The sequence below is a fragment of the Spea bombifrons genome, chromosome 6, assembly GCF_027358695.1.
Source record: "Spea bombifrons isolate aSpeBom1 chromosome 6, aSpeBom1.2.pri, whole genome shotgun sequence".
Classification (NCBI taxonomy): Eukaryota; Metazoa; Chordata; class Amphibia; order Anura; family Pelobatidae; genus Spea; species Spea bombifrons.
The window spans coordinates 28,765,278-28,909,456 of NC_071092.1; the positions used below are offsets into that span (position 1 = coordinate 28,765,278).

General features: G+C 38.6%; 2 protein-coding genes across 4 annotated transcripts; both read right to left on the reverse strand.

Annotated features, from left to right (window-relative positions):
• Window positions 1-2,314: 2,314 nt before the first annotated feature.
• On the reverse strand, window positions 2,315-91,493 carry NTNG1 (netrin G1). 3 transcript variants are annotated; one of them, XM_053468932.1, is made up of 8 exons: window positions 91,087-91,493; window positions 55,930-56,570; window positions 39,048-39,220; window positions 36,845-36,865; window positions 34,816-34,854; window positions 25,326-25,385; window positions 19,145-19,312; window positions 2,315-3,747 (listed from the first exon to the last, which is right to left on the reverse strand). In XM_053468932.1, exons 1-8 carry the CDS (start codon window positions 91,318-91,320, stop codon window positions 3,524-3,526), a joined length of 1,560 nt encoding a protein of 519 aa, XP_053324907.1. In that variant the 5' UTR covers window positions 91,321-91,493; the 3' UTR covers window positions 2,315-3,523. The 3 variants fall into 3 exon arrangements, with proteins under 3 accessions (XP_053324907.1, XP_053324908.1, XP_053324909.1); XM_053468933.1 differs by lacking the exon at window positions 19,145-19,312; XM_053468934.1 differs by lacking the exons at window positions 19,145-19,312; window positions 25,326-25,385.
• A 26,768-nt stretch (window positions 91,494-118,261) lies between these two features.
• On the reverse strand, window positions 118,262-119,417 carry PRMT6 (protein arginine methyltransferase 6). Its single transcript, XM_053469132.1, has one exon. It carries the CDS (start codon window positions 119,346-119,348, stop codon window positions 118,326-118,328), a length of 1,023 nt encoding a protein of 340 aa, XP_053325107.1. The 5' UTR covers window positions 119,349-119,417; the 3' UTR covers window positions 118,262-118,325.
• Window positions 119,418-144,179: the final 24,762 nt, after the last annotated feature.

The window sequence follows — 144,179 nt, forward strand, 5'->3', positions numbered from 1 at the left end:
AACGCCCCCGACGTCAGCCGGAACTCCCATTAATGTCAGTGGGACCGCCCACTGACATCAGCGGGACCCCCCACCGACGTCATGGGACGGCCCGCTGATGTCAGTAGGCAGTCCTGGCTGCGTCCCTCAAGGGAAGGCTCCGGGTAGCCTGGTACTGCATTAGACCAGTGCAAAAATATGCTTGTCCATCATCTTTGCAATGAGTCAAGATACAGCAGCTCAGAACTAATACAAAGTTACATATAAACAAAGCATCAGGGAACTCTCAACCGGCAACTGCCTGCACTTTATAATGTAAAGTGCATTAAAAAAAACCATAATATTTGAGATTTGAGTATGTGGATTAAATTATTTTCACACAGGCAATGATTTTCTCTCCATCCCTATTACTTTCAATTTAGTATTTATCCCCACTGCAATGCGATTTTCTCTTTGAAGGCTAACATATACAGTATGGCATATGTTATGGTATATTTCATAGCTGGTCAAGCTGGAGTGGACTTGAGCTGGACTTCACCATAACACCAAACTCCGCTGGATTGTCAGGAACGGATTTCACTTGTTCTCAACAACTTCTTTTTGTTGTGCATTGAAAGAGAAGCATTTAGCCTTTAAATATTTGTTTGGTAATAGAGGGGCTCCACTGGATCTTGTGACAAAAGTGTACAATACACTGTTATCAGTGTGATATTATTTTCTTTTCAATTTTGGAATCACACATCATAAATGATTTTGCATACATAACTTAAAATAATAAGAAACGTCTAAAGAACGGTTGGTGAATATTAACTCCTTTGCATTTGGGCTATCATGTATGGGACCAACATTACAATACTATTTTTTTCGTTTTGAACTGTTTACAAATTGCACGTTAAACAAAAGGTATGGTATTTTTGTGTTAGCGTGTACATGTGTATGTATTAAATGTATGTTTCATATGGGACCACAGAATTGGGGATTTTTAGACTTGCTTGGTTAAAGAACCAATGAAAATGCAGTACTTGTTCATTAACACATGTAAAGTTTTTGATGATGGATCTGCTTAAACTAGTTGGTTTTACAAATACAGCACATGGAGCTTAATATTTTGTCCTTTATATCAACTCCAGTTAAAGATCTGTTTTAAAAGAGGGGCAATGAGATCTGCTTCAGAAAAAAGATTTACAAAGGAACTACAAATACCCCATAAAATAGTGCTCAACATTCTTGGCTTTAGAAATGCTCTTCATGAACCTTCTTAAATCTTTTCAGTCGGGAGTTTTTTGTTATTAACTTGTGTTTGAAAATAATAGACATTTCCAATGAAAAAAGTTGTAGCATATATACATCCCAAAAGGAACAGTGAAAACATGTTAAAATCACTGTGGAACACCAGATGATAACTTGTGATTGATGTGACATTTACGCTCCTAGCACATACATTGTACCCTGTTGCTTTAAAAACACACATGGCTCCATTCAATATTCACTTATTGCATAACTTTTACAGAATTACAAAACCAATAAAATTTAAAGCAAATCTAATTCGCATTTTAATAAAAACAATCACATTTAATTATAAATAATCCCTTACTCTGCATTTGAATTTCTCATCTCTTTGCGATGGATAAATTCATTTGCATTTCATTATCAGAACACTTCTACCTAAACATAGAAGTTTGATAAAGAAATCATTTCTGGCTGAATTAATAAAAAACATTATGCTTACCTTGTCCTGGAACACTTATTCTGGTAAAATACTGTGCGGTGACTTGTTAAACTCTGGATATCTGCAACCCTGTTCAGATTAGACACAATTGCACTTTTTGACCTATCTCATGTCTACCTCATTATTTAGACAGTGTTATCATTGTTTTCTTCTCTGTAATAGCTTTTAGCTACAGATGATTTCCTTTTTTCAGGTCTTTTACCAAAGGGGGGTTCTACAAAGTATTAGATCTGTGTTGGTATAGCTAAATAACCTAACTCTCCCCCTAAAGCTAAAGCTGCAGGGGTCAGAGTAGTCTTACGCCAATGTCGAGGAGGACGTTTTCATTTTGGAGACAGTTTCCACGCTGTCACTTCAATCATTTGAGGACCTCTGTTGTCTATCGAGGACTTGGTTCAGCTTCTGTGCCATCTCAAAACGGTATAATAGGTCTGGCTCAGGTCATCATACTTTCTCTGGGTCACCTACTTCTATCCACTGTTCGTCTGCCGCCCCAACATGCGTCTGTTTTACTAAATAATGACCAATACTTTTTTGTTTCATTACACATTCCCTTCACCAATATATGTATACATTTATATATATAAAAAACAACATTTGGGAGTGTTTTTGATAAATAGTTTCCAGGTATGTTTTATTCCTTTGAGATCTTCCAGCGGTTTAAAACAAGAAAACATTTAGTATTTCCTTTGGTGGAATATTATTACATGTCTTATATATGTAAACTTGTCTCTCTCCATGATACCAGTATGCGCTCCCTACGGAAGATATTCTGAGCAGTTTACCCGTTTACGGCCAAAGGGGACCCAGGGAACAGCAGGCCCCTCAAGTCGTAAATGGGTTTAGAATGAATAACATAACCAAAGTAAATAAAAATAAAATAAGAACCATAAATTTAGATATTTAAAAAAAAAAGGTTATATAGTTATTTTGAATGAAATTCACTTAATAGATTGTCTGTTAAACACGGATCTGCAATAATACAAAAAATCTACATTGTACATTTCAAGAAAAATAACTTCATTTGAATACAAAAGGATAAATACATTTTATTTTTGCTTAATCTCTAGCCTTTTCTTATATTCGATACGCCTTATTGTATCAACATGGCATATCTTTCATATACAAGCCTTGACGTACTCTTTTAGGGCGCGACGGGCCAAGGAAGGGAGTTATGTGCGTCACTAACATCGGACAAATAAAATCTTTCGACCAACAAGGGTATACGGAGTGACTTTCACAAAAGCACAGGTGTAAGGGTTTCAGGGGGCCAATATGGCCGCTTTCCTTAGCCCACGATGCACTGGCAGCAAAGAATGATGCTATTTGGTTGGTCCACACACTGGGCAGAGAGGTACAATAACTGCGTGGAAGTGACAAACAAGCACTTAGTGTCCTTATTTCAACTGGGGCATTTTAAGGACAGACAACTGATTAACTAAAACTGATCCTGTCATGGTAGCAGTCTTGTTGGAGTTGGTCATCCTGCTTAGGCCTTCCACTTGCATTCAAATATCCTATGCTTTCTGTCACCCTGGTAGTAGTTGTGATAGAGGTGACCATTTTCAAGACCTACTCCTTTCACTATAGGTCCTTAGAGCTGGTTTTGGTACCATGGCAGCAGTCCTTCTTGGGGCAGCCATCTTGTTTTCAGCCAGAAACATAACAGTCATGGATTTCTCATTCGCATTGATACATATGGCTTAGTACAGTCAGGCCTTCTCATTTAAATTGACTTAAATAATTTGTTGATTTTTCCATTTCTCTCAGAGTCACTTCATCCTTTGCAAGTTGTAGGTCCATAATGCACATTCTTTACAAAGTGCAGAGCCAGACCGCAAATACCATGATGGTCAGAGAAAAATATGGGTTAATGGACATAGGCTCTTGTCCGGATTTGGAAGCGCAACCTCCAGTGTCCTCACACTTCTGTTTTTCACACAGTATACCAGTGTAGCCAGGAGGACAATGACACCGCACATTGTTGTAGCAAACCCCGCCATTTTGGCAACGAAGCAACTCATTGTCACAAACATTTGCTGTTAAGACAAAAACAAAAACATTATGGAACATTATTTCCGCTACTGCAGCTGCAACCACAAATATAACCGATTCACTGTCAATGAACAGAAATACAATTATAATTTTTTTTCAGCTCTCAAAATTTTACTTATTTGCAATAGGGATGAGGATTATGAAGTATACACAAAAAATTTCAAACATTAACAGTTTGTTCACAATTACACAGTTAAAACATATGCACGGTACAGGTCTTCTGGCCATTTAGGTAGAAATACTGAGTCTTGTGCAGAAAAAAGGTTAATATATCGCCTCCTTACTATGCGGTGGGCACATCTACGTACAATGCTCTGCAGGTGTGACACAAAAGGCAGCGCTCTGCCTTTACAGCCAGTGGTGTGTATTAAATTATAACTGACCATCAGGGAGATATTTAATTAAGAAAATCTATAAATATACAGGCAGACTAATATCCCGCTGGCCACAGCTCTGTAGGTCACAATGGCATGATGAAATCTGCTGAATCTGGAAACTGCAGGAGATGTGTGTGATTGGATATTTATATACTAAGTGCGGTATTTATGGGGGCTGTTGCTCAGGGCCTCACATAGGGGGCGGTTCCCCTAGGCACCCCTGAGACCTACAAGGCTGCGGAGGACCTCTTTCTCTCCTGGGTCTTCTTCCCATGGAAGCAGCATTTTAAAAGTGGTCTTATACTGTAGCAACCAATGGAATGGTCCAATCAGACAGACAACCCAATTAACATACCGTACTACAACATGGAGCACAGAGTAGCCCACATTTAAAATACTGTACTTGTAATAGTTAGGTTAGAGAAGCCATGAAAAAGGCAAGCCAGAAAGTCACAAATGGTTAATGTATAAATGTAATTTGTGGTGGCTATAGGCTTTTTTGAGACCCTTAGTAAAAAATTAAGGGGCTCTCTCTAGCACAAACAAATAGCTATACACAGCTGAACAATATTTGTATTTTTTTAAATGCTTTTCATTTGATATTGTTGGTCTCCCCACTGCTTTCATGGGGGCCCTAAGCATCTGTTTCCTATACAGTAGCACCACCTATACGCAGCTGCCTGCAAGAGGGCGGGAACAGGAGCGCAGAAGTACACATTCTCCATGAAGGGTTTTATGTACCGTAAATCTATTTAGTTATGCATTTTCCAGAAACATCATCATTAAATAATGTCAATAAAATGTAAACTGTCATGTGATCATTTTCAAGTACCTTTTTTAATGTTTACAACCCATGCTATACTAAACACTTAATGTAGAAATGCACTGTATGGACAAGAGTATTGGGATGCACCTCTTAATTATTGAAATCTGGTGTTTCAATCAGACTCATTGCCACAGGTGTCTTAAATCAAGCACCTAGCCATGCAGTCTGCATTTACAAACATTTGTGGAAAAAATGGGTCATTCTGAAGAGCTCAGTGAATTAAAGCGTGGTACTGTAATAGCATGCCGCCTTTGCAATAAGTCAGTTTGTGAATTCTCATCCCTGCTGGATATTCCACGGTCAACCGTAAGTGGTATTATTGGAAAGTGGAAGCGTTTAGGAACTGCAGTGACTCAGCCACGAAGCAGAAGACCATGTAAAGTCACAGAGCAGGGTCACTGAGTACTGAGGCGCATGGTGCAAAAAAGTTGCCAACTCTCTGCTGATTCCATAGCTGAAGAGTTCCAAACTTCCACTGGCATTACTATCAGCACAAAAACTGTGCGGTGGGAGCTTTGTGGAATGGGTTTCCATAGCCGAGCAGCTGCATGCAAACTTCACATCACCAAGTACAATGCAATGCCTCGGATTGAGTGATGTAAAGCACGCCGCCACTGGTCTCTGGAGCAAAGGAAACATGTTCTGTGGAGTGACAAATCAGGCGTCTTTGTTTGGCAGTCTGATGGACGAGTCTGGGTTTGGCGGATGCCTGGAGAAAGTTACCTGCCTGACTGCATTGTGCCAACTGTAAAGTTTGGTGGAGGAGGAATAATGGTATGGGGTTGGCCGCTTACCTCCAGTGAAGTGAAATCTCAATGCTTCAGCATATCAAAACATTATGGACAATGCTATGCTTCCAACTTTGTGGGAACAGTCTGAGGGAGACATTTTTCTATTCCAGCATGACTGTGCCCCAGTGCATAAAGGCATGGTTGAATGAGTTTGGTGTGGAAGAACTTGACTAGCTCCGACCTCAACCCCATTGTAGACCTTTGGGCTGAACTGAAAAGTAGATTGTGAGCCAGACCGTTTCATCCAACATCAGTGCCTGACCTTACACATGTTCTACTGGATGAATGGGCAAACATTCTCTGAGAAACACTCCAAAATCTTGTGGAAAGTCTTCCTAGAACAGCTGTTATAGCTGCAAAGGGTGGGGGCCAACAACAAATGAATGTCTATGTATTTGGAATGCAAGTACCTGTTGGTGTAATTGCCTGGTGTCCCTATAGTGTATAATAATATGCAAATTACAATCTTAGATTGTGTATCTAATGGATGAAGTTTTACCTGTTGTAGATTGATGCAGAATATGATATCGCTAAGCAAATACAGAATAAACAATAACAATATAAAATGCATGATTTGGAGTAAAAATGACTAACGCAGCCGTCCAGTACACATTTTTCATAAATTCCTGTTTAAAGGGGTAATCTATCCCCGCTAATGTTAGGGTAACTCACATTTGCTAACAGGGATCTTACAAAACAGTTAACATTGTGGCAGAAACCTATATGATGAATGTTTTCTAATGTGGCACTCTCCCAGAGGTTTAGACCTTTCCCTGACAAGCGATTTGTCAAATCTACGCCAGTGGGAGAAATGGCAGTGACAGCAGAACGGCAGAGCCACACAACCCCCATATTGCACAAGAGTATGAGTGTTTAAAACTGTGTGCTAGAAATCCATTTGACCTTTACTTGTATCTGATTTCTTGCAAAGGAGAAATAATTTATTTGACATTTTTATTAAAAATCAGTAAAAAAACATGAGTTTTCCCCCTGTATCTTGAAAAAATATGAAATTAATATAAAAAGTTGCTCAGGTCTACCCTCAAATAGCAATAGTGCTCTGTTTTGCCCATGGCAGGCTCTTTGATTAAGGGCAACAGCTCAGCCACATCATTTGGACACCAATGGATTCCATAAGCAGCCACACTGTATGTCATGGTGTGAGAACGGCAACTTAATCAGGCAACCTACATTGGCACTGTGTTCATAATGGCTCTTTTAACCGTAGATGCCTCTAAAATATGTACCATGCAGGCCTGCAACATACATTTTCTATAAGCTTCCTCAGACCTCACCCTAGTTTTCAATCATGCTGATCTTGTAATAACTTCCCCATTCCATACATCTAACAACCGGAGCAATTTGATATTTTTTTAGTATAACAAAAAAGAAAATGTGTACCAAGACATATGAGACTAATAGTCTTATATAGTGTTCCCACTCGGGAGATTCTAACATTTTTCACTTTTACTTGTGCCATTACAGAAAAACCATCCATCATCATATGAGCCTAATCCCATAAGGGCAGTGCAGATTGCAGAACCAGAATGCGAGGCAGATTTTCTCTCCACTAGGGGACCAGCCACCTCAGACCTACAATTCGTCCTTCATGGGCTTCATCAGTAAAGTACAGTTGATATCTCTCTAGGGTGGTCTATGCCTGTACACACCATTACAGCTGGGGAGAACCCCCAAGAGATGCCAAAGGAAGAAAATGCATTGAAATACATATGAGACCAACTCAACTCAGTTGAGCTAGTCTCATACTGCTTTTTGTCAGATGGCCTCATGGTTTCCATTTGAACCAAGCGACAAAACTACCTTGACTGGCTAAAGAACAACCAACAGCCGGCACAGGGACTATTTAGTCTGTGTCTCAGATTGTCAGCCACAGAGACCATTTAAAGTATCAAAGGCTAAAATATTAAAGCATATAGAATGGTTTGTTTAAGTAAGGAAAATATTTCTGTTTTGCTGACAAAGGTATTGCAAAGGAATTTTCATGCCATTCCATTTAGTCATGTGGAGCATGACAATAATCATGTTATTGTATAATCCATGGGGTCACTGCTGGATACAGCCCTTGGCAATTTGCAAACTTGGTAGGTTTTATTATATCATTGCTATGCATTTTAGCTGTTGAAGAGGGGTAATAATTTCTTGCAGTGAAGGGTTAAATTGTCTGGTTATAATAGAAAGTTAAAAATCAAAAAGGAACAGGGATGGCCTTGGGTTTCTAGCATCCTAGACAAAACAATTTGACTCCGACATCCCATCCCACGTGCATCAGCATGCTAATGTAGGAAAGAAGCTCAAGGAGCTAAGCTGACATTTGCCTAGGTTAAATTTATGGTAGGGCTGACCGTGAAAAGGCCTCTTACCGAAGGGTTAACAATGTGGCAAAATACCTTTGAGTTTTAAAGGGTAATGGAAGGTTTAACTTTCTAGTTCTAAAAGTGTTAAATACTTTATTGACAATGAGGCCTGAGATCTTAGGACAACATGAGAGGTTGCTGGGATTTCTCACAGCGAGGGAGGTTGAGGACACATCCTCTCCAGGCATGGTTCAAGAGCAGCATCCCCGTTCAAAACACTCCGTGTCTACTTCACACACGGAAACCCCACAAAGCATTCAATTAAAAATAATTATGCATTTGAATCTGCTTTCTCTGTAACTCCTCATTAGTGCAGCTCCCTGCTGAATATTCTCCCGTGGCATTTGGTGTTATTTATTTATTATTTTCATTTCAGTTTCTCTTTAATGAGGGCGATGCAAACACTGCCGATAGATTTCCAATACAGACTGGAATATCAAACAGCGGCGGCGGTGAGTTGGCGGTGAATTACTAGCGCTTAACACTTGTTTTTCAAGGGCATACCCTCCCAACCTCAGACAAGTACCCACGATACATAAAGCTTCTCTTCTCTTTAACCTTGTAGCTCTTGGTTCCGTAATGGGCTAGTATCAAAAGAGAAAGATGAGAGTATGGTATTTAAATGTTACCTTAATGTTATATTTAGAGATGAAGTCAATTAGATAATACATTTACCAGACTGTCAGCCTGAATCCTGTGCTTATTCTTCTGTCTTAATAAGAAAGCACAGTTCTGCAATGATTTCATTGAACTGTAATAATATAGAAAGTACGGCATGCAGCACGTCATCGCAGGGAACGTACCTCCACCTTTCTACTGCCTGCACAGACCTCTTTTGGTCACCAACACCATTTCCAATTAAAGACGTTTTTTACGCCTCTCCTGCATCCCAATCAGCATCTCTTTTCCAACATCTGCAGCCCAACATTTGGGCAAACCTAACCAAAGACCTCGGTTATATAACTGCCTCATTATTCAATATTATTACATGATGACGTTTTTTAAGAGCTACCATGACAATAACTTTAATAACATATTACCCTATTTCTTTACGTTGATTTCGATTAGGATAAACAGATATACCCCAGTCTCCCCCGGACTCCTGGGGTGCCGGTCCCTCTAGTAGAATAGAGTCTGCTGCTAAGTGGCAATATGCGAACTACCTGTTGAGATGCCTGGTGTACATAATCACAAAATCCATATTTGCAAAAAAAGATTCTTGTAGAGGCCCAAAATTTTTCAATCAGAGGAATCCACAACATCCCTTGCGGTTGCTCCACCTTCATGTGTTATTATTCTAATTCCTTTTATTTTTCGGCAGCTTCCCCACATACTAATTTATCCGTTGCTAACTACTCAGTCAACAAACCATAAAGGTCCCTTCTTGTAATGCTGATGACCAGACCAGTGGGAAGATAAATACCTCCAGCACAATGTACCATTGCCCTTTGTGGCACATGATCAAATTCCCTAAAACAGATGCGGTAGTTGACTTACCTTGAGTGCAGTCAACAAGGGCGTTTACAAGTCCCCTGACACCTCGCTGATGGAAACAAACAAGACTCATCTATACAAAGTAAAGTAAAACCTTTGCTGTGCATTGTTTAGAAACATACCAGGGGCTTTTGATATAAAATAAAATTGGGGTGTTCTAACTGACAATCCAAGACCTGTTTCCTCATACAGAAGAAACAATATCAAGAATAAAATGTGTGTTCTATATAACAATATGACAACAAATTGCTTTATTCTTACTAAATGCAGAGGAGCATTTGGCTAATAGTCAAGCTGTTTAGGTGAGGAGCATTTAGTGGAGAGCAGAAGATCTACCCTCTGGAATAGTTCACCTCCCTTTGTGTCTCTCTGCTGCTCTGTGGAATCAAAACCAGCCCACAGCCAAGATAGACAAACTCTCAAACAAGCCGAGCCCTACTCATGCCAAGTGTGCCGGGGTACAGGTCATCCTATCACACTAAGTATACCAGACGCCAAAAAATGGAACAGACAAGGAAGGTCCGTTCCATGAAGCTGACAACAACTCTTCTACTGCTCAGCTCGGCCAGCTCCAAGACTTAATACTCACCTTTATTTTTAAGAATAAAGTACAATCCTTCTAAATCTAGATTTATTTTGAAAACCACATGTCTGTGCTTGCTTGTGTAGCCAATTCCTTGTTGCTTAACATATACGATCTATGCGCTAGGTTGCACAGAGAAACCGGCAGAAGAAAATCCCATTAGCACTTTGGAAGGGCAGGAAACAAATAGGAATTTTCTGACACTTATAATTGTACAATCTGCGACTCTGCTCTAATTTAATTTTACTCTGGGGGAACTCTGCCATCAATCTGGTGATGCATGATCCGACAGGGCATGCACAGATTAATGGCTGGTTTGCGAGGTTAGCAGACTGTACATGTGTTTTTCGTGAGAAACCATTAATATAGATATATACATTGTTAATTCCTTTTGGTTATACTGGATAAAACCGAAAAACCTACATATTAAACGGAATCACACTCAAAATAGTGATACACTGAGCAAGCAAAAATTAACGTGAGTTATGTATATTAAATAGTCATGATGTCATCATCAATACACGTATACACGTATATATCTGTATAAAATGAGTACATCACGTACTCTAATTGTTTTAAGCATTCACACTGTCCAGTGTAAGGTAACAAATGATTTGCCCTTTAACAAAAGGAACCTTGTAATCTAAAATACATGAGAACAAGTCAGTGACAGATCCCCTCTCGCAATATTCCCTGCAAGCCGTTCTGATTTTTCACCTACAACTAATTACATGGTATTTCTGCAAGCGATGGTCCTAAAAGAGTCTGCCTGAAACCATGCAAGTCATTTTACTACAATATTTAGTTTGGGGACATACATGAGAGCAGTACCTACACATTTCAGTGTTGATCTACCCTAAAGTCAGTAGTGTGATGCTGCGTATTCGATAACTGGCATTTTAAGACAAAATCAAAGGTATATCGTGGTATATATAATCTAAAACCAGTTTATAACATGATTATTCAGAAATTACACTGTCACACTGCTACACAATGCATTGGATATCAATTAAGGCATATCACTTAGGCCGGGCAAACTACCACTGAGCAATGAAATACTTTCAACACGCCACTTTGCCATTCATCAATTAAATGAACAATATAAGCAAATAAGTAATGTAATAGGCTTTGATTCATACAATTTGAAATTACATAAATTTGCCTTTTTTGGACTAATTGTCAAAGGAAGTTTGAAAGCAAAACAAAAATTGGTTTAAGGAATACATCTATGATACCATATCTTTACATTACATTTATATAGTGCCAGCAGATGCCGTAGCGCTGCTACAACAGTCAGTAAAATAAATTAAAATCACAAACAATAGAAAACTGGTATTAAAGGAGAAGAGTGCTCTTGTGAGCTTACAATCTAGTCAGTGGTTGAAGGGAGGTGAAACAATAAGAGAGGATGGCTTGGATGAGGATGAGTTGGTCGAGTCAGGGTGATCTGTAGAGGTTGTTGGTCGTTCAGATGGCTTGATTAGGATGTTGGTTGAGAGTGTTAGGAAGAAAAAGTGGATTTTCAGTGAGCTTCTGAAAGCCGTGCATGAGGGAGAAACTATATTTAATGCGGGAGTGGGAAGAGGTAATGACGGTAGAGGAGAGACGCAGGTCATTAGTGAAACGAAGAGCATGGCTAGGGGTGTATTTGGATAGGAGGGTAGAGATATAAGGGGGTGTTAAGGGCTATGCAGGTCAGGGGTTTGAATTTGATTCTAAAGGGTATGGAGGGCCAAGAGGTGGAAGAGGCTGCTGTGTGAAGGCAATGCTTAGCCCGTATGCTGCATAATTCATTATAGATTTATTATAAACAGCACATAAGTTTTAACATTTCAACATTATACAAGGCCAATCACAGTATGTTTATCCTACCAGAAGGGCTGACTTTGCCCTTCCTGATGCATACATAGGTCAGTGACCCATTTTGCTTGACCAGGTTGGTCCTCATTGAATGAGAGAGAAACTTGCTGGGATTGGATGATGTGAAGAAACACACAACTCTGTCTCGCTAATTGTTGAAACATCGGCATTCAGTTTGGAAGGGTAGGGGCTGCACACAACAAGGAACAGCCCTGTCCAAAATATACCTTTACAATAACAATATTCAACGTCTCGTCGTATCATACACAGTACAGCGATGGCATTCTCACGATGAACACTAGGTGGCAGCATGTATACATCTGTCAACTGAGGTCGACACATTATTCCATTGTTCCATCCCCATTCACAAATGTTGCTTGTATAGTCTGTGTTAACACTGTTGTCTGTAGGTCTTCTGGCAGCAAATTTTAGTTACACAGCTGTTAGCATAATATCAGAGGGTGTTTTTTTCTAGTCAGTTCAAATCATAATTTGTTAACCACAAACCAAAAGTATTGTGAGAAAGCTGCTATTCACAGTTCCGAGGCATGGGTCCCGGTCACAATAACGTTATTCACAGTTTGGAAAAATACTTTAAATATGCCCTGCTGTACATATATATATATTTATGGCTTAGCAGACTACATGTATTCTCATTTCTAAGGAACAGATTATTTTGTACTTTGATTTAACAGACTGAGCTGTCCTGAACTTGTATTAAAGACTTCCAATTCATTACGCTCTCATATCCTTTGATAGTATTTTAGTGTGGTAATAACATGCACAAATAATGTTGGCTTAAATCAACCCAGTACTAGAAACTATCACATAGTTTAAAACCATTTGATGGCATCTTATCCAGTCCTGGGTGTTGACATTTTTTTAACTTCTACCACTTCTGGTAGGCAACTGTTTCACTTATCTACCACTCTCTCAGTAAAGTAAAACATCCTTACATTACGTCTAAGCCTCTGACTCTATAGTCTGACCCTTTAGTGTAATTTATTAATACATTAAGAAAAAGATAATTTATTATGCATTTTGTGCTATAGTGCTGTACATTCTAGGGGGAATTGATATTTTGGTTCCACCGACTTTAACCCCTTCCGTACTAGTGACGTACCTGGTACTTCCTAGTTGGGTGTCACCCACAGGCCGGGATGTACCAGGTACGTCATCGATGATGCGCGATCCAGCGTCGCTATGGACGCTGGGATCGCGAGGGGCGGCTGCTACTGACCGCTGGGTGTCCCCAGCGACTCGTAGCAGCCACTCTCCCTCAATTCCGTGCACGTGATCGCTTTGAAGCGATAAAATATAAAATATTTAAATAAAACTGTGGTCTTCATGGGAAGACGCAGTATGAGAATGCCGGTACGGACGGGGTTACTTTACATAAACAGTGTAACCAAGTAAAGGTTCACTGTGAATAAAGATGGGGCCCAATCTTTAAATATAAGCATAGCGGGTTGCATGGTCTCAGAACCACCAGCCTCTAGCACAGCAACAGTGGCAAACGTCAGACAGATGTTATGTGACTGAGCATTGTTAGAGTTATAGTCCACAAATGCTGGAAGGCGACGCTGGCCTGCACGAACCTCAGTGTCCAGCACTTTAGAAAATATTAGTGCTTTATAAATAAATAATAACTGAAATATTACTGGTAAACATTGCTGAAGAGGCAGCCGCCACTAAAGTGCTTTCTACGTAGTTGGAGATGTTTAAATAAGGCCTGTCAGTTATTTAACATCATCCAAGGAATAATATTGGATGCTTTTTTATTTATAACATCAATGTTTTAAATATTTTATCAGAATGTAGGCTAGAAATTGGTTCCAGAGGATGTTTGTGTTCATACTACTAACTTTGGTAGATGTGATCTGCTTGCGCTGGAAGAAGAGATAGTCCACATCGTTATTATCCGTCAGCAAAATCTATAATTCTGTTTGTAGCACGGTAGCCTAGAATTCCCTATGATGATGATTGTTATACAGTAGAGAATACTCTATAAATAAAATAGTTTTGTGTAATTAAGCAATTTGCCAATATAATCACAAGGTTTAAATAGGATGAAACCTCGAAACGGTATATATCAAAACTTCTAATTTAAAGGTAACACCATGAATGTTTCCCAACACACCAAAGAAGCCCCTTCACTCATTGGCCTCTGGAGGCACTAGATTCTGCTAGAGTAGGAGAAGACCATTATCTCCTCATGTTGAAGGACAGAGCTCATGCTTGTTAAAAAGTGCATCAGCAAGTTATTGTATAGTGTATATCCCATGGACAGAGAAAGAGCTGGCGTGGATGTGTAAGTTAAGAAATATTGGATTGTCTTCGCTGGTGGTGCCCTCTGATCACAGGACAGGAAGGCAAAAAATGTACTTGTCTTATGTTAAAGACGACAGTTTTTGTTTTCTAGCTATCTGCATCTTAGGTTTGCTTTCTCTGCCAATATCACTTGACATCAAGCCCAGATTGGACATCTGGCACACCATCCAAACGCCCAGATGGCCGCTCCATACATGCCCGATATGCCTATTCAGTGCAGATCAGGTGCTGTAGTGTGCAGCCACCGGCTGGGTATGTCTGCTTGCACGCTTCATGAGCATAAGAGTGTAACGTGGCGATTTTGTTGTTAGGTGGCTGCAGGCTTTAAAGTTCCCAGTGTAATCTTTTGGTGGCTGATCAGCCACAAACAAAATTGGTACAAAAGCCATTTGCACAGAAAACAACAATGAAGAGACACACTCACAGTTTTACAGGTATAAAAATGATTGAACTGAATCATTCTAATTGTGAAGGGGAAAAAACTGACCAGAGGAGTCATCCTTAAAGTCTGCAGTCTATATGCAAAGGCAAGAACTGATTGATTGTGGAAAGGTGCAACGAAGACATATAGGAATATTACAAAATTAAGCATCTAAGTACTGGATTTCTGACCGATTAGAAGGAAGGAAGTTCCCCATTTATAGCCAGTAACTATGATATTTCACATTGGGTTACTTGGCTCCAGGCTGTCTGCTTCCATTAATGATAATTGTCTAGTCTTTTTACTTTAAATGTTAATATATGCCATGTTAACATAACAAATGAGGAAAGGATTTGACCCATAACACATATTTCAATTGAACTGAGGTGGTTCCATGTTTGAATAAACTCCATATTCAGTTTCGCTCATAAAAATCCACTGATCTATCTCTTCCAATTCCTGGCCAATGTCAGCTGTATTGCCCTGGGTTTTACACACCTTTGTCAACGCTTGCCTTTTATCAGAAAAAAAAACAAAATGTTAGCGACTCAGGCATATGTGTGCTTATACTTATATTAAAAGCATTGAAAATAAATTATACATATCTTTACCTATATATAAACTAATTTTATGTCTACCCTTTGTACAGTGCTGTAGAATCTGATGGCACTATATAAAATAATAATAATAATAATAAAATATAAAAAAATTATTAAATTATAAGACAAATAATATAAGGTGAAATCTTCCTTTATGAAAATTATGGAAAAACTCCAAATAACAAGGTGTACTATATCAACTGTTCAATACATTTTTGTCATTAAAAGGAAATTGGAATCTGAAGATGAATTACTCTTAATTACCTTTAATTAAAGTGTAATGTTGGCTGTAGTTTGCTTGAAAGTGATTTGTATTAGGGAGGCAGCCAAATATTATTTTGTATTTTATAGTAACGCTCGATAATAAATGGAAATAGGACTGCAGAAAATTTTATAAGGAGCTGTAAAACAATTATATAAAATAACGATATAAAATAATTTATGCATGATCAGACAATATAGCTTCTATATAAACATTACTGTGTCGACCAAGAAACAGAATATCATCTCTCTCTTTCATATGGTGGTTAGATAACAGAAAGGCAAAACATAAAATCCCAAGCACAAAAAAGGCTACATTTTATAAAATACATTATGAGAAAACAGTAATTTATTAGGCTTTGTTTTCTATTTAATTTACATTCATTAAGGGACAACACAAATGGGTTGTGGCGCAATTTACATTAAAAAGGCATCTGATGTATATCCTTTCATAGAAACAAATGCACCTAGATGATGCTTGATTTACAGTACTGAATCCTGATGCGGTACCAAAGCGATTTGCACACTGTGGCCAGACTAAGGATCATGAGGTGGCCCTGGCACTTTAAGGCCACTGGCTGGCTAATGACACAGGCACAGCTGATAGCTGAATTGGAGATGCCACACGTTACGTTTGGATGGTCACAGCTTGTAGTTGGGCATATTTACTGGAGTGGGAAAATGGGTGCATATGGAGTGATGGACCAGTCCGGGCCCGCGAGCACACCTCCTCGTGAAAAGTGGAGATTTAGAGAGTAGAAAAGGTGGTAAGGGAGACCACATGTGAGAAAGGAAGATGGAACAGGGTGGGGAATAAACTGAGGAGATAGAAAGAGAAGGAACAAAGTGCACAAAGGTTGGAGCAAAGGGAGAGAGAAAAGACAAGCACTGTGAGAGAGCTCGGCTGCTAGAGTACAGCACACGCGTTTTAACTAATGACGTCTGCGCACAACAAAAAACTAATTTTGGTACAGGACAGGCCTCTTCTGCTCTTGTTCTTCAGAAGGGGATGAAGACACATGACTGCCCTGCTGCGTGCGTCTATACTAGAGAAATACAGAGTGCTATAGATCCTAACCATATATCAGTCTCATTTTAATTATTGGAGGGTTTGATTGTAGACATAGATTTAATATATTGTTCCATGTATGTTTGGACAATAAAACGTGTCTAAAGACTTTATTTGGACACAATTAATTTTTCTTGCGACTGGTGCATGTAAAGTAGCATCCTACTTATGTAAGATACCACAAAACAAAGGAAGAGCTACATACATATTTAATGAAAGGTTCCCACGAGTCTTGTTATTTGTGAAATTCAATTGCAGTGAAAAAAGGAAGTTTGTTATCACCTACAGCATCACATGTATCTGAAAAACACTCTGATTACACATTAATTTGTATGTATTATATATATATATATATATATATATATATATATATATATTCAAATATATAATATCAATATTATTTTATCGGAATATGATACCGGCATAGAATTCTAAGAGGGCTTATTGGGGAGGGGCAATACCTACCCTATATACCTATATCTTTTTTTAAATCACAATACAATGTATAGTAGGTAACCAGAACATATGTTCCACATTATTGAAGAGCATCAGTATTTCTCATCTAGATACCAGTGAGGAATGAATTTATATCTCATCTTTAAGAACATCTAAATAATATCACCGTATAATTTGTAATTACTTGAAACAATGTGACCCTCATACATGTCCGTTGTAAATGCCAGATGTACAATTTAATTTATACGATGCGGAGCTCTTTTGTAAGTCACAGTTAATTTTGCGTTTCAATCACCTATTTTTCTCATACAGCAAAAAACGTGTCCTAATTAAGATGAAGAGTCTCTCCCAGTTTCCAGCTACCTTGCTTTTCTCTGAGGTGTTATAAAGGTTTGTATTCATCTTCCTCTCGCTCTCTGATCTTATCTGGTTGGACAGATACTCGCGTCTCTGAGTCGTTACAACAGAGGTGGGCAGCCTGGTAATAATCATGAGAAGAAGGCCCATTAATTAAGCCTACAGAGAGCAATTAGTAGCTCTTAAATGTCTGTAATGAGAAGCCCACAAGATTGTATTTTGCGAGGAACAAAACACCTGAAGTAAGAGAACACAGATGACAAATAACTTAAAGTACAGATACTTTAGTGGAATTTTGACGCAGAGATGGTAATATGAATTAGGCAATTAAAAATCAGAGATAACCATACATGAGATCGTTGTGTACCTTTACTACGTGTATAATTCAGTCTGTCGCTAGTATTAGAAAAAGTTCTTCTTAAATCTTTTCAATTATGATCCCTAAAGCGTATCATTCTAGTAAAATCTGTTTAAAATACTGCTGACATGTTATACCATGTAAATAATGTTTTATTAAAGGCATCTATTTGCGCTCTGTTTTCAATTATGCAGAATCCAATTTTTGTTTAACCGCTAACAATTCTTTTTGGTTCCAGTGAAGACTGGTAAATATTCATGTTGAAAAAGGTGGGATTGAACAGAGAATTAGATATAATAACTTAAAGCGAGACACTAAATTATACAGAAAAGTTGAGAGCTATGCAATTTTTTTTTTCACTGAATGCACAGATCATGCAAAAGGTTTACTGGAACTTTCAATACTGGGACTCCATAATGTCTATTTCTACGGTACATTGAAAAGTATGAAAGGACATATTTAATACACGAAAAATACATACTCTACCCCAATGCCTTCACTTGGCAATTGCTCTGTATGTCATACCCATGGCTGGAAACGTGGCTGCAGAGATTAGTCAGGGAATGGGTAAAACCAAACTATGCTATTCTACATGGAGATTGAGCATGGGTACCCGGGACCCCTGGAAAGTAGTGTTTCGCCTGTAGACTCCAGGCTAAACCTGGTACCTGGAGGTGACCTTTCATGGCAGATCCTACACAATACCTCAAACTATTCATTAAATAACACTGATGGGACAGAAGAGGTATTGATCATCAGCATATTTCAAAGGTATCAGGTACACAGGCCTTTAGTTGGATAAGTGTTGACTTTATTTACAGACCTGAAGCAATGTTTCATTTTGGAGATGTTTGCGGTATTGACACAGAGCACTGCAAAAATACCTTGTAAGTAAAGCTACTGTGTCTCTTATTGTATTCTGTTTTTAGTTTCCAACATTTCTGAGATCTTTCTGGGTTAAACTAAGGGCAAGCGAATACAATTCTGGCCCCTCTAACTAGGCCCCACAGTTTAAAAGAAAACAAAACAACCACAACATATATTCTATAAATCCCAAAGAGGGAATACGATGGTACGACTAAATGCTAACATGATTTGTTAAGTCTACAAAACAGAAAAGCATCGAATGAACGTAATCCCCGGGATCAACCCTCCTCTAGTCCACCCAATTTAACCATGCAAAAGAGGACTCTTGGAGGGTGAGGGGGTTTTAGGAAACTAACCTATGCATACATTTGCATCCTCCAGTTTGGCGGACACATTTCTGTGGAAGCCTCTCTTGCACTTCTCACACTGCTGACCACGCGTGTTGTGTCTACAGCTCACGCAGACCGCCGTGTTTACAACCTCGATGTAAGTGCAGCGGCTGGAGTGCCCGTGGCAATAGCAGTCTTGTGACAGAGGAGGTGGAGGGAAAAAGAGAGAAAGAAAGAAGGCATGCTTGGTAAGGACTGTGCAAGGGGGGTAGGGTACTGAAGATGTTAAAATGATGTCTTTTCTTTCAAAACTAAGAGGTTATGAAATAAAATGTGATGCATCATCAAACCATACTTGAGTCAAACAGCTTTTCCTTCAGATTGTGACCAGAATGTACTTTCAGAGTTTAATAAACAATCTCTTCTGTCTACAAAACAGTAATAAAGCTTTGACAGGTATTCAGTCGCCATGATATAATCTAGACCAGAGTCAAGAGCATAAAAGCTTTATTTATTATTGCACAGTGGCAGCACATCTTTTTAATTATAGATTTATGGTTCCTAATTTATGACCCTTTTTTTAACAAAAAAAGCTCCCAAAACTATTCTCATGTCCACAACCAGATTACGATTTCACTGGGCCCTACACAGAGTTAGGAATTAGGAAGATCTTTTGCTGAATTTTGGATTTAAGGAATTTGCTTATGTTGCGCAAGCCTTGAAGGTATCACACACGCCTGCCACCTTTGGACAAATGCTAGAATTAATTATGTATTTTTTTTTAACTTTTTTTGTGAAAATTAATTACTATAGTTTGTGGACACATGATATGGATGAACTATTTAATAATATTGGGACTGGATAATTAGTCATTCCTATTTTTCACGAATCTGGGATATTGTTGGGTTATTTTTTACTTTTTGATTTTTCTGCTACAAATGAATTAAGTACCGTATATTACCGGATGGTCTGAGGACTACCGTGTGTTTGTGTAATCATCATTGAGTTTATCTAGCTAGTTTTTTAATCAGGTGTACAAATTGATCTAATATAATCACCCAATCGGGTATTCAAAAAAAAACATGCACCAGATTTAAGATACTCTAGCCCACTATTTTGTGATTAAATTCAGTAAACATGATTACACCTATTTGCTAATTGAACCTTTTGTATATTCTCTTCTGGTTAGACAATCGCTTGTTTACATTAGAGCATTTCAAGTTTACGTACTTACAGCCTGACCAGTAATTATATGAAGTCTGGCCAGCGAATCATGAAACAATTTTCAAAATATTTTTTTTTATAAGAATCTAATTAAAAACTATTTGTGACTAAATTTGTGTCTCCTGCTTTGGAAGATTTGGAAAGATCTGGTCATCATTTGCTGTTAGACTTCAGAAGGCTAAGATGTTGACAAGAGTACATGATTAACATTCAAATAGATGAGCAAAATGATAGCAAAGTAATAGTGACGGGGCATATCACACAGATGAGGGATTGCAGGGAAAAATCAGGAGGAGTTTCGGAAATTAAAAAAATCCTAATTCTCTCACATTCATATAATGGAAATTTCTTTTGAATAGTATATGTAAATGTCTAGAAATAACATAACACCAACAAAAACATATTCCTGTGAAGGACCTGCACATATTGTTTATCTGTTGTAAGCGGAGGTCTGGCACTTTCTGGCCAGAAAAGCGGCAAAGCCAAGTGGCCCCTTGCCCCCCTCCAATACTAACTAACATACACACTGGCACACATAATTACACTCTCACTCTTAAAGTCCAATAAAGTAAATGAGACAGGCACTTTTTCACTCCTCGTGAAAATTTATTATGATAATTCCGCAGTGAATTTACTCACAAGCTAGCTTATGAGTAAGCGCCAGTTTAATGCGCCAAACGCGTAAAGCCTCTGTTTGTTTTGCCACCCACTGTTCAAATCTTGTATGGGCTTTGAATACGCTGTCAATTCACTGCCGAATTGTCATAATAAATGTTCATGAGGCATGAAAGAGTGCCTGTCTCGTTTACTTTATTGGACTATAATTTAAGTGTTTTCCTGGAGCGCCCTGGATAGAGCACCATCAGCTTAAAGCCCACAGGGTGAACCAAAATACATTTACTTGTCCCTCTTACCTGTAGCATGAGCACAGTATATTTTGTATTATACACCTCACAATTACACAAATTTACAGACTCACGCTAACACATACATATACACATACACATTTACGATAACACACATACTTATACTAACACATACTCGTTCTTACAATTGCAAACAAACTCATAACACCATAACACACAACTCATGTTAAGATACACACACTCACGCTCACACCAACACATACAGACTCATGCTAACACACACATACACACTCACTCTACCATACAACATGCGAGCAGCCTGGCTTTCACTGAGGGGTCATGTAACACTGCATTACTTGACCCCCACCACACTCCTGCCTCCGTGCGTGGGGGTCAAGGGGTCGGACCATTGCCTTAAGCTTATATACATAAGTTCCTATATGTGTGTGTGTGTGTGTGTATATATATATATATATATATATATCCACACTTCCACACATCACTGATTATTCTGGGAAAGAAACCAAACCAAGCTCACTTGAATGCATCATTTAGATGGAGTGCAAAAATAGAGTGCTAATTAATTGCAAAAACAAATTTACGATCCTACCAATCCCTCAGTCATTACCTCTGCCTTGTTATGTCAAGAATTAAGTTTATTGATCTGATTTCTCTCTATACGATACACACAGCTGTCTTAATAGGACATTTCTAAAGCTCTGACTGCCAAAGGGTCTGATGCTCCAAAACAAGAGCTAACCACTTAATTTAAGTTGATTTTTTGTGACATTGTGTAGTCTTCTCAGGGCCTTTTCTCTGGTAGGCGGAAGGAGGTTGTGTGCAAAATAATAATAATAATGAATAATGAATTACCAATGCAGTTATATCTATGTATAGGACACATGTAGCTTTATATGTCATGCAAGCTGTATGATGCAGTTAATAAGCAGTCACATTTACCAGGAGCTCATGGAATTACGTCCATACACTAGAGTCAATGGTGGTAGCCAATACCAGGACGAATGCCCAAGTTGACTGCTTTAGAAACAGACATGGCAAATTGTAGTAGAAAACCCAGTCGTTACGGGGAATAATAAGAGTGGTAGTGGGCAGATTAGACTGGTTTATCATCTGCTGCATCTTTCAAATTAATGTGTCTATACAAACTTTGGTTTCTGCTGCTATGGCAAGAAAGCCTTTTAATCAGTGTCCCCAGTGTGACAAGTGATAACAGCTTCGCATTAAGAATTCCCTGACAAAGTCAGAAAAATATTCCCACAGTCGAATATTTTTTGGAGTTTTAAAAGCAATAGGGATTACTTTTGCAGCACAGAATGTAGTTATAAATGTGTTATATTTAGCAGGGGAGGTGGAACACCACCTTAAACACAAGCTGAAAAGATGCAATAATTTGTTTTCACTCTTGTTTTGTTGTCACACGGCATTACCCTCACAATTAGAAAAAAAGATCACAGACGTGAGTCACTCTTAATAAAACATCTCCGAGAACATTAACCCTTCTACCAGAACCGAGACAGCATCTCAGCATGGAGAGCAGGTCTACGGCAGCTCCTGTCCGGAGGCTGAGGTTGAGCATTTCTTTGGCCACTTCTGAGGGAGAGGACCTGGATATTTACACTGTGCCAGAATGCCTAGAAATTGTAGCTGCTGCTGCTGCAGGCTCCCTAATAGGCCTGTCCTTCCCAATTACCACTTAACAAGATGAGCTTGCCATATTACAAGTGCTGCAACAGTTTAGAGGTTGTGTTAAATCCTCAGAGTAAGATATAGAAAGAGAAATGCTATTTTAAAGACATAGCCTCAAATTGTGTGTTTTCTATTCCATAAGATGTACTAAAGTTGTTATTTGAGCATACATTAAAAATCAAAGATGCTTCATAGCCTCCAATGGAGACACTGGGAATAAAGCATACTTAAGCCCCAGAGACTCCATTCAGAGCTATGGGCCAGTTGGGGACATCGTAGATCTCCTACTAACTGGCCTCAAATAAAGGGAGCGCAATATCTGTTAATACTGACCTCTGTCTCCCTGCTCCCTCTTGAAGCACATCTGATATGACGTCTTATCCCGATGCTTAGCACCAGTGGCGTATGTAAGAGGTGAGAGTGGCAGGTGGTCCCAGGGGTGTGCCACAATTGCTGCCCGGGCAGGTCTAATATTATTCACAATGGGCCAGTCCATCCCAGTGTGTTGGCGTGTGTGTGTGTGGGAGTGGGAGTAAATATGTGTGTTAGTGCATATGTGAGTTACTGGGGGAGAGGCAAGGAAAAAGATGGGGGGTAAACAGCAAAGGAAGAGAGCTGAGATAAGGGGAGGTTCAAAGATAAGGGGTGTGATAAATAGAAAAGGGAATATAAAGGGGGGGCGAGAAAGGGGAGAGATAATGAGAGAGAGGAGAGATCATAAGAAAAGGGAGATAAAGCAAGTGTTTGTGTTCTTGAAAGTGTTTGTATGTTAGAGGATACAAGTGTAAAGCCATGCTATTTATGTGTAAGGGCAACTGTATATGTATGTGTTTATGGGCAGATATTTGTAAGAGAAGAGTACATGTGTGCATTCTGGCAGTCCATACATTACTGTTTTGGGCCTAAAGGGTACAGAATGTATACAGCTATATACCTATATCTTTTTTTAAATCACAATACAATGTATAGTAGGTAACCAGAACATATGTTCCACATTATTGAAGAGCATCAGTATTTCTCATCTAGATACCAGTGAGGAATGAATTTATATCTCATCTTTAAGAACATCTAAATAATATCACCCTATAATTTGTAATTACTTGAAACAATGTGACCCTCATATGTGTCCGTTGTAAATGCCAGATGTACAATTTTTAATTCAGGTGCGCCTGAGCCAGACTGAGAGCAGCCCTCACTGAGAGGAGACCACTGTGGGTTCAATGTGGGTGGGGGTGCAATGTGCGCAGCGACCACTTCCAAAGCAGACTCCACTGCTCTCCGGCCTGCTGTGGGCTCTCGCCCCAGAAATTGTGGAGACCTAGTCTAGGGCATGCTGTGATCTGATGGCTATACGTCTATATCAGAGCTTCATGGGGTAATTTTAAAGTGTGTGTAATGCTACAGAGCGGGTTTATTCACCATCTTTTCAATGTTTATAATTATCCCTCATGTATCTGTGCTTTCTCCCTTCTGAACATCTTCAGAATTTGAGCATTTTAACTCTTTTTAGCAGTCCCCAATATTGTTCTTTTGTTGGATTTGTACTGCCTCTTTTAGGAGTTTTTCCTTGACTGCCACCTGACTTGTCCTTTTCACGATACAGTATATTGTTCTATTTCTCAAATCTTAAAACTCCCTTATTCCCCAGAGCCTCGAAACTGTGTAATAAAAAGCTATAGAATATGTTTGTATAAAACACGGTCAGAAGGAAACTGACCAGAAAGAAAAACATTTCAATATCCCATCAATTTAAAAAGGTTAAAGATACAATATTATCATATTAAGTTTAATCTCTATGTAAACCTATTAGTAGATTACTATTTTAATTTCAAAGATAAAGATAATGTTGTTTGGAATATTAAATGTATGTATCTATTATTAATTACGATCCCTATATTTGTATTTATGCAAGAATAATCCATTTTTGCTAACTTGTTAAGAAAATTTCTTTTTTCCTTCATATGATTTTCTTGGAAAGCCCAGATGAGAGCTTTCTATTTATTTATAAGGCGGTAGATACATATGTGGTAGATTTTGGGTCATCCAGCAATGTAACAGGGGTTGTGCTCTGGGGCTGATGGTGAAATGTGAGATATCAACACATAACAGAATGTGGGTTCATGGAACAGACACTGAGTTGGCTATAGATGATAGTATACATTAGCTAAAGACCTCTGTTAAGGTAATCTTCCCCCTTATATACCCCCGATGTATTGTTCTTACTGTAAAAATCTAGGGGGACCCCTTAACAATGACTTACATGGATGAGCAGAGATCTCTTAGTGCCCAAATAATTTGCAACTCCACTGACAGAGAAAAAGGAAAAACAGCACAATGTATACAATGGATGAAATAAGATCTTTTTGAGCCAGTGTGGTGAGATAGCATTGCATGAGTGGTGGGTCTCCTACCTCTTTTGTGGCTGGAAACTTGAGCAGGTGGCACAGTAGAGTGAGCTAATTTGGGAAAAACTGGACAGACAGGAAGGGAAAAAGTAAATTAGAAAAGAAAAAATAACAGAAATGAACAAGATAGCTTCAAAGTAAGACAAACATAAAAGATGCGGATTTGTAAAAGAAAATTAATATTATTAGCGATGCATGTTAGAAAATGTTGCTGTTTTCGCTTGTACAATACAGAATGACACAGAACAGGCTGACAAGCTGTCATGAGAGGTAATATGGAGGCAAACCAAAGAGAGCAGTGAAATGTAGAAGTAGAGGGTGTTACATGAAGGTTGTATACGTGGTAATAAGGGGATATGGAGAGATGTTATGTAGAGCCATCAATATATGATGTCTAGATGAGTTATAGTGTATAATTACACATAGTACCGGTAATAAAGAGGAATAAAAGAGGGATCATTTATGCAACACTGAGTTAGAAATAGGCTATATATGGTACCACAGTGGACATAGGGGTAGGACTGGCAAAAGTTCATGGTTTTGGGACCTTGCCTCATACGTCCTGTCCAACAATGGCAAGCCAAATATACCTTGGAGAACAACGCTATTGCCTTTTCTTAGGCAGACATATTATGTTGTCTATAGTGGGCATGTGGATTTATGGAGCGGGTGCCTGAAATAATACTATGTATGGAGATGTAAAGAGAGATATGAGGGGCGTCATATGGGATTTCAGGAGATACTTTGGTGGGACGCTTTACATGGACCAAACGTTATATGGTGAGGTTACGAGGAGAAAAAAAGTTTGGGGCCCAAATTTTCATTGGAAATACTGTATCTTAAAAAAACGACAGTTGACGAATGATACTGAGTTTTGACCAAAGGAAAGATTTGTAGGAGACACTGAGGATTAATACTGATTCTGATCTCAGCTTATATTTTGTCCAAGATAAAACCATAGAATCCTGCAAAAAAGGTAACATTTCCCAGCAGAAGCTTCATATCCACATCTGCCTGAGGTGTAGAAAGGGCATTCCAATCCATCCTATCCTATGACTGCTCAGTGAAGACCTCATTGCATGATACCCTCCTGTCCTCCCAAGCAGGACGTTGTTACATACAGTACCTCCCGTGTTCTACTTGCATGTTTTACCAGACGATGCACGAGATTCTAGAGCTAAAGATTGTTACAAACTGTGCCATGATTAGTTAAATCTATAGCTGCGAATAGAGCGTGTGTGTGCCAGGCAGCAAATATAACCATATGAAGCATCAGAGCAATAACTGCTCTCACATACATTGCATTCTGACATCGTTTTTATGTTAAATGATTAAATAAATGTAATTTTTGTATGTAGGTGTAAGCATTAAGGTTAGAGATAATCTTGAACATGCAATGCATAAATCTGCATTCCGTAGACAGGGGTGCTTTGTATCACGTAGTCGAGATTTATAGTTCATATCCACCTTATTGTAATGGGGATTAATTTGATGAATTTGTGGGGCTGTTACTTTTTAACTAACCTGAAGCAGAAAGTGAAATGATGATGTCATAAAACTAACGATCCATGGTACACATAAGTAGCATCATTAACAAGCTGCTAAATAGTGACAGAGCCCTAAGGAGTAATAAACGCAAAAAGTTAGTGTCTCAATGCTGTGCTCCCTACCCTGCGTATGTCTCGCCACCAAGTATCTGGGAAGACTCTGAAGTCCTAGGCTTTCATTCTGAACACAGCCGCTGCTAATCCATGCAATTAAGGCCAGTGATTCAGACGCGTTTTGTTCTGTTACGGTTATAGTGCACAGGCTCAGATACAATAATTTGGAGCAGATGAACGAGATAATTGCATTTATTTGCTGTCCGTGAATCTAGGTCAGGATCTGATTTATCGCAGCTCCCAAGGGCTGGTATTTCTGCTCCCAGGCTATAAATCTTGGTAGGATTTCTAATGTATTTCATGAGATTGGTAATCTGTGCTCTTTTTAGTCGTTATCACAGAATATATTCCTGTCCCACTGAGCAAAGACACCAGGGGGTTCTAAAGCCACTAAGGTTATTCATCGAACCCAGGGCCTTTTTATCAAATAACTCAATACCTGTTTAACCAAATCCCTTGTATTTGGCATGACAGGGTTAAATGTTAGTTGACGCCATAGGCTAGCCATTCCCAATAAAAATAGCAAAATTATCCGCTTCATTAGTAGTGAAATGGACATCATGAGGTTTCTCGGTATGACTATTCTGTTAATTTTAAAGAATAAGATAACGGGATGCAAATAAACACATAGGATTCTTGTACTTCCTTTAACAATTTAACTCCCAAGGTGGGCATAGACGCTATTACAGCAAGAAATTAAGGTCACCATATTAAAAAGTAACCACATATTCTCCCAAACTAGCAGATTTCTGTTGTTTCCAGTCCCACACACCCTAATTTTGTATTTAGGACTATTAATATAAAAAAAACCTCCAGGGCACCTACATCAAAGCAAAAACGTTATCCTATGGCAAATTTATTTGTAATGGCATCAAGGAATATATATATAGGAAATCCTACTAATTCCAGCTGTATTTCATTCTAATTTTTTGACCGTGAAATGCACCAAAACTCTTAACTCACTTAACCAAACAAAGCTGTGGATGACGAGAGGACAGATATTTTATGTAGATAATGGAATCCCTCGCCACTTAGTGGGTTGAAATTCGAAAAAGAGCTGCAGGGTTTTACAATCCTCCGCACCCCTCTTGGGATTTTCCCTATTGCTCACAACTGGCAGCTCTGTTCAGCTATTCCAATTTCTTTATCGGGTAAAACTCGAATTTGTGCCGAAAACGCAAACCCTTTTCATGCTGGAGAGAACACCGACGTGTTTCTGATCTCTCACACTTATGTCAATGTCAGTGCCCTTTTAACTCATTCCATCTTCATTTACAATATTTAGTTGACATAACAAAGCATAATTGAACTGTATAGCCGTAATTGAGTTCACAGAATTGCTACATATGCTAATTATTATAAAAATGGATACAAATGATAATGAAGTTATAAACTGGTTGATCACCTCACTCTGGAATGTGTTTATTACTCACATTGAATGATTAACCATTTATTTTAAGTGACAAATACATTATACTACTTATACTGTGTATTGAACAAACATTAATATTCAAAAATAATATCTAATATGTGAAGGATGCTGTATATATATATATATATATAAAAATATAAATATATATATATATATAGTTAAAGGGGACCAATGTTTTATTACTAGAATCACAAACTAGAACTCGAAAACTATCAATAAATGCCACCGAAGCTTGTAGCAGTTTCATATGCATACAAACTGAGTTGAAGTGTAAGAAAATGACTGATTTAATACAATAGAGGCTAGACACAAGAGACAGAAGCAAGCCTCCGTGGATCCTATCAGCATTGCGTAATATTTCACACACTGGCGTAACTACATGGATGTGTACTTGTGTTTGTGTGAGCATAGATGTGTACTTGTGTGTGTGAGAGCACGGATGTCTAGTTGTGTGTGTGAGCATGGATGTCTAATTGTATGTGTGAGCATAGATGTGTAAGTGGGGTGAGTTGGGGTGTGTGTTAGTGAGTATAGTAAGTGTGTGTAATTTGTGTAAGTGTGTTTACATATGTTGTATGTTGGAAGGGGGGGGAGGCAAGAAAGGCACAGACCAGTTGTGTGGGGGCAATAATGGCACAGACTAGCTGTTGAAGTTGAGGGACCCCGGGGTAGTTTTTGCACCATTTTAAAATAAATGCATTGCTTTGATACTCTATACAGTATTGATTGAGACAAAGAGATGGGAGAATTGTATCTCTTATTATAAGCTCATATTCAATTAATTTATAGGTACATTTGCTTTGTCTTTATCATCCTGTCCCAACTTTTATCATTTAGTACATGCATTGTTACTTATTGCTGTGGAACAACAGTACAACTAAAAAATATTATGTGATACTGTTATCAAAGCACAACACTATTTGGATACCTACTTGCTAGCATGCCATATTGTTAACACCGAGCTCTCATTATTTAAATATTTTCAGAATTAAGGATCTGTTTCATTATATAACCCAAAGTATGACCTTACTCAATTTAAGGGTCCCTTTTTTCAATTTAAGGGTCTTTTTTTAAATAGTGTTCTTACTACATATCTAAAACAAGTTAACTATATTCTAAAGTGGTGTTGCAGTTTTTATTTGTTTGCTCTTCGTAATGCTCAGAAAAACCAAACAATGTTTTGTTTCGCTTTAGACTTATTTGCCTGTTTCTTGCTGACCCCAAAATCCACTTATTACATCATACCAACTGCTATTCAGAAGAAATGCAAATGATTAACACATTTTTCTAAAGTACTCTATAAATACAGACAATATACAATTTATAGTGTTTACTCCCAATCTGAGGAAATTTTTACGCATTAAATATTTAGCAATCTGAGGAAATTATTACACATTAAATATTTAGCAAAGACGCCATAAACCTCAAATATCCAAACATTGGTGCAAAACATTTAATTACATTAAATAAAACACCTAAGAATCATTGGCGTTAAATTTGAAAGGTGGTGATCTATTCTAGCCCCCCTAAGAGGTTTCTTTTCTTATTAAAAAAAGGTTTTATACTGAAATTATTTAAAATTGTATTGACTGAAGGTATGATTTAGCCTATTTAGCTTGTTCCCTAAATGTATGCAAATGAAAATACCACAGGTGTGTGTTTTTTGGTTTATAGATATTTACATAGAAGTCTATATGTATTTATGTGCTATTAAATACACAATCTATATATTTACTGCAAAGCTAACCTACTTTCCATATGATTTCTTTTAATGTTACTAAAATGTTCCATAGCGCCTTTAAGCACTAAGTGAAATGCCCACAGCTTCTATTATAATGTCTATTTCCTGCAGAATGTATATAGAAGCATACAGTGATGATCATTTTACGTAGTCGTTCCACATTCTTGATGCTGATCCATTTCCTCTTTTTTGTAATAGTATGATTCCTAAAGCATAAATGTCCACTTGCCTACTCATATAGTCTTTCTATATTATTTTGTCAACCTATATGAAGAAGATTGTTCCTTCACTTAACAGAAAATACAGTGTGGAAAGGATAGACCCTTCTGACAATTTTCCACACTGTTACTTCCAGGCCCAGACTGCACCGCACACCTCACTCACTACCTAACCAATGAAATGGCATCAGGCGGCCACTGGCCTTAACCCCTCTGTGACCCTTAGGACGTATTATTACGTCCTATTAAACATGGTCTAGATGAACTAACATGTAACATAGTAACATAGTAACATAGTTCATAAGGTTGAAAAAAGACCAAAGTCCATCAAGTTCAACCTATATACATATTGTGTCCCTACCGTGTTGATCCAGAGGAAGGCAAAAAACCCTTATGAAGCAGATGCCAATTGCCCCATACCAGGGGGAAAATTCCTTCCCGACTCCAAATATGGCAATCAGAATAAATCCCTGGATCAACGTTCTGTCCCTATTAATTTACTATCCATAACTTGTGATATTATTGCTTTCAAGAAACACGTCCAGGCTCCTTTTAAACTCTTTTATTGAGTTTACCATTACCACTTCCTCTGGCAGAGAGTTCCATAGTCTCACCGCTCTTACTGTAAAGAACCCCCGTCTGTGCTGGTGTAGAAACCTTCTTTCCTCCAGCCGTAGAGGATGTCCCCTTGTTATAGATACAGTCCTGGGTATAAATAGGTCCTGGGAGTGATCTCTGTACTGCCCCCTTATATATTTATACATAGTTATTAAGTCCCCCCTAAGCCGTCTTTTCTCCAAACTAAATAACCCTAATTCTGATAATCTTTCTGGGTACTGCAGTCCTTCCATTCCCCTTATTACTCTGGTTGCCCGTCTTTGAACCCTCTCCAGCTCCACTATATCTTTCTTGTACACTGGTGCCCAGTACTGTACACAGTATTCCATGTGTGGTCTGACTAGTGACTTGTACAATGGTAGAATTATTTCCTTGTCATGGGCATCCATGCCCCTTTTGATGCACCCCATGATTTTATTTGCCTTAGCAGCAGCTGCCCGACACTGGTCGCTACAGGTAAATTTACTGTTAACCAAGACTCCTAAGTCCTTTTCCATGTCAGTCGTCCCCAGTGTTTTCCCATTTAATACATATTCCCAGCCTGGATTTTTCTTCCCCATGTGCATAACCTTACATTTATCCGTGTTGAACCTCATCTGCCACATCCCAGCCCAAGCCTCCAACCTATGCAGATCCATTTGTAATCGTGCACTGTCCTCTATTGTGTTAACCACGCTACAGAGCTTAGTATCGTCTGCAAAGATTGATACTTTACTATACAATCCCTCTACAAGGTCATTAATAAATATATTAAAAAGAATAGGACCCAAAACTGACCCCTGTGGTACCCCACTAGTAACAGTCACCCACTCAGAGTATGTACCATTAATAACCACCCTCTGTTTCCTATCACTGAGCCAGTTACTTACCCACATACACACATTCTCCCCCAGCCCAAGCATTCTCATTTTATGTACCAGCCTTTTATGTGGCACCGTATCAAATGCTTTGGAAAAATCAAGATATACGACATCCAGCGATTCTCCCCGATCCAGTCTTGAGCTCACCTCCTCATAAAAGCTGATCAGGTTAGTTTGACAGGACCGATCCCTTGTAAACCCATGCTGATATGGAGTCATACATTTATTTTCATTGAGATACTCCAAAATAGCATCTCTTAGGAAACCCTCAAACAGTTTACATACAACAGAAGTTAAACTAACAGGCCTATAATTCCCCGGGTCACTTTTTGTCCCCTTTTTGAATATTGGCACAACATTTGCAATGCGCCAGTCCTGGGGAACAGACCCGGTCACTATAGAGTCCTTGAATATTAGAAATAGGGGTCTGTCTATTACATTACTTAACTCCCTTAGAACGCGGGGGTGAATGCCATCTGGACCTGGTGATTTGTCTATTTTGATTTTTTTTAGGCGGCACTGCACTTCTTCCTGGGTTAGACAGGCGACATGTACTGGGGCATTTATCTCATCCTGCTGTATATTACCTGGCATTTCATTTTCCTCTGTGAATACAGCAGAGAAGAATATATTTAATAGATTCGCTTTTTCCTGATCCCCGTCTATAACGTCTCCCTCATTACTTTTTAAGGGGCCGACGCTTTCATTTTTAACCTTTTTACTATTTATATAGTTAAAGAACATTTTGGGGTTTGTTTTACTCTCTTTGGCAATGAGTCTTTCTGTCGCCACTTTTGCTGCTTTTATCTGATTTTTACATATTTTATTTTTTTCCCGATAGCTTCTTAGTGCTTCCTCACTGCCTTCCTGTTTTAGTAGCTTAAATGCCTTTTTTTGCCATTTATTGCCACCTTTACATTTTTATTTATCCACATTGGTTTTCTCTTGCTCCTGACACTTTTATTCCCATACGGTATGTACTTTTCACAGTGAGAATTTAAGATATTTTGAAAAATCTCCCATTTAGTATCTGTGCTTTTGTTTTTGAGGATATTTTCCCAATTTACAGTGTTAAGGGCTTCTCTTAGTTGATCAAACTTTGCCTTCCTAAAGTTCATAGTTCTTGTGGCTCCTCTAAGAGTTCCCTTATTGAACGACAAGTTATAATGTATTATATTGTGATCACTATTTCCTAGGTGCCCTCTGACCTGCACATTAGTTACTCTGTCAGGTCTGTTGGTTAATATTAAGTCCAGTAGAGCGCCCCCTCTGGTTGGGTCCTGTACCATTTGGGACAGATAATTATCTTTACTTATAGTCAGAAAGACCTCCTGAGACCTCTGACGAGCCCCCTGCTTCCTCATCACAGATACTGGGATAAGGTGTACCATACCTCAAAGTTATCTCTAATCTAAAATTAAAAAAACCTGAAAAAAGTTAAAAATAAGTGACAGAATACCTCTGTCATAATGGGGTGACGGCAGTTTGGTCCTGGTTACTTCTGTGTATTTTAGGGGTGCAAGGTGGTCCCAAGCTTATTGGTGTAGTATGCCCTTTGAAACTAGTTCTCTTGTATTGTTTATGGTCTCTTTAACAGTTTATTGCCAAGCACCCACAAGCTTTTTATTAATATAACATAAATGAGCACTAATTTTACATGATGTATTTTAAGACCCAGCCATTTGGATCTAAACTGGATACGTGTGGGAGGCTGGGCTCAACACACGTTGAATTTTTTTGCCCCTGGTGATTTATATTTTTTTTTAAAAACAAAGCATTTTTGATTAGTTTCCTCTTACATAAATCTATGTTATCTTAACATGCTTTTTTTTCTCAGAGATTAGCTGATTCCTCAGAATTATTCAAGGGGTATATTCTATATTGTATGTACGGTATTATACCTTTGCACAATGAAAAGCGCAGGGTTGCGGGTGTTTTAACTACTTTAAACAAACTTACATTTTAAGACATTATAACAATTTCATATAAATCGGTTATTAAGAGGGATGTATAGGTATGTTTATATCTGTTTGAGAAATTGGGTGTTGGTTGACCCATTTGTACAACTGAGAAAAAAGAATATTATATAGAGCAGAATAGAGCAGAATTGTAGCTCAGGTTGAAGGCCACCAAGGCCATAATGTGAGCTCTCTTAATTTGCCATGGAGTCTACTGGTATAACAGCATGTAGCTACGCTTCAGAGAAGTATTTAATTCTCCAGTCGGGCATTTAGACATGTGCTCTTCATTTCTGGTTCTGCCCAGTACCACTCAACCCAACATCTGGTCATACATCTCCTGACTTTCATGTATATTTAGAGGGAGAGGGGAAGCATGGGAAGTTCCCAACTATGTCCATGAGTAATTCTGGAGGCCCTCTCCGCTTATTATGTATCACCGCTGGTAGAGATCTAGAAGTCAGGGGTAGGTTTTGTATCTAAAAGTGTGCAGAAGATACAGAGTAGCAGGATTCTTAAGGAATAGCCAATTTATCCCCTTTATCCTTATCTTTATACCTGGGAGTTCTCTGGGTCACAGGAGGGCATGACCTACTCCCCACCCATTCCTTCCTAACCCGCCTGCAATGTCATCGGCCCCATCCAGTCCCATCAATGAGCCAGCCCACTGACATCAGAAGACCGCCCATTGATGCCAGTGGACCCGCCCACTGATGTTGACAGACCTGTCCACCCACATACCGAAGACCCAGATATGCCCATCTGTTAGACCACTATCGGAGAGGCTACTCACCTGCCCATAGTATCTACAATAATCTTAAAAATAAGAGGGACAGAAAGCCATAGCAGAAAAACATTTGCATGCCTTATATTTTGTTATTCTTTATTTTAAATAATGGCAAGAAAAGAATCTCTTTAAAGTATAACCACAGCAAAAAAACAAAACACACACAACATATGTACATATATTTTAGACATAGGATATAATGTATTATATAAAAGGTTTACCTGCAGTGATGGTCTGCTTCCTTTTTTTGTCCTGTACAGCTGCCATAAAAAGACAGGTTTGCACATATTTAGAAAATAGTTTAGTATGTGCTGAGAACTACCGTATGGAAAGTTACTTACATAACTAAAATGTTCCATAACATAGTGTAATAATTTAAACAGAATATACACGCTAATACACACTCCCCAAATTACTCCATCTTTAATTAAACTAGTTTACCGGGATGCTTTTGGATAATGCGCTAAGTAAGGTCACAGATAGGATTATGAATTCTCATGATACAATATGGATAAAATCTGCCAAAGTGGGCAGAAAATTATTTATCAACAGTTTCAACGGTGCCATGTCCATGGTTTCATTTTATAACCCAAATAGCTTGGAGCTATGGTCACAAACAATGTAACCAAGCTTGATTTGTTTTAATTCAGTTATATGGTCAGGTCTATTACAGGGTGAGGTTATGTAGAGAAATACAGTGAAGTATAGTGAGCGTTTATAAGGCGCAAAAGAGGAGGAGTATACTGTACATAGAATATATTTGAAAGGGTTTATATGGAGCAGTATAGAAGGGAGTTAGTTGTATACATTTCCCCAAAACTTCCCAAGATAGCCTGACAGAGACATGGATTTATGCATAAATAGTACATAACTGGAAATACAGATTTCATGGACATATCTCCAGCGTTATCAAGCAAAAGAGCCCCTTTGGATGGCCTGTTCTTCTTCACTAAATAATTGACAACCGGCCCCACATGTGAAAGAGCCTAGGAATGTTAGTGATAACTGTAAGCGGGCCAACATGTTTTTAGAGTAAGATGTAGTGTTTCTTCATCAGATTACCTTCAGCTAGTTCATATCTCAAAAGTTAATCTATCTGGCCAAGATGCCCAAATCTCTGGCCAATTTTGCACACATATAACCTACAGTAGTGTATTACCTAGGTCAACTATGCCTAGGATGGCAATAAGGGCCAATAAGAGTGCATGCAATGGTTGTTAACTCTGGAGATACTGTTAATAGAACAAATACATTAATAATTTTAATATATTTTTGACAATGACAGATGGAGTAAGGATTAGTAGATGGTAATAAAAGAAGAGCAAAAAGGAGAACCAGTTATAGTAACCATACAAATAATGGGTTAATAAAATACAACACTGTTTAGAGGTTAATACATAGACCCATTGGTTATCATGCTGGTGTGAGGGCCTAAGTGAAAAGGAATATAGATGCTTTCAACCAAGCAACATGCCCAGTGGTGTCTCTCAGACGGAGAATGGAATATCCAAGAGAGAGTAGACTGGAAATGTGAGGTAGGCAGAAGCAGGATAACAGAGAGGTGGCACATGTCTGGATAAAAAAATAGGTAAATTAAATAATTCAAGAAGTGTTCACAAAATCAGAACTTCTAGGCCATGCATGTTGCTTTTACAATAAATGGAATGGCTGGGATCAAATGATATAACGATGAATGAGTTGCAATCATGCCCAAAACACATATCTTACACCAAACATCCACCAGAACATGTATTATGATACGCTATTTATATCAGATCTAAGACTTCCAAATAACAATAAAATGCCTATTTTTCTCAGTGCACTGTATTCACACTCATGGTTGTCTCATTGTCTTTGCAACACTTCATAATGTATAATAGCTTCCGCTATTCTGCTTATATAAATGTAAATATATATACCGTATATATATATATATATATATAAATACACATATACATACACACATATATAAAAAATTATATTGCAATTCAATGCGTCTGTTTGTGCATCGCAGAATATTTCAGGCGAATGAAACCTGGTACAGACAGGCCAATGCCGGTTGCTGTCAAACCTGTCAAAAGACGTATCCTCTATTCTCTCTGATCCAATTTTACATGTAAATGCGGAAAATACCATCCTGTCTTTTCTGCAAACTGCTTTCTTCATTGACGCACAGTGCGGGTCTGATGGATGTTTGGAGAGGATCAGACATTGCATGTCAAAAACACCAAGATTATACATTGTACTCACTGCTGGGGATGCTGGATACACCTGCGACAGAAAACAAAAAGGCACGTTACTCCGGGCTGCCACCTATAAGACTTCACCTATGAGCTCAGAGACATCGCCCTAATGTAAGCGGTTCTTTAATGCAAAGTGAGAGTTACCTATCTCATCCATGCAACGTCTATCTTATGATCTTAGCCCAGTCTGAGACCTCATTATCCAAGAGACATTTTATCAATTAAATTACAGAATCAGCTATCAATTATTAATAATGGGAAGCTTTTCTATTTACAACAGTTAACATACAAAGGGGGTTTATGAAAGTGTCACAAGCGCATGTGCTGGTGGCAGAAACGTAGAAAAGCCTCCAGCTGAAGTGTTAGAGGCTAATGCAGTGAGGGAATGGGATAGGCATATGGCTGTCTTGAGTTGAAGACAACACCAAGGACTGATTTAGGTTTGAGTTTTTATAGCAGAAAAAAAATGGCAGGCTAGATGGGCTAAATGGTTCTTATCCACCCTCCAATACTATACGTCTATATTATGATGTAATCTTATGCGGCATAATAGTAATAATACTAATAATAATAATAATATAAAAACAGAGCTACCAGACTTTATACATTTGAATGCAGTATCACCGCTAGTAGATGTGATACGGCCACTTATGAATTTTCTCAAGGTCAAATATTTGTGTAGGATGCGCAGCATTTTATGGCATGATTTTGAGTCTTTTCATTTAAAGATCTACACTTTGCTGTAATAGTCGAAAAGTGGAAAATTTAGCTGAATAGCGGTTTATACTGGGCAATCACAATTTTGCTTGTATTTTTCCCCTTGTTGCTGCACCTGAGACAATGAATAGGAGAACAAAGGACCTAAGACAGTGTGACAGAGACAAGAAGATGGAGAAACATTTGAAGTCCTAGTAACCCACACACAGAGTGAGAAAGACAACTCCCATTAGTAAGTCGTACTCCCTAAAATTTGCACGCAAAAATTAATGCTGGACCAAAGACTTCACACAATAGAAATCAACGGAATGGTTCAATCAGCAGAAACTTATGGTGATAAGACCACTTTTTAAACCTTGCACCAGAATCACTTTTTTATACATAAATAACCATTTGTCTTAAAGCAGAAGGCTGGAGATAAGTGAGAGGTTTAGTTTTATGAGTCTTGGCATTACATGAAGACATGTAATGGCAAAATAATAACTTTAGCTATTAGCCTTAATTTTAAGGTGTTACCTTTTAATATAAATCAGAAGATTTAAACCAGTGTATAGATATCTAATGTACCCTGTTCAACAAGGCATCATAAAGTCGATCAAAAATAAAATCGGAGGGTCAGGCTTCACCTAATGAAGATGAGATCAGCATCCGAGTTTAAATACCCAGGTTCTTGCTTTTATAAGTCATTTTGTATCTATTTTCCAAGCAGCTCTTGCTCGCTATAAATCTTTAGGGTAATGGGTTTCTGGCAGCCTGCGCCACACACTCCACTTTTTATTAGGTTAACTTTGGATAACTATCCGTTTTTCTCTCGTTTCTCCTGTCAGCTACCCTCGGATTAAACGCTATATTAACAAAAATTAATTGAGCAGAATGATAGAAGGAGACATTAAACCATTCATGGATCACACACTCCATTGACTTTGCCTATACGACCCCAGGTGCATTAACTGTAGGGATGCTGGAGAGATTTGTGGCCCTGATGGCAAGCTAGTCTTGGTAGTGTTAAATGCCAAAAAGAAAGGGTAGTATCTCAATACTGGAGTCTATGGCTTATTCCATTGGTTAATAATAAGCACAAAAACTGCAGAGCTATATTTAATGTTAGCAAGTCCACTTTAAATATACAGTACCTGATTTCATGGGTTGACAGTCTCTGCCAACTCTTAGCAGTAACTAAATGACAGTAATGAGCCTAGTAATTATTACCTTTTTTATAATTAAAGGTGCTGTTAAACTTAAACACAAATGCTCTAGCATGTTAAGTAAATAAACCTCAGCAGATCTGTCATTTTATAATTTTTTCCCATTATGGTTTAATCACATAAAAAGCAACACAGGAACTTTAAAGATTTTTATGACATCATATTAGCTATTTTTGTGTCACATGATAATTAAGTGTGCCTGGCAGATATTATAGACAAGAAAAATTGTCATCTAGCATTATGTTCTTTGGGGGACTGTTTTACTAATTCACCATGAATAATACTCACAGATATTTGCAGTTCCTTTTGGGATAGTGAGGTAGGAGCCTGGACTCCATGCTTGTCCTTGATAATTCTTCTTACACCTCTCGCAGTCTTGCCCTGTTGTGTTATGTTCACAGTCACAGCTGAGACGGTTGTTGCTGTAAGTACAGGTGTTGGCGTGAAGGTTACACTTACACCTGCAAGAGACAGAGATGGGACATTGTTTGCTAAGTTGTGTTTAGTCTCAGGATGGTAGCATAACCTAGAAACAAAGCTCTATACACTCTGGTGGGATAAATCAACTTTTGTCGGTTCAGTCCATAATACATTGTACTGGAACTCTGCTTGTGTCTACAAGATAACTGTCTGGTGAGTCTGTGGACCAGGAGGCATCGACAATCTCTCCAGAAAATGCCCCCGATTTTTATAAGTCTATCTGGCACCTGACGGGGTGCAACAGAAGCCTCCACAATGGACTGGGGACGTGCACAAGAGATCTATGCCTACATTGACCTTATGAAAGACATAGGTGGTATGGAGGACAACAAGAGTGTTTCTTATCTAGGGCACAATTTGGTTGCAAACTGGCCCTCCAGCCAAACTTTATATATAATGGCAAGAAAAAGTAACTAAACCCTCAAGAATTACCAACATTTATGTATAAATGAGTCTTAAAATACGATATGATGATATGTGTACTACTAGGCTAATCACGTCAACAAAAAATGAAACAGGATTGGAGGTGTCTTTGAGCTACTTTGACATAAAACATTTTGAGTTTGCTATTCTCAAGAAGCATCTGCTGATTTGAACCATTGTTGATTTGCATAAAACTGGTAAGGGTTTTAGACAAATAGTATATAAATGAAAAATGTGGCTACTCTCCCTAGAAATGGGTGCCTAGCCAAGATGATTCCAAAGGTACAACACAGAATGCACAATGAAGGAAAAAAAGAACCCTAGAGTAACAGCTAAAGGCTAGGAGGAATCATTGAAGCTGGTTGACATCTCTGTTCATGAGTTTACTATATGCAAAGCATTGAACTAGCATGGAGTCCATGGCAGGACACCACAGAGAAAGCCGCTGCTTTCCAATGTAACATCGCTCTTTGCCAGAAGTTTGCCAAAGACTACCTTCACACTCCTCATTGCTACTAGGAAAATGTTTCGTGAGCTGATGAAACACGGGTTGAATTGTTCGGGAAAAACACACAGTACTATCTACGGCGTAAAAATGGCACTTTATACTCTGTGAAGTATGATGGCGGGAGCATCATGATTTAGTGCTGCTTCACTGCCTCAGGTCCCGAACAGCTTGCCATCATCGAGGGGAGAAGCTCAGTAGAAGTTGTGTAATGCAGCAGGACAATGTTTTATGGGTGTGTTCAATAAAGTAATGAAAGACCATTTGTGTGTTATTAGCCTAAGCACATTGTGTTTGGTGATACGTGTGACTTACATGTAGATCAGATCACATTTTATGAACTATTAATACTGAAAAATACCAGGCAATTCCAAAGGGTTCACTTACTTTTCTTCCCACTGTATATCAGTACTTGTTTTGTGCATCTCAGCCCACAACTCTATCACTTCAATTATCCTAGCATTTAAACAATACCCACACAGAAATGTGATCAACACCTTTTTATTTAGTACCAAACACTCGCAAAAAATAACTGGCTTCTTTCAGGTTGTTTAAAAAAAAAAAAAATTAACCCCTTTATTGCCAGGATGTTGTGGACAGTCTAAAATTACAAGAATCGGGCAGATCTGTCAACTAAGAAGTTGCAAAGGTTTTAATTATTCTGTGAAGTATATTCAGCACCTTGGAAATGCAGAATGCTAGGTGTGTGGCGGCACAGTCCATAGAGGTCTAAGACTGACCACCCACCAATACATTTAACATACGTTAAAATGCAAAATTCCGGGCAGTTTATTGTTGACTATTACAATACCTAACCTGAGGACCTTAAAATATGTGATTGAAAAAACACTTCCCAGAGGTGCTAACAACAAGTAAAAGCTAGCTAAAATAATAATAATAAAAAAAATCTCATGCACCACATTGCTTGAAATCCACCAGAGACAATGAGGATATGAATTTCTCTTATGGTGCAGGGTTGTCTCTATAGTACCTTGATGGTGTCATCAAGAATTTTTATACAGTGCCCAGCTTGGCAGAATATTCCATGGGTTATGTCTTCACTCATATTTTCTTAGAGACTGCCTACCAGTGCTACTTTATTCTAACTTTCCTTCCAACCATCCTATTTTCACTAGCACAGTCTTTATTTTTTGGTCTGTCCTACCAAACTGTCCCAATGTCCTGCTTTTGCTGGAAACTGTAATTATGGACTGGTTGTGGAGATAACAGCATCACCCCAGATCAGCCCATTGAGCTGTAAAATCTGTTGAGGCCTATACAGTTTATTGGCACAGCCCCCATGTGGCCACCCCATGACTTATTGAAGATGAGAACCACAATGTGATATCCTGTTTTATTGCATTAACATTGAATCTCCATCTAACAAAAAACAATCTGCTTAAGACCACTTCATACACATGTGTAGTGTCCATTCCAGGTCCACAATTTCTGGCGTCTACACAAATGCTTGTCCGTTTGTTGTCTTCATAATAATGCCCTATATGAATTTGGCACAATGCTTCTGACAAAAGACACAATGTAAGAAAATATGTGGTTTAAAAACAATAGAAACTTGATTCAGCATAACCTCCTTCTCCTAACATAGGTAATGCTACAACACAACTTTTAAAACCTGGCAAAAATCTGACCATGGAATCCAGGAAATCAGGAAAGAAAATAGGCGCTACATTAGGACTTTGGCACTCCCATTTTTTGCCTATTGGATTTGGAAAAAAACATTTATGGAAATATTTCATATTGCCTGCAAGAACCTAATACAATTAACAAACAGATTCTGAGAACTACTTCCTGAAGAAGGACAGTGTATTGAACATCAGCCCATATTATTATTATTATGTTTGATTTATATAGCGCCAACAATTTATGCAGCGCTTCTTACAATACATATGTTCAAGGTGTATGATGAGGCAAGAATTGACAGACCAACACATCTGGTGGACAGGGCCCTGCTCGTAAGCTTACAATCTTGAGGGAACAGGGTGAGGACAAACATACGGAACAGAGAGGTAGTGTGGGTTGTCTCAGTGACAGGGAAGTTCTAGCAACTAAGATGGTATGGTTCTCATATAAAAACATTGCTTTGCTTTAAACCTTCAGGATGACAGAAAAGCAAATATAAACTTTATTTCAAAGACTGTCGTAGTTTATGGAGGAGAATTTAGCCATGAAGTTCCATCTGTTCATGCTTGGGGAGGAGAGGAGGCACGATAATACGTAGTGGGGCAGATACTTCACGATTCGATTGTCCATTGAACTCTGCTTCTGAAGTTTAACCTGTGATCCTTTGGATTGATTAAACCTTGATGAAATCTTAAGGCTGTTCCGAGAGCTAATTATCCTACCACCTCTTTTCTGCACTCTACACGTCTCTGCTTTTATCTGCTCAACACTAGCTTTGCTGGGCATTTTGGTAGAGAATTTGTTCTTGTCTACTGTACTTCACCTCACAATTGTGTTCTCTCCCTGTCCTCGTTTGTCTTTTACTTCCCTCGTGCCTTTTGACCTACAAATAAACCCTGGCGAATGTCTTCAAACCATGTCATTTTGTCTCATGCCAAATAATTCCAGTTTAGGAAGCGCTTTTTTCATGAAGGCGCTACATCATGTTGTGCATCCAAAAGAATAACACAGTTTGATTAGATGGTATCTCACGTGAGACAAAATAACACCGTTTGATAAATCTAGGCCACTGACTAACTGTAATGTAAGTGGATTTTGTTTAATCCCCTTTTCTTTCTGTTCTCATTTTTCCTTTCTCTTTATTCTTTGCAATGTAATTCTATTATTTACAATAGAAGAGGAATAATGTGTCATGCAGAGAGGTAGGACATTTATATTAAACAGGGAGGCAAAAGAGAGGTGGAAAAGGGCAAAATAGATTTCAGAGGAATAAAGGAGGAGATATTTTATAGGGAGGAATGAGAGGAATATGTATAAAAGGGTCATGTGCAGAGATAGAAAGGAGAAAAATATTTTTTAGAGGCAGAAGGAGAGGACGGTGAACTAGTTTAAGAAGATTTGTAAAAGGTAGGAAGAAGAGGGGGATGCTTGAGAGGATGAGTAAGGTGGAATATGGAGACAGATTTGCGATTTAGAGGAACAAGAAAAAGAAAAGACAAAGAAATGTGTGGGACAGGGAGGAGGTTTACTAAGGTCTTTGACATGGATGAAATAGATGAAGTTGTCTTAAAGTTAAATGAGAAGAAAAATAATGGGAATATGTTTTACTGGAAAAGGTCATGAAACTTTAACAGCAAAAAGAGAAAGCATGGATGTGGTAAAAGGGCAGATGCAGGGGTATATTCTCAACTACGCAGACTAGCGAAAGTCCAAGTGATGGACAACAGAGTAAGCATCAGTATTGATTTTCAGAAGGGTCACAAGGTTGACAACTTGCTCAGAGATTGCCGTGCTGCTTTCTAACATGTATCTGACTCATTTCATGTGGGGCATCAGCGACAAACCTAGAGCCTAATCTGACGCAACATTAAACATTTTATTTTAGAAACAGCCGCCCTACACAAGTTCCAATACCCGCCAGCAGGATGTTGTTTAGGTTCCTACTGTGTTTGAGATACCCATGGTCACATTGTTCTCTCTATCAATACCAACAATTGCAAAAGAAAGAAAAACAGTTGTGTAGCGTTTCGTGTCACCTTGCTACATTTCTGCTTTGACTTTTTAAAATATTGTTTTCCCCACAGGACACACACTGATAAGTAAGATAAGTAATGCTAACCCACCAGATCTTGTTTATCTACAATAATGATGGTGCTCAGCTAGCCATATCCTAGCCTATATGCCCAGAAAATGCATATTTCATATGGAAACTTATTTTAACTGCTTCCAAGCTTGGCTGCATGCTTTAGTGCGAAGAGGCATGATCACACGCAAGTATACCTACTGACGAGCTGACACCACATCACAGCATGACGGCAATCATTCATGGTTTACCTGCTGATTTATTTGTCACACCAGTGGACATACATCAGGAGGGTACCTTATAATTACATAAACACTCTATAAACATGCTCATGTGGTTAGCTGTCAACACTACATGACAAATCACTGCAAACAGACATATTTAACATAAACATTACAAGAAAATATTTTTTCCTTAATGTTTGCTATATTCCATTAAAAACTATATATATATTGTCACTGATAATTCACTTAGTGTGAGAATCTACTTGTGAAACTACACCGAAACGCTGTCACTTCCTCAACTCAATTAACAAAAATACAGCAACGAGACATCAGACCCTAAAATGGAATCTAGATATTTTTGAATAATACCAAGCAAACAGAAGATTCCAGACTTAACTGACCCCCAACATTTCAGGGGTATGGTTAAAGGCCAGGGGGTGCTGCATCAGAGATGGTAGCAGGCAAGGTCACAGATGTGACCACCTGTCCTCCATACCCAACAGCAAATTCTATGTTGGTCATTTCCTGACATACAATCCCAGCATGTGATCTGGGGACACAGTAACTGAAAGCTTTAAAATACACTTTACAGAATGCAAAACCTTTTCCAAGAAGTGTGCAGGGGTCAATATGTTAATGTAATAAGTAATTGCACACGGAGAACACCTTATACTGTTTTACATGTATGATTGTCATGGTTGGTGGAACAACTCTATGATCCTCTATAGCATTCTGTTGTGTAGTAGTCGTTTTATGCCATTTTTCATATTGTTGTGAATTCTATTTTTTTTTTTAAGAAACGTTTTTGAGTTTTCCACAAAAACTGTAAGGCAGATGCTATATTGACCTTGCACATAGACAGGTTGCTGCGCTGTGAAAAGGACTAAAAAGGCTTAGGTATCAAAGCAATCTAATCTGGATGTTTCAATCACTTATGATGGGCATGTTATTTTACAATTACCGGTATATTGACATGGATTGCAAATGATATTTATATCTGCCATGTTTTAACAGAAAGATTTAGACCTTCCTAACAATACTTCATATCTTTCAAGCTCCTGGTTTTCACAGGACAGTCCTGATTTTCAGTGTAGCTGCCCCACATCTCTGGACAGTGGGTATCATGGACTGGTTGAGGAGATCCTCTAGAACACTGCAGCTGAGATCCGTTAGCTGACTCTTTGGGTGAGATGAGCTGGTGGTCGGGTTAAACAAAGACAACTTCAGTTATATAGGGTTACAAGTGATAAGCCTTTCTACGGGTGAGAATGACTAGTGATTCTACACCAAATCAGCCTCTACTTTGCTAAAAAAAAAAAAAACAACTGAGTTTTTTTAGAATCCAAGGGCTGACCAGGAATCTAATCAACACAGTTAAGTGTCCTTTGCTTAATGTGCACCATTCCCATTGTAATTCGTAAATAGCATTCTGCAAATGATTCCCATTAACCCTATTAAACAAATCAATAGTGTGAAGTTATGTGTGTCACTAATAGAGACCATCACAGGTAATAACATGGCTATATTGCTTGTAAATTCATTTTGAAGGATATATGATTGCTCCTTTAAGTGAAGAGCAAAATGAATCTCTAGATTTGGTGGTTGGGTAATTTAAACCTGCTGAGTTTCCCAAGGTCGTGGGTTCATCTTCTTCCAAGTGATTAGTGGCTGTGAGCCATTGGTTGCAAATGTCAATAAATTATAGTAACGTCTCACAACATTTTATATAATTGGCCCGAGTGATGTTTGGATTCCAGAAAAAATATTAGTCAAACAGCTAGAAGCTGACCAAGAGTTCAATGTCTTTACGACAAGATCTCACCAGTTCCTGAAGCCAAGCTGTCCTGATTACATGTTTAAGGGGTTAGTCTTCCAAAGAACTAGATATCATAATGACAGTAACATTGTGGTGCATTTAAAGAGCTGGCAAAACAGCTCCAAGGAACAGCGAGTGTTACTTGCAGAACAGTTTGCATAAAGATCAAGATGTTCTTATTCCGACAATATATATCACAATGTGCTTTTTGTAGAAGAATTTAATTCGTTTTTTGTAGGATGGTAAAGCCAAAAGTTGTGTCATCATTGACCTTGCAAAGTACTGAATATCATTTTGAACAGAACAGCAAACAGGAGTCTGAATATTAAAATATTACAAATGGCGAAAAGAAGACTGTCTAGGCTAATGGTTAGGTAAAACATGGAGATCTCTAGTTGAGCACATTGACTAGACATAAAAACATAGTTGATAAAACTAGAAGGTTGGTGTCAAGGTAAGCTCATTCATAAAGCTCACAGGTATGTGCATGTACCTATGTTTTTGAGGGTACAAGGGGAAGAAAAAATGCTAAACTCTGCCCACTTTGGTGGTCTGTCTCCTCTCGTTTTAGGCATATAACATCTTACAAAGGTACATCAGTGGTCTATTTGTTATTTTAACTGGGAATCTAAAATAGATTTCCACCACGTGCGATAATCTATAATCAGATGTACTATTTGTGCATTTAACTATATAGCATAATACTTTATTTTCCTATTTGCCCTATCAGACACTGGACGGGAAAAAGTATTTTGGTTAAAAAAAAAAAGTATCATTCATCCCAAATTATTTCTTTAAAACGTTTCAAATATTTTAATTTAATGCATGAGTGAATGCATAGTTCATCTCTTAGCTATTCTAAAGGGAACCTTAAAGAAAAACCTAAGGCCTTTTTTATTTAGCACAATGAAGCTGTGAACAAAGCCATGCCTGAGACTGGAAGGGTTAACAATGTTCGAGAGAAAGCATGTGGTTTTATAACCTTGTCACGTATTTTAGACAAGATTTTCAGAGCTTTTGGCTTTTCTGCTGCAGCCGAATTCCCGGTTCTACTTTATTCAGTTCAAAGCCTCAGATCCTAACTTCACATTGTTCTGTTCTCGTTTGAAGCACAGGATAGCTATTCTAGCAGACCGCTGTTAGATCTATGTGTTACCTTTCCATGGGGATACAAAATCCATAGCTTTTAAAATATTCTTTATTGTTTAAGGATTTTTTCTTTCTCCCACACCACTTGGATACACCCTCCTTTGCCCAAAGCAACATCTTCATTCTCGGAGCAAGATTTTCACCTTGCTCGGGAAAAAAGATTTTAACCGTCTACAATAATTAACTTTACTGGTTAAACTTTCATTACAAAAAAAACCACAACGCAATATGTGGCCGTTAAGAGTGCATAGCATTAGTCTCACCTCCAAGGCTACTCTGACATAAATATGATCTGTGTGTAACATCACTATTGTGTGTTAGAAGACACATATAAATTATCCCCCAGACTTCATTCAGACAGCGGATTGTCCCAGCGTTTAATGAAATTCACTACAGAATGTTTATGAGTAACCTTGCTTTTTGGTACACGGTTAACTCTTTATCACCCTGAAGGGATATGGTGGCTATAGATGGGAGTTATACAATGTTAGAATGAAGTATTAAAACATGAAAGTTGCAGCACTTAAATGGCTTCATTATCTTATTAATAAAAAAAAGTGATCAGATCTTTTCCTGGTAAATTATTGGCAATAGCCCCACGAGCGAGGCGCCTGCCGAACTTCATCCCTAAAATTAAGAACCAACACAATACCCTTTGGAAACAGCTGAAAACTTCCAAAATTATTACAGAGATATTTACAATATACAAAGCACCACTGATCTAGAAAATAAAGAGGCACTAGCCGCAAAAATAGCCCAATACCTCAATGCTAATTTCCACATCAAAATCAGCCTCCCTCAATTTGCCTATAAGTGCGGAGGAATTAGCCTTCACCATCAAAAATTCCCCTATTGAGAAAAGTTAAATTGTATACTATTGTACTTTTCAGGAAAATGCTCTACCCTTTATTTTCTTCAAACATTCAATGGCTTGTTTGAGAAGCGAGACAACCACCACCATCAGACAACAGAGGCTTACATTACCGTCCTACATAAGCCTAGCAAAGATCGTAAGATTTGAGGCAGCTGTCGCCCAATCTCACTATTAAACATGGATTTAAAGTTGTATGCTAAAATACTAGCGAATAGACTTTGGAGAGCTTCTTCCCACCATTAATCTATTAAGACCCAGGGAGGTTTTGTCCCAGACAGGAAGAACACAATAAATCATGGACCGACAACCTCAGCTCCTTTGATGCATCCCCTCTCCTCTCTTAGGTCATATTTAGGAGAGAACTTTTTAAACTGGTATCTTCTATTCTCCTTCATAGAACTTACAGTTTTAATAATAAAAGCCTTTGACTACAGACAACCACTACTAACTAACAGAAGCTCACACTATTTGAGGAGCTGTACACCCTGGAGGGTCCTCAACTCTATTTACTCACAGATCCATGGCATACTTACAGATCCTCTACAACTTAGTCAGAAGTGTTCTATTTCTAGTAGGATCCGCAAGACCTCATCCCATGCCTGGAGAATAAATATTCTAAACTAGGGAACAGGGCCAGTTGGGGAGATCCTCTAACTGACCCTGTTGCAGCACAGACCTCATTGAAGTTCCCACATGGACAACGAAGCTCTGCAACTGAGTGCATGGAGGTGGCTCTTCAGGTATGGTGGGCAGGTGACCCTGTCTCTGGCCCAGCCTTGCCAGCACTAGTCATACCTCTTTGTGATGCCAGCCCCACTCCTTCTTTCTCTTTCTACAACCCCCAAATGCAGGTGCCCCTTGATTGGACTTAAAGAAAATGATAGGTATTTCCTGTCCAAAACCATATTGTTTTTTAGTTTATTAGTAATATTTTTATATAAATAGTCACGTGATCTGAGTGATTGTGTTGCAGACAGGGATTTTCTATTCTCACAGCCTGTTTTCAAGCCTTGCTGCTGTTTTCATGCCTTAGGATCAGTATATAAAAGTCGCCTGGTCAATTTGTCATGAAGAATACATGTTTGCTACATCTGCCCGGCCACAAAACTCTGGTTTACTGTCCACTAGATCACAGACACATTTACAGCAGAGAAAAACAAGCTCTTGGTTATAGTCAATTGCATTTATCTCCTATAGTTACACTTTTCAAGTGGACAAGTCATTCATAAGACAACCTTGCTGATTAAATGTAAAGCTTTAGGTTGACAAAATAAAAATAATCCGGTAAAAAAATAAAACGTTGACTTACGTTCCAGTTTTTCTTTATAAAGAAAGAACATCTCTTAACTCCAAAGATTTGTTTTTTTATTTTGGATCCCAAATACCATGTGTGTTAAATGTAATTGCTTTTACGCTGACTGATGCTTAGTAGAAAATGAACAGTTGTATACCCATGGCTAGACATATATTTTATATTTTAGGAACTCGTGTTGAAAACCCAGAAGCTAGTACTTTTATCATTGATAATCAATGAATTTTGACTATACCATTAGAAGTAATGAGAAACATTAAAGGTTCCCTGCCATCGACAGCATCTACTAAAACATGTACAAAATTAGAGTTTATTTTAATGCAATTAATGCATTTTTTTTTTTTGTAAATGGTTTCCATAAATATATCCCTGTGTTTCGTGGATGTTTCTAGGGGTTTTTCCACTATCACACATTCAATTTGGAATTTAACTGGTCTAAATTGTAGTAACATATCAGGGAGTGATCCAAAATAACCATCATGATTACAAATAACTATATTTAAACATTATCCCAACACAAAAAATATCATGTGAAAACATAAATTGTATGCTAAAACAATGTTTAAATCAGTAAAGAATAAATATCTCAATAAAAATAACACCTATGACATAACAATGTTCGGTAAAAAATGTTATCATAACCAGAGGCTGTAATTAAAAGATGCAAGGTATATTTGATTTAAAAATGTCAAATGAAATAAACACTATGACTAGCTTGAGTATTATAGAAAGCAAGAAAGCCTTTAAAGAATATACTGTATATAGAGCTACTACATATTCCATAAGTGTAATAATGTCTCGCAATGGATCTTTCATGTTTGGGCAAGTGGAGTAACTCTTTTCGCATTAATTATTCTTAACTGGACCACAAATGTGGCCACTTATGTGAACTTAGTCGGTAAAAATATACTATACTTCATTAATTATTCCATAGTAAGATGGATCAGCAAAAGACTTGCAGAAATAAAAGTGATTCTCTTGTCTCTTTGGGACTCTGTTTAATAGGCTTTGGAGATGCACTATGAAGTGCGTATCTCTTAAGAAGATAAGCCCTTTTTTTAATGATCTTGATCATTTTATTGTAGGAATTATCAGGAACAATAGCTACAAATAGTGGCACTCAAATCTCATCAGGGAAAACAAGCTGCTTTTGAAAAGTAATCCGTTCATAATGCCGAAAATCCCTAATGATGTTACAAACGGCATATGGCGTGCCATACAATGGAAGCAGGATCATAAATATTGTGCTACATGGCTTCTGACTCTCATTACGCCATTGGCTTTTAGAGGAGCCCGCATTGTATTTTGCTTCTTCTACGTGCTGGTTCACTTAGACAAAACATTAATTACACTGTTTAGTATGTTTAATAAATAAAACTCATGGATCTGTCATTTTATCATTTCTTCTCAAAGGTCAGCCACATAAAAGGAAAACGGCACACTTTAGAAAGCTTTTTCAGTTTCTATGGGGGGAAAAACTACCGCTGCCGGCTTTTGTGTCGAAGAAGGAATTGGACAACGGTACTAGGAAAAAGGTTTCTAATGCTAAACAACTTTTAAAGTAACCTAAACAGCTTTTAAAGTAATTTATTAAAACCAGCTACTTTCTGTTTTTGTTTTTTTTCTTCAAATAGTTTTTGAGGCATTCGTTTTTTTAATGGATTATTTTACCAAAGCATAGAAAATGCTGCTTAACAATTATCCTACTGTGATTATCTCCTCCCCATCTCCTCTTTGTCATTTTTTATTAGCGTTAACCAAACAGGAGAACTAAAGTGTAACAAAACGGAACATAACTTTATTGGTGCATATATATTTACAATTTTTTTTTAAACAAAACTATTACAAAATATTGTGGTACACAAAAAGACACAAAAAAACCCAAAAACAAAATGCTAAACCAAATAGTAGAAGCGATAGATACAATGTTTTTTTTTTTAAGCTCCCACTCTCTTAGTAAATGTATCCAATAGATGTGGCCAGTAATGTATTTACTTTTGGGGTTACTGTAGGCCCAAAAGTGCCTTTAAGGAACAAAAGGTTGGGATATGATGTCATATCCCTTCTCACCGTGTCCTAAAGGCGTGCACTGCAATATAATGAAGTCGGCACAGTCTTCATACCTTAAATAGGCCGGTTGGTGAAATTAAAGATCTCCCTTGTAACCGGCCCATCATGCAGTGGGAAACTGGGGACTTGATCACCTGAGAGGTCATCTGCCCCCCAGTTTTGCAATTTGACATTGATTTTAGTAGAGGTGATTTGTAGCCCCGATCCAGTGGGCCAGTGAGTGTAGTCTTTGAATATATTGCTCTCTCCGGACAGAAAATCTAATTGATTTGTGGGTCTCATAACTGACTGTGCGTGATGTTACGTATAAGTTTAAAATTGTATGTTTAGTGTAGAAATTAGGCATAGTGAAAAAACACTTCTGGAAAAGTGTAATATGCAGATAATTATCAATGGAGGTAATTTACTTAAACGTTATATATATATTTCCTGTTTTCACACTTTTCCTGTTACACGCACACACACAGATTATTAATTGTGGCTCTCGGAGACAAGACTACAAATAAAGGAAAATAAAACAGGATGATGCAATAATTGCCATAATGGGAATAGCATGCTGATTTCACATACGCATGAGTATTCTCTTCATGGGCCGGATTGTATTACGAGAAATACAATTTACTACAATTTTTATCTCAAATGTTTATTTTGCACACTAAGGCTGAATTGGAATTCAGTTACAAGAGAATAATGTGTGAAGGCTAATATAATATAGGCAATTGAGTAAATTCACTCCATACTACCATAAACTCTCTGGAATAGCAAACTAGGTCAGACTTTACAGGTTATGATAGGAGGGAGTCATAGGACGTCATTCTTTTTATCATTAACATATCTAAGACCCTGAATATTAAGGTTTTTATTTCAGTCTGAGGATCTTGAAGGTAAATTCTCAGGGTCACACAAAAAAATCTCTAATTTAATGATACCTGAGCATCCAACTGGCCCCACTGGGGATTGAGCAAGTAGCTGTGCCTGTGGTATGTATTGCGCCTAACCATTACACCAACGGGTGGCTTTAGGGCAGCCGGTCTCTATCTCCCTATTAACATTGGATGCATGGCTGCCTTGCCTGTGCCTCATTGGAGGCATGTCTGTCACACCTGTGGCTGATTGGCTGCCTCTGCCTCACCTGTGACTTGCTATGTAATCATGGGCCTATATCTAACTGGGCATGCTACAAGCTCCTTGCTAGTGCATTGTGTTTCTGGCTCTACTTGTATCCGGTGGCTTATGACAATTCTGCATAGTTGTATTTGACCCTTTGTTTGTTTTTTATTCTGAACTAGCTTTGCCCCATTTTTACTGAGTTTTGATTTGGATCACCTGGATTTTGATCTATTTGATGCTGATCTTCTGGCTCATTCCCTGGTACTGTGCTACAGACCCTTCTGCAGTCTGCTCGTACCTGCCTGCTCTACAGACCCCTCTGTACCTCAAAGCTAGTGTCTACAGATAATGCCAAAAGCTAAGGGATACGGTTGTCAGCAACTGGACACAGCAACGCCCGTGTATCTTAAGCACAGTTCCAAGACCAATGGACTCCCAACTGATCCGGCAAGCAGGCCCCTGGCAGGTATCACTATTCATGTACACACAACAAAGCAAAAGATCAGTGAAACCCAGCGAAAACTATTTAAAAGCATCTATCTATGGCATAAATATTGGGGATATGGCCATATATTGCTTAGCCCACCACTATATCAAAGCTATATTGCTTACCAAGGAGCTGAATCAGTGCAGCTCCACTGCCTTTTAACCCCAGTGAAACTTTAAATCTAATTTAAAGCCTTCTCTGGATACCATTAATGACACTCCTGTGTGTTAGGTAGGACGCTCAAGCCTAAGGTTTGTTCAGAAACTGTAAATATGCACAAAAAATACATAAAGGAAAGCACACCCTAAAAAAGCATAAACGTTCAGATTCCAGGGTGCTACTGAAATGACCAACATGTAGACACCACAAAGTAAAACATTATAGCAACATATGGGCATATACTGTTTTGGAATCCTCAATACTTATGACTAGTTGCTTCTTAATAGTATTTGCTAGGTGCGTGCTGATCTTTAGCTTTGTTGTGTGTACATGTTGGTTATTTCAGGGTGTGCTTCCCTTTCTGTATTTTTTCGTGCATATCACAGTTCCTGGCCACAGTGCTACAGCATTTACTGCTTAAAGTCATGTTGAAGCTATTACACTTCCAACCTAACTAAAAAACTGCCAGGTTGGGCTACTTGGAGCTCTCCCAGTCCTGAGGGAGTCGGACTAACCAGAAGCGTAGGTAAAAATTGGGAAGGGAGTGGCAATTGCTAAACATCTAGAGAAACAGAAAAATGGCCAGGAGACATGGGAAGCAGGGCTATGACTGGAGACTTCAAGTCAAAACCAGAGGGCTCCAAGGTACGGCTCCCACACTGTCAACATTTCTCTACAGATGTCAGATATTAAGCATCTACTAAAATGAAGGCTAATGTCTACGCAAACATGACAAAGAATAATAATTACACCTTTTCCCCACTCCTCTAAGCCCAAGTGTTATTTCATTCAAAAAATTCCCATGACACAGATCACTAAATGCATTCAATTATCTCATATTTCTTTCTATCTTTGGCTTTTTCTGAGTACTTGTTGACCTTCCTAGCAAATGAGACTTTTGATTCTACAGTTAATTACAGCAAGTACCATAATGTAATACATCTAGTACCACTTAACCTGTTTCCCATTAAGTGGTGTCTCTTAAACAAGACAGAACATCCATGTCTGTTATTCTTGGGGGAAGATGAATTTCAGTGCATTCCATTAAAATTGTAGAAAATAACTGCAGATACTTTTACATATAGTATTATGTGTATTTATGTCCTTATTTATAGTAAAATATTTGATAAGCACCGCTAATGTTTATAAGTCTTTTATATACAGGTAGAGCATTGTGTCCTCCAAATAGTATTTATTGGGAGATTATTCGCTAAACAGAACATTGTTTTGCTATGTAATGTATTGTAGTAACGACAATACCTTGGAACTCTCCGGGTTTGCCCGAAGATGTCCCACACACAATAAGATTATCATTGGAACACCCTCTCTTATCATTGCTCGAAACCAGGCTAGTTTTGGAGCGCAACCTGGACTTGGGTGGACTCATTTCAATTCGGTCATTCTGAGACTCATAAAAGTTAGAACCCTCCTAATTATGGCCTCAGATCTACAAGAAAGCATCTAAAATGATTGCAATAATTTGTGACTTTGACATCACCTCTACAAAAATATTGTTGTCAGCATGCTAACATGCTGCTGCTTAACTGAAAACTGCAGTTTTGTTGAGTATCTTATGGTAGCGTTGGCTCAATAGCTGGTGGAGGGACCCACGTCATCAGCCCCTGCTCTTGGACAATAGGAATAGAAAAGTTAAAATACCAACACTATTGCCCAACAGCATCAAGAAAGCATCCAGTACAGTGCTATGCAAAGACTGCTTAAACAGTTTGGCACTGAAAGAGCTCATTGTGACAGCTCATATATTTTCATGGGACTGTAGCCAACCTGCAGTATCATAGCAGCTAATCCTTGTTATCTGTCCAGTCCCCTGTTGCAAAAAAGACTGTTGCAAAAAAGACTCTCCACAATTTAATCCCACCCTGATGGGAGACAGCATTTTTAGTGTTCAGCATGAAACATTTTGTTCAGGTCCTGAATCCATCCAAAGCCCATACCTTGATAAGCCTTTAATCCTCCTTTGGCAGGAATCAGAACCCAGGAGATGTGAAGATTCTTTGCAAGTTTTTATACGCTTACCTTTTGTAATACCCAAGTAAGCAAAGAATCTCAGTCTTAAAAAGTAAATAACTGTGTATACATAAAAGCCTTGTTAAAATCTGTGCAATGATAACCAATAACCACGGCTCTGTAGTATATATATGCATCTGTACACTCATATAGGTAACCAGCAGTCGGGAGTGTGTTAAAGCAGATCTATCGCTTTCCCAAATGCTAGAATTCTATATTTTAGTACACACAAGAACTAAATGCAATGATGTAAATAAGCCAAAAGCTCTATTAGAAATATAAATTACTTATTGGTAAGTGACATCGGCTAATACCCGTCTCTCTACAGAGAAAAAAACCAGAGGACAGTGCAGAATTCCCACTTTCTGCATATACCCTTCCTACAGAGACTTTTCTGCTTTAAGAAAATAAGATTTGAAACCAGTATGAAATTTAAGAGGCAGGCGGACCTATTTACCAACCCAATTTTCTTGCAATTACTGAAAAGGGGATGTTTATAGACATCTCAAGCCCTAGGAGTAATACAAGTTAGGATTTATAGCCCATTGCTTTGTCAAGTACCAATTTATCAGAATCCCTGTACAAAAAATGTGAATATATGTTCCTTTAATTAGGAAAGAATGGTTTACATGATACAAATACCAAAATTTGTACCCTAAAAATATGCAACTATATACGTAATGACCTTTTAATGCTTTACATGTTGAGCTACCTGGTTTGTTTGTAACTTTGATATGATTTAATAACAGAAATTAAAAAAAAGATATACGGTACATGTTCTAAACATGACAGCTAAACATGTTTCCTACCTGCCATGGATTTTGATGTCAGATATCGCATAGAAATATCTTCCCAGATTTCTCTCATCCACAAACGTGGCCCCAGTGGCTGGTTTAAGAAGCCTAATCCTTAAATCTGTTACGGTAAAGAAATCCCGTAGGTTTTTGGTAGTGTCCAGTTGACTGTAGAGCGATGCCATATTATGCAACCTTGGCCCAGCAAAGATTGCAAAACGATCTTTGATTTCAAACGATATGGTCTTGGCGTGTGCTGCGTATCCAGTGGAATACTCCTCTGTGCATATAATGTCCAGTACTGTATTGTGGGTCAGGTCCTTCACAGATTTGGGCTCCATCCTGAAAGCATCTAGACAGTCAGCAGCATAAAACTGGTAGGGCTGCCAAGTTCTGCCATAGTCCAGTGACTTCTCCAAAATCATTTTCTCAGGTCGCCCAGACTCAAATGTAATAGCGATGTTGTTTGTAAGCTCAATGGTCTTGTTCCATGACAGTGTGATATTAACCTGCAGAGGACTTGGGTAGTGCTTCCACGTTACTGACTGCCAAAATGTACTTGGGTTACGACCCTCAAAATCAAACATAAGCTCAGGCGGGTGGGCAAGCTCCTTTGTGCTTGCGTCACATTCATTATTGCACATGTATGGATTTCCCTGTAGAGGAAAAAGATAAAGTAAATACACAAACTTAGACATCATATGTATGTATGTTTGATAATGCCACTTCACCATGATGAGTAGGTCGGCCAGTTCCCTTAAAGCAAGACTTCCAACTAAGGAATCGGGTTCCCCTTTGTACCCCATTTGATGCCAAAGGCAGGTACCAGCATTAGCCTTGTGATGTCTCATATAGAACCAGACGTTTTTACATGAGGCACTATGATCATAACAGGGGACTTTTTTAATGAGCTGACCTTGGAACTCTTTTAAACGCTTGCCCTTTAATTGTTCATAACATACATTCTGTTTATATTGACTCACTAATGGGGAAACCAAATGGTTGTAATAATGATGTACATGAAAATTAACAGTTATCAGAGGGCATGGATCTTCTGAATTACATTAGTTGTATTCAAGTTAAATGACATCAGTTGTATAACAGTAAAATAGCACCAACTGGGTCATGTAGATGTCATTAATTCAGTGTAAAATAGTAGTAAAACTTAAAGTAGAGTAGACTGAGTGAACCTGATAATGTGCCCATTCCCCATGAGACTAGTGTAAAATACTGAGGGACATCCGAAATGAATATGATCCTTACTGGCTTCTTATGTCTTTCTTTAGAACACATTAACAGAAGTCCACCATTAGTTTCAGCATATAACACTAGAGAAAATATATATAGTGTACAGTCGGAGATTCTACATAGAAGTAGAAGCTAAAGTGAGGGAGTCCTGGTTCACTTTTTTTAAGAAGGTGTGTTTCAGTTCTTTTGACTTCTGGGATTGAAGATGTTTTCTTCAAAGTGATTTTGGTTTTAATTGAAGCAACTGGTAATTTTGCAATGGCATTGTTAATTATGTCTGATTAAGAGGGGCTGTCCCCCTTTGTTACCTAAGTACCATGGTCCATGTTTCCTCTTACTCTTCTAAATGTCATATTCTTTTAGATAAATATCAATATGTCACAAAGTAACATAAAAAAGTCTTTGGTGAAGCCTCTCCCCTTGCCACCTTTCTATCCACATCCCCTACAACAAAAGTTTACCTCTGGCCCTTTAAGATTTTAGGAGGTATGTATTTACTAAATATATCCATGCCTCAGACCTGGAGAAAGCGGCTTTTCTACCTAATACTCAAAAGCTAAACAGTTTCCACGTATGCCTCTAATCTCCATGACATACTCCTTCTGTCACCGTACCACTTATACAAGTCCTTGTGTCACGTTGTTGCATTGAAAAGTAATAACCTTATTGTTACTATAACTTAGACTCGAAGTCTTGTTTTAACACTGTAGGTATTTCAGTACATCACCCCCCCCACCAAGCTTCCCAGTTCTGTAACACAATCAAAATTTCAGCACCGCATGGCTGCCCTAAACAGATCAGTGGCAATTAGCTGTCTCAGGAGGAGTCCTTACAAGCAGATTCTGATCTTGATGCTTTATTTACAAGACGCCGTTATAAATAAATTGTGTTTCCAAAAGAACAGAGACAGCGTATTGATCTTTACGTGAATCTCCCATTATAGTTTTATTAAACAATGACATTTTGTTTTTCCCGTTACACATACAGGGGGGTTTCTAATAATTTTAGTAATAGAAAAGAAGAAAACACAATAACATGATTTTTTCCCCTGTCTCTGGGAATTGACCAGCCTTCACCTTTCACTGCAGTGTATGAAACACACAACTGTATAAGACATGAGTTTATGAAAATCCCTACATCTCTGTTTAAGGGAATGTCTGTTCCCTCTACCATAAACCTGCTTGGACAGCAGAATATTTGGTCAGTTGCTTGGTCAACATTTTATGCCTGCTGTGCTGCTTAGGAGTTTCATATGTACAAAAGAAAACAAAATAAGTTGATCACCATTAGAAATGCCACCAATTTGGTTTTGAGCTGGAAGCTGCTGTGTCCAGGGCTGGCCCTAGCATGGAGCAGAGTGGGGCAATTGCTCCAGGCGGCACTTTTGAAGGGGCGGCACTTTGCTGCCCCAAGCCCTTTTTTTTTTTTAAAAGCGGAGGAGAGAGAGGGCGCCGAGTGGTTTACGTTTACCAGGTTGTCAGTACCCGCTCGGCGCCCCTCTCTCTCCTCTGCAAGCCCTCCTCTGCAAGCCCTTACTCCCCCCCCCTTTGTACTTACCTTTCAGCAGTCCTGCTGCGAGTCTCCCTGCTCGGTCTCGGTGCCGGCTTGTAATGCTGAGCGCCGGAAGATGACATCATTTCTGGCGCCCAGCATTACAAGCCGGCACCGAGACCGAGCAGGGAGACTCGCAGCAGGACTGCTGAAAGGTAAGTACAAAGGGGGGGGGAGTAAGGGTAGATAATAGGGAGGGAGGGAGAGTAAGGGTAGATAATAGGGAGGGAGAGGAAGGGTAGATAATAGAGAGAGAGAGAGGAAGGGTAGATAATAGGGAGGGAGGGAGGGATGGAGGGAGAGGAAGGGTAGATAATGGGGAGGGGGGCATTTTAAACCTCGCCCCAGGCGGCATTATGCCTTGGGCCGGGCCTGGCTGTGTCCATGAGGTGGGCACTCAGAATCACTTAACACAACATCGCGTGAACCTGCAACTGCCCTGTATGAGAGGAAGTAGAGATACATTTTCTGCCCATGTTCTAAAAAAACAAGTCTATAGAACTCACGGTTTTCCCTATTTCTAGGCAATGGAAAAACCAATGCAGTATCACATGTTTAAAAATAGAACACATAGTTAGATTTTTTTATATAGCTTTTTTAGCTAAATTAGACATTTATAGCTACTGTCTAAATAACATCAAATGATGAGTTACATCTCACTCTATTTACTATAAATTATGAAGGGTCAACTCTGACCAGTTTCTCATATAATGTGGCCTTTCACGGTTACTGCTTATAGAATAAACCACATTTTTCACATTATGGGCTCTTTATTTTCTTGCCAAAGAACTGTCTGTTCTGCCCATCGTCAGAGGAGTGGAAATTTGCCTGCAAAGAAGCCAAATACATTAAAGTCTTCAAAAAATGTGTACTTTCATGTAAAATAATGACTGTTTATTATTTTTGACAGTAAAACTGTCATAAAATGTGCAATCATGTTTCATTTAAGGGAGTTTAAGGGAGTTTTAAGTTGCAGCACACGAGAATTTATTTAATTTTAAAAATAAAAGTGTGTATTTTACATCACTGCATGGAATATATCTCACCTTGAATAACAATTTTATTGAGGTGCTTTACCAAAAAATAAGGATCAGATTCAAGAGTCAAAAGAGAATCAAGGAATGTGGTTTACTCAAACTTCTAATGTATATAAAAAAGAAATCACCTGGCGGTTCGACTTAATCCATTTTGATTAAGATGCAACTGCACGAGCTGGGAAAATGCATCCCTTGAGGCCTGGTGTTTCACACCAGTGATCTAAATCAATGTAGAACAGTGTTTCCCAGTCCTTTATTACTTATGATGACCGCCTTTATTAAAAAAAATTAAGGATAGTCTATATGGTGAAGGTCTGCAAAGAATAATTAAGATGCAATCTCCGAGGCCTGCTCAATGATTCCTTCAATCAACCTGAGGTCCTAAGGGCTTATGAAACCACAGGTAAGAAATCACTGGTGTAGAATTATCTGTAAACTGTCACAAATACGAAAACAAATAGTAGCACTATTCTAAAAACCAACAAGCATGATGGTTTCGCTTAATTTCAGATGTGGTGGACCTTGGAGACCCTGCAGCTTTGAAAACCTCATCCTTTTGCCTCCAGAGACAATGTTGATCTATTGTGAGACATCAAGGGACTATAAGACCATAAAAAAATGGTGTTATGAGATATCTTAAGGAAAGAATCTAGCAATGAGTTTTGACATGTCTTGGAAACAGATTAAAAAAACGTCAGGGTAAGGATGTTTGTGAGGTGACAAGAAAGACGAGCTCGTCCTTCAGGACCAAAAAAAAGAAGAAAATACTGATCCCTTCACTCCTAATTTCATCAGCAAAATGCTTTTATTGAAATCAATACCAAGCAAATTAGAATCTCACAGCAAATGTGCAGAAAATCAATGGAAGGCCGGTGTTATAGTGAGGAGAGCATCTATTTCAGGTGGATTGATGTGCTGACAGATGGTAAAAAGGGGAAGGGTAGAGATGCACAAGGTTGGAGACTAGGGTTGCATAGGTAAAGGAACTAGTAACTTTATTTCCAATATCTCTCTGGGGTACGATGAAAACATTAGTGCAGTTTTTAACAATCAACTTTAGTGACCCCATAAACCTTCTGGCAGATGGCACATTTTGGTACAAAAAGTGGACGGCCTATTACTTTCTCTTTTGCGTAGCCTTAGACTTCCCATGCTGCCAGAGTTGAATGGATTATAGATATTAATGCATACAAAATCTACCCCCAGTCTCTCAGACGCGCACAGAAAATTCCTGGCCACAGCTTTTAATGAAGTCTGTGCTGCCTTCTAAATATTTCATACACATATTTTATGTCACTGAATTTTAAAGCAAACAGATAAAATGAAAGAATTCAGGCTTAATGCTGGCCTTATGAACTTTGGGCTAGTCCTGACTCCTATTTTATCGCTAATAACACATAAATAATTACAACAGTCGATCTATATTATATATCTATCTATCTATTGCATATGTGGTGTAGATAGATGATCACCTGATGGGACTCGGAGGTATGAAAAGCGTTGAGTCTATTATACGCTGCAGTATAAGAGGCAGCAATGAGTGTAATGGATGGTATTTTACCTTGGATCCTAATTCATCCGCTGCAAGAAGCAATCTCTTGTTTTGCCCAACAATTAAGCTTGTATTATTATATCTAAAACCGCATTTACCGAAATGAAAAGCTGCTGAATAATTAAACAGACACTGCTTTGAAATACTTTTCTTTCAATTAGCGGTGAATTGATATTGGTGTTGTGTTCTTTTTTAACAGTTCTGGAATTTACCTCCCATTAGGAGGAAATTAGAACTTAAAACGCAGTTAAATGGCATTGAGGAACGCTTAAACAGGAAATTACCTATATTGGCCGGTGGAGGAGATAAAGAAACGCTGTTTTTTTTTTCTTTTCAGTCTGCGGTATTATTTTGCAGATCGCAAACAAAGATGGGTTGGCTATTTTAACAAATGGTTCTTGTTTGTAAAAATGTCATTATACAAAGATGATTTTGGTAAATGAGTGGCTTGGGAAACAAAGGTTATGTTTACTTATTTTACTTGGCTTTGGTAGAGAGCATGTCACGTAGCTAGCATTGTGCAGGACGTGTCAGAGATACAGAGCTCGACAGTAGGCTAGGTTGTAATGTAAATAATAGTCAAAGTTTAGTTAGTCTACTCTGAGTTGACAACAACTTTGTCTGCCCCTTCTATGCATGGAAACAAAAAACAAAATACTGTCTGCGCTTCTCACCCTAATAAAGTTGGCAACAAATATATAAACATAATATAAATGAGAGGTTTTGGTTATATGAATTGGCCAAAGCATAATTAAGCTCACACGCCACGTCAAGGCACACTCTCAATAGGGTGAGAACCTACTCTCACCTCCTACATAGTGGACACACAAAGCGGTTTATACGGCTACCAAAACCTTATTAATGTGTTGGGGGAGGTGCAATTAAACCTCCTCCCTATTAACCCCTGGACAGCAAGCTGCAACCAGACTGATGAGGAGCCAACAACCTCAAATATGTGCAAACAGGGAAAAGAAAAAATGTCGGTGCGCTAAGCTAGTCTCAGGCTCAAATAATACATATGTATAATATGAGGCCTACCAAACAGTGTGAGCATGCTGCAAATACAGTGTATTGGCTGTACAATGTATACAAGAAACAAAATACTGTCTGCGCTTTTCTTTTCCCTTCTATGCATGGGTCAGGGCCCTGGGTCCAGACATACCTTAGGGCCCACATCAGCTGTTCTCTAGACCAGTGGTTCTCAACCCTTTACTACAGTTCCTCCTTTTGTGGTGACCCCCAACCATAAAATGATGTAATTATTTATTGTGAAATATGTGTTTTCCGATGGTCTTAGGCGACCCCTGTGAAAGGGTCGTTCGACCCCCAAAGGGATCGCGACCCACAGGTTGAAAAACGCTGCTCTAGACTCTTCAACAGCCATCATAGAAGTACCTGAGTTCAAGTTGGAGGTCAGTGCAAACCATACCTGGGAACTAGGTATAAAAGTGGCCCTGGCATGGGCCTACGTTTAGGGTATTCTATAAATAACTGCATCTTAATTACTTCGAAATAACTAATTCTATGAGGGTTGTGTCTCTTTAATATATGAGACTTTAAGGCCCCCAAAGTTTATGTATCTCTTTATCAAACTGCAACCCAATCTATTCTGAGACCAAGGCAGGAAACTTATTTTTAATTATGTAACAGGTCATATTTATTTAATACATAACCAATTAGTAAATATAACAAGCGATTCTAAAGTAGACTTTATATAGAATAGTTGTTGGTCTTTGAGACGGATTGCTGGTCCTCTCTGGCAGTGAACGCAGCACTAAACTTATAATATCAAGCGTAGTGTGGAATTTTTTTTTCAAACGCCTTGGCTATTGCTCAGCCAATGTCAACTGTAGGTTTTTCATAAGGATAATTATTCCAGTTAGCATAGTGTGGGTACTTAGAATGTCTGTTCCAGCTGTTCTGCCACATTAGGAATATTCTGCCTGCTCTCTAGCGCGCAATCCCTTCGGTCCAGAAGAAATTAAAAATAAAAAATTAATCACACCAGTGTTTTCCCTCAAAGTGTCCTCGTCTGTCAGAGCTTACTACAGAGGGCTCCGGTTAAATGGATTCATGTAGGAAGGGAATCAGCATTTTTATGTATAACTGTCTTAACCCCTTTGTTGCCTCAAGTTACAGAAACATTGCGTTTCTCTTTTAAATAACCTTGTTTTCAGTAATTTAACTAAATTAGCAAACGGTTAATTTCATACTTAAGATTTTTCTTTGCCTTATAAGAACTATAAGGGGGCTCTCTCAGTTGGTCCCAATCCATGACATGATGTTATGGACCACAGTGATATTAGGAACTATCTATTTTAGTTAAGACTAATGTGTTTTTCACATATACTTTAAATGCAGGGTTTGTCCCTATTGTAATTAAAAAATATTGGGACCAAAACTCGACAAAATGGCACCATGAAGTATCGGGCTGGTATTCATTCATTTCCAGGCTGGCTTTAATTCCCAGTCCAGCCCTATTTACAGCTAAGGCGTTAACGTCCACTATCTCGAGAAGACCAAGTCAACAATGTGGCCAGATTTCTACATGATCATTACCATGAGGGCAAGGGAACAAAATGCTGAATAATACTTCTTAAAATTGATATATTACTTATTATCATTATATAAAGTATACCAATGCTTCAAAATCTCCATACATTAACAATAAACAATAACTTTCTATTAACTAATTAGAAAATATAATATGTCTTATTTTGACATCAATGCGGCTAAATAAATATCTTACTCTTTCTCTACTTGTATATTTAGTCATTTTATGGAGTGCTTACCAATGGCACAAATTGTACAATGTAATGAGGCATAGCATTTATCGACTGACATCAGTGAAACAGAACTGAGTTCTGACGCTAAACAGCAAGCAACCTATGGTTGGTCCACAAAGGCAATGGCTGTAATATTTCAGTAATATCAGGAAGCCCACCCAGTTATATACATGGATGGTGAACATATGTTGAGAGGAGATGTGGTTTAAATAAAAGACTGTAATATTCACAAAAACCACACACTTCCCAGTATGCAGTATGGCTAATGCTTAGAATATTACAGAAGAATGTGGAGTGGGCAGGTTCTGATCCTCCCAGGGCTTCATTATATGGCAAGAGAAGCCTCATTCATAATTTCCTAATTCTGACTTTGCAAAGAACCCCGCTTAGCCAGCTGGAGATTTCCTCAGTTCTTTAATAGGGTCACCAATCAATAGGATTTTTCCCCTCCATTAAAAAGCATAACAGATGGTCTTCCGCTTTAAAACATTTGCTACCCACTTCTATAGGACATAATATTTGATGTGAGAAAATGGTGGGGCTCCTTTGTTCCAGGGTCAGAAAGACAGCTCCGCTTCTTATAAAGTATGGACGGTAGTGCTCAGTGATATGAAACAGAAAAATACCATAAAAAAGAAGATGCAGAATCTGCGATATATATAGCAGGTATAATAGGTAATGGAAGAAACGACAAGAAAAAAAAATATTTAGGGTTTTATAATGAGTTATATATTGTTACTGAAAAAGGTTTTAGGAACAATAACAGAAATAGAAGGGAAATGTTATGGAGCAATAGGTGGCAATCTATAGACATGCTTTATGGATTTATATAGTATATAAGCAGTCATTGAGGTTGTTACACATCAAGTTTACATTGCATTGTATGGCGCAATAGGGTGAGCGTGAATGGAGGGGAATACAATGAGTTATAGAGAAATTATAGGGAATGATAAATATACATAACATTACAGGGTTAGCATATTCAGTAAATGGTTGCAATTTGAAAATGTTTGGAATATGGGCATTAACATTATTTCATGGGGGGGTGTTTTTTTCAGATTATTGGAACAATATTTACAGTTATAGGAATGGTATTAGCAGGAGAATTTACTGTAAAAATATTTGTGGAAAGGGGTACTATCAAGTAAAATTGAAAATGCACAGTGTACAAAAGGAACGAATAGTTAAAAGATAAATACTGTTGTATTTAAGATCTAGAGCCCCTGGTCCTCCTTAAAAGTGATTTGCTCACCAAGCTGCTGCAGTCCTGCCATCCATTATTAATCCGCAGCTGCACTTAGAGACCGGGTAGGTACTATTAGAGGTATCCTGCTGAGGCTGGAAGATGAGCACATACATCTTGGACTGGCAGATGCCTACTGCAAATTGCAACTTAACTCTTACTATACCAAAGGACTGTAACCGTTCTATCAATAATAACAAACAAACCAGGGGTAAGGCTATAAAGACACATCGTTAAATCCCAAGCCTTCCCACGTAGCTATTCATTTTACTGTAAAACTCATCAGCTTGTCTGAATGATTTCTCTGAATAAAATAATGTAACAATTTCTATATCTATATGTATTTATATGTTTCATTTGCTAAATGTAAACTCGCCATATGTCTCCTTATGCCCCATCCAATCATACGTTCTAACACCCCCGCAGAAAACCCTATCCTTTTAGCTAGGCACTCAGCCCCACTATCGTGCTTTTTTTTTAGGCAGTAGGGATCATCAGACGATCTCCCCTGACCTGCAGACTAAGCAATGAAATCAGAAGCAGCAGAGAGCTCAATTGCTGCTTCAACATGGCCACCTTGAGATGTATGGAAGCAAACCATCTCAGTATGACTCAGTATGACATCATGTCCTGACATTCTGCCTCGATACATCGCAAGGTGCTTGGAAAGTTAAGGTAGATGGATGGTCTTACCCTGATCCTGCCTTTAAATTGCATCCTGACAAAAGTGTCCCACTTTTAACAGCTGAGCTGTTGGGGAATGTATCTGAATACTAGACTTGGGCGCCGGCTAACTCTTCATGTTCGTCTTTGCGGGGGGGAGGATCTTCGTATTGCACGAATATTCGTCAGTTCCTGTGTTCGGTTCGAGCGAATATTCGTGTACATTCTTTGTGTTCCTTTTTTTTCTTTTTTTTAGAAGGGGTTGATACGGGGTACGCACTATGCAGCAGCTTTGGCACCAGGATTTTAGAGGTCCGTACGAACAACTCTATTGGTTGCCGGCAGGGGCCTCCTCTGCCATCAACCAATGAAGTGCACCTACAGATTTCCGCTCCTGTTAACCCCTGAGATGCTGCGTAGATAAGGTAGGCTAGACAGGGAAGGGACCAGGGAGATTAGTAAACGAAGACGAAGAAGAACACAAAGATTCTTCGTGTTGTGTGTCTTCGTGTACGTTTTTGTTTGTTTCTTCGGTATTTGGGCTGAACAATGAAAACACACTATTCGTGTTCGCCCCAATACGAATGCACAAGTCTACTGAATACATATATACTACAATGTGAACAACTGTTCAATTTCACAGCAAAGATTTAGCTTGCAATCAAGATCTTATTCTGAAAATACAAAGCTGTCTATAATAACAGTGAACATATTACTGGAAGCTGCAATGACAAAAACGAGATGAAACTTCACTTTTCTTTAGAATATGGTTGGAAAACTTTCTTTGACTTGACTGTTTCCAAGCACAAAAACATTAAGTCGTAGTGATATGTGGGATTCCCCCAGCAATGAGTATTCCTCAAGGAGATTGAAAGAATAATGAAAGTAGAATGAAAAATTGTTAATGACCTAACATTTTATTACTAATGTGCGGCTCATAAATAATTTGACTTAGATGACAGCTTTTTTACTGAAGATTTCAAACTGAAAATGTTCGTTGACAGTGAGAGAGTTAAATCTTGATGAGGAGCTGCATGTACAATAAAGACCCAATAATAATTCTCTTTCTTGGTACCCTTTGGGACATTAATAAGGATCCTGGTTGTGAGATGAATCCCAGTCCTCTGATTTGCAGTTTAATTTCCCAGTTCTCCCCCAATAAAGAGAAGCTTCAAATCTGGACAGCGATTGAAGCAGCATCTCTAGGTATTTCCATGAACTATAATATTCTTTCTGTGAGTCGTGTCTCTGTTTTATGTCATTAGGAGAAGATTTAACCCTTATATGCTGAGGCGATTAATGGTCCACATCTCGGCGTAGCAAAGCAAGCAAAGTTTATCTGTAATAAAAGGCAATGTTAAAACAATGTGACATGCACACGTAGCACACAGGCACTACATGCTTCGTGAAACAAGGAATACATGGCTTATGAAGCAAACTGTGCATGTGTTTTGCTGACAGAACAATTTGTAGCACAGACTGAGGTGTGTACACTTGTTACAGAAGTGAGTGAATACGTGTAATACAGACCGTAGTATGTGCGTGTGTGCGCGCGAATGCATGAGACACCACATGGTATATGTGTAATGTAGGGTTAGTGCCTCAGCACAATAGAAGTTTGTATGTGTATTGAGCATGTAAGAGAGTGTGAATGAGAATGTGATATGACATGATAGATGTGGATGGGGATGTAGTGTGTGTGGGGGGGCAGCATTTCATCCTCAGACCCAGGCAGCACAATGTTTTGGGCTGGCCCTGTCTGTACTAAAATCATTCTTACAAGAAAGCAATTCAACTCCCAGGCACTTATACAATTGCTAACTGCTAAAATATTTCACCTCATCTTATAATCACTGCCCAACATGTTCTGATTCAATGACTAAACCACTGCGTACCTGTGGCGGAGCTCCAATTCTTGACCTGAGTATCTCCGCCAAAGTCTCCCCATTTTGCATTGTTTACTGATACATAGTTCCCCATGCAAACATCGGTCAAAACTTGATTAAAGGTGAAAACAAGACTGCTTCGTTGAGTTACAGGGCACACGTTCATACACAGACCTAGTTGAAATATAATATCCTCCACTCCCTCTATCCCACCCAGAGTAAAGACATCTGCCTGGCACCCACAGCTGATTCACAATCTGCCCAAAAGTTCAAGGGGAATACTGCTGTTCTCCGGTCAGGGGTAAATTGTGGTGTTCCGCAATTCCCAATGCTGCCAGCTGGTGGAATAAGAATTACAGGGAGCGGGAAATAGTGATTAGGACAGGGTGGTGAAAATAAACCTGTTGCGAGAATTAACTAACACACAGAGGCAAAGGTCCTTAAAGCCTAGGCAGTTCTGTAGAGTTTCTTGGTTTGTTCCGGTCATAGCGGGTTAGTCTATAGAAGTCTGGATTGGGCAGACCAGACTGGGTTTCCCGGTCACCCTGTGCCCCCATATGCACTGGGTGACTTAAAGGGGAATGGGAAGCTGACAAAGGAGCTTCTCCATGAATCTGCCACGGCCCCCGCCCAAACTCAAACCTACCCCCATATGTCCTCAGTCTCAGAGAGTTACCGTGACAGTACCTAACTGATGTTAGCGCAAGTTATTGCCACAGCAGAAGCTCAAGACAGCGAGTAGTGTAAGTACCTATATGTTTTCTAACATTTTCATGGTGGCCTCTGTACCACCATGGTAAATTCATATGTTTGTCTTGCAGTCAGTTTATATTTACCAGAATAGTTTAGTTCCTAAAAAATAATCAAAGTATGCAATTGGATAAGATGGATGGGAGAGGGGAACGGTGGGGAGGATATTTTGCCCCCCCCCGGAAAAAAAATCCTGCAGACTCCTTTGCTAGGAGTAATACCACTGTAATGACTCTATAAAGGTACTTTATTATGACTCCTTATGGCAGAAGCAGACATTCTCTGAGTACATTTCTGTGTTTGACTGGTAATTGCTTATATTCAGCTAATATTTTACCATTAATAAGACAATCCATTTCGGAGTTGCTGTCACAACAAATATCCCAATTACCGTTGTCTTCTTTTAATTACGTTTTGCTGCAGGCGTATTGGACGTTCGTTCTGTTTTATTGAAGATAGCGCACGCTTGCCCTGCTGCTCCTGAGCTGTAGTTTTGTTTTAAATGCGACCTCACTTGAGCAGGCGATGTTAAATATTTATAAGGTGAGAAAAATCAAATGGCAAAATGAGCCCTGAGCTGACAGACAGGATTCTGCTAGAGAATATTCAGCATCGTGGGGGTTAAACTAAAAGCATGTGTTTTAACTCTGTGGCTACCAAAAGGACTAATAGTATATAGTTATATCCTGAACCTTACCTAAGGCGAATCAGCCCCTACCACTCCAGCTGTTGTGAATGACTACTCTCATGTTGCTCAATAAGCTGCCTCTGCTCTTTACATCTCTTAGGGCAGTTCTCTTGCGGCCCACTAAATGGTTAAATTGATCTATACATTGTATGTTTTGTTGTGAGTGGAAATATAGTTTTATCGTTATTATGTTAAATCCATAACTGTAATGTTTATATCAGTTTCTTAGGAGGAGCATCACTACATAGACTAATATGGAGTCAGGAAATAAGCAATTTACACTATATCACTATATCACTACTACCTAAAATGTGCGGCCAACACCTGGATTAGCCACCTGCCTCACCAGGCAAATGTCCAGTGGGCAACCGGCCATCGCCAGTCCGCCCCTTGTACATCCTGGTGGTAGCCACACATTCAAGGACTGGATCTGACGGCAATAAAGGTAATCGTACAGTGTCCATTGGCCACCATCTTACCAGGAGTTTGCCCTATAGCCTGACAGCTGTTAATGATGCCATGTGCAGGGTGCCTATTTATTAATTAGTTTTCATACATAGCAACCCCCTGCCCCCATATGCATGGCTTGTTTTTGCTCTAAGATGACAGTTTAACCATTTACAATTTGGAAGCCCTTTCTGGATAAAATCTTGTTGTCCTTTACAAGGTGAAAGTAAGAGAAGAACTTCGTACTGTGAAAGGAGAGAAATATATTAAGGGCTTGCTGCATCTATACTTCTCAACAGGGTCTAAACTGAGTAATTTTAGTGGCAGAACCAAAGTCCTTGAGGCAATGACTGCAAATTATATGATACAGACGTATCTGCTTCTATTTCTGGAATCCATCAAGCTGAGATTCCCAAAATACACACCTTGTCTTTCTACATCTGATCAACCAGCAGAGAGGCAATGGGAATAGACTTACCGATAACCTGTGTCGATAACGTGGTGTTGCAGTCTAATCAGCCTTTCTTTCCCAATAGTTGGTTAAGAAACAAAATTACAGGGTAGGTTCTGAATGAGATGCAGAGTAAGAATTTCAATCACGTATGCAACTGTGCTTTCCATGTTATACCCTATTGTGGCAAGTCTGTATGTGTGTGTGGTGATGATGGGCGTTAAAAGAAAGATTAAGAATAAAAGAAACATTTCAAGGCTTGGTAAATAACTTAAAATACACTGACAATCTGATATTTTGTGTAATCTTGAAGATATTTACCAGTAATACCAAGAGCGGGGCACTATTCTCATTGTGTGTTTGATCACCATATTGGTAATCTTAATGTTACTATTAAATCTGTATTCTCCCAGCACTGTAACAGTGCTGTCTGCTAGTGCTTTATGAATATATATATATATATATATATATATATATATATATATATATATGTATATATATCAGATTGAATACCTTTGTTCTGAATCATTGAGACCCTCTTGTCCCAGCTAAACATTATACAATAACATTTGTTATCCTTTTTGGGTTATTTAGCAGGGGTTCCTTCTCTCTGCAGCACGGTTTTCAGTTTGGGATCAGAATTAAGATTATAATGTCACACAATTTAAAGTGTATAGGCTGTGCTTCAAGTATGGGAACCCTCTCCCTTCTCAGAAAACAACCACACATTGTGAGGATCTGTGTACTTTAGGACCTCCACTGAATTCTCTTAAGACCCTGTAAACAGAAAAATCCTTCAAAAACCTCTCGCTGGCATCTATACAACATTCTTTAATCTTAAAGTAGGCAAAGCAGCAGACGTTTCTAGGCCCGCTGATGCAGATCATTCATCTGCTGTTGTTAACCACCGAATGTCACCCTTCTTGGCATCCATCCAGATTTGTTCAATGCCGTCAGCACCCAGATATTACGTTTACGGTATCTTGAACACTGAACCTCTGAGACTAGATGTAGACAAGAATGCAAAATTCAGATTATAGGGTTGATTTGTTGAACAGTGTTGCATGAACCATACATATCTGGAATGTTAAATGGTAACGCTTATATACTGTAAACACAAAAGCATCCCTGTTTGTCTGTAATTATTCCTCATATTCCTCCCACAGCTGCCTGTCAGGTAATTTAATTCCTTAAGGACTAATAATTTACAGGGTATGTCACAAAAAAATGCTTCTTTAGGTCCCATGAAATACTCCATACGTCATGGCCATTTTACACCTGTAGAGTATGACCGTCTGCTCACCCCTCTGACAGCTCAGTCCAAAATGTATGGCCTTGAGCTGGCAGAATTACAGCGCTCTAACTGAGGGACATTGCATACAAAGGGGATTTTGACATAGTAAAAACTGAAATATTGCTCTGGTCTTGAATAATAATATAGCTCTGGGCCTGAAGGTCCTGAAGGGGTTAAACATACATGGGATAGGCATACAGCTATCCTAATTATAATATTTTAAAAAATAACTACTCTCAGTCATTAATAACTGCAATAGACCATATAAACGAAATCCAAGTGTAACTATTTTTTGCATTTAAAATTGTTAATTAGATATTGTAAGTATTATTACTTTTATATACATATTAGAAGTCTGTCTTTCCCTGGTCAATTCCGATTAGAATCAAATGCTGATGGGTTTGTTGGGATAATCCATCCAAAGACAATTCTGTCTCCTCCTCCTCCCCCTTATCTCTCACATACAAAACCACAAGGCATGTGAACAAGTAATGAATCTTTACAAGAGCAATCAAACAACCACTTAACAAACCTCCTGCAAAAACACAATAATTAATCTAAACACCAGGATAAATTGCATTGGATCCAGTGGGCTTCAACATATGCTCCTGGTCTGACCCCGTCAGAAAGATTTAGATAAAAAAATGACTTATAGAAACACAAGGGGAAACAGAACGGGATGGACCCTTAACACTGTAGTAATCTGATGTTCCCTATCGACCAAGAAGCCTTCTGCTACAACACTCTTGACGCTGGGGTCTTATCTCTATAGATAGTCCTATCTATGACCTGCCCAGTGGTGTCCCACTTATGACAACTTTTTAATATAAAAAACATAGATGGTGACAAATTAGGTAGTCGGGTCCACTTCTTGTCTCATCTACAAATTAGAAAATCATGAAAAGCGTTCCATTTTTAATTAACAGGAAACCTACGTCGGTTTAGGCAGCTACAATTTTGTCCCAGAACTGCTTCAGTGTTGAGTATCGTCATTAAATGTATGGCTCCTGATGTAACATTATCATTCAAGCTGTTCATTGTACAGTTTTGAAGTGAACTCATTCATAAAAATTATATTAATCACACAACCAGCTTTGTGTAAGAATCTGTCTCCTACCTGTTAGCATAAAGGTTAAATCGACGTTGATTGCAAAAATGTTTCTTCTGAACAACCATTTGGAAAGCATCGTAAACAGCTTCAAAATCATTGTGATCTGTTGTGACAAGTCCCAGAATATTGCTGCATCTGCTAATTAGCACATGTGCTGCCTTTTTTTTTTTTGCAATTTACAGTTGATAAATATTTCAGTAGATCCTATAAAGGTCTGAACATTAATATTCCCTGCAAACTGGTGCTCACGTGAACACAAGGGCACACATTTATGCTAAATTAATCGTACTTTTAGATGAATCATGGGCACTGAGAGTGTTGCTTGACATTTCTTAAAATGCGCGTGGAAACATAAACAGCAAAGAGCAGTAAAATTAAGAATATGTGTGGAAATACTGCATAATAACCTTCATTCAGGGTGAAGAGGGTTTTAAAACACAGCGTTCGAGAAAAGAAAGGGTAAGTAAATAGCAAGTTTAGATTGTATGAATGAAAAAGAAGAAGATATAAGTTGCTAGGGCATGGCGTGTGTTTTTCCTCATGAAAGGCCAGTTGGTTAGAGAAGCTTCTGACCGACCCGTCATTGTTAGGAGCATACCTGGGAACTTTTGGGCTCTGGCTACCCGGAGCCTACCCTTAGGGGTTGCGGCCATGACTACCCGCCGACGTTGGTGGGTGGTTCCGCTGATGTTGCGGGAAATGCTCTCATTTAGAAGGGAATGGATGGGGAGTTGGGTGTGTTAGACCCAGAGTGTTCGCCTTCAGAACTGGAGCTTCTCCCAGAGTCTCTGGGCAAAAACCAGAGAGTTCCCAGGTATGGTTATGAGACTTCCGCCAGGAGGAAGATGACAGTAGGTAGCTTCAGGAGCTGACCCCCAGCCTTCCTGCTGACCCCATCCCTTCTGCTTTGCACCTTGTGCTTCCACCTCTATCTAGGTGGTCCTAGATAGAGGTCCCCTGCTCCAACGCTCCAACCCTGGCAGTTGTTGGCATGCCACCCACCCTGCTTTCCAAATTCTTTTTTGTGATTGGATTGCCTCAAACTTCCAGGCATCGGGAATGTAATTCCAATATGTTGGACTATATTATTATCTGTAATATTTTTAAACATGTTGCATGTTTTATTTTAGTAAATTCCCAGCTGCTTCTGCTATGACGCATATTGACATATGAGAACCCAACAGCTCATTAAAACAATGTATTTTGCTTACTATTTATCATTAACAAAATGATGTTACTACCACTAGGAGGCAGATCTGTGGAGGTGCTTTATGATTGCTTTAGATGCAGGCAGTGCACAGTGGCAGCCATATTGGATTAGGGGGTGCATGATGAATATTTTAAGTGCAGGGAACCCTGTCATTGTCCTATATTTTGCTGTCTGAGTCCCCTAAATACTCTGTCAGTGGTTATAGAAAGTACACATGTGCTGTGATTTCAATTTCTCTAAATAAGCTGCTAATGGTTATGCTATAATTTTTGAGCCTAGGAGATTTAAAGCATTTTTGATAAATGTGCTCTTTTATTCAGCAGTCATTAATAACTGCCTGAGACGGATGGAAGGTTCTTTGGAATATTAAAGTAGCGGGAACAGGAAATTGGCTGCTCCACAGTTTTAGGAGTAAGAGGGGATGGTGAGAGCCATAGTGATTCTTTTTTTGGCATCCAACTTTGTTTCAGACAGCAGTAGGTGTTATATCGGCAGAACAGCAAGGATCACCCAGAGACACCTCGACGAGAAGAACATTATCAATTCATCAAAGGAGTAAATGTCATTAGGAACCGGGAGCCGGGGAATCTCTGTATTTGATCTCGAGTGATGATAACATTGCTATTGATTGGCATATTCTCAGGCTCTTGCCGTTCTAGACACAACAGATCATACATACTTGAAACATGTCACTCAAGGCTATTTAATAGAACAACCTGACCCAGACAGAAAGCAAACTTTTGGAAAATAAAATTAACAGTCAAATCGATTTTGCAAGGAATGCATTCAAGTATTGTAAATGCAAACATTTGGTCGCTTTCATTTCATAAATAAGAACAAATCCTGTTTAACATCTCACTCACAACTGATTCTTAAATTGCTTTTATAAGTGGGCCTCTTAGAGCTTCGAAACATAAATATTTTACTGTATATCATATGAGGACTCATCCCCCAGCCTTGGAATACATTTATTCTGCACCCTTTTCTATCTGCTTCATGTGAGAATTTCTGAAGTGACAAGAAAATCACATTTGAATTTGACTTGTGGAGAAATTTACACCATAAGGTTTGATGTTAACTGTATTTGGTAAAAGGTTATACTTGAAGCTGTCGCTTATACCTTTGAGTTGTATTTCAGCACCTGACCTACTTTTTAAAAAATCTGGTACCTGGCATCCCACAGAGAGACTCTGAGACCCAGAGTAGTAGTACTTCACGTTGAGAGCTCCCGGGTATGCTGGTAACTCTTATGGTTTGACCTGGAGTCTCCGGGGGAGAGTCCTTCTTCTCTCGGTCAGTTTATGCTTTCTGTGAAGGCCGTTTAGGGCTAGATATGCTCCTTCATAAAGTCATTCCCTCAAGAGGCAGTGCTCTGGGTAACCTACCCTGTGAAGTTCTCAGTTATGGACTGTACATGGCAACTATATAAGGAACATTCATGTATGAATTTGAAAGACTCCTTAAATTCCTTCTGCTTTTCAGACTGTTTTCTATAACAAACACTCAGTAGATCTATTCGGACTCTCTTGTTTCCACGCGCACTGGCACATTAACCTTTCTGGCAGCCTACCTTAAGTGTGGCACAGTATTGGCACCACTATTTTTAATTCTGAATTTCACCACTAGGGGAGCATGTGAGTTCTACTTCCTAATGCCTGTTTGTGTGCTGTGGTCGTCCACTGACATCAGGATGCTGCCTCTGTGAAAATAGTCCCTAGCCCGGTGCGCCTAACTTTTCCGCTAACACAAATATAATATGATTTCTAAAGCTTAGAAGGTATGGCATATCATACAGTTTTAGCAATATTGAATCCCTTGAAAGTGCAAAATCTCTATTAATTTTGTTCTCTTCCTTGCCCGTACTGGTCAGTGAAATTTGTGATTTTTACCATTGCGTTTTCCTTCCTGCACAGTGTTTTTCAAATAAGTGTTACTAATTGCTCCCTAATGAATTCACCAGCTACATATTTATTTAAAAATCAAGCTCCCGACGCATTTAATTACTATGTTCTTATCTTGGAAGTGCTTGTGTTTTAGTTACACCAAATTACAGGGAACAAAAAAATGCTTTCCATAGGTAATTATGCCTTTATGTATGTAAACATCGTGCTGTGTTACTTAAAGCACTAATCATAACTCAATTTATCTTCCTTCTACTGTCTATCAAAAAATTGGTAAACGTGTTGCCTTGTATACCGACATCCTATTATGGTATGGTTATGGTATTTGCAGCCATGCAAAGGCTGCATTTTTCTAAACTGAAAACTATCACTAATTACTGAAAATATTAATAATTACTATTACTAAAAATATTTTTAAGACATTTTGGGCAATTCTATCATTTTCATTGAAGAGCTATTAATCATGTGTGGTGTGTGTATTAGATATTCATGTAGTCAGAAACTTGACACTTTTTGTGAGCTAAACAAGGGTTTGAAGCAAACTTAGCGTTTTTCTTAATATAGCATACAGCTTGATTTATTCAAAATAGTAAACACCGTATGGAAACTTAAAAACAGAATGAACAAGCTTTTGACGTTTGCTCTAAAAGAGAATTCATAAAAGTTAGTACAAAATAGTGTGGACAAGCTGACCATGGTGGGGCACGAGCCAGACCCCAGCCAGGTTCCCCAAACCAAGAAATGTAACATCTGGAGTCACAGATACCTGTCTGTTTAGCAGGAATCAGAATGGCAGAAGACAGAGGCACTTCAGCCTCTTATGTCTTCCAACTTGGGGAAACCAGTTCCTAAACATTGAGTTAAACATTGGGTTAAGGTTTTTCCCCAAAGTGTTTGAATAAAAACCATTAAGTAAAGGATTTTTTTTCTATTTCATGCATATACAGTACACTGAGAACCACACAATGGAGAGTTGTCATTAGAAGTTGCTTTGTCGCATTCTATATGTTAAAAATGTATTTTTTTTCTGGATAACAGTGTCTTTACTCAATCCGGTTTGAACAGGAGGTGCGTAATGGATATAAATTGTATTTGCTTCCTCACTGACAGCATGCTGAGTGTGCAGTGTTGGGTGACACCACTGGGTTCATCCAACACCCCCTTCAAGAATTGCTAATTGAACCTGAAGCGCCAAGATACATTATATTTGTTTTACTCCACACGCTCCCACCGCCCGTGTCTCTGTGTAGACTCCTTGTGAATACCTTGTATGCACAAGCCACATATGTATACACATTTCCACACTTCTTTAGGAGGTGGCAAGTTTCTTTCCGATTTCCTTGTATTTCTTATTTTTTTAACTAGGAACATCCTACTTGTATTTTACCAGTTGAGGAAAATAGCTTCTGTGTCACCTTGCACTCCTATCTCGTCAAGATAGCCTTTGCCTGAAGCTGAATAGCCTGATGGTTCCTGCCTTGGGCCACATTGGACATGTGCAGGTATTGGAGACTTGATGTATGAAATGGGATTAACTTCCACAAGTTAATGTGGGGCACAGCGTCTCTTCCTTCAATTTCCTTTAGCATACCCCTCGTTATTTTAAGTGTCCAAATCATCACACCTAACTAGCGACATGAGGTGACCATGTCATAGCTACAATGAAGGTCTTTACTGCAAGTGTGACAATGTGGCAACTACCTGGCACAGTGCATGGAAATCATGACTGTTCCAAGATAAATGTTGGGAGGCATGCTTTTGATATTCAGTATATATACTGTATACTCCAACCTTTAATTTCCATGTGATGGAGGAAACAGGCCTGTTTTACTTGCTCTTTTCACGTAATTTCACTGCTCTCCACAAACGCTTGTACAAACAAATCCCCTTATCTTTCAATTGTCATTACTTGTTTATCACTAAAAGATCTCAGTATGTATAGCTTGGAGAAAAGAAGAGAGAGAGATAGAGAGGTGATATGGCAAAAACTTTTAAATACATAAAGGTGTTTAACATAATATAGGAGTGAAGTTTATTTTCAAAGAAATGTTAAAACAAAATGTTGTAATCTAAAATTGGAAGGTCAGATGCTTAGATGTAATTTAAGAAGGTTTTACTGTCCAGACAGGGTGGTAGAACAGCCTCCTAGCAGAAGTGTTAGTAGAGTAAGGGAATTTAAACATGCATGGGACAGGCATAAAGTTTTCTTGAATCTAAGACTAGACCAAGGACTGATTAAGGTCTAAGTCATCACATCAGCAAAAATGGGCTGACTAGATGGGCCAAATGGTTCTTATTTGCCATCAAATTCTGTTTGTATCGGAAGCCGGGGGCAAACAACAACATTACAAGAACATTTTTTTCAGATTACTTTTTCCTTCATGCTAAAGGTTAGTGCAAATAGGGGAAAACAAAATTAGTTGTAAATGATTCTTTAATTTGCATCTAAAGACGATCATTATACTTTGACTTGACCAAGGCTGCGTGTATTTCCCGACATCTGAGATGCTCATTTCTTCTCCAATAACAGATGCAATACATCATTTGCTACTATCGATTTCTGTCCTGGATCTTTCTCCAAGGATACGTCTAACTGTCAACTTTGGTTCTCAAGCAAAGCCTTTTGGAAAATGTTTTAACGGGAAATTGATAAAGGAAGCAATATTTTTCCACTTTTTAAAAATCTGATCCTTCTCTTGGGTGCTGTGTATAAATACAAAGCTTTACTAAACATGTAAAGCTATACATTTTAATATATATATATATATATATATTTAAAATATTAAGTGTATACATTAACATTGGATGTTTAATGTGGATTTAAAAAAATAAAATATATGCCCAGAACAATATATACCAATGCATAATTAATTAAAAACAGCATCCTATCAGAGGAGCCTCTAGCTGCTTTACTACTAACACACCGTCCTATGTAATTATAAACAGCCATTGTAGGCAGATCACATATGATCATCGGAAGAAACTCAGTAACACAGCAATTTCATGTTGTGTCTTGACCTTTTCTTGATGAAGATTCAGACAATGTTTCAAACCAGAAGCTCTCTGTCAACCCTTGACTGAGACCCTCTGGGTCAAAACTTGTATCTACAGGTACATCTTAGGCATGAACTCAGCGGTACATGCTCAAAGATTGGTAGAACGTAGTGAATGATGGAGTATACCTGACACTTGACTTGCGTAGACAAACAGGCTAACAGGTCTTAGGAGCTATTATGATTTTACACAGTTGATTAATTCATATAGTTTTCTTAACCAAATCAGAACACACAAATTAAACCATTAAGAATTTAAAAGATCATGCTTCTTCCTCCACTGGGAGACCCTGAGTCGTATACTTCTTCATGGTGCCATAAGGAATACAGGACTGATTGCCAGGCATAATACGCAAATTCAGGTCTCTCATTACTGAAAAGGGCTAGCAGGATTCATAAAATATTCTAATTGAGGTATTTTTATTTTGATACAAAGCTTCTGTTTTGCTTTGTACAAAACTAAAAAAATACATTTCCATTAACCATTTCTACAACCATTAACCCTCACATAAACATCCCTTCATCATACTCTTAACCTCTTCATTTATTCTCTTCTAGGCAGTACAAGATACACTACTATATCAAGTAGGGCAGTTGGGACCTGATGTCACATATCTGCCAGATCAAGTTCTTTCTTCCAATGATAATTACCGTATTGGCTGGGATATAGGCCGCCCCCGTATATAGGCCGCACCCTAAAAGTTTGGTGCTTTTTTAAAGAAAAAGTTTTTTTCTTTAAAAAAGCACCAAAAAAACATGCTGCCACTCTGCCCCCCCCCGAGATATGCTGCCACTGTCCTTCCTCCCCGAGATATGCTACCACTGTCCTCCCTCTCCGAGATATGCTGCCACTGTCCTCCCTCCCCGAGATATGCTACCACTGTCCTCCCTCCCCGAGATATGCTACCACTGTCCTCCTCTGCCCCCCCCCCGACTTACCGGAGCAGACTCCCGGGTGTCTTGCGAGGCCGGCGGGGGACATCTATGCAATACGCGTATACAACTTCCTGGATGTGCCGGCACCGGAAGTTGTATTGCGTAGATGTCCCCCGCAAGACACCCGGGAGTCTGCTCCGGTAAGTCCGGGGGGGGCAGAGGTAAAACGCATCGTGCGGACGGTCTGCACGATGCGCTTAGACAACCTCCCGTGCCGGCACCCCCCCGTGGAAAGTGCCGGCAGGGGAGGCTGTCTGAGCGTATCTGGGAGTAGGATGCAGGTCCCCTGCACTGCTGCGGGGGATCTGTATCCTAACCCCGCTGCCTGCCCGGCCCCCGAGACTACATGTCCCGGGCGTCGGGCGCTAGACCCCGAATATAGGCCGCACCCCCACTTTAAAGACTTAAAGTGGGGGAAAAAAGTGCGGCCTATATTCGAGCCAATACGGTATATCCACAGGGTGTGGTAGTACTAAACACTTTAAGCATATATCCTTTAACAAGTATACCTCCTAGAATCCACGTACTCCGCCATTAAAAAGTTATGTTTATTTCGAGCCATTAAAAACCATATTCATCAGGCATTATAAAATATCAACACAACATATTTCCAATCGAGCATACACCGACTGGTTTTGTCAGGCAAAAAGCCATTTTCAGGGCGACTTAATGGCTTGAAATAAATATAAATTTGTATACTACAAAGGAGGAGTATGTGGATTCTAGGAGGAATGCTTGTTAAAGGATATATACTGAAACTGTTACAATTGCCGTTTTAATGCTACCATGCCCTGTGGACTTGATCCTGCAGATATAAGTTATATCTACTCCCAACTGTGCTACTTGATAAAGTAGTTAATCTTGAATTTCACATTACTGCTCAAGTTGGTGTGAGTGGCTATAAAGTTAGACTATCTACTTCTTCAGTTAATTTGATAGCTGTGCTGTATATACATCGAGAAAACACAAAACTATATAATGCACCTTCATAATGCTGCAATTTGCCAAACACCTTCGCTAAAATATTGACAGAACTCTCGGTCCCAGAAGCTCTCTGCATACTTGAACCCTCACTGTTTTGTGGGCTGGTGGAAAGGAGCTGTAAGATGACATTCTGCTGGTCCTTGCTCTCAATGACCAAGATCTCTAGGGTAAGGTGTCCAATGATGGCTACTGCAAAGCCAAATAATTCTATGAAATCAAAGGGGAGAACAATAATTTCCACGTGATGCTGTTTGTTCAGGCTATGCTGCATCAGGTCAAATAAGCATAAAGTTCCAAGACTAGACTGTTTTAATGGCTTATCAGCAAAGGCAATTAAGACATTTTACAAGTGTCTTCAAGCTCACAAGTGGGGCCCTCAAAAGACCACCATTCCTGCCAGGAACTTTGTGTAAAAGTACCGGAAGGCTAGACGGACAGGGTCCTCAACTCCTGATGTATCTGTATTAATGTATATTTGTTATGTATATGTTAACTGCCCCATTTAAAGTGTACAGCTATCAGAAACCTGCAATTAAAAATAATAATAAAAAATAAGTCTGATGACCGGGTTATGGTTAACATAACTATTGAAAATGGAATTAGATGAAATAATGAGCTGGCTTAGCCTATCCCCATTCTTGTTCTATAAATATTTAGCAATGTTAAATATTTTGCCTGTCTCTATAGCTTAGGGTGCATGCAGATGAGGTTCTGGGACCGATGAATAATGCAGATGCAAAGCAGGTAAAAGACTGCAGGAATCTTCTCCTCCTCACTTGGCGTTTTCTCTGGATTTCAGCAGCATTTGTCAAGAGAAACTAAAGGAACTGGAAAGTAATGACGGAGGTCGTTAGCCCCCAATCTGTACTGGAGTAACATTGATATTCAAAGTGCAGCCCGCTGGAGAGCTGACATCTCATTAAAATGAAAATGATGCAATTTCTCTTTCTCCTCCTAAATGGGGCTGTGTGACAATGTAATTGACGACTGTTTGTGAGACTCTGACAAGGTGGCCCTCTTCCTTACTGCAGAAATCTTTTTCTGGCTTTGGTAAGTTCTTAAAACTACACATAGTACCACAAAAGGGATGAAAGTATCAAGTTCATCGAGGGCTGCCATTTCAACCATGCTTTCCAAAACACATTTAATTTTTACTTCTTTTTGACCAACACCTATAAAGTGTCTCCCTGCATTACGAGTCGATGCTCCCATATAAACAGATTAAGCCACTGCTTAGGGCCTCAAATGATCTAAGGGACCCCATTAGAAGAGTTATAAACCTTTATGCAGCTTTAAGGAACAAATGATTCCTTCGTTTACATAAGATTAGTCTTTGAATCCCTTGTACTACACATGGGCCCCAAAATATGTGTTTGGGGCTCTGAAAAACAGGAGCCCCCACATGCCTGTAGTATGTGGCCTATATAATCCCACAGTAGGAAATCAATTACGTAATCAAGTTTATGCATCCCTAAGGCAGGAAAGCAACATGAAAACGTGAGATGGGTCCTGAAAATACGGCCGATAGTTAACCCTTAAGCTTCAGGATTCCATCCATCCCTCCTATCCAGACTGCATATGGGTACAAGCCCATTTTACCTATTTTACTGGTTTAGAACAAGATGAAAACAACAACGCTGATTTTATATATTTTCATGGTGTAATGACCCTTAAGGTTGCACTTTTTTGTTTCTTAAACAGTATTGAAACTCTTCAAGTTGTTCAGTTTTATAAACTTTGAGGCAAAAGTTGGTAGAAGAAGCATATGTTTAAATTTGCTGCGCTGATGTTTTCTTTTACGCCTTTATAAAAGCTGCCTAAACCAAACTAGGAAACAAACTTAACAACAGAGGAAATATAACAATGGGGAGGAGTAATATCCTAATTCTAGAGACTACAGAAACATTTGACTGCACATAAGGACCATTCGGGCCATCAAGACTTAAACCTTAATCAGTACTTGCTTCTCAAATGGTACACAACACCCCCAACATTTCAGGTTTCCAAATCAGGATACCTGTGTAGGGGGGGTGCAAGAGGAGGGGCAGGACTGGGCCAGAAGTGGGTGGAGGACATGATCGCCCACCTTACCCAAATAGCCATCTTGCGATGCTAATGTGGCGAGGGTGAACGCGGGAGCTGTGATGGAAGTCTGTGTTGCAGCAGCACAGCCCTCCATTGCTTTTTTCACCTCTCTGGGCCAGAGGATCTACCCAAGTGGCCCATGTTCCTCACTCCCTGCAAAAGCAAAAACTGACACTGTCCCATGAGAACGGGACTGTTGAAAGGTATGGTACACAGATAAGATTGATTTGTAGGACCTTTTTATTTTTAATCTGAAAAACATTTTGCTCAATGATGTCTTATCTATTCATAACTGCACTCTACTATAGCATTCAATCCTATTTTATAAAAGCAGACTTTTTGACCTAGACATTGTGTTTTCAAGTTATTTTTCGACATGCATATCCCGCCATGCTTTTTTACAGTATGTATTGCTAGACCTATAACAGTGAAGAGGTTAATATATACTGTACAGTCATTCACTCCTGCTCTGCAGATAAATGACTCGTATGCCCTATATATAGCAAGTATTAATTTTTAACGAGAGAAGAGAGGCCTCATTGAGTTGCCCCACTCAGAGGGCTATAATTTTGCCTTAATAAGGCACTATTGATAATCAATAGGTTAATCACTTTGCACTAATGAGAGGCTGAATATTGATGATAGAACCTGAACAGTCTCTTAAAGATGAAATAGAATATTTAACAAGCTCCTAAGGCTAAAACACGAAATCTGTAAGAATTTTTTATAGCTATAACCAGCAATGCATACTGTAGGTAATAACCTGCAGCACAAAAGGGTATGCGTAAACCGCAGTATGATGTGTATGTATAATCCTTAGTGCATTGTGGATGAAACATGTTTAATGCAATGTGAAGATATAGCTTTCAGTGAGGATATTTTGTATTATACCTATAATCTACAGTAGTAGGTAGATGCAATCGGCAAAATCTGTTTGAATGTGTTGCCCATGGGAAAAGGTCTATAACACCCATCATAACCAGCGTAGTTCCCACACCTAAAACGCAAATCACGCAACACACAACTGACTCCGCTAAAACAACCACGGGAACCTTAGGTCCCCGCTGAAACCATAGACCGATATAGGGCAGGAGAGGAACTCGCTAAAGAAAATAATCCCGCTAAACCCACCTCCCCGGCTCCTAAAAACTTTCCCCCTCAAATCCACAGGATAACCAATACCTCCATGCCAATGAATGCCGGATCATGCTGCTCTTCCCTCAAAGTCCAGTGAAGAAGATGTGCAAGTCTTTTATTGTAGATATCTTAAATACTACCATAAACTCATAGGTGACAAGTCTACTAGTCTACTTTAAAACATGAACCATACAGCCCACCTAGTCTGCCCATTTTTCATGCTGTAAAGACTCAAACCTTCCTTAGTTCTTGGTCTCCTCTAAGAACCAGGATAGTTTTATGCCCATCCTAAGCATTATTAAATTTATTTACTGTATTAACATCTACCACTTCTCATGGTAGGCTGTTCAACTCAAGTTCATAGTAAAGAAAGAAGATGGTAGATAAGTGGAAAGCCCTAAACAGTGTACAAAGCACTTGATATAAAATGTATAAGCGCTGTCCGGTCTATACAAAACATTAGTGATGTTAGATGTCTCATTGTCCTTTTACTCACTTTTTTTACCACTTATCATAATGATTGTATAAACTTAACTTATCATATGAATGAAGTTTACTCACTCCTTAGCAACACTCAGTATAGGTTTTGTAAGGGTTAATGGTGCTGGGAAACTTGCAGTGTAATATTCACTATAAAGCTGAACTATATTCACACTACAGCTGAAGAAGTTCAAGCTCCTCATTTTCATAACTCCGGTTATCACCGTTCTGCTGCAACGCTAACTTATCATCTCTTTATAATGTGCCAACAATATCTGCAGTGCAGTACAATGGGCCACGACTATCCCAAGAATAGATTAACATTAATTAATGCACAATTCTGCTGTAACTATGTCTCTGCTGGAACAATGTACCAGGCTCAGAAGACATCTTAATTTAGTTTGGATTGGCGGAGAAGAATATAGCAGCACTTAAGGGTTTGAATTTCTCTTAGCTCAGCAACTCCAGCCCCTGAATCACACAAAGCCTTCTGTTCACAGTCTCCCTCCGAGCCGCTGCTCTAAATGGCGCACCTTAAGAGTTTGTTTACTGCAAAGCAAGAGTGTAAGTGTGTGGTATAGTGTGAGCTGAGTGAGTTGGTGGATGAGAGTGGTGTGTGTGTGGCTGACACTTTGTCCACACACATAAAATGTGCATGTACAGCTAATGTATCTTTTTGTATGTGTCTGTCTGACTAAAGACAAATAGAGTGAAAGTATTTTTCCTCCCAATGCTCAGCTTAGTGATACCTGGGTCAGGGAGCACTCCCTCTGGCTGCTGAAAACCGCCTTCCGCCTCTCCAATAACAATAGCAGCTATAATAATGGTTTCGGACTGCTTCACATGACTGATTAAGGGACAGCTCAGATGTACAGTTTCGCAGCTTCTCCTATAACAGTAATGCGGGGCAGACAAACCAAAACCCCACAGAAACATAGAATTTGATGATAGATAAGAACCGTTCAGCCCATCTAGTCTTCCAATTTTTCATCATGTAAAGACTCAAACCTTAATCACTGCTTAGTCTCCTCTTAGATTTAGTACAGCGATATGCCTACCCAGGGCCGGCCTTAGGGGTGTGCGACCTGTGCGGCCACGGGTAGGCATATCGCTGTCCTAAATCTAAGAGGAGACTAAGCAGTGATTAAGGCAACGAGGTAAGTAAGGATAGGGAGAAGGGGCAGTGAGAAGGGGCAGAGGACGGGGGCAGGGGGGGAGGCAGTGAGAAGGGGCAGGGGGGCAGTGAGAAGGGGCAGAGTGGGAAGATGGACACCTCCCGCTCCCACCGCAGAACTCCGGCAACGAGGTAAGTAAGGATAGGGAGAAGGGGCAGTGAGAAGGGGCAGGGGGGGGCAGTGAGAAGGGGCAGAGTGGGGGGCAGAGAGAAGGGGATGGGGGGCCCCAGAGGAGTAGTCCGCACAGGGCGCCAGAACACTTAAGGCTGTCTCTGTGTCTACCCCTTGTGAGTTTAAGTTCCCTCACTGTTTTAGCATCTACAACGTCTTCTGGGAAGCTGTTCCATTTATTATCTTCTTCTTTAATTTGTCCCTCATACTGCACCTGTAATCTCTGAATCCAGATCCTACACTTCTACACTTCTCAATGCTACCCTCAAGGAACCCACCAGTATTTACAATCCAACAAAAAAGAAATGATGTCTTTAGCAGGTGAGATTGTCTAAGACAAAAGGTACACGTTTTTTTTGTCCTACTCACCTTTTTGTTCTAAAGTGAATAAGTCAGAGGGTGATGTAAACCATACATCATTGTCTTAGTGCCAGGTCTCTGGCTTCTATAATAGATCATGGTCATGGAGCGTTTCTTGCAAAGTCATTCATCTGATATTCTGTGGGGTGGGTATGCATGTTTACATATCACATATTTATCATGTATCCCTTGCATACAAGATGATCTCAGCAACCGGTGCCAAAATTGCTAATATAATGCATAATGACAATGTGTCAGAGCAGGGATAGAATGCATCTCCTGCTTTCACAGAACAGTGTCATTATTGGTAATTGAATATCCAGCTGTCTTGGCTGTCAGACCTAGATAAGTTATTTTTATGAGAGATACATTGCAGATTAGTTACATTATGACCATTCTCCAGGGGTCGGACAAACACATTAGGGGCCTCTCATTTTGCGATAACACAAAACAAACATTCTGGTATCTTTTCTAAAATGTCAGCACCCAGGGTTTTTTTTTTTCTTTCAGAAAACCAACTGCATAAATTCCATTTTAAAAGTCCTATTTTTCTTTTTTTGTGTATTAAAAAAAAATGATTTAAAAGTAATCAAAACAAACAAGTAAAACAATGTCACTCGATTTGTGATTTTTTTTTTTTAGGTAAAGGTGCGGTTTTATTTAAAAAACACAAGAGATGATTAATGTATTAGTGGAAATAATGACATTGATTACTGGGCATTTTCATCCAAGGAAGGGTGATAAGCACCATTGAGAGCCATCGCACCTTTACCTCCCAGTCACTGCTAGCCATGAACAGCTCTGCCCCTGATCCCCTGGACCAGCATTCTTCAGAAGATCCAAGTATAGTTGTTTGGGAAGTTATATGGAGCTGTTAATTTAGTAGCTACCAGTACTGGACTTTTGAGTTAAATTGTCTTTGGGACGTTATGCCCAATGTAGGCAAGATATCCTGTCCTAGGCCAACTTGGCCCAGACTTAGGGTGGCCGTGGGGCAGATCCACTCTTCGGTGGTATGGCCTCCCTGGTGTGCCGCTGCTCACTGGGTGAGTCGTAAGTGAGATCTCTATTCTTCTCAAACCAACCAATTTACCCTATAAAATATTGAGAGAGGATGAAGATGGTGACTGGAAGTGCCATCCTGGGTCAGGCCAAGCATAGTGTTTACGGTAAATACATCACTACCAGTAGCCAGGTATGTAGCTGCAAACTAAACTTTTATGATATGCTAAAGGTAGGTAGGAGGTAGTGTCGGCATTTGCCTGTTGTGCCTGGCGGTCAGTCCGGCTCTGGCGGCTACATAAAGTAGTTATGGCTGCAGTGGTGTGGAACAATCCGAGTGCAGGAGAGAGTGCGCTGTCTGCCAAATCTCCAGCTCCATTATGAATGGATACGTTTGTAATAAATGCTACGCTTACTGATACTGTATAAAAGACAAAGCACCCAGAGAATGGCACTTTACCTTTTTAGTGATTTCAACTGTGGATGGCTCGTTACTTCTCTGCAGACAATTTACAGATGTTTCAGTGATGGATAGCACTGAGTTAAGAGCTGCTCTCTAACCAAGCGTAACTGCACTGTGTAAGGCGGAAGACACCTGCATCCCGGCTGTACGGTGCTAGAGATGCTAGAATGCATCGTGTATCAAACTATACTGGGCAGAAAGCTAGATCTGTATGTAAAAGAAACACATATAAGTAAATTGTAGGCATGCACGAAGAAAGAAAAAGCAGAAGATAAAGACCGATATGATAAATATGCAAAAAAGATCATTGTAATTCAGCGCCAGGCTGCTGTAAACATAATCGTAGTCCTTTCGATGAAATGTATACTACCTACATGGTCGCACTATAGCTAGACAGTCAAATTTTACTAGTGCACATTATAATTTTATTATTGAATGAAATTTATAAAACATACATAATTTATGCATACCAGTTACTTTATGGGGGAATTCATTAATCCTAGTTTGCTGCAAATATTTGGAAATTGAGAAGTGGCTCGGGGAATTCATTGTGCACTGAATATGTTATAGTTTTCGTTTGTTACTCTGAATGTATGCTCTACTGCTTTAAGGGGAATTAACTCACGAGTGGTACGTGAGTCTTGGGGGTCTTACCAAGCAAAGGATCCAGGTGAGTTTTCCCATAGAAAAAAATAGAGCATTGCAAATCAAACTCTGATTTTTTTTTTCCCGCCAACTCTAGCCTGGGTAGCCTGGGTAGTGGGATATAGAACATGCTTCTTCTTATGCTAGATCTATATAAATGTTTTTTTTTTTCTTTATTTATTTTGCATAGGCAATAAAGCCTACCTACTTCTATAGGCATTGTTCTACCTTATTATATTTATATTCACAGGGTGCAGTCTGACTAGCACTTATTTAATTTACCATTAAATTGGGATTTGCGCAAGATTTATTTTGCACCTGGTATTCATCCAGCATTTTTGCATTTAGTGTTTGTAAATCTCAAGCATCCTTTTATTCATCAGCAAAATCTCAATTTCTATGCTTCAGGAGCAAATGGCTCCGTTTTTAGGTTTTTAAAATATTGCAGTGCTATATTTTAATTGTGTTTTTGAGTGTGTTGTTGGTTAGTATAATAAACTGTGCATGCATAATTCATGAGAATTGCTTGATTATTAGGGTACCATAGCCTAGTTATGGATTAGCATATCTGCCAACAGTCCCGAGTTTCCCACGACAGTCCCATTTTTGGGTCCTGTCCTGTCCTGTCAACTTCGGGTCTGGCCTGGCATAAAACTACTGCCTATGCATAGTGTATTACACTGTGAACAGACAGCATTTGGTTTTAACTGTGTATGACTAAGACACACACAGCCTAAATGCTGCAGGGTCATGCATAGTGTGTGGTCCCATCCTTTAAGCCCCCCTCTGGGATCTAGGAAGGAAATGTTGGTGAGTATGGATTAGGCAAATTCTACAAAGATTAAATTATATGCACACCATTTAATCAGTTCTTTTTCTTGAAGACTTGACAAAAAATTGGGAAAAAAATTGTCATTTCTTCTTTTTTATTATTCCACTAATTCTGGAACACTAAAGGATATTTCTGAGAAGTCATCCTCATTTGCTGTCCCTTTTGTGATCTTATAAAAACAATGTGTTTGGGGATTCAGAACGCAATGCACTGGCTTGCGCACATGTGCATCAACCAGAATTTACTGACTGTATACAAGATTTGGACATGATTTTCCCTTTTTAGATGGGGACATTTACAGAAAATGTGTTATAGATAAGCATGCTTTTATGTGAGTGAGAAGGTTGGAAGGAAGGTAAGAGTGGACATTCACATCCGTTGGACTTGTCACAATTACATACATTATGTGTAATTGCTACAACCAATACAAATATTCCTTCTTCCCAGAGTATGTAAAAGAATGGAAAACTCCAGTCATCACATGTACTTTAATACAAATAATAGCTTAAAATTTCATAACGCAGAATCCTCTCATTTGCATTGTCCCCTTTCCCCATCCCCCAGCTATTTTCATTTCAGGAGATGTGTTCCGCACAATGGAGGAGATGTCAATGGTTCCTTTGACATGATCCTCTGGTTCTTGTAGACGGAATCAACTTATATGGTAAATGCTACCTAATTTGAATGTACCTTATATTAATTTTATTTATTACATTTGCTGTGGATTTTCTTGTATTACAGCATACTAAAATTGAATTAAATCATTACAGCTGTTCACAGATTCTGCGACTTATTGATGTTTTTCCACAATGCATTACAGAAACTCAAGGCAATCATTTACAAAGCTGAGTAGGCTTCACAAACTCTCATTATTCACATTTTTATAAAGCTATTAAGAAGAAAAGAAAAAAAACCCCACATATATCAGACAGATGATAAACGCCAAGGCATTTATCTGGCCAAAATTTTAAGATGAAGTGGTATACCATCTTTTCTTGAAAGAGGTTCTAAAGTCTTGAAAGGATGAATACTGATCTTTCACTTCCTTTGTAGCATGGCTATTTCATGTATAAAAAAAGAGATGTGAAGAATGTAGAAGAATGACGTGTTGTCCTAAAAGTTTTAGACTAAAATAATTCTTACAGAAACAGAATTTAAGAATACAGGGTTTTTTGGGATCATACAAAAAATACTAGTTTCTAAAATGATATTACAGACAACCAAACCAGTTTGCTCATCCTTTGGTCAAAACTAATTCCATTATCGCCAATATAAGGAATAGATTTGTACATTCAATTTTGAGAATGGATCAAAATATTTAACCAGCAACTAGAAAATACATCACAAAGACATCCTTTCAAAACCTGTATGCAACATGTAGAGTTCTGGGTAGAAATCCTTGGCATGGAGCAGGTGCATAAGTATGGATTATCGGATGAAAATCTGTAAGCCTTATCTGGCATGGCGTTAGTCCCCGGGGATACAAAAACCTAATGAAGGTGTTAGCAAACCGATCAGCAGATAAGATTATTTCCGTGCGTACCACGACAAAGACTGTCTCCTTTTGAAAATGTAAACAAGTCATTACTGGTATACTGAGGTTTTCCTGGTTTATAGATCTGTGTTTCATTGAAGATATAGGCATGATTTTTACTCTGATTCAAAGTGACAGTTTTTTTATCGCAATGTAGGAAAATTCTACATGTTCTATACTATACCTTAGAGTACTTCGTCATTCTAATGAATAACTATTCAGCTTTTAAAGTGGATTCATTATTAGAGGAACCAATGAAATTGTCTTTCATAATATTACACATATGGCATTGGAATTTTATTTTTCTTGTGCTTTTTTGCTGACAAATTACCAGTTAATCTATCTAAGATTTGTGTCACATGGCATCACACGTTACATTGACATGTATTTGCTTGCATCTGCACAGGCCAATGCCACAGTATTTGTTGACATTATGGAAAACATGGAAAATATGAAATTAATGCTAATGCATCTTCATAGTTAAATACGACACTTACCATGGCACAGAAGGGCTCTGGAGGGTCTCCACAAGTGCTGTTTGGAGGATCAAGTGTTACCTTCAGATACTGAGTCATTTCTACAGATTCTGGCTGACAAGCCATGTATTCCCAAACAATTCCCTCGTCCGACTTTGTGAGTGTCTTACAAACATCATAGTGACCGTGTTGCATTGCTATGGAGAGTGTCACCCACAGTGTGTGAAAATGGAGAATCAGGAGTAGGTACATCATGAAATCCTTCTTGGTTACAACACTTCAGCAATTGAGTACTTCCAAGTTGTTTGAGTTCTACAGGCCAACGATAAACAAGGTGCTGTATTTACTATACAGTTCTGACTGATGAAAGCCCAGCATCATTAATACTTTCCTACAATTTCAAGATTGATATCTCATTGATATTAAATGGATATTAAAATTCTTCATTCATGGATGGTGTTAGCACGCAAACTAAGTCACAGTTACCTGTAGACTATGCAGATTGTGCAAAGTTCTGGTCAGTTTGTTTTATCTAAAATGTTCTACCTACAGTGTTTCTTCTTTGTGTCCAATGATGGTATAGTTCTCAAAATGGTTGTACCATTATAAGGGCGGTTTGTTTTACACAGATGATAAACCAAAATGGGACATTTGTCAGAAGTTCCAGGTGACGTAAGATAAACTTGATATCAATCTTCCTTTAGCTTTTGACTTCTTCACCTTTAAAAAAAGAAGAAGGAAAATACATGGTGGAGTTTATTGTGTGAAAAATCAATGTTTTTCTATACAGGAACATAGCCTGACATTTGTTGGAACTTATCAATAAGGATGACAGCTAATCATTCATTGAAGGGTACTCATGATTTTTAAGCCATGCACAAGAAACCATTTATAGATTAAAGCATTCCTCTTATCTACCATGATATCTCATGTTTATGTATCATATTAGGTACGTATAATTTTCACATCCAAACTAAGACAAGTTCTGCAGACAAGTTCTAATACCTAAACATTGTATTTTTCTCATTAATTTCAGTAACGTTTTTGATTAATTCCCTAAGCCTAGAAAAAAAGAAACATAAATAAAAGAATAAAAGTTTAAAAAAGGAATAAAAAATATCACTATTTTCAGCAGTGTTACATTACAGGAACTGTTTAATGCCGCAAAGCACTTGTCTCCAGAAATCAAACCAAAGTAGCTGACTCTGACTGTACACTGATTCTTAAACTACAATTAAAAGGAACAGGGTACATCATTAGTCGTCATTGATGAGATATAATACGTTTAGCATTTGTCAGTACCATGTGCCATGTGCCCCATCTAATATGCCTTTTTTCTGCTTTAAAGACCTAAATATTATTAGTCGTTGTCTCCTCTTAGATTCAGGAAAGCCATATGTGTTCATATTTAACTTCCCTCACTGTATCAACTGCTACTGTTTCTGCTTTGAGGCTTTTCCACTTATTTACCATTTTCTGGGTAAAACAAAACGTCCTTATGTTATATCTACATCTCCGACCCTCTTAAATTGATAAAAATTGACTTTACACATACATGATCCTCATAACTTTATATGGGACATGGGACTTTATACATCCATGCATACATTCACATTACAGTCAATTCATAAAACTGTCTTGGTGAAGTGCTGTGTGTGTGGGGAGAGGTGCGTCACGGACCTATATCATGGAATAGAAAGGTTTGGAAGTTCCAAAAATCTAGGCATAATCTTTGAACACAGGAAGCAGGGGCAAAATAGGAATAAATGCAACATGTATCCAAAACATTTGTAATAATTTAACCTAATGACACTATTGCTTATTCCGACTAGATCATCTATGCAATGTTACTTGTTGACTACTCCTGGTGTAGCGAAGCGTACAGCTTCTGAAGAACGGGGGTAGTGCTCACCAGGCCTCAGGGGTAGCTTGTCTGAAGACATCTGGTTTGCTGCTTTTACAAAACTAGATGGACATATTGTAGATGTGAGGTATAACCATGGCTTAAGGACTTTGCTAGAAACATGCATTTGTCCCATAGCCAAAACAAGTGTTGGGGAAGACCACTAGCTGCAGACAAGATGCTGTAGGGCCTCTATGCTTCACCGCAGATAGAGATGATTAATATCTGCCTTTAGCATCAGTGATACTACTAATGTATTAGAGTGTCAGACAGTCTGAGCAGCATGGGCTTGGACTGTGTTTAATGATGTGCGGCTGACACAGAATAGCAGTGACCAGGAGTATATTACAGATAAGACATCGGGGTCACAGGCCTTGTGAATATACTTGCGGATTACTAGGTGTCATTTTTTTTCTGGAAAATGCTAATAAATGGATTTTATTTCCGCTGGGACACATCTGAAAACCGTGTTGAGTTATCCAATTAAACGTTTAACCCCAGATACACACAGGGCTGTTGTGGGTACCATTATTGCCAGAGTATATTGTGTAAATAGTTATTGTGATCACCACAGAGATCAAAGGGTGGCTTATCAAACCACTCCAAATGATTGTCTGGGTATGATGGGGAGATATAAACTATGCAGCATCTTTATTATCAATGTAAATAATAAGCCCACTGCCATTACACACTGCAATATTAACACAATCATGACCTCGGCATAATGTGCTTCCAATAGACACAATTAATCAGGCATCAGTTATCCAGTGGACAATGTGGAGCCTTTTCCGGGACCTACTAAGTAAGGAGGATCTTATGTCGCATATGTTCCTGATTCTATACACAATATATAGCATCAGACAGAAGGGGCCTGTGGCCCAGAAACCCTCCAGAAGACTATATTGTTTGTGGGCAATCTGGATTTTTACAAAGCTACGTTTTCTCATGGACCGATCTACAATATTATGAAATAAAACTTAGTCTATAGGTTCTCTTTGGTTAGTGTACAGATACTCTTTGTCATTATACATATTTGCGAGATACAGACTACCCGGACCGTCTAGTTCAATGTTAGCTTTAAAATTAATCATGCACCGAAAACAAAGGATTAAACATTGAGGATTTCCTTTATATTAAAATTGTAAAAGGTAATAACAGGGAACTGTGATTCCAAGTTCTTTTGTACCTTACTAGATAGTAAGTGTCAGTGCGCTAAGCTAGTCTCAGATCATACAAATGTATAATATGAGGCCTACCAAACAGTGTGAGCATGCTGCAAATACAGTGTGTTGGCTGTACAATGTATACAAAAAACATAAAAAAAATATAAAAATACAATACAAAAAAATAGGTTTTGGTTATATGAATTGGCCAAAGCATAATTAAGGGTGAGCGGGTGAGCTTAATTATGCTTTGGCCAATTCATCTAACCAAAACCTCTCATTTATATTATGTTTATATATTTGTTGCCAACTTTATTAGGGTGAGAAGCGCAGACAGTATTTTGTTTTTTTGTATAGATAGTAAGGCAACACAGCACAGCCAAAAGACGTGTATGAAATATTTGCGTAGAAAAATTAAATATGGCTTCCATTGTGCATTCACCAAGAGGCACAGCGAGAGGTATTAAATGCTAAATTAGATCCGAGCTGCCTAGCAATTAATAAACGAAAATTGGTCTCATTCACAGTACCCACTTCAGAGTCTAAACAGATTCTCCACGCAGAATAATGAAACCTAAATTAGCTAAAAGGCTCGTTTTCCTGCGAGCCGGAGAAATTAATTCAATCAGGCGCGGGTCCAAAGGAAATTGGCAATTTGCACTGATTGTCTCTGTAAAAATCACTAGAAAATTTGCTCGGAATAACTGTTTTCAGAGATTTTACAAGCAAAGTCATGTCTGTTATATCCGTGGATAACAAGGCATTGATAAAATTTGGCTTTGGCGTACGTGAAATATGGTTAATCGTGGGATGTTTTTATTAGTGATCTAGAGTGGTTCAATTACCACAAATAAGCATTATTTCTACAATATTTTATTCATATTCTGTTGGCCTCCTGAACAAACCCCTCGCAAATTATTATTTTAATTATTTTTGCCATTAAAACTGTATTACAGAGAAGTTACGTTGCATTCGTTGGAGAACAAATTTGAAACGTGGCAACCTGAGTTTTAACTAAAGCAATGTGTATTTTATTTTAGTGATCTACAAGCTATAGCCTGGCAACTGAAACAGTACCGAATAAAACAATAATCTAAAACAAATGTGAGCATGTCGAACATATTTCAAGCAGTCAATAAGGGGAAGTTTCGTTATCTGCTCACAGCTACTTATTATGTATTTTACTCTGACATTTAGAAGAACAATTAATTTTATTTCCTCAATTCATAAGCATGTTTTCTGCTGTCCATATACTTGGGGCATTTAGGGCTGTAGAACATGGATATATTCAGACACTCAGAGCTCCTAGATACGAGGGATGCCGAGGGAGGAAAAGGGACAGATGGATTTGGGTCCTTAAGAGGAATCATCTGTTCTCATAGCAGGCTTGGGTGCAATGCTGAATTATTTAGGGTACGTGGATGGATCCACTCGGCTAAGCCAACCAAAATGTATCGAATAAACAAAAAAGAGTTGAAAGGGAGAATATATATACTATGTCTCAAGAGATAGACTTGCTTTATAAAACTATTTCCAAAAAGGAAAAATGCTTAGATGGTAGCCCTGATCGCTGTTTCGGATAATGAAGATGTGGACCGTACGTTTCTTTATAGCCCAAGTAGCATAGAATGTGGAGTTACATTTCACCAACTGGCATTTAGGGCCAGCTGGAGGCTTCCTCGTGAGTTTCCAAAGGAAAATACTGATTGTTCCTTGACTAATCTCTTCTAGAGGTTGAGAGTGGAGTGATGTGCACTATAATTGTAATCATCAGACACCGTTGATTAGGTGTGTATATATATATATATATATATATATATATATATGTATATTTGATTTATAAAAAAATAGCTGCTTCCAAGGACAATAAAATTGCTGTATGAAGTGTAAGCAAATATCTAGATGTATTTCCACGTATTAAAATGTTAATATATATTTACATTAAAACCATCAAAGGCATTTATTTTCTAGGGTCTGAGGTGGAATATAAGTTATGATATTTACAGAGGATCTAATTCAAATTTTCAATTGATTTTTGTAAGGAGGAAATTCGATTTGATTTAACATAGTTTAATATAAAGAGTGTACCTTTGTGAAAATATTGGACAAGAAAAAAATGTCCTAATAATTTATTGACGAAAATAGTAATAATAATGTAAGTAGGATAAGGAGGTTTTACTTTACTGAGAGGGTGGTAGATGAGTGGAAGAGCCTCCCAGCAGACATTGTACAAGATCACACAGTAATGGAACTTAAGCATGTGTGGGATAGGCATATCTTGAATCTAGGACGAGACTGATTAGGGTCTCAGTCTTTGAAGCAGGACACAAATGGGCGGACTAGATGGGCCTAATGGTTCTTATCTGCCATCACATTCTATGTTTCTAATATGATATAAAGGCAAAAAGCTAATACCTGCAAACAAATGTTTATTTCTCTTAAAGCCTGGGACAACCGTCAAAAGCCAAAATCCCACCAGAATTTTAAGACTTGATCAACTGACATGTAGGCAAGCGATTGCTGCTCCTCGTAGACTGGAGTTAGGCTAGGGTTCACCTACGGTTTCATAATAAGCCAAGTTATTTTGTGGCACTAGCCATACGTAACATCCCAGTGTCGAGGATTCCTCGCTGCTGCTGCCATCATGTCTCCCATAACTAACGCTACATGGATTTGCAAACAAGCAAGGTATCACATCCTCATTGAGAATACATTATCCATCTTACAAGGAGTGAGACAAGGGGTAGCTTGATCTGGCATTACTGTTATGCTACCATCCACTACTCACGTCTCCCTTGTAAAGAATTATCAGGTCACGAAGCGTAGAAAGCTCACAAGGAGAAAACAGGAAAGCCTGATGTATATAAAACCTTGTACGCCTTGGTGTCCAGTTGGGTTCTATAAATTACATTTTAAATGCAGGCTTTTGCAGAGGATGTAGCTTTGGCACTTGTAGTTTCTCCAAGTCATCGGAGAATGGAGGGTTTTTGTTTCCTTATAAACTCTACAACGCAGAGTGTAGAGAGTAACCCTGGTGTCGCATTCATCAACCAAAAAGTGATTTTTTTTATAGCGCTGCACAAATTCTTATATATTTTTTTCACTACAGAATACACACAAGAAAGTGCCAGATTTTAGGGCTGTACTAGGATGGGTACACCTTCGAGAATAGATATTTTATGGTTGAAACCCATTAACGGTGAGTGCTGGTCAAATCAGAGGCATACAAAATTCATATAATTTAACAACTACTTGGCGCCTCTCCTGAGACACACAAAAAAGAATTGTGTTTTACGTCCCTAAGACTTGTAAAAAAAACAGATTTATGGACTTAGGGTGATATATGAGATTCAGTTAAGTTCCACAAATCTCACTGTTAGCACTTAAAGTCTTGATTTAAAATAATACCTTCGCTTCCCACATCTCATTGACCCTGAAACTTGTTACGTCTGATGAAGTCGTTAACGTGGATCCTACAATAATCCCAATATTGTGCAAAAATGTAGTAAAGCTTCCAATATTTCAGTCTAAGAGGCATTTGGTTGCAGGATTTTTTTTGCAACAGGATGCATTACATACAATCATGGTATTTTATTTTTTGGACTCATTTTCCTGATCTCTTATTATTTGAAATGTATTAGATACTTAGAAATTACCGTATTTGTTAACGTTAACTAATTTTAACAGCAGGGAATATATTGTAACAAAACATATATGTACATAGAAATAAAAAGATGTGTATATATTCGGATGCCTGTATACGTATATTTAATTTTGTAGATTTTGATTCTTTTTAATATAAAATCCACTCTGGGGATAATCAGTTCCAAATTTGAATTAGAGAACTGAAGGTTGATCACAGTAAAAGCTCCCATGAAATGAAGGTATTATCATAACGGCAATATTGCTGTGCCCTTTTAAAATAAGTAGAGCGTTTTTGTATCTGAAATTACAGAAGACTCAGATCACACGGATAACCGCATTATGAAGGGAAATTAGAGTGTGTGGGATTTTCTTGGCTATTTCTCCATTATAATGCATTATACCAACAGCAGAAATGTGTGAGTCATAATAGACTTCAGAATTAAGAGATTCTTGACCTTGTTTTTTTTCTTTTCTCTCCTTTCTTATAAAACAAACGCAGAACATGGATATTTTATTGAGTGTCTTTATTGTGCAATAGCAATAGCTAAGGTCAGCTTTAGAGCGTCACATACCCAGTTTTCCCTTTGTGAATCCATGTAAAAATATGAATTATATGGAGAATATTGTTTGCATTATTGCCAAAGACTGATCATTCGCATATGCCTTTTGGTGGTCGGATATCATGGGGGAAAAAAAAATAATTCATCCTATGTGTACTAAAAAAAAAAAGCTGATTTTCTATAAAATTTAAACACTTTTTAACGGCTTATTGTTCTGATGGTTAGATCAGTTTTGTTTTTTCTTCGCAGACATAAGTTATTCATGAATAGATAAATGTAGAAATAACAGCACTTCATTCCGGTGAAAATATTTGGAAATTAACATATCACCGGGGCATCGTATGTAAAAATGATATTGGAGGATTTCCTTAAGAAAGGATTATCTGCTATTTTACTGTATTGTTAAAAGAAAAATGTGGATTTTGTGTTGATGATGCGTTGACCTAAAAGAAATAGGGATTTATGACATAATAATAAAACACTAAACACTGCTATAATTTGTTTGTGTTTTCTGACAATTTGTAGAAAGGTGTCGTAATATATTATTTTACAAACTTACATAGCTGTTTGTAACCCCCAAACATTCTTAGATTAATAATTATTTTTAATAGCACCAGTAGCTGATTTTAGCATGTATAGGGGTAGCGTAGAAATATTTTTATTAAAGGCTTCTCAGGGCACCATATTTGAGTTTAAAAAAAAAACAAACAAAAAACTCTAGGTGCTAGAGACAAAAGTATTCTCTTTCAACTTCTGGTCCCAAAGGGGTTAAGAGATTATTTTTATTTATTTTATGTTTTTATCATTTCTACGACTGCTAGAGAAAAAAGAAATGATTATAAAAAAAAAACATTTCACAGGTTGATACGCCAATATTGATAGGCATTATTTGGAATCCCATGTCCTGCAGACTACAACTCCCAGCATGCTCCGTGACCCTAAAAATTTCAGCACAGTAACCTGGACTCCTTGATTATTCTGAGTAGAAGCCACAGGTTCATAGTAATCTCAGTGGCATATAGAAACAGAATTTTCTTGTATTTGTAAAATGGTTGCTTTTTTTATTTGCAAGAATGAGATCACTACTACTAAATATTCACAGTATGTGTCACCCATAAGTTTACAGCTTCACATTCATTTCCATGTGCTCGCCTACAGAGTGTGTGTTGAACAAAATAATGGAAATCATTTTATTTACTGTACTAAGTAAAAAATGACAAATTATTGGAGATAACTAAATATCTATAATGTAACGTGTTTGGGTCTATGAAGCATTTTCATGAGGGGCTGAGCACAAATGTTAAGGGGTGACCAACTGTGCTTTTTTAGTGGTTGCTTGGATTTACTAAGGATAATAGGAGTTGCAGTCCAAGAAAAGTTGATCTGACAATCTCTTTAAAACAGACCACTGAGCCTGATCCATTTACTGCAGCTTTTCAGTGGTTGGCTTAGCGTAATTGGAACAGAGTTTAGAATTCTAGATTCTGCTCAAGTGGTTGTCCCATATATGCGGATAACGGATGGTACATATAATTAAATATAATTTAGTTGGTAATTTGCGCCACTGAATTACAGATACCTCTAGATTAATAACGTAGAAGTTTTGTATGATACTGTGCTGATTCGCATAAAAATATGTGTGCCATGTAATATCCATGCTATGGGATTAGACAGTCACTATATAGGGCATAATGGCACATACTGGTAATCTTGTCACAAATATTTTTAATAAACTCTGAATTCTGTTTATTAAAGGTCTTGGATTTATATTCTTGTATGTGTGTGTATGTATATATATATATATATATATATATATATATACAAGCTATACACCCACATATGCTCAGCTGTTTATGTTGCCTAGCCATTGATAAAACTTTTCTATGTAGATTGTATTTTTTTCTAGATGTGTTTTATCCTCTCTTTGCTTAACAGGTACTTTACTGCTAGTTACCTAGTTAGTAGTACTAGTAATCAGGCCATGCATCACGTTCTTTATTGATCCCCAGGTAAAGGGAAATCGGCAGTAATCAATTCACAAAGCAAACCCCCTTGCGCTTTCACTTACAACCCTTCTGCTTGAGCAGCTCACACTACCAGCTGTTTATATAGGGTGTACCTCCTCCACTTGTCCACCAGGGGGAGCCGAACAGCACTCTGCGCTTCGCAATAGGGACAACTAGAGAGTTAGACGTTCTCTGGATGCGGAGATGTTAATGACTACGGAGTGCCCGGTCCGCTCATCCTATAGTGGTGATCAGAACTGGAGTGTCAGCGCTGTGACAAGGGCTGAAAACACATACTTTACGGATATTGCATCCCTATGTTTGCGCTGGATCCTAGTACGATTTATTGTTATTACTGTGTTCTGTATTTCAGCCAAGAGGCTTCCATAAATGACTCTTAAGGAGGTCAGTAGAGGAGTCATTCAAACAGTAAGTACTGCAAACATAAGTGCACTGGTTCATATAGTTATAGCATTATCCATAAGGTTCTTGCACTGCACATTATTTTTATTATTATTATTTTTATTATTTCTATCTTCCATTATTTATCTAGTAATTTACAGCTTTTTTCTTATAAATATGAATATCCCTTTTTCTTGAATTTAACTATTATTTTATATAGTAAGTTTTGCTGGTGCTCACCTACAAATACAAGGTATGAACCTGAATGCCCACAAACCCCCCCATGCCATTTAATTTAGTAAATTCTATAACTAATAAAAAGGGACATAGTCTCACCTCTTGCTAATTAAATGTTTCACATTTCAAACATTTCAAACATTGTTTCTATATCTATATATAGATAGATATAATATATTGTATAAGAAGGGGATATACTACCTTGAGGAGTCACCTACATGTATCTCATGCTGATAACAGAGATCAGAAAGAAATGGTTTCAAAGACTGGATGCTGCACATAACAGCAAGACATAGAGCAGAGACACAGGGATCTGTTCAAAGTGTGACATCCTCAAAGCTCATCTTGGCAAAAAATAGGGAACAATTAAGAAAAGGAACCTTATCCCCCCTTGTTATCTCATCATCCTGAGGGAGTTCACCTGAATCTCAGCTTCCAGCCTGTGCTGCTTGGAACATTTCAGCAATAAAAGAAATGCAAATGAGAAAAAGCTACATTCAAGAAAGTATGTACTTACAGAAGGAAAGCATTCGGTGTCCTAATTAGAGAGAAGTCCCTGTGTGAGGCGTTATAATCCTTTTATTGGTGCTCATTAATGAACAGGAGAATTTTTTTATCCAGATTGACTTCAAGAAAAAAGAAATGACTCCTCTTTCTAAAAGGAACCAGTATCCAGAGAGTTTGGGATAAGACCAGGCATCACCTCCTTCCATCCATATCACTGCCACATCCTGAGCATCTTCACACCTTGTAGAGACACCCAATGTGCTTTGTGAGGACAAGTACTTTTAGGAAATTAAAGTGCATGTTATCCACTTAGATCCTGTAAAAGAAAAGAAATAAGAGAAAAGGAGGAGATGCTTAAGAGCAATCACAATCAGGAGCTAGCTTTGTCACTCTGACTTCCAGGTGTTCCTGGTGCTTCCTTCACTCTCAGACTCCAGATGTGCAGTGTAGAGGAGATGCTGTTGGTTCCAAGTGCTGAAATGCTTCGCAGAGCCTGCTCTCATCCTATTTAGAATAGAGATTTGTTGAGGTGGATTGAGAGGCAGCATCAATCACTCCCAATTAGCATTGGCATTATGGGTGGGGACCTTGCTGTCCTTCCAGTGGCCAGTCTGTCCCTCCAAGTTAATGCTAAACACATAGCTCTGATGTGTGGAGAAGAAGCCACATGTTTCAATGTGACAAGCCTGGGACTTCTCCTGTCAAGGTGGGGTGGGGAGAGGCTAGCCCTGTGCACACAGCAGCAGAAAAGGAACAGGACAGAGTTGGGGGTGCAGCTGGCACACAAAAGGAGGAGGAGAGAGGTGTCTTGCTGTTTGGAGAGAAGACTTCCAAATGCCAGCAAACAAGAGATTGCGAACCTTATACCAGGACTACTCCAGGTTTCCTGAGCGGTCCTAAAGTCCTCAGATAATTATCCATGACGAGCTCTGCATTATTGATTGCAAGCTTCGCTGCTCTCCTATGAACGAAATCCCAGGTGGAGGTCTCAGGGAGGTTGGGGGGATTTTCTTTAGAAGAGATTAATGCTTAAACACTGATTTCTTATAGAGAAAAAAAAGCTGCTGTTGGATGTTTGTCCACATGCATCAGAAAGATTAACCCTTTATGAAAGAAACGGTTATGTTTAATGCACATGGAAATAGAGCATGTTTTCCCAATATATAATATTCAATACAGATCTTAATCATTATATATATATATATATATATATATATATATATATAATGATTAAGATCTGTATTGAATATTATATATTGGGAATATATATATATATATATATATATATATATATATGTAAATATAGAAACATATGTATATTTGTTTGTTTAATTCATATAAGTGCAGAATAAGTAGTCTTAGCCGCAAACATTAAACAAACTCTTTGTAGTCTTATAAACACAAATAACAATTCTCCTTAGCATGTAACGTGAATATGCGAACAGTACCCGTTAACAAGAAACAATGTTTAAATTTATGACCATTATATAGAACTCTGTAGAGTGACTGCATGATGCATCACATCCCTGTTCCAAAATATATATTTTTAGAGGTATCCGATAATTTTTTTTTCCAAACGTTAAGCATTTTGGTAGAGGGACACAAGTGGGCAAGTCCAAGAGGCACTCCCTGACACCCTCTTTTATCTCTGCCATAAATCAATAGGAATGGATTTTTTCTCACTCGAGAAGATAGATGGAGCATCCTGGCGTTTCAGCGTTTTTATTGTGCAAGACGCAACACTTTTCCAGATTAAAATGCGCGTACAGGGTAGTGATTTCAAAGAGGGATCCGTATTTCAGATGGGAAGAGAACAGTCAGACTATTTTTGGTGATAGACTGTAAAGGTGCGTTGTATCTTGTATCCTTAAACTACTTTTCTTTCTTGAAGGTGCCCTGTTCAATCGGTTCAGATGGCGGAAAGGACCCTTTAAGCTCTTAACTAACAGATATTTATTCATTAGTGTCAACTACAGTTATATTTAAAACTATATATATATATATATATATATATATATATATATATATATATATATATATATATTATTTTCCCTATTACACTGGACAGACTCTTGTGCATGAATTATACAAAAAAAACCCCAAGACTTCTAAAGTATGAGGGATTCAAAATAAAATATTTATAAGAAACAATAGATGGAGTTACAGAGAAAGGTTATATGAAGCAGAAAGATGAGGCGAAGAAGAAGTTTCGAAGAACAGGAGTTAGGAGTAAGGAATTATTACTATTCAGGAATTATATGGACCAATGCGAGGAGCTGTTGGCTGGGGTTATATGAGGCGGTTTTTAATGCGGTCATATTGTGGGGCGATATAATGATTTATAATAAATGATTACATGCAGAAGCGGGAGGGATTATAATAAGTGGTTTTCTAAATGAAATATCAGGAGCAAAAACTATGAGAACTGATCATGTGAAGCAAGTGCCAAACTATAAGGGGGGATACAGGAGGGAATCCCTGAAACGAGCAGTGGATGCCAGCAGCTAAAACAGTTAGTTATTTGGAGAAGAAGGCGAGCAATTACATGGAGAATTAAAACCTATTACATGACATACATTTGATATTACGTTGTAAACTAAAATGATTGCGTCTGTACGATCCATTTTCTGACAGCGGTGAGATACACCAGCCCGTTCTGCTTCACTAGAACGCGTCCACGGAAAATACAGTGATAATGTGCACCATTCAAAACACTTGGAGACAAATCTTCTTTAGCTTTTAAAGAGTTAAAAAAAAAAAAAAGCGGCATTTCAGCTCTCGACAGTCACACTTCATAAAGGATTTTCAGTGTGAGGCAGCGAAAGTGAAGTTAATACTGCACAGACAGATAAGAAATCCATTAGTCCGTAGTGAGCTGCATCAGCCCACCTTACTTCACTACAAGTACCAGATGGATTATTCAAAGATTATGTGGGGACGTGGCAAATTCTTGTTAATGGACCATTTTTAACCCATTAACTGGCCCCTCTCCATTAGTCAAATGGTTAAATATAAACATGGCTAGTGGCTGCAAATGTTAACTACAAATATTTGCTTTAAACCTGGAAAGCTGGGCTTATTTTAGATTGCCTACATTTGCTAAAGTGAAGTGCAAATGGTATAAATAGTCACTTTAAATCAACCAACGCTGGAAAGTCCGACATATTCTCACGCCCAGTATAAAGTAGAGAGTACTCACAGTTTTAGACCAGTTCAAACACATGGGAACCAATCATGTATTGAGATCGGCTCATGAGGGCTTACAGCTATAGGAAAATACAGATCAGATAAAGGGACAGTAAGTGAACCGTTCTCTATGGGATTCTGGGTCTTGAGATACAGGTATTGTTGTAGGTGCAATGAGAAGAGCTCAGGAGTATCACTGGAGAGCAGGCATTACCGGGTATTTGGCATGACAGCGCCACAAACTCACCCAACCTTCTGATTGGATGCTGCAGTGTGTGGCCACAGGGTGGATATGCCCGACTGCATGATATGTGAGCATTACAAACATGGCATCCAACCGCGGATATCCCGCCATCTGCCCCGCTTACTTCATCAGGTGGCCTTTGGCCAGGGTCGCCTCATCATCACCACTCTGGCCCTGCTGGAGAGATAGGTCCTCCTAAACCCTTCCAATGGGGGAAGTGAGGAGACTCATTTTGTTGCACTAGACGTAATTAGGTTCTGTCACCTTTACAACATTTTTTTTCTTTGCATATTTCCCTTGCGCCTCCGTGTTTTAAAATATGCCTCTGTCATTGGCCTAATAAAGCTGGCGTGCTTTTTAAGTATTACGGTATTTATGTATTGCAGGATATAGCTCGGATTCAAGTATTTAAAGCAAATTATATATTGTGATTCTTCACGCTAACTAAGTTGTTTAAGCCACCTCCTAATATTCTTATTGGGAAAACAGAAAATATTGAAAGAACAGCAAGACATTTGTTTTTGCTGGAAACCATTGTAGAGTATTGATATTTTGGAGCTGTGCATTTGAGAAGATGTTCAATTCTACAAGGAGATACCAGTAAGTCAAAGAATGTCTCAGTCAGCAAATAGTCAGCCTCAAATAGTCAAATAACAAATTAAAGATGCATTGGATTCAGTCATCTGTCTCGTACCTTTTTATTCTATTATAAAGGAGGAGTATTTTCTACCCATGGCTACTCCAAGTATAATGTGTATATATATATAGAGAGAGAGAGAGAGAGAGAGAGAGAGGAAGAGAGTGCAGAGCCATAGCTCACTCCTTTTGTGTCAGAGGCAAGAACAGAAAATTGTGCCCCCCCACTATATTTTCAAGAGGTTATTTTAAGAAAAGTAGATAAATAAATGAAAAGGAATTTAATGATATTAGACTGATTATTTCAGTTACATAGGATTCATAAAGATGTTACAGAGATCTGTCTCCTGCAATTTGATGTTGCGAGCTGTGCATTATGCTGGCTAATAAAGTCAATATTGTGTGGCCAGAACCGACCTTAGGTGTTCAGGTTCCCTGTGTGGCCCGCTCCTGTGTCATCACCCACAGATTCCCTTTGTCTCGTCCTTACCTGTGTCACACCTTGCTTTTCCTACCCCCCGTAGTTCAGGTATAGATCAATTAAACAACACATGGAAACACAGCATTGCAAGTATAGATCAAATAAAAAAATCACAAAATTACTATGAGTAAGAGCCACTCTCCTACTCCCTGCTGATTGTCCCCCATGTTTATTGCCACCTAATAAAGTCCTTTCGTATACGGATTTTGGTGGCGTGCGTTATTTGGATTATGTTCGGTTTGGCGTTCTTGTACATCATTGGATCGTTTTTCTCCGCGTCTTCGTTTTGTATTGAGACTGTCATATACTCTCACTGTAGATGGATAATTGTCTAATAATAACAACATATTATGTGATGATATTCTACTTATATTGCTAATGTGAATAGTCAGTATCTTGTTTCAACATCAAGAAATCTAGATTCTTTTTGTCAATAAAAATACATAAAATGGACAGTTATGGAAATGGAAGGGTGTGAATTATACAATATGATGACCAAACATAGATCAATAAATTTATAATCTTAACAGGACTGTTCCTAGCGAAGGTTCGGGGCCTAGGGTGACTCGTCTTTTGCAGGGTCCCATGGGTAACAACATCATGTAACTTATGCACCTTTTCTGCAATTCATATTCCTTTTATATATTCAGTTAAAAATATTGTATAAATATTTTGCCTTCAAACCTTTACCTAGCTGCCTTTTAACTTACCTGTATGCTTGTGGACTCTCTTCATATGAAACCAGCACCACTTGTATCATAAGCAGCCTGCAGGAGTACACACGTCTTTGTTGCTACAATATCCTGTGCAGCTAGAAGAGGCCAGAGAAATAGGCCTACTGCTACAGGTTGGTGCCTTTAATTGCTCTAATACCCATTCATTCTAACTCGCTAACTCTACATCATATACTAAAATCCTTACACTCACTCTAACACCATACACTTATACACACTCTACCTCTCCTCCTCTTTATGTTCCCATCTACAAGCCTCCACTAACCTTAGGTTCACACCTGACGCTGTAACACCATATGCTGGCACACATTCATGCCAACACCATAAACTAACATATTCACACTCTGACACCACATGCTGACACACAGTCACACCATACATTAACCCACATACTCTAATACCATACAGTAATGTGCACACACATACTAACAGCAGACATTCACATAAACAGACATGCTAACACCATACAGTAACACGCTAATACTATATGCTCATATACAAGCTAACAACATAACCAACACCACACACTTACACATATGCACGCTCTCTAGCATCATACACTTACACATACATGCACTCACTCCCCTTCTCACACCTCATCCTGCTTTGCCCTTCTTAATAATATACAAGATAAAAGATTTAAAAATGCTAGTAGATGTAAACAAACAAAAAAAAAACCTCTAAACCAAATTAGATGGAAAAATATATTTTTATGATGCAAACTCTTTCCCGTGATCTAGGCATGTCCAGATGTTAGAAAATGGTCTTGTCACCAAGAGGAATTAGGTAAAGTATTTTCATTGTAGACCTTGTGCACATCCTATCCAAAGACTTATTAGTGCCACATTGAATAAAGTTTTATTTTGTTTCTTAAAATGCTATTTGTCCCATAATTTTTGCGTTACACAGGTGCCGACATTAATGTACATTGTGAAAATAAAACCTTAGCAAGCTGGACCCATCTACGATAAAGCTTCCATTGATGATATAGGAAAACATTTACATACCAAGAGCATTTGAATACATTTTTACAACATTATTATTAAATATATATTTTAAAACATTTCAAGTTGCCACAATGTGGACTCTCTTTGTTACGCTTTTTCTTTTGTAGAAGTGGACAGTGCTTATCACATTGTGGTTTCTGAAAGTTGGTTATGTCTGACAGTTGTGGTACGTGTGGATTTTTAAACATAGTTGTATAACTATTCTTCGAGAAAGGTAATTTGTTCTTGATTTGTGAATAATCCGACAGTCTCAGCATTACAACTATACTATCGAATAAATTAGCCCTCGGAGGATTTTTCATTAGCAAACTGATGTTACAGAGCTTGAAAAATTCCAGCTTTTAAGTTGGCCCAGGCATAGTGCATTTTCTGATATGCTGTAAAATAATTTAGATTGGCAACTATGAAATAGAATATTAAATAGAATATATCAAGACAATCTTGGTCCTTTTTTACTGCCAGGTAAAGAACATAATATAATTCTCCAACTTAATTTAACTGACCTTCATGTTTTGATCAGAAAGGAATGAAAGAGATTTTAGGATTTGTGGCCAAGATGATATAAAGTGTTTTTTTCTGAGGTTTCATTGATGTCATTAAATATAGAGGTACAATTAGTACCGTATATTATATTGATGCAATGTTTTGGTTATTTTGACCCCTAAATTATTATGTTAGGAAGTAAGCCTTCCAGATGAATCATTAGATTTAATTGATGTATTTCTTCAGTCTAATAGATGGGGCTTTAATTTTGTTTCTGTAATCCCAAACCAGGGCTTGACTGGCAATATCGAGGGGGGCCTGGCGCTTTAAATCCATTCTGCTTTTTTAAGTTCATATAGCATATCCCTGGCTGCCAGGGCCGGCCCAAGACAAAATGTTGCCTGGGGCAAAGTTTAAAATGCCGCCCCCCCATCATTATCTACCCTTTCCCCCCCCACCCGTACTTACCTTTCAGCAGTCCTGCGGTGAGGCTCCCTGCTCGGTCTCGGTGCCGGCTTGTAATGCTGAGCGCTGGAAATGACGTCATCTTCCGGCGCTCAACATTACAAGCCGGCATCGAGACCGAGACCGCCTGGAGCGGTTGCCCCACTCGGCTCCATTGTCGGGCCGGCCCTGCTGGCTGCGGACTGTATCACCTGATCTGCTACGGGAGCACGAGATCATGTGATCAGGCATTTTCTTGGCGTGCCAGAAGGCCAGCCTGAGCCAGCACCAAACCACCAATTTTACTGCATTTAATCGAGAGCTTCGTAATTCCTCAAACGCATGTAAAAGAGAGAAACAAATTATCTGTACAAACTATTAATTTGTACAAAACACACAACAGATTAGATGTTATTGTTTAATGAGATATGTATGATAAATGTTTATTAAGGAGTCCAAACATGAGCGGTCACTGCTGTGGAAACAAGGAAACTGCACACGGCCAACTACGAAATGCGCGTGGAAATATTATTTCATAAAAGCTGTGGATGGGAATTGCCCATTTTTTATAAAAAAAAAAAAAGTTTAAAACAAAGTCTCATAAAGACAAAGTCTTGCAGACAAATGATATCTGTTAAGTAGAAGCATTTTTCTAATCATCTTGTGTTCTTCAGGGAAAACAGGTTGGGGTACTCATTAAAAATAAAGTGGAAATTCTGCCCTGATTGGTTTTCTATCTGTAATTGGGAGCACGACAATGTATGTGGAACACGTAGAAGAACAATATTATTGTCATTAAAATCAATTCATTTAATGAAGGGTAGGCTTTCCTGGAACATTATGCAAATGTGTTAGATGAAGTGTGATCAATACAGGTGTTTTCTATTTAGTATCAATCTGTCATACATCATATTTTTCTAACAGCCTCCATAAATCCACACTTAACTGTTCCTTTAACCGTGTAAAAAAAAATAAAAAAAAATACTCATTTAACTCTTTGGGTGCCAGGGATCAGGACAGTTTTTCTAATAGCTCACACTTTACTTAAGGAAACCCAACATAACATGTAGAGCAATTGATTGTTTTAGGCTAACCCTGCATCCCAACACGTTATCTAATGGTTAATATATAAATAATTCTCCATTATTTCTCCATATATGTCAAACCAAATGGTGACGAAACCTAATTATTTTTCTCAAAAGCCTCCACCTCTTTAGTAAATGTATCTAATAAATGTGTGTGTGTGTATGTATGTACCTGTGTGTGTGTGTATGTGTGTGTGTATGTGTGTGTGTGTGTATATATATATATATATATATATATATACACCCACATTTGCAACATATATACTGTATATGTTGCAAATGCAGCCCATTCATGCCTCATTCAGCAACGTTCTGTTCTTCGCAGGCAGATCCTTAGCATTTAAGAGTAAATGCAAGGCATCTACCTTTACTGAGCTGAGGAACAGAGGAGTCTCCCATATTACACTACAGAAAGGTCTTTATAATGATTGCTAAAAACAATCTTTTAGTTCATGACGCAGAGTCTGACTACATAGGAGATACAGTATTTCAGGTGTCCAAACGGGACATCTTTGTTGGGTGTGTGTGGCCGTAGTAGTCGAAGGAGGGTCAGCACTTTACCTGAGGAGCCACCTTGTGTCACTCAGCTTCAATGGTGGCCACAAGTGAAAGCTGCAATGGTGTGGTCTGTGATTCAACACCCCCATCAGAAGATTTTCCAAACTGACCTGTGATCCCTAGTGCCAGCCAAGGTGGGAAAGTGGGGCACTTCGGAGGGACACTGGCAGAGAATTTGGACTGTCCTGGGGGAAAACTGGATGGTTGGAATTTGTGATATACTGCCCTACAAACTTGTTTGAAGTAAAATCCACTTTTTGCTCTTCCTGTAAAAAGAAAATTGTGTTAGCTACCAGTGGCAAACCTAAACCTAAACCTTGTTATCATCAAGTTATCGTAAAGGTCCACATTCATTGTAGAGGTGTCCGACACAGGGTAAACCATTGTAGTTGTACACATCATTTGGTGTTTGTGAAACACTAGTGAACATGTGTCATAGGTCCATGTATAGATGAATTTAATACAGAAACGTTCTCTCTACCCACAGGAGAAGGTTTGTGCGCTTTCAGATTAGAATTATTTTTAGTTATAGATTTCCTTTAATTGCTTCTTTAATAACGCTGGGAGCTCACAATTGAAAAACAAGATCTGTTTCATATATTTACCTTAGGATTCATTATAACCCCTTCCTAATTTCTACTTTAATTCACCCCTAATAGTGCATCTGCACTATGACCTTCACTCTTACTGACCCTGGAACTCGTCCCTAGTCACTGCTATAATCATCTGTATTACCCTCAGTAATATAACAACAATAAAAAAACAAATAAATGTTCCCATAGTGCCTATAACTCACTTCCACTAGAACTATAACATCTTACCGAACAATTTATCTTGTCTCTTAACTGCGAAAACACTTTTAGAACACTTCTATAGAGACACTGAATGCCCAACCGCTTTATCATAAATAATTATTTAATCATTTGATTTTTAATCCGATTTTGCACCATTCCTCATATTTCAGGGAATTTTTGTCATGTGATACAAAGGTAGGCACTGGTAGGTGGCTGTCATAGCAAAGTGTAAAGGTTTTTGTGCTTTTATATTAATTGACAGGTCTTTTATGGTCCATGTGCTTGATATGCTAGAGCCACAATGTGGAGTAGAACCGTTGACCATTTCTAACCCTTTCACTAATTCTCCATCCGCCTCCTGCTTTAATCACTATTCCATCCTTGTCACGAACAGTCACTGTGACCCCTACTTATATGATACATATTGTGAGCAATTGCTTAATGAGCCAAAACATTAAAAGTATGTCATCTACAGAAGGACAAACTCTTATGTATTAACTTACGGCAGATCAGCAGTTCACTTTTGTAACAGTTATAATAACTCCAACCCACCGCATTTATGGTAAAAAAAAAAAAAAAAAAGATATATTTATACCCCAAAAAAAGAAAAACATATATTTAAGCATACCCAGAAGATACCTAATGTTATTTTGCCCCAACAAAAGGATACAACACAGCTGAGTTTTAACAAATACTGTTTCATAGTACATCTGTATCCCATATGCAGTATTCTTGGTTCTTTTACTTACTTGGTTAAGAAGTGAATTTATAAGGTATGCCTTTTGTTTATTATTAAGGTTAAGCACCTGCAAGGGGGTGCTATTCCCTTTGCTTTAATGATGTATATGATACCTTGTAGAATGGTAATGACTGCACAAAATGTTATACTGAATTTAACAGGAATTTTTATGATATTAGTTTAAAATGTCCAATATTATGGTAAGGAAGTACATTTCTGTACTTTAATGGTAATGCATCAAACAGTAACGTGTTATGAGAGACACGGTAGACTCATATATGATGGAGTTTGATCATATGAGTAGCTTCCTATAGTCACCCCTTCCTTAATAGTCACCCCTTCCTTAGGAAATGCTAAACTTCATAGAAATTTGCAAGTACTGTGAGTGTAGATTCCCAGCTGATTAATCATTCACCAAATAGGCCTCATCCATAAATTGCCAAATAGTTCCGTTCCCATGGCTTTCATGGCACATGATTTGCCACAAAGTTCCTGCAAGATAAATATTTTTTTCCCCAATGAGAAGGGGCCAAGTTGATTACAAACCGGTTAGTGTCTTGGCCATTCCAGCGGGTTGTGAGCAATATAGAGTCAGGATGTCCCAGGATTATTTTGGCTTCTCTTAGCATATCTTATTCACAAAGCCACCGCCATCAATTCTTCTTTCACCTCACCCATTTTATTTACTCCTTATCCTATGCAAATCCCTTTATTGCCTCAACCATCCAACTGCTTCATATAACCCAACTACTTCCATAACTTTAGTCATTCAAAAACCTTCCTCTGAACCTGCCCGTATTAATCCTATTAACGCCTGCCTAGGAAACGACCCTATTAGTTCTATTTACTCAGGGGGTTTTTCTACAAGGCAAAACTTTAGATCTCACCACTTTCCCAAGTACCGCACTTATCCCATCAGAAAAATTATTCTCTAGCCCCTTCAAAAACGGACCTTCTAATACAACTGCCTTTGTAGCTCTATACCATATCACAGTACATTTTCCTTAATGTCCTATCCCCTGGCCCTCCATATAACAAACTAATATATATATATATCTAACACTAAAAGACGGAAATCATTATCTTTGCAGGTCGCTGAAAGCCGTGTACAAAAGAAACAGATAAACAGATAGAGCAGAGAGATTGCAAAGTCCTCTGAGGGAGACGTCTGCATACAGTATGTTAATACAGTTAACATAAGCAGACAAATCAATAGAACAAAGACAGGAAAACATTCTCTTCCTCCAGTATAGGCAGAGAAATAATGGCATTGATTCCTGGCCAGCTTAACGGTGTCAAAGGTTAAGTGACATTTAAGACATCTGCATTATCCATCACAGAATGCTAATGTATATTAACTGTGTCAGTGCTGGCCTTGGGACCGTTGAGAAAAAAAAAATGCTAAATTAAAAAGACACCAGACCAATGCATGAAACTTAATATAATGTATTGGGAAATATTTAGTAAGTGGGGTTTTCAATTATTCAACAAGAAAGATAAATAAACTCTGTGATCTCAGCTGCCTGATATGGCCAAAAATACGTGCTTCTGTCTGATCTCTGCGTGTACCAGTTTGGCTTGTCTAACTAACCAAGTAGTGTACGGACCCTTGGCTTGTATGACTGCCCCCTACGTGAACCGACCTGACTTTTCTGACTATCCAGTTAGTTTTAACCCTTGGTTTGCTGAGTAACCAGTTATGAAACCTGTCCTTAGCTGGCCCCCAAACCTTGCTATATCTATTCAGTACCAATGCTTACCTGCTTGAATGGAGGGCTCCTTGCTGTTGGGATTCTCTAAGCCCAGGTTTACTCCTACTGAGGGCTTCTCCCCTGCCCGTATTCTGGGCAGAAGAATCACCCCTTACCTTTTATCTTCTATCTTCATCCGGACTTCTGCTAATATGGCGTCCTCTTGCCCGATCCTCCAATCGGGAAGGATGTCATAAAAAAGTTCACCTTAGGGCAAACTTGCGTCAATTTCGTTGATGTCCCTGCACCCAATTGGAGGATCAGGCATAACCTGGTGATAACTTCCGCTACGATGGCGGTCCCCTAAGGTGAACTTCCACCAAAATCGCAGCGCTTTCGGTGACATCACCAGTCAGACATTTTGGCAGAAGTTCGAGTAAGGTTATGTCCACAAAGATGTGGGTGAAAGAAAGAAAACAAAGAAGACTTGGAAGCGAAGGTGTTTGACAGAGAAGGTAGGGAAACATTTAAAGAGAGAGAGTGAAGTTTCGACAAAAATTCTGAGCTTTCTGCTTCATGAGGGGTCTGGCATTGTTTGAGGCTTTGTACAAATCACAGAATTTTCCCAAATTCTGAAAATTTTGAATTGGTATGAATCTGAATGCACAAGTCTACCACAGAGTTCCTAACTGCCTCTAGAATTAACATTGGCACAAACACTGTGACTTGGCAACGTCATGAGTAGCTGCACACAAGCTGAAGATCACTATGCGAATTGGTGTAAAGCACGCTGCCATTAAACTCTGGAGCAGTGTTCCAAGATGGAGGGGTGGCACTTATAGAGACTGAAGCATGAGGCTTGTAAGCTGAGGCACCATTAATAAAAATAGCCCTGAAAAAACAACTATAGACTTGGGTGAAATTTTGGTTTGGGAACTGACAGTACCACGAAGACATACAAAGCATCTATCCTGGTGCTTGGAGGCCCACTCAGCCCTGTTTGCCTAGTAAAGCATGATAAAGACTGAATGAATTACATGTGCTTATTATTCTCATAATTGTTAACTCTCCTCCGGTAGACCTACAATAAACTTTATTTTAAAAGCATGACACAAAGCAGACATGCTGCAACTGTAATTGGAAATGGAAATGTGGTGAGACAGAACACAGAGACCATTAGATAATCACATCTTAACTGGGGTCATGGTTACTGTCAGGTGAGGACAGCTGGATGAAAGAGCAGCATATACATTGCTGTGCATCCGACTTAAAATTAGTGTCCCATATGCTTTGAAGCTCCAGGAGGTGAATAATGAAACAAATACATGCACTTTTAAGGCATGTGTCCCATCTACAGGGCTCTTCAGTAGGTAGGTTCCTGGTGGCTGCTGAGTAGTTCATATTCCCTCACCAAGACCCAAATAGTTAAACCAACACGTCATGTCTAGTGGAGACAAGCGGATCGTATCAAACACAAGGAAGGCAATATAATTCAAATATACATTGTAATCATACATTGATTACCTTATCTCCTATCCATGTTTTCCTAACACGTTTCATCAGTAGCTCTTGCATTTTAATAGTTCTGATTAATAGCTTGCAAGTTAACGATTACTGGGGGTCCTCCCACCCATCCATAAGAAGGAGATATTGTCAATGTTCCTAAGATGTGCATTGGGCTTGACCCTGACTTTAGCACATTATTATTATTATTATTATTATCTTTTATTTATATAGCGCCAACAATTTACGCAGCGCTTAATACAATACATAAATTCAAGGGATATGACAAGACAAGATTTGACAGACTAAGACAAACCGATACATTAGGTGGAGAGAGCCCTGCTCGCAAGCTTACAATCACATGTTGGCTTACCCAGCTATGCAAAGATTGGAGACACCCATTACAGCACGTGTGCTGTCAAATCACTATTACCCTAGAAATGCCAGACATTTTTTGTATGTGTAAAAAATTATAAAGTTGGAATTTACTTTACCTACATAGAATTCTAGAAGAAACAATTTTAGTGAAACATCAGCAACCCACAGTGATGCAGTTACACTGTACAATTAAATCTTATATTTATGTGTGATTAAGATATAGTGGTTTGTAAAATCAATTGTAATGAAGCTAGCACAAATAATGCAATGATTCATAAACATGGATGCAGTTGCTAGCATGGTGCCCATCAGGATGATACAAACACAAACATTGATGGTGGAGTAGTGATGTTATGCTCCTTCCTACATGCTCAGGCATTGGCAACGTGTCCATACCTGGACATAGTGACATTTTAAAATGTGCAGAGGCTTGGAGAAATACATTTAATGTAAAATGTTTCAATCCTATCAGCCTCCTAATAGATTGTAAGGTCACAAGAGCAGGGCCCTCTTCTTCTGTAGCAATATGTATTATAGTTGTTGGAGTTTAGTTTAAGAAAAGGATTTGTACACAGGTGGAGCTGTTTTTTTGCCGTACAGGAGACGGTTAAATCACAGAAAATAAATAATTAAAAGGAATTCGCTAAGAGTATAGGCTTTATTATCCTACATTTACATAGCACTAAATCATACACTAGTATATTGCATACAAATGTTTAAAAAGGTTAACCAGCCCATAGCTACTTTGCCGACCTAAATTAAATAAAACCACATGCGTAGTCAGGGGAAAAGAACGGTAAACAATGGGAAGGCTGCAAGGCCCAGACAGCTTTGGAAAGTTGAAATATGGCCTTGATGCACTAGGGAACTAGTGGTGGGGGGTAGAAATCTGCAGGCACTCTGTAAATAAAATTATAATAGTGTAAAATGTTATTAAAATTACGCAACTTCTTATTTCATTTTTCACAAGAGTTGCCTGGAAATATGTAAACATACCAAATTAACTCAATTTAGGTCAACAAGGCATGCGTAGGAAAATTAAACTGTAAGGCTACATGAAAACCATCGGTACCCTTAGAGTAAGTGGTTATATTTACCCTTGTGCAATAGACAATGTATACCACAAACGCATTGATCAGTGTGATACACAAACATTTTTCTGAGGTTTAGTTACATGCGCATAATCATTATTGTTAGGGAGATTTACTCTCACAGCTATGTTGCATGTGCCTCTGCTAGCTTTTTGTTGTTGAGTCTTTTGCATACTACCTCAATGTTGTTAACGCACACACACACACACACACACCTATTTGTTTTTACATATCCCAGAGAGCATATATTATTGTAATTCCTGAGGAGATGTATTGAAATTCTATCCTGCAGGGTTGTGTCAAATGCCCTGCATGGGGTATGTTTACCAAGTTTCCCATTTATAGAGTGAATTGTCACATTGTCTTCTGAATCCATAGCAATAGCAAGTTAACAATCTAAACCTTAAATACCATATTTTGGAAACAAAATAAGGTTTGTAAGCAGAGGTGACACTGCCATGCAGCTATAATAAGTTGCTGTTTAGGGCTCCATTGGTTTTAAGAGCTCCCTCAGACTATGTGGGTGAGATACAAAATATCAATTGTTTAAAAAAAGCACAACTATTGTGAGGCTTAGTTTATGTTAATCATAACTACTTGTACTTCAGATAGAAACCATACATCGTTTCACTTTGGGCCCTTAAAAAACCTAGCAACAACCCACCGTAGATAAGGCTTTTGGACACTATGGGTTGGTTTAAATGACCTGAAACATAAAAATGACTTTTATAAGAAAGAGGTACCAAATCCTTCTGGGAGATAAGGTTTCTATTTTGTAGCACTTAGTTTTACTCGGGGTAGAGCTTAGCTAAGGAGGTTTTCAGCAAGCCTGTGATGTCCAGGCTTATTCTAGTTTTCTTCATACAACTTGTACTGCAGCCTCCCTGTCTCCACTGTAAAGGCTAAAAAGTGCCATCTATTTTGCAGTATATGCGTAAACAGGCATATTTCACAGATCGTATTAGATTACTATTGCGTTAATCCTAAAACCCAAATCAATGTGGCCTTCTGTTCTTTAAAGTGGACCTATCATCCAAACTGTGCGGATAACAGTGTCCACCTAGTATTATAGATTATTTGTACATTCTGGTGGCTAAATCAAATGTATTTACAAGGAGTTATACTTTAATAGTGCTAGTTTCTGTGGAATTACAATATAGCTGCCTAGGTGCTTTGTGTGCATGCACGCTCACCCACACAGCCTTCAGATGGGTCCCAGAATGTGTTATTCACGATTGGGCACACGGCATTAGGTGACATAGCAGTGACGTTTGTGTGTGCAGACCATTCAGCCAGATCTGTAGTTTTTATTTCTACGATGGCTTCAGGAGATAATGGCGAGGATTAAGATTAAACATGCTTTTCCACCCATACATGTACCAAAATATAGCTGAAAAGTTACCACCAACAAAGTGACATTAAGTAATGGGGCACATCAGTATATTCATGTAGCAGAGTACTGGGAGTTGGGTTGAGTCTTGGGCATCTTAATCTTCGAATAGCTACGAACTCTTTTTGTAACTCACTCTCTTTGTCACCGTAGAAAAGTACAAAGAATACTCAGACCCAATTCAGAAATCTGAGGATCTGCTCAGTTTGTTTGCTTCCTTTTGTAATGTTTGTTTTGTGTACATTGTTAATAACATCACTGGAACTTAATTTTTAATATGAAAACATAAAGAGGTTACTGAAAATAATAATTAAAAAAAGAGACAAAGGTAGAAATTAAGTAATTTTATTCCAAAAGCATTCAGAAACATTATGTATGTTAAATTATACTGTGTTAGCTGCCCATCTGAAACTGCTTTGTCCCGCACACATTGCCTCCAACTGCATACTTAAGGACAATGCGTAGGTGCCTAGGGTTACTTTCCGAAGGTGCCAGTGCGATGTCACCACTAATTTCAGTGTCCTGCTGCACTTGCACTTCTTCATCCAGATACAGCAATGTTTGTTTCCAATGTGTTTCTTCTCCATACGGAGAGGTAGATAAATTTACAGCTTTCTCCCCGGGAAACGTGACGGAAAACCAAACAGCGAAACCGTGCATCAAAGAAGACCCAAAGCAGCTGAATCTAAATGACCCGTGGATTTTAGCGATGTCTTCTACTGTAGCACTGGTGAGATCAAGCGAGGCGAATTTCACAGGAAACGAAAGGACGTCTTCAGGCGATACTGGGATTACCGCCATCTCCTTGTTCATGATGCAGGTACGGGCAAAAGATCGCATACAGGACATGTCAACCCCGTACATGCCCTTCACCTCGCTCCAGAAGTCCAAGCGATTCTCCACTGTGGGGTCATTTATAGGAACTATAAATATATCAGCGTAGGAGGGCAAGATGAGACCTCCCGGTTTTAGCCATTTGTCGCGGGCATAGATAACTGAACTAAGCATGGACTCATACATGAGTGCGTACCCCATCCACTCACTCACTATGGCATCCACCATCTCAGGGATCTCTGCACTCTCCACCGAGCTGTTAATGACTTGTACTATGTCCTCCATGCCATTCTGTTTCACCACATTGCAGGCCAGCTGGGACATGGAGCTTGCTTCTACGGCATACACTTTCTTAGCTCCTGCTTGTGCACAGAAGACACTGAGGATACCCGTGCCAGCACCCACATCCAGGACAGTTTTCCCACGGAGGCAGGCGTTGCTATGTAAGATGGCATGTTTATAGGCATTGGTTCTCACTGTATCTGCAATCATTTCCTCGTGGATTGAGACATCTCCATAACACTGAAAATACTCACTGTCTTGGTCACTTTTGTCATGCTTCCGTTTCTTCAGCAATGCCATGCTTTAAAGATCCTCTCAGTGCGAGAGCTCACTGTGCTGCATGGACACGGGTAACAACAGTTGAAGGGAGCTAGCTTGGACTCTGATTGGCTGTCCCCCTGCACATGACCGGTAAAAGTCCCTCCCCTCGCCTGCTACTTATCTGCTTCCAGTTTTACTTTCAGTTTCTCCTGTTTCCTGCCGTCCCCACTTCCTTTCTCATACTCCTCAACCCCCCCCCCCCGCTGTTGAGAAGGTTGGTGTTGACACAATCCACAAAAACACGTAATGATTTGTACAATACACAGACACACAGCTAGTGCTATGTGTATAAAAGATAATCCCAATTTCACTGTGTGAAACAGAGCTATTCTACACTACACTCTATATACATTGCAATGAATATACAACACATGCTGCTCTGTATGTAACACATCACAGTGCTCTATGTATAACACATATATGTATTTAATGCATGCACATACTGCTGTAAAAATATACACCATTCTCTAACACACCTTTACTTTACCTTGCTTCTCACATTCTGCTTTGTGGGTCATGTGGATGTTGTTAAATACAAATGAATTGCTACATATATTAAGCAAATCCAAAATACCGGTACGTTGTGTATAAAATACAGATAAATGTTGCATAGCTGCTACCAGTCTGGAATTTGCCAGGACAGTCCTGGCTATCAGGTGTCATGGTCAGTGTCATGGTTATTGGTAGTACTAGCAGCTTTGCATGCTCAATAAAATTGGACGCTGAGCATGCATATAAAGGGAAATTCTCTGGGCAGAGGCATGATGCCACACACTTTATCACATTTTATCACTACTACTACTATTGGCAAGTGTGACCTTAGTCTGTCCAGCATACCCATTCAGCACATACCAATAGATCCTGAAAAATATATAAATTGTTATACATGTTATAATAGAATGCCCTCGCTATTGTGTATTATCGTGATGATAAACTGGTTTCTTCTGTCAGCAGGATCTGGTTGCATGGAATATTGAAATGATTAATGCACAGCTATATATAATACAGATAGAATGCTCTGTGTACACAGTTCAAAAACTACATACTTACATACATACATACATATAGTGTCCTGTATATAATATACTGCAGATGACTATATTGCTCTGTATATAATGTTCACTTACTGCCTATATAGTAAGCCCATATACTGTATTTATAGTAGTGCTTTTTTCTAGCTAAGGTTCTGTTGATTTGTTGATAAACCTGGGTGAGGAACAGCCAAATGCACTAACGAGGTGAGGATGCTGAAGAAAGTTTAATGTCAAAAGTCATCCAGGCAGATATTTGAAGGCAGTCAGGGGTTCCCAGGTGTGTAGTTCAAAGTCTTTTGAAGGGACACAAAGAAATGGAAAATGTTGAGGGCCATAGATGCAGTGGTCAGCCAAGGAAACTTGGTGCAGCAGATAAAAGGCACATCCCTTTACATTCAGAAGATGTCCAGCAGTGCCATCAGCTCAGTATTGGCAGAAGACAGTGGGACCCTGATATACCATCGACTGTCTGGAGAAGTCTGGTTAGAAGCAATGTTCCATCTAATTTTTCTTAGTTGGCGTGCACAGAAAATTTCTCTTGTGCAAAAAGTTTCACAGAGCAAAAATTTTGTGCGCACAATATCCGCACCGCATAAAGTTTAAAAAAAAATTAGAATTTTTTTTCTTTTTTTGGGAAAAACTGTTGTGCGCACAATTTTTGGACATGTGCGCTCTCTAAAAAAGCTATGTGCGCGCGCACAAGCGCACAGCTTAGAGGGAACACTGGTTAGAAGTAGTCTTTATGGAAGACTTGCAGCCAAAAGCCATGCATTCAACATGGAAACAAAGCCAAGCAACTTAACTATTTACAAAAACTGAGGAACTGCAGAAAAATAGCAGCAGGTGCTCTGGACTGGTGCTCTCGTCCGAAGCGACAACTTGCTAGATGTGGCAGGCATCAGAGTATTTTCTATTGGACATACCGCTATGTCCACAGGGGCATCGTGCTTTACCTTTTATGGACGTACCGGCATGTTCATATGGTTATCAGGAAGAAGCACAAGCCAAACTGGAAGCAATGAGCTTGGCTCATTGATCTACAAGTCTAGAGGTAGACTTGCCTGCTGATACTGACTGTCTACTTAGTACACTTCTCTTTTGTAAAGATCTGGTATCAGCCTAGCCAGACTGAAAAGTTTGGAATGATAAATGCCCTCAAGAGTTGTGATGCTTTTGTGCTTTTATACTATCGATGAACCCTGCTCACCAAGTAATAGCCATGCCTTGCCCAAGTAAAGTAGTAACACATTAATGGCACAGGCAAAGTGATATAACAAGAAAGCCTTTACAGATCTAAAATTGGATTTACCTTCGCTGAGAATTTCAAATACGAAGTGCTCTCTACAGAAGTCAGCCGCTGCTCTGTATGTTATACTAATTGTATGTTTATAATTTCAGATGCCTGCCCTTTCCTTTTAAATTATAATGCAATCAATACCAAGTGAATTTTACACACATTCCTCCCCACGAATCTCAAGCCCAAAGTCCCCGAAATTGAAATATACAAATAGGATATTTTTTTTTAAAAGCGCAGTTTGACATTACGTCCATTCACAACCCACTGTGTAAATCCATACAGCTGCATTAAACCTGCTGGCTGAGACGGGGGCAGAATAGACAACCCATTGTCACAGGCAATGGGATATACAGGGCTATTCTACTGACAACCTACTCCAATCCTTTTAAGTCAAAGCCAAATTCAAATGGTGGCCATGCACTGAGAAGCTTTTACAAGCCACCCTGCTGACAAGTCTGTTAAAAAAATGAACTGTTTGGCATTCGCTTATTAAAAGCCCCATAATAACCAGTGGCATTCTGAACAATACGGCGACCTTTTAAGGTTGCTAGGCACTGTATGCTGTTATCGCACTAATAATAATTTACAGGCTGTAATTTTATTATATGACAAAAGTACTTTTTTTTTTGTTTGTAACACTGATTTCTATTCGCAATGAGTTTCATTGTGATTCTGGGATAAGGTTAAGGAAAATATTGGGAAATATTTAAATAGCAAATTATAGGTTTTAACGCACACAGGTATGATATGGCACTCAAACTACCTTGGATGGGATCCGAATCCTACATTTTGTAATTCTGTAGAAAGGTAGCTAAAATGAGAAAATGGAGAGGGAAATGTGCTATAACTGCTTATAAAAAAAGTGACACCAGAAGACTTAGAGTAGGAAGAAATCTTTTACTGAATAGTAAAATATACATACATAAAAGTACATAAATATACCTGGGAATTTCTGGCAGAAGAAGGATTTTACGAGAACACCCTACCACTTACGTTTATGAAATAACGGAGCATAGGGTAGAAGTGAGCACCAGGCAGGCAGAAGACGTATATTGTAAAGAAGTAGAGAATGGGTTTGACCGTGGATCAAAACAGAAGCTGTATTGATGTCTGACATATCAAAAACACCAGGAGCATCTGTGTCAAGTCTGGAGCATTCTCAAATATGCACATAAAAACATCAGTTATATATCTGTTGGTATTTGGCATTATATATATATATATATATATATATATATATATATATATATATATATATTTCTGCAAACAGCCTGCAAGTGTGTGCTTTGGTCAAAGTGCAGTATTAAACCTTCATGTTTATTTATGTATATATTTGCAGGTTGTTTTTTTAATGCTGGCAATTTGCCCTTTTTTGTCCACTGTTGTGACAATATAGACCGTTGGCAGCACTGTATGCCAGTGCCAGTGGTCGTTATAAACTCTCATCTCTCCCTTTTAATGTTGAAGCCGCTCCTGTGTGCTTATCTTCCTTTGCACTAAAAGGGGACTGTCATCATTGTTGGTATTATAGAAGGAGTGAACGTCAGTACCTTCACCAGCACTGACCTTGTAGCCTATGATCTCCTATTAAGAGTACATAATAAGGCTTTGCCAGCAGTGGCGGAACTACCAGGGTCGTGACTGCGACTGGGCCCTGGAGTTCTGCCACTCAGGGGGGCCCAAGGAGTGCCGAGTGGTCGTTTTCAGCAACCGCTTGGCACCCTTCTGTCTCCTCTGCTCCCTGCCGCCTACCTCAGCGCTGCCCCGACTGCAGTGGTGGGAGCCCGAGGCGTCTGTCTCAGATGCCGGCGCTCAGCAGTGAAGCCGTGCGCACCGCGGCAGAGCAGCGAGACAGAGGTCTTGGGCCCCCACCACAAGACTGCATGGTAAGTGACCTACAAAGGGGGGTAGGGAGAGGGTAGATAGTGAGAAGGGGGGTAGGGAGATGGTAGATAGTGTGAAGGGGGGGTAGGGAGAGGGTAGATAGTGAGAAGGGGGGAGAGGGGGAGATAGTGTGAGAAGGATGTATATTGGGGTGGGGGGCCCTGAACAGATTCTGTTTGGGCCCTGAGGATTCTAGTTACGCCCCTGTTTGCCTGCATGTATGAGCGCTCTTTATGTGAGCATGTGAGAAAACATTAAAAAAATTGATATAATAATGAATTCAATAATATATTCAAATTCTAGTGCACACTCATAAAACATGGCCCACATTGAGTATTGATGAATAATTAACCTTCAAATAAACATAAAAATGAATGCCTTTGAAAGTATAAATTAGCATAGGAAAAAATACACACAAGTGATGGTGCAGTCAGCCAAATGTAAAACAACATCTTGTGTAGATTTATTACTCACAACAGTATGTGGGCACACTAAAAAAAATCTGAATGTCAGAATTGTTTTCATGGCAATCTTTGTTCTTGTAGACGGGATGATAATACATAAGAAGAACAATGTCCAAGTGAATGTCAACTTCTAGATGAACATCAATCTTTTAACACACAGTGATTCATGCAAACCCTCAGTGTCCGTAGCTTTGGAAGATCCCATGCATTTTAATGCTTGTATGTTTTTTCCCTGCGCTGCTTTGTCAGTAATACTACAGTATTTGAAGTTTATGTCTGCACTAAAGCTGGGCAAACTTGCATTGGCTACAGTCTAACATCTGGCTTGGCCAAGTCTCACCACGAGAAGAGGCCTAAAGCCAGAGCTTAGCTGATCTAATCACCTCCTTTGGTCGGAATTTGGATCCAGAAAAGCATATACACAACAACTTGAGGTTGTGCTCAAACCTTGTAAATGCTGTGAGCCACTTGCCCACCCCTTTCACCACTTGAAATGCGGTTACATTAATCCAATGGGTTTCAACTTCAGAACTCGAGGGACACAATCAGGCTGCCAATGCGGTGTATCTTTTCCCAAACACAACTAGTGTGATGATTTTTTCTATTGAGATGCCTGTGCTAAAGCTTGTCCACCTCTAGTAATACACACACAAACACAAAACTGGTGCAGCTCAACAAAACGAACAGTGAAGAATAGTTTATTGTATTTTATATGGATGCAGACAATGAGAGAAAAATGTGGGCAGCGAGGCACAATATCCTAACTGCCAAAAAGGACAGCATTGGTAGGAAACCTCCATTGACCTTTTCAGTTACTTATGCATTTTAAATGAAACTCTTTATTTTGTTCTGTATAGCATCTTGGTAAAACCCCTACAGTTTTGTATAGCGCATGTTGATATTTTATTATTCCTAGTGCACAGTGTTGTTAAATTGTAAGCCTTGTTTAAGATAATGAGTGCTAAATGTTTTCATAATTCCAGTAACCAAATTACCTGAGAGTCGATGAAGTGTATCAGTTCATTACTGTGCTTATATATCCATAATTACAAGGTGATGATACATCCCTGATGATAAGACTGCTGCACATCTCACAGTATAGCTGCATGTAGCACAGTTTGCTCTGTTTAGAGTAAACTGTAAATGGCGAATCACTGTATTTGTGTAACCCTCCAAGAATGACATTACTAAACTTAACTGAAGTAAAGTTCATACTCTGCTAGTTTTGATTCTGTCTGTTCCTAACTCTATATTACATCACTGCACCCAGGTAAGATTTCATCACCTTCTGCTTATAGGATTTAAGTGGGCCATAAGTTCTGGACAATATGAATGAGTGCACCTGATGATTCATGCGTGAGCAATATTTGAGCGTTATCAAGTTGTCCTGTCTTTTTCCTTAACAGTCCACTGTCAGGCCACCTAACCCCTGTAAAGACTCTAGGAAACATCATGGGTATTTTATACCTTTAGCTCAGAACGTTCTAAGACGATGGTTCCCAATGTTCTTTATACTGGGACACACCTCATTATAATTGAGCAGTTCCAAGGCATACCATTTTTTGTTTCACCAACATTTCACTTATAGGTTTTGTTGTTTAATTGATAACACACTTGATTGCTACCATAATAAAGAGCCAAGCGAAAAGAAGCATAAAGATCAACTCATCATTTTAGTGCCAAATACAAGCTTGTGGATATGTCCAGGGTTTTTTAATTTGGGGAAATAGATGAGATGACCACTTGTTTAAACGTTTGCTTAAATTCTAAATCTCACTTATTGTTCTTTACGTATGCCAAAGTGAAAAATGCAAGCTCACAGAGGTACGTTGTTGAAAAGCATTGGCGTTTTTGGATATTCATGAATTGTAGCAAGCATGAACATGACTAACTGCATTTCTTCCAATGTTAGTTTCAATGTGTGATCCAGGTGCAGCTGTGCCTATTCCTTTCTTTTAATGTCACATTTAGTGATGAATGGCAAGATAATAGGCTGAATGAGCTACATACCCAATTGTATTCCTCAGTAGCTAGAGATGGAAAGCACAATGCAAACTTCTCTTGCACTGATGTAAGAAGCGTAATTACAAGGTTCTGTGCCATAGCTGCATCAGCGTCTGATAAATGAAATAACAGGAACTAAGCGTACTGCCATAGTATCATGCCATAGCCTCAATTAAACCTTGCATTTTATCTGTGATTGTTAAGATTGTCTTGGTATGCATTCTACCATCTAGCTCACACACATGGCTACATATAGGCTGCCTGTTTCAGGGAGCCTGGGGTGGCACAGGCAGGCTGCCTGTTTCAGGGGCAGAGGTGGCACAGGCAGGCTGCCTGTTTCAGGGGCAGAGGTGGCACAGGCAGGCTGCCTGTTTCAGGGGCAGAGACCTACCATGTCAATGTCTCATTTAGGATATAATGATGGGGGTTATGCTACACTACCATCAATGTCTGGTTCAGTGTATAGTGATGGGGGTTACGCTGTACCACCATCAATGTCTGGCTTAGTATTTAGCAATGGGAGTAATGTTGTACCATATCTGTTCAGTAAATTATATTTATTTAAACTTATTTAATTTATTTCAAAAAATATTTTTTTCAGATTTCTATTTTTTCCAGCTGGCATGCAGTTTACAAATAAGTGAAATAAATATTCTTGCCAACATGAATTATTTTTGTTGGTGTCCTTACATATTTATGTGTGGGGTGCCACATTCTGGATGCGGACCAGGTGCCAAATACTCTAGGTACGCCACTGGCTATGTTGCTTATGAAAGTGGCCACAAAAGGTGATATTGTAACTATGTCTAGTCTGCATTAGGGAGAGTAAAAAGTAGCCATAAACTAATTTATATGACTGGTGAATCCTTACAATCTGCATAGGTTGTGGGATGATGCAAATTCAGATACATATATATTTATAGGTTAAGCTATGATAAAACCTTTGCATTTCAAATAGTGTAATTAACAGTGCTTTTCAGATGTTGGGATGCTCTTTGCACAGCTGGGATCTCTCTGGACTTGACTTTTAAACTAAAAATGTATTTTGCTATTAAAGGACTCTTTGTAGGGAGGTAGAGGTTACGATTTTTTTGTCTGGCATCTAAGACAAATGAGGGAGTAGAATTGGATTTTATAGAACCATGATTGTTTGTTATGTCTTGTATATTGTAAGGGGTGCGAATGTATAATAATGTGTTTGTTTTAAAAGTTTGACACTAATATTACAATCCATAGGAAACTGGCTATCCAATTAGAAGGATGAATGGGGGCCTGCATTTTTCCACAATGAACCTTCAAGGCATGTTTTAAAGTGTCAGGAAGCAATAAGGGGAACGGAAATACTCATAATTCTGATGTTGGTGTCATGGAAAATTTTCTATGCATGCCCATGCTGTGAATCTAGAAAAGTTGCATATAGTGCTATTATCTCTATACTCAATCTCAATTTTCACTCAAATGGGGAGAATTTACTTATAAATAGTTGCTGGTGACATCAGCCATTCATTATTATAAAAAAGTCAGTGATGATCATGCTGTGAAATCATTCCCAAGAGCATATTAACAGTCTGGCATGTGTTCTCATATGTGAGGCAACCTCATTAAAAATGAAACTAATATGTTCATCATCTGCTCAAGTTCCTTGAAAAAAATCAGCCCTGTATAACACATGCTTACACAATACTTGGTAAGGATAGTGCTGAAAATATCCAGTCTGATGCTCCCAATCCAGCCATCTCAACAAATTCAGTCTGCACTCTTTCAAAACCAATGTCACTTATTCATAGTCTCATCACTTATGGCGAGTCTCACTCACCGGAGGAGGTTTTACTCACTTTGTGTCAATAACACTGATTGGAATGCTAAACGTACTGATTAAAGCACTCGGAAAGCAATCAATAATTCAGACTCGTTTCATGCGCAGTTCACTTGAGTAAAGAGATGTTTTAGCAACGAAGGTCCGGTGTCACTGACTGCAAACATGTCCACTGTTCAGAGTAATGCTAGAGGAGCAGGACTGTCTGATTTGGGGACTCCTTTGCCTCAAAAATAGTGCAGCCTCCTGTGATCGTATGTGAAATCGAAAGGGTTAACTTGTAATATGAATTATAGGGACACTCCTGCCCTCATATAGGCTATAATGCATATACCTGGGATATACGTACTGGCAGTCGGCTCCTGCCTGACACTGGTTGGCTGCTTCAGGCATCCAATTAGTAGGACAAAAGGTTAGGTGTGGGAAGCTCTTTAAACAGTGCATATGAAATGGAGTGGGTTTTTTTTGGGAACATAGAAATAAAGAGACACATGCAAGCAAACATTCTAGAAACTATGTCTCCAAACAGCCCCATTGACTAGAAGTAAGTGAGTAATGAAAAGCTCAGCATTTCCAATCCTCCTTACTTCGTGCTCCTTCTAGATAACTCATGCCAGATACTAAAGCAGATCATTCTATGGACCAATGCTGTGACAGTGACTAATAGTACTTTATTAACCGAAGGGATTTGGGACGAGAAAGCCAAGTCACATGATGACACTCAGTCGATTCCTATTAACCTACTGTTAGTCATTGACATTTCACTGGAGTGAAACCTGATTTTGCTCCAATCTGACAGTCATTATATAACTGCTGATTGAGCAAGTCAATGGGACCATGGTGATGCATATTTAAATACAGAGGCATGGAATAATAGGATCCACCTAGTATCTCCCTCTCGATGTTGTTGAAAAATCATATTCTTCTAATTGAGTAAAACGCTATGTAGCGGTGTAATCTTAGATTTGTTTCTCTTAGTACAGTAAACAGCTCCAGCTGTTGATAATACTTAAGTGATTCTTAACTTTTATGCACAGGTGGGTCATGGGAACAGTAGGTTGACTATAACTGTGCTCAAACATCAGCACAATTCTGAATGTAAATCCAATATACAACAAGAATTAACAGTGTATAGTTAATTAGTGGATGCCCAAACATTAAACTACTGCTGTCGTTAGTAATAATAAATTATCTTGTTTTCATCCTAATAATGAAAGAGCCTAAGTAAAAGTACAACAGTTGCAGGGAAAGGTGAAAAATAAACCAGTATTAATAAGGTATGTAACAACCAGTGGCTGTAAATCGAATATTCTCAGTAGATATTGCAGGCTATATCATTTTTTAAGCATATTGACTTCTTGGCCATGGAGAAAGTTAACTCCTCTATATGTTGGGCTTATAGAGACAGTAATAAACATTAGCTCTGGCCAGTTTTCATGTGGTTTTGAAAAAAGATAAATCAATTCTTCTAATAACTGTCAAAGTTACATAAAAAATATAGGGTTGATTTGTACACCCCAGCCATGCTTCGAACCACCGCTTTTAAGTAAAGATGTCTTTCCATGGTCATTTAAAAAGGTTGGGCGTGTGCTACAATGAACAATGGGCTTTTTGAACACTGCTTTACCATCTTTTTTGGGGTAGGAGTCTCTTGAAGATATAATTGTATTAATGCAAAAAAAAATACCAGTCAACACTTTACTTTAAGCCCAGATATCTTTGTTCAAGGACAGAAGACAATTAGTAAGTCGACTGTTCATCTGCAAATTATGACTGTGTTATCCTCACTGCCAAGAGATTAGTATCTAATGCAAGAGACACGACAGAAACATCTTTACGTTCAATGTGACCTGAGGCAATGTAAAAATGAATTGTGCATGCCTTGTATCATTAGGCTTTAAAGTATGACCTTAATAAAGAACATGTGTTTGTGCCCCGATCTCCCATGCGTCATTGCATTTTTAGATATGATTTCTAGAATGCAGATTTTGTTCTGAAACTGTGTAGTACTAGTAATAATAATAATAATAATAACTATGGAAATTACCTTACATGTGTTTTTTTGGATTAGGAGGGACAGTTCTTCTTACGGAGCCAAAGTTCTTTGTCCATTTTACCCTCTTAATGTTAACTTTTAACACAATTAAACAATCCTATAAAAGTAGAAGATTAAATGTGGCATGTGACCACATGTTATTACACATAGGTTGAAAAATAGTAGGTTGGTGGTGTTTAGGGAATAAGATCCCTGCACTGCATTAGTAACACATGATAATGTGAATTTCGTGGTGGTTACTGAGACAAGCTATAGGATGTTACCATACCAGAATGTTACCGAAAGGATAGAAAAGGAGCAGGGGTTGGCCTTTGTGTAAACCATAGCTTAAAGTTTAATCTTATACAAAGTGTGGAGGAAAGCCTAGAAACAATTTAGGCAACTTTAGAACTTGGTAACAAAGTGGTTGTTTGCAGTCCTCTCCCTCCCTCTGACTATGTGCTCTACCCACTGACCTCCTCTTCCTTCACTACATTAAAGCATTCCTCTTCTGTCACTGAAGAGGAGCTACTTGTTCTTCTTCGTTCCTCCATCCACATGTCCTCTTGACCTGATCCCTTCCAATCTTACCCAGTCTCTTTCATCTACTCTTATCCATACTCCAGCTCACATCTTCAGCCTCTCCCTCTCTGTCCCATCTGTCCCATCTGATCTGTCCCATCCTCATTCAAGCATGCTACCATAACTGCAATCTTGAAAAGCCCTCCATGGACCAGACTGATTTGTCTCTCTACTTCCTCTCACCTACAAGCTTGAAATCATTGTTTATACCTAATTAACTGTTTCTTGATTCCAGCTCCTTACTTGACCCTCTTCAATCTAGTTTTCACGCTTCACATTCTACCGAGACCGCCCTTACTAACGTTACTTTTTTTTAGAGGAATATGAAGGTGAATGACCCTTGTTAGCAAAGAGAAATAGGGTAATATGTTAACAGGTGTGTTAACAGAGGAAAAAGTTCTACTTGAACTCTCCAAAGTAAAAAAAACAAACAAACAAAAGACAGACAAACCCACGGGACCTGGTGGTATACCCAAAGTTAGTAAAATAACTTGGAAGTGTCCTGGCAAAAGCTTTGGTAGACTTATTTAACCAGGCACTAATGGCAGGAGTAGTTCCAGAAAACTCGAAAATGGTAAGTGTAGTACCACTGCACAAAAAAAGGTAGCGGGGAGGACTCAGCTAACTACAGACCAGTAAGCCTTTCATCAGTAGTTTGAAGATTAATGAAAACCATTGTTGAGTTTCTGGAGATAAATAGTTTACATGATCCGAATCAGTTTTACTACAGGGAGATCGTGTCAAAATAACTTAATTTATTTTTTGGTTACCTGGGTAACTAAAGTAATAAACCTGTTCATATAGCCTATATACAGTAGATTTCAGTAAGGCATATGACACAGTCTCCCATAGAAAAATTAGTTGAATAGATAAAGCAATGGATGAGTGATAGAAGGCAGACGGTTGTAGTTAGTGGTGTATAGTTGAGACTTACTGAAATCATGCGGACTGTGGAATATTTTCAATAGCTTTGATCAATTCCTAATAAAGCATTACACTTTTGAAGACCACTTAATGATACGTTACCTAGAACTAGAGAATAAGAGGTTTAGATGCAATGTAAGGAAGTTTTACTTTTCTAAGAGGGTGGTAGATAAAAGGAACAGCCTTCCATCTGGAAGTTAAACATGCATGGGATATGCATAAAGCTATCCTGAATCAAAGGCAAGATCAAGGACTGATGAAGACCCTATAGTCTTACATCAAGAAAAATGGGCAGACTAGATGGGCTGAACAGGCCATCAAATTCTGTTTCTATAGTAACAAGCCTAATTATTGTTATTTCCTAGTATAGATACTTCTTTTCTTATAAATGCCTGGTCTTTCATCTGACCAGTTTCAAAATATGCTTGAGATAAACACAAGACTATCCAGAATCAAATACAGTCTGAGGGTTTGGGGCAAAGAGCAAGAGGTTGTGTTTATTATTGCACACCTCGAGTGACAAGCTACCAAACAGTATAAGTAGAAAATTGATGCTAATGGATAGATTACAGGACTGTTACCTTTTCCAGTAAAAAATAAAAAGGTTGGTTGCAGTTTTACAGCAAGAGGTAAACCATCAGACTTTGAGATTTATCACTGAGCGGGAATAAGCGACAGGACATTATGGGAACAAATGAACACATTCAACGGCTAAGCTTCTTTTGATGCCGCTGCAAACTGCATAACAGCATCATCTAATGGAGTAGTAAATTTGGTGAACTTTTTCTTTCAAGTACATTATGCACGGAGCCTGTAATAGAAATGTCTTCTGGGTTATTGGAAGAATGTAGATCTATTAAACTCTATCTCCTAAATTTAGTGCAAGCGTTTAACCCTGCTTTCTTTCTTGGCACCTGTAAATTACATCTAAACCAGATTTTCAGAGGCAGCGTGAATCAGGACAGCATCATATCACCATTTTATTGCTTAGTTGAGTGCATAATAAATCAGCCACAGGGGGATTCTGATTAGAGTGGTACAAAATACAGAGAGATTGGTGTGAAGATCTGGGAATTAAACAAGCTCGCTATAAGAAAACTGTTCATTTTAACTTTCTCAAACACACTTCCCCCAATATGCTAGTACCCTGGCCTAGGTTGACTTGGCCTCAGGCCGCGCCTCCCTGGTGTCCTACTGCTTAATGAGCCAGCTATAGGGGAGATTTTGATCCCCAGCCGGCCCATTCACACTATTGAGCCTGTGCCAACTCAGCATGCCCTCCATAGAATGCATTAAATGTACTATCGTGTGCACTCCTTGTCTTAAAGGCACAGCTGGTCTTTTAATGCAGAGAAGACTGTGACTGTGGAGGGGGGGGGCGTAGGACAGAATGTAATGTAAATACAATATAGTAAGACCAATGGAGTTCTTTTTATAGTTATTTTATAGTCTCCCCTAACTATTTAATACCATCGGTGCACTTCAAATAATAAGATAAACAAGATAAAAAAAACCCTTTCTAATACAATTGCATTTTTTTTAATTAGCGCTTTAAAAGTTATACAAAAATCTCTTGATTGTAACTTCTCTTGTTGGGACTCCTGAAAGTAATGCTCTCTCTCTGCAGAGTTCCCTGTTGAACCCGCTATTGTGTGTTAATTGTCAACTGAAGGTGAGAAAAGCTTCTTCCTTTTAGGTCTAGAATAGACCAGCTTATTTTTGCCTCTGTGATAATGATTTATATCCTATTTGGCTCCTTCTTGGTATTTCTCTTAAATGTTGGATCTGCCTTCCTTTCGTTCAACGGTTAAATAGGGAGCCCTAATTGGCAACCTCACATCCACTGCAATTAAACTCTAACTGAAAAACACAAGCTACTATTGTGTTATACAGTACAATAAATATGTATTAGACCCAATATGTTGTACTTACTTGCTTCAAATCTATAAGATCATGTAGGAACTTTTACTTCCAACGCGTTTCGCACTTTTCCAAAGATAAAAGTTAAAAAGTCCTTAGTGGTATAAATATCCAGTTTGACATTCTATGCATTAAGTAATTTAATGTCTTTTCCCTTCTTTAACTAGATGGTTACTATTAATTCCCACATTTGTCTCCTTAATTTTTATCGCTTGAATACATATCAGCTTTCTATCCAACCTGTTTACCATGTTTTGACCTATTCTCCCCCATGTGTGTGCATTTGTGCATAAATATCCAACAATCAATATAGCTTCTTTCACTTGCAAGAAAATAGCACCATACTTTGCTTTCTTTCTTCATTTTTTGCAGACTTTCTTCAAATAAATGTGTAAAAACTAGAATGAAAATATAATATAAACAAGCCTTTTTATATTTCTATGTGCCTACAGCATGCTAAAAAACTTTATGTTGCTCAAAGTTCTATAATTTATCTTTTTCCAACAGGTTTGTTTAGAGTTTATTAAAGATGCATCTTTATTTTCCATTTAATATTAATCTATTAGTGTCATATCTATAGTACTGTGAATATGTGTAATAAATAATGTGCAAAATATTATAATGCCTTACAAAATATTTAACTCAAAATCTAAACTCATGTGGTCAATTTTAAGTTTGTATATCCAAGCCATTTCTTCTCTAGCAAGATTTTTTTGATCGTGTCCTCCTCTTCAATGTTTTTTTTTACTTATATTAAATAAATACCTATATTATATTAAATAAATAACATTTTAATATTCTAATTATACAGGTATCCTTATTTTATATTCATGTTTATTTCATTATTTTTTCAAGCTCATTTTTATCTAAGTCTTTGAACTTATTTATAAGTACCTTTAGTTCTCTTCATATTTTTTCTACACTCATTTCTATAGTTGTTCAGCTTAAGATTCATATACCATAAAAACTACACATTCTCCCGAGTCTTCTATAGTCTCCTTGTGTATTATTCCTTCTTTTAGGGTTGTGAACTATCAGAAAAATAACTAAAATATAAATGAGAGTTAGCAACCCTAACTAAATACCTAAAAGAAGGAATAATACCTAGAGGGTTGAGAATATTTTACTTTTGGACAGTAATATATTGTTTTTTTAAACACATAGAATAGGATTTTGGAAGAATGGATATGAGGTTGCCGATTAGGGCTCCCCAGGGGCAGGAGATCTGAGGATTGTTGCGTCCAGTTTCAAAGAATATTGTAAAGTGAAGACGAGGCAGATCCAACATTAAAGAGCAAAACCAGGGCCCTCCTCACCTGTTTTTTGTAAGCCAAATTGTTATGTCATATATTACTTGCTATGTCCTGTTCAGCACTGTGGAATATGATGTCACTATATAAAACAAAAAAAAAAGTAATAATAATAATAAGATAACTCACTAAAATAAATCCTGCTGGACAAATAAGACATAGAGTATAGAAGAGTTAAAACTATATTGTATTTGCTCGATTATAAGACCACCCCCCAAAATCTAAATAGGAAAATAATATAGGAAAAAAAAGAAAATGCCTGAAACTACCCTATAGGAAAAAAAGTTTTACTAGTAAATATTAATTCATGTAAACAATTTTTTCATATTTAATAAAAGCTATGATTGAGAAAAAATATTTTTTGTTTTTATTTCCTTTTATTTGCCAACCTGCCCCCCCAGTTATGCACATCTGCCCCCAGGCTTACCATTCTGCCCCAGAAATGCCTTATACCCCCTTATTTGCCACTCTGCCCCATGATGTGCCTTTTAATCCTCTATATGCCACTCTGCCTTCAAAAATGTCTTATACCCTCCTATATGCCACTGTGCCCTATGATATGCCTTTTAACCCCCTATATGCCCCTCTGCCCCATCATATGCCTTATCATGATACACCAACTTACATTAGCACTCATGAAAATAAATGGGGAAAATTTTTTGGAAAGAGTAACAAGCATGTAATGTGTGCATGTGTGAGTTGAAAAAGGCAGGGAACCCTCAAATTCTCTGTGAGCGGTTTGCAACTTTAAACGCCTCAAGGAAGACATGGACCCACAGCCTTACCTCCCTAGTATTTCCTATTCTATTCCCAGTTTAGTGCATCTTTGCCCCCCCATCTTCCCCTGCTTATTGGGGTGAGCCGGGATAAAATAAATAAAATTCCACCCTCAAGGCACTCAGGCCCATGCAGGGACCCTCTCTTAAAAATGAAAGGGCTACTTCCTTTTTTTGGACCCATTCAGCAATTAACTAGGAAGCTATCGCTCCTCAATTTCTGGGGCCATAAAAAAAACTCCCCAAAAAATCTAAAATGGAGAGGAGCAATTTTTGGAAATGCTTGGTTATTAGGGGGTCCCAGGGACACATTTTTATTTGCATATTCATTTTGTTTTATTAGTTTATTTCTTTTAAAATAAATATATAGTGGAGGATGTTATGTTGCTAAAAAAGTTAAGGACATGGAAGCATACCTTGAAAGAGCATACACCCGCATGCCCTCATCTTTAGCTTGCAAAATTCAAAGTCGCTGAGAGGAGCCTGTCCTAACAAGTTAACCCTTAACTCTACTGATGTCAACTCCTTAGTGGATAGACCCAAAAGTGTTAGCTACATTGTATACAATGTAGCTGAGAGAGGGAGGCTGCCTATGAGCAAATACTGGCCACTTAGCAGCCCCAGGACCGCACCAAGGTGGTGCACGGCACCCAGGCGGCAGGAAGCAGAGAAAAGGGCCGCCAATCTCTCCTCTGCTCTCTGGAGCCGTCCACCTGAGTGACATGTTACATGATGAAGTCAGGGTCCCAAAGAGGTGGAGTAGAAAATGATTCTAGGGGTTATGTTTGTTAAGAGGAGGAGTTAGAAATATTGTCACACTCACCTGGGGGGTCCAAAAAAAAAACTTTGCACCCAGGCGTCAGTGACCCTAGACTTGGCCCTGAGTAGCCCTACCTTCTCCTGATAGCCTTTCTGTAACAGATGATATATTCATTGAAAAAAACAAAAACCAGTCATACAAAAAACTGTTAAAGACCTGCATTGGTGTCTTGTTCAGCAGATTTCCCAGACTATTGACACACAAACCCAGTTACACCAATGTTCCTGATTCATAGCGCAGCCTGAACATCTCACGCACTGGTAAGTCTCTAATTGAATTTCATGAGTTCTAGGCTTGGTGATATACATATAGATATATATAATTTAATCAGCCTTTTAACAAGTGTTGATTACTGAGCAGAAGGTAAAAGGTGTTATATACACACATACGCAGAGTTTTTCTATAAATAAAAGTGTAGAACTTAACCTCCTTGTTTCACTGGAAATAATTAAGACATCTATGAGCTTCTGTATAGATAGATAGATAGATAGATAGATAGATAGATAGATAGATAGATAGATAGATAGATAGATAGATAGCTGTAGGATGAATGGTAAATATTAAGGATATCCATTCAATGCACACTTTTATAAAACATTTAAAATGTGTAGCATACCAAGGTATTGAATTATATATGACAGCAGCATCGGGCATTAAGAAAAGACAGTGAGACAATATGATCAGAAACGACAAAGAGAACAAGGAAAAAGATTGGCTTGTGTGAAATTAAAAAGGAAAGAATAGTGTGAGACACAGAAAATGAAGAGGAGGTTATGAGAAAGAAATGGTCTGTGAGAGAGAAACAAATGTCAGAGTAGAGTGAGAAAAGGATATAAGAGATAATAGGAGAAAAGACCTACGGCTTTCTGCTCCCGTTAACCCCTCTGATGCTGCGTAGATAAAGTGGAGCAGAGATCCGTAGGTTTGCCGTCAGGAGTTAAAGACCTTTACCTCTTGGAGCGGGGAAACAGACCATGTTTCCTGTCTATTGGTCGCCTGCAGGGGCCTCCTCTGGCATAAACCAATTGGCATTGGCATTAATTGATGCGAGAGGAGGCCCTTTAACTCCTGATGGCGCAACTTGGCCTGGGGAGACTCTATTGGTCGTTCGTACGGACCTTGAACTCTTAAAGCGGGGAGACCAGTGGTCTCTCCTGGCCAAGTTGCAGCACCAGGATTTTAAAACTCTATCCGAGCGACTCTATTGATCGCCACCAGGGGGCTCGTCTGCCATCAACCAATTAAGTACAGGTGCACTTCATTGGTTGATGGCAGAAGGGGTCCCTGCCAGCGACCAATACAGTTCCTTGTACGCACATTTAAAATCCTGGTGCCAAGCTGCTGCGTAGTGCATATCGCGTTAACCCCTTCTACAAAAAATGGCAAGAAACAAAGTAAAAAAACAAACAAAAAGAATGTACATGAATATTGGCCCGAACCAAACACAGGTACGGATGAGTATTCGTGGAATGCGAAGATTTTTTCCCCCATGAAGACGAACATGAAGAGTTGGCCCGTGCCCAAGTCTAATTATTATTATCTTTATTTAAATACATAGGACGAAAACTGCATATGCACTGGATAGAAAGGTGAGTCCCTTTTCAGCCCTACTGAAACTGCTGCTCAGATGCTCCAAAGATACAAATAGATTCTGGTTTTTTTTAAAATGTACATATTAACATTAAAGTTTGTTTTTTTTACTTAGTTTCAGCTTTCATAAGCCTTTTACTGTTCTGTACAGCATTTCTGCACATAAAGGGCATGCGCAAAAAAAGAATGCAAAGGGGTTGATGTATGTAAAAGACAAATCACACAAGCTTTGGGATCTCTTCTTCAGATAGAATCAAAAGACAGGCATAGAAGTGGAATGTGATGAAAAGGACTAATGTGGTGACACTAAAGAAGAAAAGAAGTGAAAAAAATGGATGAATGTGTCTTCTTCCTTATCTTCATTGACTCTCTTAATTAGTGATCTCTAACTCTTCAGCATCTTTATCATATCAAAGCCCAAAACACTGAATCCAATCAGTGGCAAAAAAATGCACAAATTTGGAGACATTATTTGTATTGTATCTTGGGTTAATGGGTTTCTCTTAGTTTGACCTTTCCTGGCGATTGGACATTTGTTAATATCAACCCTCAATATAAACATTTCAAGGCTTACTATTTGCGCGCACATGTAAACACACACACACATATATATAGTATATATATCTACTAGTACTAGGCATTGCCAGGTCATAGAGTAAGACATTTTACTGTTAATTAATGAGGAAGAATGAACAGAACAATAGATAATGGACATAAACTGGAAATGGCAAGGTCAGGCAAAACTCAGAAAGCATTTCCTACAATAGTGACAGGTTTACACTTGGGAACATTAGTGGGTGAGCTGGACAAAGTCTTCTATTTCCTGATTACATATGGTCTCTGCGCTTATTTTGCTCCCCCCACCTCCATCAGAGTACCTCTTTTTATTTTAGCACCATTATTCCTCAAGCACTTACCCCTTCTTTAACCTTCTGCCATTTCTGCCATCAGTCAAAGATGGATTCTTTTTTCAACTTTTGTTTTTTTTTCTAATTTTATTTTTTGGATGGCCCCCTTCTTTAGACTGAAAATTGGAGACCAATGGCTTTGTGAATCATTGGTGGGAGGGAACTTTTTACCCTACAAGTTGCACCCTTTGAGTGCCACCCTTGTGTTTGAAAGGGAGCCCCCATCCCCACGATGGGGACTTAAGGGAAGCTCTTTTTTAGGCAACTCTGCCATATAGGGCAGAAAAGGATGGTCCTCACTTGCCCTTGCCTGTAACTTGCAAATTTTACTGCGTGTTGCTGTAACTGAGCCTGCCATGCGGTTGTTGAAGTCACAGTGAGAAAATGCAGAGCTTTCACACTCACAGCATTTTTCTGGTTACTTGATGTCGCTGATGGTTGTAAGGCCATAAATGCGCTTTATTTTCATGTACTATATTTCATCAAGTAGTGCACAAAGTAATCTTTTGTTTGATAAGAGAATTATAGATTACTATGCGCAACATCAATGTACACAGATTGTGACAAGCACAGCGGTCTGATGTTATCTCTGTTAACAAATGCATTAAAAAACCTTTCAGACCCTTTCAGCTCCAGGAATGTGAATACCACTTCAAAAAGAGGTGTTTGGTTCTCATAATAAGTGGATGTAAACTGGACCATTGTATTTGTTTGCCTTTAAGTAGGGCAGAATTCCAAGGGTAACCCATAGATAACTCAAAATGTCTCATAGGTAATACATAAGGAGGGGTTTCCCAATGCCCCAGTGCTTACCTTTGCAGCCGCATCCCTTGTACTGAGTGCTGGTATATTGCGTCATGTCCTGGCTAACTCCAGTTTAAGAATGTACAGAGTAAGTTTGCTATAGAGGCTGTGCTGGATAGGAACTGAAACTGCATAGTCAGCCTAGACCAGTTATGCCGTTATTATGCTATTATCTTTTGAAGAGATAAAAATAAACAATATTTTCAAGCTAGTATACTGTTCCCCCAGATCACCAGAAATGGCTACCATAGATCTGCAAGGTTCTCTTAGATATGTACCGTATTTGCTCGATTATAAGACGACCCCGATTATAAGACGACCCCCCAAAATCAAAATATTAATTTAGGAAAAAAACAAAAAGCCTGAATATAAGACTACCCTATAGGGAAAAAGTTTTACCAGTAAATATTAATTAATGTAAATTATTTTCATGTTTAATAAAAGCTATGATTGAGAAAAATATATTTATGCCACTCTGCCCCCAGAAATGCTTTATACCCCCCTATTTGCCACTCTGCCCCATGATATGCCTTATACCCCTGTATGCCACTCTGGCATATAGGGGGTTAAAAGGCATATCATGGGGCTGAGTGGCATATAGGGGGGTATAAAGCATTTCTGGAGGTATATAGGCATATCATGGGGCTGAGTGGCATATAGGGGGTTAAAATGCATTTCTGGAGGTCCAGAAATGCATTTTAACCCCCTATATGCCACTCAGCCCCATGATATGCCTTTTAACCCAGCATGTACTGGCTGCCTTGGCTTGATAGGAGTGTGATTGCTGTTAGCAGTTTGATATATATATATATATATCAAACTGCTAACAGCAATCACACTCCTATCAAGCCAAGGCAGCCAGTACATGCTGGAACCTGGGGATGATAGCAGTGGGATTACAGCCTCCATATGCCATGCTACAACCCCCACCCCCCTTACACATCCATGCTATCACACACACACTCACACTCATTCACAAACATTTAAATACTCATTCATTCCCTTAATCACACACACTTCACACATACTCAAAAACCCTCCCCCACCCCCTCACCTGAACTGCAGATCTCCCACTCGCAGACTTCTGCAGGGGACCGGCTGTAGCAACTTCTCTGGCCCCGCCCTCAGAGGAGGGAGGGGGGAGATAGAGTTCTGTGAGGACGCTGCAAGCTTCCTGCCCTGTTTCTAACAGAAGAGACGCTGCTCGCGACCGGTAAGCAGCATGGCGCCAGCATTTTTTTGGGGTCTGATTAGAAGACGACCTCGATTATAAGACGAGGGGTATTTTTCAGAGCATTTGCTCTGGAAAAAACCTCGTCTTATAATCGAGCAAATACGGTATTAATTTTGAATGTAATGCAACCCCTATACCGGCGGTTCTAGTACACATAGGGAGAAGTTACAGAAGTTACACCTCAACATGTACACAGCCACATGAAGTCTGAAGTTGTGTGTGTGTTTCTGGGTACCGAGGCAAATGTCATATCCTTGTTCTGCAATACATCACAAGGTGGCAGGATCGGTAAGGTAGGTATTCCATATCCTAGCATGGTACAGTATATAAGGTGTACACTGACATGACCAACTGTCAAACCAGATCCACAAAGTCCTTTTCTGCGTCAGTGAGATTGTAGTAGCAGCCTCTGGCATGTGCTACTAGCTACAAACATGGTATTGAGTGCCCTCTGGGTATTGTCCTTGCTTTCCTGGAGGGGAACCAACCACAAAGGGAGTGTTCTATGTAATGATGATCATTGTGCCCTTAAACTTGGTGAGTTTAGATGGCCTGTGGGAAATAGTAGCCTTTAAATGTAGGTAGACCTTTTACCCCCAGAATCTCCTAAGGCCAGTGACTTCATTTTGGGGAAATTAACAGCCTTAGCATGGGACTATCACCAGATGAGGTGGGGTGAATGCTGTGGTTTATTGCTATTGCTTAATAGGATATATGTAGGGAGTCCAGGATCAGTTTCTTAGGATTACCAAGGGCAGGATGAGAAATGGAGAAAAAAGGGAAGGAGAGGAAGAACTCAGCAGGTGGAGAGGGGCGAGAGAAGCAATAATCAGGAGAGAAAAGGCGGGAAAGGCAAGATTAGAAAGGAAGAAAACACTTAAAGCATATCTGAACCCAGTGTTATTGAAGGAAAAAGGCAGTAAACAAAATAAATTAAAGAGATGGGCATACAGTACAAGGAGCTCCTAAAATATTGTTATGAATAAGGACTATAAAGTCAGCCCGACTGAAAACAAAATGGTAAAAACTAGAAAATAGAGAAGCAGATCATGTTATACGTCTCAAAAGAGGAATGTGGCTGCATAACAAACAGAAAAAACCCTGGGGTCCCAAATGGGACCATCATCACTCGTTCAATGTCGAGAGGCACTCACGTCTTACATCTCTATTTTTATTGCCCCATTAAGCAGTGGTGCTTTTCTGTTTACTTGGGTGCACTCACTGTTTAGTAAATAAACTTGTCTGTCTCAGTGCAAAACAATATTCTGTTTACAATATGTTACCTCTCAACAGATACACTAATCCAATAAAAGCTGTTTCAGTATGTATGGGTGGCAATCAAATTATAGAAGCAGGGTATAATAGGAGCCACTCTGAGCTTTCCTAGGGCTTCACTCCTTTATGGAAGCTTACAGTCAGGAGAAGCAAGAGATCAAGTAGAAGGATGCTTTTGAAGGTAATTGTAATAAACTGCCCAAGGCAAGTTCACACAGACTAGACTACTGCAATGTATCTTACTGCAATATAGATAAATATGTTTGCCCTAAGGTTTGCAAGACCAAGACTCATGAAGATGAACTGCTCAAAGTTTTTTTTCTGCATAGGTTACTTCATTAGAAACTGTGCACATGCTACTCATAGGAATCTTCCCGTGTGTCAGAGGAAGTGTATATAAAAACATATTGGAAAATTACTAAATAAAGGGCGCCCTTATTTTCTGTATGTAGATCTAGTCTCTATACAAGGACATGTTGCTGTGTAGTGTTTTTTAAAATTCTTCACCTGTCAGCTTTGTCCTGAAGCAAGTTTATAACAGATATAGTTACCCTCTTGATCGGCCCTTATGCAACAGGAATTGCTTCTCATTACCGGACCTCTAGGGCATTCTTTAGAGTGGGGCCGCATCCTGCCCTCTTATTGCCCACTTTCTCCACCCATTCCTCACCATTGGTTGCTGTTTCACCCGCCTGTGTGGCCAGTCTTTCTCCCTCACATGCTCGCACCCACTCAAACCTCACATAAGAACCAGTTACTTCAGCTATATTAAGGTAAATACAGCTGTAGTCATATATATGCACAAGGGGAGCAATTTTTTCAGCCATCATTACTTACCCATTTGATTGGTTATGGGCAATCTCCAATTTGGGCGTAAGATTGTTGCATGCGTGGTGGTGTCATTATTGTTCAAGTGGTGGCCAGTGGGCCACTTGTGTCTCTCAAGAGTTTTAAGCAGCCTCAATTAATAGTTTCCACTCCAAGTACCTAAATGGTATGGCATATGGAGTGAACCAAAAGAATTTCCATATTTTAGAAGTGATATCTTTCTATTCCCCAATTTTTAACAATTATTTTCCCGTATGTAACATTATTTTCATTCACCTGCCATTTTATTGTAGACCATACAACGTCTTATATTTCCCTCCTCGCAATAGCTCCAGACACCCCCCCATGCAGTTTCTTTGGATAAAACACCTGATGTGGTGTAACCTATTTTGCACTTATGAGGTCCCGCAAACTGTCTGATTTACTTACATTTGACCTCCAAGCTGTCTTTCATACATCCGTCACTTTACTAATTTGAAGCATCGCTTCGCTTATTACAAAAGTTCCTATGTATTGCAGCAAAAAACTTTTGTATTCATTATTTTGAAACACATTCAATGGGAAGACATTTGCAAGTTCCATTGCATGACTTTCATTTAATTTTGTAGACGTATGCGGCATTTTGTTAATACTTAAATTCAATCCTGCTATTTTGGAAGATCGGCATCATCCTATCTTCTTTGCATGGTAATTTGCAATCTATCACCTGTTCTGTTTTGGAGCTTAAGAAAGTTGTTTAAAAGAAAGAAAAAAGTATAGAAATATGTGGTTCAATTCTCTGAAAGAAAAAATAAAGTCCGCCCTTTCATTTCTTAAGCTTCCATGCTTAATTTCTAACCTTGTTATTATGCCTGCAGCCTTTGAGAAGGTAAAGAGTAATCCTCACTGTTGGGAGTATTGGTATTATGTAGAAAATTAAATTATTTCTCTTCTATTTAGGGTTCTAAGGCTTTGGTCTTGCATGTTCATTTCTATGGCTTTGTATATTTTGACTTTTTTGAGTTTAACAGAAAATTATTATATTTTAAAGATTTTTAGTTGAATACAATACACAGTATTTTATAACCTTTTCATATAAAAACCGGTGTTCTTCTTCTTATATATTTTTCTCATAAAGTACTGACAGTTGTTTTGTAAAATTCTCTTTGACGGGATTCACATGCTGTGGAGCCGGGATTACTGGTGGATAAAATGATTTGATATCATATTATGGTTCTCAAACGGAAGCCACCCACTTAGGAATAGACAAACTAGCATTGTAGTCGTCACGGAACGCAACTCCTAGAGGGCTAGCATTTTATTATT

Excerpts from the sequence above, each read along its gene's own strand:
- PRMT6 (XM_053469132.1), bottom strand. The coding sequence starts at position 119,348 with ATGGCATTGCTGAAGAAACGGAAGCATGACAAAAGTGACCAAGACAGT.
- NTNG1 (XM_053468932.1), bottom strand. The coding sequence starts at position 91,320 with ATGATGTACCTACTCCTGATTCTCCATTTTCACACACTGTGGGTGACA. Across the intron at positions 56,571-91,086 it reads CAGAGCCCTTCTGTGCCATG|GGAAATCCATACATGTGCAA; the intron begins GTAAGTGTCGTA and ends TTTCCTCTACAG. Across the intron at positions 3,748-19,144 it reads GGATGCAAATGTATGCATAG|CAAATGTTTGTGACAATGAG; the intron begins GTTAGTTTCCTA and ends TTGTCTTAACAG.